The sequence below is a fragment of the Lepisosteus platostomus genome, chromosome 1 (genome assembly GCF_059453375.1).
Source record: "Lepisosteus platostomus isolate fLepPlt1 chromosome 1, fLepPlt1.hap1, whole genome shotgun sequence".
Taxonomy (NCBI): domain Eukaryota; kingdom Metazoa; phylum Chordata; class Actinopteri; order Semionotiformes; family Lepisosteidae; genus Lepisosteus; species Lepisosteus platostomus.
The window spans coordinates 79,421,167-79,565,345 of NC_142611.1; the positions used below are offsets into that span (position 1 = coordinate 79,421,167).

The 144,179-nt window shown below is 38.0% G+C and overlaps 3 long non-coding RNA genes across 4 annotated transcripts; 1 reads left to right on the top strand and 2 right to left on the bottom strand.

Annotated features, from left to right (window-relative positions):
* The first annotated feature begins 21,076 nt into the window (after positions 1-21,076).
* LOC148679001 (uncharacterized) lies at positions 21,077-33,394 on the top strand. The gene is made up of 2 exons (XR_015939959.1): positions 21,077-21,191; positions 33,174-33,394. It is a non-coding gene; the product is annotated as an uncharacterized LOC148679001 (long non-coding RNA).
* On the bottom strand, positions 21,760-63,793 carry LOC148679002 (uncharacterized). Of its 2 annotated transcripts, none has more exons than XR_015939958.1 (3): positions 63,662-63,793; positions 22,713-22,841; positions 21,760-22,237 (listed from the first exon to the last, which is right to left on the bottom strand). It is a non-coding gene; the product is annotated as an uncharacterized LOC148679002 (long non-coding RNA). The 2 variants fall into 2 exon arrangements; XR_015939957.1 differs by having other exon boundaries at positions 21,760-22,421.
* Positions 63,794-74,420: 10,627 nt separating this feature from the next.
* LOC148679003 (uncharacterized) lies at positions 74,421-75,695 on the bottom strand. Its single transcript, XR_015939956.1, has 3 exons — positions 75,471-75,695; positions 74,891-74,969; positions 74,421-74,580 (listed from the first exon to the last, which is right to left on the bottom strand). It is a non-coding gene; the product is annotated as an uncharacterized LOC148679003 (long non-coding RNA).
* Positions 75,696-144,179: the final 68,484 nt, after the last annotated feature.

Sequence of the window (144,179 nt, forward strand, 5' to 3'; positions counted from 1 at the left end):
GCTGAAAGAACATATAATATATTGTATTCTACTTGAGAGAAGGTAAACAAATTTATACCAGCTCTTTCTTTCTTGCTGTATTTTCCATTAAATTGTCCAGGTGGCTCAGTAGTTTTGACTGTCAGAATATATACAGTATATACTGTATAATTAAACCAGGAACTCTTCACATTACTCTACATGCACCTAATGTTTATTGACATGATTTCATGCAATATTAATGCAGCCTACGCCTACCTTCTTCAGGTTTGGGGAGGGCCTCCAAGAAAACAACAGTTCTTGCTTTGCGAGAAGTCATGTCTTTGATCATCTCGAAATGCTCTAGCCCCCGACTGCCCTTATGTTTTGGAAAGAAAAAGTGTGGCTGTGCCAAGTCTAGAGAGGTTCTTACTATTTACTATGTACCATTTTGTCATGTACTGTCTACGTTGTGTGGTGTTATCTGTTGTGCTGTGTCGTCTGCTGTACTGAGCGCATCCTGAGAGATCAGCACGAATAAGAATTCCAATATACATGTACATATGGCAGTAAACTCCTCTACTCTCTACTCACACTGTTACTTAAAGATATGTAGAATATGTAGCATTGGGCTTAATGGTTACTAACCATTTCTTGTGTAGGTGTATCTAATAATGTCCTTAGCAATGTGACAGTGCACTTTCAATATACAGAGAAAGGAGTTTATTGCCTTACATACATTTATTGCCATTACATGTACGTTGGAATTCCTATTTGTGTCTCCGGACGTGCACAGTACAGCAGACAACACTGTACAGCAGACAACGCCACACACTGTAGACAGCACATTTACAAAACAGAAAACAATAAATCATAAAACATTAAATAACAGTAAATAAATATGCCAAACATATTCTGACGTTGATAAATACACTGGCTTATTTCAAGAAATGGATGGAAGAGAACATTACATCAATTAGCCACCATCTACCTAACAGGCTAGAATGGCCTTCTCTCCTTTGCAACCTCCCTAATGTTCTTATGGCACTCCAGTAAATAGCTTCTGATACCACCCTGTATTGGCTGGATATGGACCCCCACAAAGGTCTACCTATATTTAGAATACAGGTCTACTGCTGAAGTTATTTCTTTGCCTGGGTTCCACGATGTGGTAAGGTGTCCCACATAACAAAAATGTATTAAAATAAAAAAGATACAAAAGATGCCCACAATGTACAATAAAGTTTTCATTTTTTATTTCTGCGTGGACATACTGTGTGTCTTGCAACATTATTGTACTTCAACTTATTTTTTCTGTATACACTGACAAATTAAACTATGTATTATACATGACCTTATCCTACAATATGGAGAAAACTGTTTCAAAGCAAATGGAGATGGTTTCTGTATTGTACTGTTGTATATTCTACAAGATTTTATTCTCTCTGAATTCTACTTGATAGAGACTGTCTTCAGCTGGGTTGTTCTCTGATATATTGTAGAATTTCATTATACCAAATGCATTTCAAAATATGAAGTTTCAAAATTCTTTTCCCTTAGATTTTTTTCTGTAATTGTCTAGCAATGGTATGCCTATTTACTTTTGAAATAATGTGGCAATGACATGCTAAACCTTATCTGAAATATAAATGCGCGTTTTGATTTTGCTGAATTATGGGAATATTGAATTGTACTGACAGCAACAATAATTCAATCCAATGTAACAAATAACACACAGGCACCATTACCCTGTGAAGGGAAATGTCCAAAATAATGGCACATATGGCTTTGTATATCTACAAACCATGTGCACAGATCCCTTTGTATATCTATGAATCATCCTGCCCTGCTCAGTTTTCTCTTAAGGAGGTTTACTTCAATGTACTGTCCTGTTTTCTTAGTGCCCCTTACAAATGGTACCTTGGAATTATGCTAGTTTCTGTGTTTGTCCTCGCCTGGGTAGTATGCAGAAAATATATATTGTATATTAATCTATACAATATTTGTTGCATATATATGATTTTGTAAAGCAAAACAGCGAGAAATAGAAACACAGAAACAATATACTATACTAGACATTGTGCAGACTTTATTTTAGCCTAAGGTATCTCCAGAGTATCCTGCACAGACAAAGAGCTGTCAGGGCTGCAAATCATTTCTGGCTATGGCTGCACAAACAAAAAGAATTATACTTTAAAATATTACCTCAAAATAGAGTTAATGGCCCACATAGAACCAGCAATTATCATGGGCCTCACCCCATAAATCATTGTCAAGTAGAATGGCGAATTAACAAATCCCCTAATTAAACGATCTCTTTTGGTCAGCCACGTGCCAGCTGTATCGTGCACTGACAGCCTGGCACATGCTTCTCTCAACCCCTCCCCTACTTTAATTGCATAATATAAATGAATGTGTCTGACTCTGCACTAGTTATTTCTGGATCACAGCACTTCATTGATGAGGGGGGCCACCCCAGCGGCTCCCCTGGGGATAGGTTCATCTGCCTGGCTGTGGAGAGCAGCCTGCAACCGTCCCCCCATCTGCCCTCTGCACTGGCGCGATTGATGTCACAGGGTGCCGCGACCGACCACACAAGCCTCAGTTAGCAGATGAAATTGGGCAACAACCGGAGGTCAGCTTGCTGTCGGTGTTCTTGGGGAAACCCCGCACGTGCCCTCATTTTAGGTGTTGGTCATAAATCAGGCAGCACCTACCACCTTTGACCAAAACTAGTCCTGGGATGTCAAACCGTTGAATTAGCAGCGTTATAAAATTGTCTGAGTGGAGACATTGACTTTAAGAATAGGGGGAAGCTTTTTACAGGCTGAAAATCGATATAATTGAAACTAAAGACATACAAAATATGTCAGAATAGCAGTAACAATATGCTGAGGTTTTACTTACCTGATGGTTGAATTGAAGTGTTGCATTTCTGGTAACTGGGCATCCGAATGGTCAAAGGTGAAAGAGGCTATCTGCTGCAGTACGTGTTGTACACTGAACTGTTGCTAGTCAATGGTAATGATGTAGACTCTGTGATATACTCTGAATTCCATTTCAGAGACCTCTCCCAGCTCTCCTGTAAGACATTGCTGAGCAAAAACTTTTTTTTAGAATAACTCAATTTTTAAAACTTGCATGCATCAGCACAGTTCTCTATCTAACCTATAATGTACTTGATATGCCTGTGGGTTTAAGGTTGTGTCTTGCTAAGGCCACTAAAATCAGTACATTTTAAGAGATTAAGTTACTATATACATAATAATTATTTTATTTAATTGAAGTCTACTGTTTCCTCCGAGTACTCCAGTGTCCAGAAACATGCTTTAGGTTAATTGGCTTCCGTCCTGCTGTAAGTGTAAGGATGTCTGTGTGTACCCTGCTTTGTGCCCGTTACTTGCTAGGATAGGCTTAGGCTTCACCATAATACCAAATTGGATGAAGCAGTTAGTAAATGGATGGATGAAGTTTTTGCAAAAATGTACAGAGAAAGAAAAAAACACCTCTACTTTAAAATGAATACTAATTGTACAATGATTGATCAGTACCGCAGGTTCCTTGACAATGTTTAATATGAAAATATAAGCAGTGAGGAATTATTGATTTTTTTAAATATATTTTCCTTTATTTCTCCAAACCCATCAATTTGCCATTTGCTTTAAATTTGTGTCAGTTTTAATAACAACCCATCTTTTAAATGGCATTTTTATACTTTGTACTTTATAATATTGTATTATAAATTATATAATATTGGATATTTAATTAGAAAAAATGCTAGTTAATGTGTTGCATTTAACCCAAAGAAGTTTATGTATAAAACATTTTCATATGCTTGGAATTACATCAGTGTCACCAAGATACAAGTTGTTTGAAGATGATAAGAAAATAATTTTAAAATAGCCATTCAAAGGAATAATATCTATTAAAACATGCTATTGCTACCTCTCACATGTTTTCGTAACTAGAGTCCTCAGGTGTACATTTTGATTATTGGAAAATGTGCAAATGTCTTATTTCATCTTAGTATACCCATCGGTATGAAACAACTCTTTCAAATATGCACACAGAGCACAGTAGCCTTACAGCATAACTCATACAAATTAAGAACCCTAATACCTTCAGCTTTCATTTCAACATTGGCATAATGGCTCTTCATAACTGAGCTCTCAATTACTTATCTGAAGTTATCATTCTGAAAACAATTTTTTTAAATTAGATTACATTAAACTGTCTGTTCCACGACAAAGAGAGCTTTCAGGAATAGTTCCTTTGCCTTCCTGTGCTTGGATTTGAGTATGAATCTATACAACTCAATGCAATTTATTCAATTAAAGGTTCAGCTGACAGATCAGCTAGAACAAACTTTCCCATTGTTCTTTGTGTCCATCTTTTTCCAACACAGAACACAGCCAGATACACATGATTGTCTTCCCGGGGTACAGAATCCATTGATTAGTTGTCTGTATGTATTTAAGGCATCAGTTACGATTGGAATGGGCCTCTATCTGTGGGTGTTCTTTTTATGAAACATAGCCTATTCTTTTACTGTATGTGGTATAAACAGTGCCTATGTACAGTAATAATACCTGTGGCACATATTTCATTCCCTGCAGTAAGTTAATTAAATATAGGTTTTAAATGCATTTTCTGTCATGTTCCCAAAACAGTCTTGGGGAATAATGGGTTCAAATATGAAAAGCAATAACAAGTTTTAATGTTTCTTTGGTTTCTTTTCTATAGATTTTTTCTTCTTTGAAAGGCATTTATTATTTTATTAAAACCTTAAAAACAATATTACACGAAGCTCTCAAGCTGGTTCATCTGAACTACAGCATAATAAAGCTCTAAACCTGTAATATTTCAGTACAGTGGATAATAAACTGTAAAAGCCAGAGTGAACCTTAATAATTTGAGTAATCTCTTCTTTCATCAAAATAAATGCATGGAATCCTGTAAAATACCCAAAAGCCTATTACAGAATTTATCAATTTGTTGCATAAAGCCAGATGCACAGTTACACAATTGCACCCTTTATAACATCACATCCAGAGCATGTTCTGCTTTGCTGTACTCTTAGGCTAAAAGTGTAGGGATAATTACATGCTGTGTAAAGTGTATTCAATATACACATTCCACATTCTGGAAGTGCACTGCATAGACATGTCTAAGTCCCAATTTAAAGAAGTATTTGAAAGATGTGCTTGTTTTAATACATTGTTTGTGTCTACCTTTGTTGCAGCTTAGCTGCTCACAAAATGCTTTATCATACACATTGAATCTGACGCTGACACAATAGCCTCTTTGTTGCCTTGGCTGAAACGGTGAGGAGAGGCTTACCTTCTAAATGATTTTTCTTGGAACTTAAATTGAAGGACAGTGCTGCTGGAACAAGCTTCATAGCGGCTGAGTACTTTAAGACATTGCAACACTGAGGTGATTGAATACCTCATGTGTAAAGTCACCTTGCCTGTTACGAAAGCAGGATATTGCAAGCCCATTAGCACCAGATCTATACTGTATCTTTTCTTTCTGGAGCTCCTGTCTTTTACAAGCAACAACTACTTTTTTGATTACTAACTAATATATAATATGCATATTGGTGACAAATTTCAGTGACAAGTATATATACATACAAATCTTAATATATACACTTTTGCTATGGAAAAAATATTTAGACATTTTGCATTGTTCTGTTCATTTAAAGCTTTTCCGTCTTTTTACTACAGCAAACATAATTCTGTGGTTTCCACTGAAATGCTAGACTTTTTGTAAGGTAACAGTTAATCTTGATAAATCTTCATTTTCGTAGGACAAAAGAAGCCTCACAGCTTTATGAATGTGTACAGAAGGACAAATTATGTTAATGAAAAAGAACATCTGACAGTGGTCTAAACATTAAAACACTTCATGTTGGCAGCTCATCAATACTTTACTTTGATTACCGAGTTAGGGTGATCACAGTTTTGAAGACGCTGATCAATGTGAATGAAAGATGGTTAAATAACAAGCTGTGTTTCTTTTCACCCAGGCGGAGCTGGATTAATAACAGTGAAATCTGTTACAGTAGAAAAGCCAACAACTGGTGGAGGATTTAAACAAATTTAAACAAATTGTGATGTTCACATCCTATAAATTGTAGCTTTTCGTAGTCTATAAGATGTCTAAGACTTTTACACAGTAATGTATATGTTTAACAAAATTAAGAGGTTAATTCCATGCCAAAAAGTAAAAAGGGAGAAAAAAAAACAAATTTCGATGATGAGACCTTTTCAGGAATGTATATATAAAGTGCATGTGTGTGCATACCATGTAAATCCTTTTGCTTTTTCTGTGAACTTTCTGTTAACCTCACAAATAAGCATTTAAAACATTGGCAAATGACACTGATTCTACCCCGTGTGGGGATCAGTGAAGCGCAGGATCAACATATCCACAGGATTTTAACTGGATATGCTTCTCATTTCAATACAAACAAATACATTTCTGTTAGTAAGCACAAATATACGTGAATCCCTATCAAACCTCCAAAAGACATCACCTCATTTCCTGACCTGATTGAACCCCGACGAGGAAGATATATGGAATGGGTTTGCCTTTATTCCGGACTTGCAGGAGAATAATGGGGTCTCAAGGCCAAGTGTAAGGAAGGGAGTTGCAGTTCAAAGGCCCCACTTCATTGACCTATCAATCCTATTCCCTGGTCCCCACTGAGACCTTACCCTAACAATGGCTCCCCTGTGTATGTCCACAACACTGCCCATCTGCCTGAGAAAGATGTGGATCTGGGGCTCATATGTGGAGATCTGGTGTCTCGTAGTAATCAATCACACAGAAATATTTAATGTAAGCTTTTTGGGAGAAATTGTCCAGTAGACCTGTTTACATAATACTCAAATTTACTTTGCGCAAATAATAGTTGTCCAGTATTTTAATACTTAAAGAAAGATTTAACAACATAAACAGAGTTTAGAAGAGAAGTTGAGAGGAGAGGGGAAATTACTGCCTTCTGTTTTAAGATAAAGAGACTGATTAAGCCTTGTTTGTTCCATGAATCTCATAAAAGTAACAAGAAATGCAAATTCTAATATTTATTCACTGATTGATTTAGGTTTATTCGTATTTTCTTGTGTTTCCAATTCAACATTCATTAAACAAGAATCAAACAAATATTCAGAACATCTCTTTTTTCTGTTAAGTGTTGTTTTGAATTTATAATTCTAATGTATTACTGCAAATACTTTACATGCTGTTTTGTGACCATACTGCAGTACATCTTTCTTTTCTGCATCTTAAGAAAATCTTCCAATGGCTTCCAAAACTACATTTGTTTTTGTACTTTGTATCTATTTATGCTAATAGTTATTGGACCTGGAAGATCTCAGCATGGTATCAAAGCTACATTTTGAATCAATCTCTTGCTTACAAGAATTTGTAAGCATTTGTAAACATTTGTAATTTTATGAAAGGTTCTGTCTAATCAAAGAACCATCACACAACATTTTGTGCTAAAGTTTCTGTCTATTGTTAACTAATTACAAATATCTTGACCAAGAGGTGATTTTTTACAATCTATGTTTACCCCTTGACCATGCACTAACAAGCAAGCTAAGAATCAAACCAAATATAATATGTGTACCTACTCACTAATGAGTGCAGGAAAGCACATCAAAAGAAACTAATGAAGATTAGTATACTTATTCTCTTGAACATCAAGGAAAAATAATTTGCCATGATATAATGGAACTCAGATAAATAAATGATAAGCGATTTAATACTGTAGCAGGAATTGCAAACCACATGGGAGTGAATCAACATTTCTTGTACTTTTTTCCTTTCATCTTTTGTAAAATAAAATCTTTATTTGAAACTGAAATAGTATTGTGAAGTGGAACTGAGCAGGTTAAATTGATGACTTTTTGGATTTAAAACTGAAACATTTTCAAGCTTTTATATAGATGTGTAGAGAAATGATAATATACCAAGTATATCTGTGCTTGCAGGTAATTAGCGTGTATTTTCTTCAACTTGGGTCTGTTTTCTCAGCTTAAATTACTCATTATTTCTGAGATCCATTTTCCCTCATTGGCACACTCAGTAATGTACTCAGTAATTTAATTTTTTATCCTTTTGAGTGTTTTGCTTTGATAAATGTAGAATTTTGGGATTTGTTTTCTACTTTTCAAAGTAACAATCATTTTTCAACTTGTCTAGCCCCTCATACCATAGACCATTTTAGACAGAGTTATCTTCTGTACACATGCCTCGGTACAAGAGTCTAAGCCAGCGTGTTCCTCATATTACAATTCTGAACAGAGAGCAGTGCTAAAGCATCAATACTTTATGATCAATGGGAGGATGATCACAAGTTCCATTGAGAAGACCTTGTTGTGCAGGTTCCCTGCCACAGATATGTGTCTGTCATGTTCCTAACTGGGGATCATGCAGGTGACATATCTGTAGGCCAAATCCTGCACTAGCTGAGACTTTCACAGGATGATGGATTTTGAGAGTGAGATTTCAGAAGCATATTTGGCCACTCTAGATCCTTTAGTTCATGGGTTGGCAAACTACGGCCCGTGGGCCAAATCCGGCCTGCTGAACTTCTCTGAGTGGACCACAGCTCACTACTGTTTGAATCTTGAGGGTTCGTTTTTGCATCAGATGTTGAAAATCTTCCACCAGTGGCCTCTACTTGTTAGCTCAGCTGCTCTCTCTCAGCATTAATGGTCAATTGCAGAACAACACCTATTGTACGATGCATTTGACTTTTAGCCCATCAGACATCAGCTTTAGCCTACGTTACATACGTCTGTGCTACAGCTGACTCTTACCGCAAATTCATTAGGATTTTTGTTGCCTACTGTGATTGGCTCAGTCACGCAAATGACGTCTGGTGTATGCTAACTTGTTTGAAAGCAGAGAATGATTTCAAACGCTTCTTAAAGTTATAACTGACAAGAGGCATACTGTAAGTTATCCTCACACCTGAAGAAAGCTCCATGGCTGAAATGTGAAGTTTGAACTTGTATCTGAAATTTCACTTGATGTAGAATGTAATATTTTCTCAGGAATGTTGTTGATTGCTTACATGATGGACCCAAGAATATATTACATATTGCTCCTGGGTATAATACATTAATTTAGTGGAGTAGGAATTTTTTAATTCTCTTAAAAATTCCCCAGTAATATCCTTGAGACATTTAACTCTTAAATTTTCTTTCTTGTTATTTTTTTCTTTATTAATTGATTAAACCATTAAGATTGCTGCTTTTTTTTACTTTGATTTACTCATACCTATGATGTGGCTGTTCTGTGCAGAATATCTTTTAAAATGCTGTTATCCATTCTCTGCTGTATCTTGCTCTGTTGGGATTTTCTTAGATTCTCTTCCTAATGTGTTATCCTCAAAAAATAAACCTTTGTGTTGGACAGAACTGTTATACTTCAAGCCGTGTAAGAAAGCAGGTGTCATGGTTAGCCATGTCTACCAATTGAGACATTCCTGATGGTTTTTCTCAATCAATGTAAGAAAAAGTAAAATCCCCCATTATTTCCACATCATTCTTTACACATATACTGTACTGCTGTGTCAACAGTATTAGAAATTCTGCATTGTTCTACTCTTTATGCAGCAACAAAATTCTACAATAATCCTGAAATATTTTTGCTTTTTTCTTTACACTAATAACTTGTATGAACAGTAGCCTTATGATTTTATGAAAGAGTAGAGAGGAACAAATTTGTATTCCTGATGTCAATATATCAAACTGCATTGATATCTGGATTAAGTGGTCTACAGCACACTCAGAACACTATGCATTTCTAAAGAGTTTTGTAAGCGAGATCCATATAGATTCTGAAACTTCTGTTTATCTGATTTATGTACCTGTCTCCAAATGCTCTTTCTGACACACAGTACTACACATTCTTCTCTTCCACTTGAATACTGTACATTTACTCATGCTGTATTCATCAACATCATTCTGAGATTCAGTGATTCTAATTACAGTACATCATTATTGGGTGCCAATCCAGCAGCTTCTAATTTGTGTATTATGTGTCCTAATATTCCTGACATTTACTTATAAATACGTAATTATCTGGCACTCTGATGTTTTGTATTTCCCTTGGGGTGGGAGACCCTCCCTGTCTCTCCTTTTCTATTTTTTATTCTCCCTCCTTCCATGCTAATTTAAATGTTTTCAAATTTCTGTGTAGATCATTATGTGTATAACTGGCAAATATGCCTGCCATTCTGTTATTTGTTTCCTCTTGGCATGCCCAATTAACACTTCTGGCAAACACAGCATTACCTCTGTAGTCCCATCAGTCTTTGCTTTCTCCCTCAGTGCATCTAAAGAAAAGGGATGAGGTCCTCATGTCATGCTTTGTACTCCTTGTTATTGTCGACAAATCTTGCAACTCCTGAATGCAAACGGAATGCACTTAGAGACTGAATAACAAGGGAGTAGGCTGAAACTAAAACCTGCCCCAGGTTCTGCATAATTCCCTCTGTGCAGTGAAAAGCTCCTTTTATAAAATATTCCTGCAACAAAGCAGAAAATAAAAGATTGGATTTACACCTTAAATGACTCTTCTTGTTGCCATTTTTTGCTGTCAAAGATAAACCAGCAACAGAGGTCCAGACCTTAACACTTCCACCCTCATTTTCCTCTCCTGGACTTAAAGGGGAACTGCAATGGTTTTTTTTATTTCGGGGTTATAATGAATTGGTAGTGATGAGTGTATTTCACACTACAATGAAACTACCTAGTTCACAGTACCTTGTACAACCTCCAATTTACATCAAAGAAGAGACAAAGTTTCAATGTCTGTGCAGCGCTATACTGCCAGCATTGTCCGCGATTCAGAATAAGGCAACAAAACTTCCGGTGACAAGAAACTGACCCCATTACATTGTAAACATGCTTAGATTTTGCGTTGCCGTCAATGAATTTATTTTGTTACAGAGATTTAATAACCGGTCTGAGAAATTGGGACTGCAGTTCCCCTTTAAGAAAGTGTTTGTGCTGCCCGAGGTACCTGAATATAGAGATGCAATTCATACCGTCCACACTAACCATCGTAACTGTAGCCCTTAATTTTATTTCAATGATTGCACCATAAATCAGGGAACCTATTTCAGCAAACAGCTCTTTTTCCTTTTTGATTGAAGGGGAGGCCTTTAAGAGAGAGGATGTCGTGATTAGATCCGATTTTGCAAATGACCTGCTACTTTTTGAGACTGGCTGTATTTTCAAGCAGCGAAGTCAGTCCGACTGTGCAAGTAGGAATGTGATCCCTGCTGAAGGCAGGGGTGTGAGGGTGAAACAGAAGAACAACTCTGTGCTTTTTTCAGCTGCCAAGCTGCTTTCCTTTGACATAAAAAACGTTTGTTTTGCTTTGAACTCACCTTTCCTGCTTCCTTTGCTGTCAATCAGGCGGCACATTTGCTACAAAACGGAAGAGTATTCACGCAAAATCACTTCCTTTATGATTTGGCATGCAATGAGTTCCGTTCTGAAGAGAATTAATTTTTCAGAAAGTAAAATAATAAAGCATTCAGTTTTGTAGGATCTCATGCAATTAGAATATACATGAGAAACACGAGAAAACTACAAATTTAAGTATTCATATCAGTATACTATCTGTAGCTATCCTTGTTCTTTAAATTGGTCTTATACCATTTTTACACCATCAATTTTGTAATTGTATATAATATCTACGCTATAAAATGAAGATACAACAAACACAGGGTGTAGAATGCCGTTTAAATTAATTCGGTTTTGATTCCGAGCCGAAAGGATTTGGATATTTACAGGCTCATCTGAGACTGTCACCTTTGGAGGTCTGCTCTCAGAAAAACTGGTGTTGGCTGCCAGTTCACATCAGTGGGATCAGTAATCCTTGGCATCCCTTTCTAACGATGGCTGGAATGTTCAGCTGGTATTAATATTATCTGAGCAGAAGAGATGGTACCTGCAAGGTGGCACGTACCATGTTAGCTACAGGGAGACTTTCATTGCAGACTGACACTGTAACATGTTGCTGCAGGGGGAGAATCTACTATTAACTTTGAGGGGGGATTGGCCAAGTGGTTATTTTTGGACCATGACATACATCTTACCATGCTTCTTGAAGATGACAGGGTTGCAATAAAACAAACTTGGATTTATTTTTATGTATTGAGAGGCCTTGTATTCTGAAAGTTCCAGCATCTCTAAGTCCACTTGTCCATTTTAGCTCACTAAATGATTCAAAAAAATATTTTTTGCTAAATTTCCTGCTCTGGTACAAGCCAAGGAGTGTGCATGTATCTTAGAATATTCATTCAAAATCGCCTCTAGCATCTAAAATGGTTTCATTTTAAGATTAGCTTTCTGTTGTTATAAGATTTAATAGTTGCTAGTCATTTGTAAAAAGACATTTAGATTTTCCCTATTCTTTGAAATTATTTTAACAACGTGACTATTCTTTCCTTCAGAAAAGTGAAAACATATAACATTTTGTTAATGTTCTGCTTACTCTTTATTTTCCTGTCTCTTGAATAGTCTGTAATCCTGGCCTGATAGTGAGGCCGCTGTGGATACTTTGTACACTGTGCTTTGTATTTCCATTCTCTTTATCGTTTAATAGATCTTAGAAGGTATGGCTTTTAAATATTAACTGAAGGCTTACAATTGAATCTATTCCTTCGATATTAATTTGCATAACATTGCATCCAACCATTGTCTAACTGATTCATCCAATACAGGATCACAGAGGAGCCAGATCCCGACCAGCTGTTGGTGCAAGGCTGTAGACACCCTGGATGGGACTGCAGTCCATAGCAGGGCAGGCAGACACAAACATGCACACATTTACATTCGCGCCAATTTTCCCAGAAGACAATTAACCTACCAGTATATCTTCCAACTGTGGGAGGAAACTGGAGCACTCAGAGGAAACAAATGCAAACACATGGAGAACACACAGAAGTCCCAAACTGACCACAGGGCCCCAGCACTGTGAGGCAGCAATGCTGAAACTCGTCTTTTGTGTTGCTCTCTAAACGTGTTCATACAAACAAGACTTTAAAAAAATCCAATCAAGGTTTTGTGTAAGTTTAGAGATTTGTGTAAATCATATACAGTATGAGATTGTTTGCATGCAAATGCAGATCCAGTTAAAGAACAGGGATATAATGAAGCAAGTGTAAAAGAAAAACTATTTTAGGAAGGGTGATAGAGACACAGAAAGAAAAATTAGAATATGGCATATGGTTAGAATTAATAGGTAAATGCTTTTTTCAGTACTATAAAAGCAAAGCAACAGTCAAATGTGAAGTACAGTAGATCCAGGATAATAATGGAAAATACATAAAGGGAAACAACCGATGTATTGAAAAAAATCACTGAGGTATTTACAGAAATCCACACCATGCCTCAATCACATGGTGTTCTATCAATGGTACTTACAGAAACGAGATGTTATTCATGGGCTGTTAAGAAATACACATTGACTGGAAAACTGAAAACTGTAAATGCCGTGCCGATTCCAGAAAAGGGTGACAAAACCGAACCGAGTAATTACAGATCAATACGTTTTACTTCTATTATATATCAGATTATAAAATTAATAAGCAGGGTTCTTGACACAAGCAAAAACAGTAATGGACACACAGAATATGTGATATGATATGTTTAGATTTTCAGAAGGCTTTTGACAAAGGTCTTCATAAAAGATTCAATTTGAAATTGCATTCAGCAGACATTCAAGATAGTGTATGTTTATGTCTCACTTCTGGTTAATGGAAAGAAGACACAAGCACTATGAGTATAGCTGGAATACCACAGGGAGGACTAGCAAATGAGGAAGAGATGTAAAAAAAAAATCCAAAAGGTATAGATAGAATTCAAGACAGGTGAAACGCCTGACAGATGGTATTTAATGTAGACAAATGCTGAGTGTATATATTTGTAAATAATAGTATGTGTATCCTGTTTATTTTGTTCAGAATGAAATCAAGAGATGTTAAAAATGTACAATGCACTAGTAAAACATTTACAATATCGTATAACCTTTGGTCACTACAGAACAAAACAAAAAAAAGATATTGCTGCTCTGGAATCAGTAAAGAGAAGAGTAACCGGCATATTCCTGGGTTTATAAAATTATAAGACTGAAAACGTGAGCATTAACGGACAGAGGAGTCTACAACAGGACCTGATTCACGGTGTTCAATGTCCGCAAATGGAATTCTTCAGCATTAACACTGAAGCATGAAACCGAGAACACAAATGTAAACAACATGGAAATGCTTTTAAAATCAAGACCACATCTTTACGCACAGTGCTGTAGGGATATAGAACAGGCTTCCCGGCCATGTCGTTGAAACTGATTGATTCTTGGTTCGATTGGCTAGTAACTACCAAATCGACTAGTTGAGCCAACTGCCCTGTTTTTTTTTTGTAACCTTTTTAAGTTTTTATTATTTGGAGATAGAAAAAATATTGCTAAGATCTCATACATAAGAAAATACTTAATGTCTTTTTTCATTATTTATTCATAAATGGAATGTATTAGTGTTTACCCTCAAATAATGATTGAGAATTACGATTTTGAGAGACTTCTTTGATAAATATTTTTATAAATATGCCCCTGTAGTAAAACAATATTTTATTCCTGTTCCACTTTTTCTATAGTTGTGTGAGCTACCAATTTAAAATAACAGAAAGCACTTTTAAACTAATAAGCATTGTAAACCAGATTGATCTGTGCTGGAATAAATCCTGGGTTGGATTCTACATTGGCCTTTTGAAAAGACTTCTGTGAGCTCGACAGGCTTGAAAGCTTCTCTTTGATTGAGAGGAATGTGGAGAGGATATTAAAGAAAAGCGAATGTTTAAACTGAGTTGTACACAGCTATTGTTTGAATCAGGATGCACTCCCCTAGCATTGCCTTCCTCAGTTCAACCAGCTGTTTTCATAAAGAAATATTTTTAATATTTCTGCATTGTGGGAGAGAATTCTTTTAGGTAATATAATCAGTAAAAAGAACACTGAAAGAATACTAAAAAATACAGTATTTTGGTATTGTCATAATTAGAGACTAGAGGGATGTTAATATAACTATAGTAATGCATTTTGTTAGCCATATTAAACATTATCATGTTCAAGTAAAATATACTCATTTAGATGTGTGTATACGGAAATTAACGATTGATGAAGGTCATCCAAAAACATGGGTAAAACTGGAAAATACTGTGAGAATTTACTGTGGTAAAAAATGTACAAGGGTTTATAATGGTTTATAAATTTCACCATTTTGCTTTCCTGTCCCAGAAACATTTACTTCTGTAGCTTCTGCTCTTCATATTAGTTTATCAGATTAGAAGAAACTAACTTTTCTAAAAACGCCTGCCAGTGAAGAGTAAACGTGGAAATATTTTCTAATATTGTAAATTTTCGTGAACAATGATAACTCACTAACCAAGCTCCCTTATCTAGTGCCTACAAATAGCACAGAGCTTTAGCAACATACATTTAAGGTTGCAGAATAAAAGTAATAGTATATTTTTCTTTATGGTAATGTCCTTATGGTAGTGACCCTAACCCACAGCTAAATTAAAACTAAAAAAAAGAGCATGTGTCCTCACTGAATGCTATAAGATGAGATGCTCAGTTGAGTACAGAAGAATAATACTAATAGTATAAATATGTAATGGAAATTGTCTAGGAATAACTTAACATAAAGTAATTGTAATATACACTGAAGGTTGTGTGACATGATGCCCAGAGAATGGGCATTGGTGCTTTTACTTACTGTAAGGTGAGATCTGGTCCAAAGAAATTGCAGCCAAATTACATTAGAAAGGTTCTAAGGCCGTCCAGACCCTCTGCAACCAATGTTAACAAAATGTGCTTTTCCGGACTCTTATAGGCTTGCATGTGAATGAATATTTAAAGATAATTCTCTCACCTATTTAGTTGTATTTCAGTAAGTTTCCCAGGATGTTCCCTTGATTTTGACATCCATATACAGTAAACCACAAACACACACACAGAGAGAGATGTGGTGGTTGAGTTTTAAAAGATCAATTGAAATTAAATAAAATGATCATATAATGAATTTATTTTAAACTCTTGCAAAGAGGCCTTTCCAGTTTTCTTCTTCTTACTGCAGCATGTGGTTGGAGGAATATTTTGATGTATTTATTCCTTGACACCTACACTGTTTCTTTTAGTACAGTACATACAGTACCTGTGGAGTACACCCAGGGGAGTGGGAGCCAAGGGGGCATGAATGAATTCCTGTGTAAAACCTTAAATGATTAACTGCTCCTAGGGAGAACTGAACGGATATTGCTGTTGTCATGTAAACAGAAGTATATAACAATTAATTAAACATCTCCTACATTTTTAATTTCATATTCATGATTGATGGTGAAAGAGATTCAGCCCTAGAAAAAACAATTATGTGCTAGTTTAACTTTCTAATATACAGTTTCGGTGAAATGAAATTTTATAATCTCATGTCACAGATATCTTGTTATGACTGCTTGTAATGTGGATATCACTCATTAACTATTCATATATTCCCTTCTATTCTGTTTGTATAATTGAAAGTAATATGCAATGAACCGTAGAACATTAAGGCAGCTATATATTGCATATGTATATTTTAATGCCGAGAAAAATCTGGAAAGTGTATGGCTGCTATCTACAGATTTGGCACAGTATTGTTCTCAAAGCCATTCCAGAATTTCTTAAAATTCCAATGGGTTCTGTTTCCAAAATGATAATGGGTGCAATCAATAGTATGCAATCTTTCTGCCTTTTCTCCCGTACAAATAGTGTTGAAATGATATATTCTGCTGGCTGTGAATCCTTTAAAAAATGGCCTAGCAACCATATCAATACTACTGCCCTTGCTAAAAACAACTCCAAACCATAACAGCAGTTATCCTGTAATAGTAATAAAGCATGCCATGATGCCTTCTGGGAGAAAAGGGTAAATCGTGTTCTTTCGGGACCAGTTCTCAGGTGTCAACATGTGGGTATGTGCCGCACTGTGGTGTAGTCAATGCCAGTGTCCTGGGGACTGGAAGGACATGATTGATGGTGGGTATTTGGCAGGAGTCTTCCACAGGTTTAAGGTGGATTCGGTTTGGAGGTCAGTGGGAATGAGACAAAGATTATATAGGGATATATCAGAGTAAGCCGGGACACAGCTCCGTTAAGAAAGAACCATTTGTATGCTGCTGGAGTGTCTGACATTCGCAGTCACAGGGAAATATTTGTACCTCGGATATCTGGTCTGGATAATCACTAAGCTGTCGGCTAATGGGGGCTCTTCAAATACACTACAGCATCTGCCTCTGCTGCTGCTATTATTGACAGCAACAGTGCTACTGGAGACAGATTAGAGATTCATCTTTGTTCTTCTCCTGTTACCAAATAGCAGTTTGTCAGGGCAACATCACCTTGCATCCACTTTCTACTGTGCTGCTGACACAGTAAAAACTGTTCAAAACTTGCTCATGCCCTAATTCTTGGGAGCTTCGAAGTGTATGTCTGTTAAAAGAGACAGTGCAGGAGTGGAGCTGTGCATGGAAATAGCTGTAGATAGGCTGCGTTTGGAGAAGGCTTACATTCGGTTAATCACCTCGTAGACTTGTCTGAACTCTCCTCCACGGGCCCAGGTGCAGAGTGGAAATGGACTTGCCTCCAGTGGTCAGCAGCCAGTTTGAGAAACTCCCCTTGTGGCTCGAGAATGGACCCGAATAAATATCAGTCATCTAATTAAAAATAAATTGGGTGGTGGGATCTAAACGCTCGGCAAACTGTGATCCTTTCACTTCAATGTGACGCTGTTCTTTGTACGCAGTGGCTCTCTACCCATGGCTCTCTTGCAGGCTGTGTGAGTTGGAGAGATTTGATCTGATTTGAAAGGTCATCATGTCATGTGACACGAGCTATTCATTGAGTTAATTCATTTAGTTAGTCTGCTGCCCAATCAACACGTTTGATTTGGATTGTGATTCATCTGATTTAAGGTATTAATGTAAACCTTAAATCTTTAGTAGTTCAGGTGGGTAGCTGCGTCAGCATGCGTAGGCTGCAAAGGTACAAGTAAGAGGTTTATTCCATGCACACACCTGAAGAAGGCTCCACGGCCGAAACGTTGTGTTTGCTTTCTTCTTTTTTTCAGTATGGAATAAACCTCATGCTTGTTCCTTTGCAACCTTAAATCTGGTTTGCTCAACTGAAAGCTCAAGGAAAAGGGCAAGCTGGGGCTGTGCATGACTCTGATTTGTTTAGGCCAGGCCTGTCATCTATCTCACAATGTCTGATATTTATGTGTGAAGCCTGGACAGGAATACTGAAAAGGATTACGTATTCATTGATAGGAAAATTGAAAGCCAAGAGCAAGCACCTAGTGACCCCATCTTTTTCATTGCAGTTACAGAGGCTTTGTACTATATTATCTGAATTTTCCCATGATTGTAATGTACTGATATATGTTTGGAATTGTGTAGAGTGTGTAAGTGTACTAATTTATGTCAGACAAACATGATTGTTTCTTCCCAGACCATCTGGAAACATATGTAAGAATCTGGGAAATATGTAAGACTCTTTTTATTGATGTGATCAAAAATAGCAACATATAGAACGTGAACTTATAAATCAAATGATTACATTTAACCTTGAAAGAAGGACATTTTGTTTAATAAAGAATCATATTGAGAAATGCTGTATGTTAATCACTGTAATGCACTTTGCTGTATTTTTTGTATATTCTAAAAAAATAAATTGGTTTCCTTTTTTATTTTTAGGGGACATTTTACTTTAAGCTTGATACTGAGATTCTATCTGTGAGTCATCTCATGGTTCAGAAAAGCAACACAAAATTATTATATTCTCCTTTGAATATTCTCCATTGGAATAAACACTGTTAAGTGGCAATAGAAATCACTATAGAGCTCCCAGTAAGTTACAAAAAGCTTTCAGTTTCACCTGCGCAATCTATGCTTTTCTAATAGTGTCAGGGTCAAAATCCAATAATTAGACTCAATCGTATGTCTACATACAGTACAGAAAGTCACAACTTTCCAGGGACATTTTGGATTAAACACTTGGTTTCTGATTGTGAAGATTGTGAAGAAATACAAAGGAGATATAACGATATTACCTTTACATGTTTGTGTTATTAAATGATAAAAAACATAACATACAGTAAGTAACCTTTCTTGCAAGTATGTTTTTATTTCTTTCAAGTTCTAAATTATGTTCTGTGAGTGACTGAGTCTTTGGCACCCAAATGATAACATAACCTGCTGGTAAATATTGCAAGAAAAACTGAAAACGTCATAATTTTTATTTGTGCAATATACTGTTCCATAAGAACACGGAAGAAAATATCCAAACAAAGAAACCTATCCCATCGACTGCACTGTGTTCCAGTGAACTGTATTATAGCATACAGTATACAAAGGTCATTTTCAAAATAATGACCTAACCTAAGTTCACCTAAAGAAAATAAAAATGGCAGTTTATCCAGAGCCGTAAAGGACATAATATTTTTTTAGATGTTAAATTCACATGTTCACATTTAGCAATACTCTGTAGACAACAATGGCACAGTGATTCAAACAAATGCACATTACGTGTACTGTATAGTCCCATTCTATACATATTATATATCATACCTGTATATACTCTTTCACAAACACCAGGCACAGGGCTGGTGATTTCAGACTCAATGTATGTGTGAATTGATGCAGTAACTCAAATGGCATCTTCGGCATCATGAACAGCTCACAGATCGTATCAATGTACTGAACTTGATAGAATAAAAGTACAATGACTAAGGTATCAGTCACCATCTTTACTAAAGGACTGCATCCTGATTGCTTATGCTGCATTTTGACTTTGGTTTGTTGAGGTTTATTGGATATTTATGTGCCAAGACCACAAACATTTTTTTCTTCCTCTGTAAGTCAGGTGTACTTACAAAATGGTGACTGCAGATGCCTCACCCATGCTTTTTGGACTCTGCAGTCATTTTAAGAAATTACTTCAAACTTAAAAAAACTAAACAGCAAAAACAAAACTGAACATAAAAGCAGAATAACACAAATTAGCAGCATTGTGATGTTGTTATAGGTACGCTATTAAATGAGCTTTCATCCTTTCCATCACGTGATTATGTTGAGACCAATTACAGAAAATAACACTGCCGATCCTGAAATTGTAACAAAATCATTCAAATATATTAATTTGCAAATTAGAAAGTTAAAGAGCTAGAAACTGTTTACTCAAGTTCTGTTTTTAGTTGAAGAAAATAAATTCCATTATCAGTCCTCACTTTTTTACATAACAACAGTAGCTGTATAAGGCTGGTGTTTTTACTTTAATGATCGGAGTGCGTGAAGTATATTTCTAGAGAGAAAGTGATATTGTTCATAATCCTGTATATGAGCAGTTGTCCCTGTCTTTCTCCACAAACACTTCTAACGATTGTCTTGACCCCCTGTCTTCATGTTACGTAGCTTGTTTGCTTACCGGAGGGAAGAATGAGCAAAAGAAGAGTTTCAGTAGGAGATAAATTATTGATATTTTGTGCCAGTGTTTCATTGCCATGAGCAACACAATCCTCAAGCAAAACAGGTGGAGCTGCACCAAATGGAGTCTTCCTGATCTCCTCCTCCAAAATGAGTGGATTCACCAGATACTTCTTCATACCAGAAGAAGGCTCCACAGCCAAAGCGTGTTTTTTTTTCTTCTCTTTTCAGCATGGAATAAACCTATTACATGAATTAATGAAGTCTAATGTCAGACCATGGTTATGTGTTGGGCAGTGGAAATACTGAGTAAAACCACAGCAATCCAAAAAGCAAAAGGAAGAGATGGTAGGGAGCAGTAAGAGAGGCAAGCAGTAGGGACAATCCACATGTATGTTGAAATCAACAAGAAGTAAAAGGAAAATAATTACAAAGGCTGGACAACAGCTGTGATTATAACTCTGTTGATCAGTCAAGGACGTAATTATTTTACAAATTATTTGACAAAAATGTAGTTTTAACAATTATGCATACAAGGGATGAAAACAGCACAGAAACACAGTGTGCTCGGGGGTCCAGATAAACAGTCCAAAAAGGAGTCCGAAGGGAAATCCAGTACAGGCCAAAGTCCAGAGCCGGGTAATCCACCGGGCGTCCATGTTTCAGCGCAGAGCCAGGAACAGAGTGAGCATCTGGCTTTTGAAGGGAGCAGGTGCACAAAATCAACTAAAATGTGAACGAGCCAGAGCGCCCTTAAGGGGAAGGGATTACAATCGTGACACTTTCCTAGCAGAACACCACTACCTGGTTTTAAAATCCTTCCTTAGTGTATGGAGGGGGCAGTATCACAAACCGCGAACAGCACACAGCAGACTGTCTGTCCAGTTTTAACAATCATTGGCAAAGAGGGGAATTCGATATGCTGGGATGTTAAAGGCTGTTCTTTCTAAAAGCCCTTTTCAAAAGGGCTGTGTTTCCAGTTCAGGGATTTTAAAAGCTGTCACATTGAACCTGGGCTAAATCCCTACTCCACTGGTACTATTGTAGCAGCCACCTGTCTGAACTGACCAAATCTTTCAACCTGAAAGTTCAGTAAGGGGCTTCTTCACCCATTTAAGACGTTCAGGCTTAATATGTTGCTTTGCAGCAACACATTTTCAGTGATGACGGACGTGCCAAATAAACTGTTATAGAAGTAGTTCTTAATGGTGATTATACTGGAAAATCTCACATACTGAATGCATGCAAGATAAGATCACTTTATTGGCCATATACAATTTCTTACATTAGGAATTTGTCTTTTCACATACCCCAGCTTGCTGTCCATGAGACACACAGACAGGGAGAGAGAAACTTGGGGTCAGAGAGCAGGATCAGCCATTTATACCGCGCCCCTGGAGCAGTTGGGAGTAGGATTCCTCTGCCGGCCTCGGGATACGAACCGACAACCTTTCAGCCACAGATCCTGAGCCACAGAGCCACTGCACCTGTGGCTAAGGGTGGGCACTGTTGTTTCATAGTTCTCAATGAAATGAATGCATGTAACAAGGACATCCACTTGTTTTGTAAAAAGAGTATACCTCATCTCTCCCTCATAATGAAAATGATTTGAAGCAATTTGAAATCACCTTTATTTATCACCATCAAACCGAAGGGCTTTTTCCATATGCTTATAGAGACGGATCTTGGATTTCACACGTAGAAAGTGGTGAGTGATTTTAGAAAGAGTTCTGTACAGAAACACAACACAAGCATTTCTGTTTTGATTCTTATATACAGTATATTTATATTCTTTGGAATACAAATTATAATATTTTTTTCTTGCAATGTTCTTCTTTTGATACGCTTAAAACCAGCATGAGAATTACATGTGGCTTTCGGGACAGCAGGATTAGTTTTAGTTGTTCCCTTAATCTGTGAAAACAAAGATTTGTGTGCCATGATGCTTGCTGGAAACATTTGCTTTCATAATGCTTTCTATCCTGACAACATAGAAATTGATACAACCAATTGTGAAGCTAAAATCCAATTGCTCAACTAATTCCTTCTTCTAGGTAGAAACACAGAATTAATCATCTGTCTAATCAAAGGCATGAATCACATTACCTCATAGTATAATAATATGACTGGGTACAGGGCATACTGTACTATTGAACAAAGTATGAGCAAAGCACACGTTCATTCCAAATGCCACACAATACTTACGGAGCACATGTTCCCCATTGAAAGGCTGGGTGCTATAGACAGGTGTTATGGATGTTCTCAAATTCCTGATTTATTCTTACAGAGCTGGAATTGAATCTGTAGCAGGTTGACGGATTTTGTATATCAGCCCTGTAAGAGACAGATTTCAGCACAGCCTGTCACAGGAGTAACATAAAACCTTGCAAACTGCTGCCAGTGGCAGGGCTCTACATAATGAAAAGAAAGAAACCTGGTCTCAGCGTATGTTGTGCTGCTGAATTTATTACATTTCAAAAATCGACAAATGTACCTATTAAACATTCAAAGGCTATCATTTCTTACATAATTGAACATTTTTCACCTTAGTAATTGGCTACGCTTGATTTTGAAAGATAGAAGCAGTTGCTTTTCCTGCCGTTGGTTCTTTATTACTTGAGCTCAGTATTTGGGACATCTTATTGATACGGCTCTCTTCAGAACATGCTACCCCCTGCTCCTGCTACATGTCTGTCTTTGAACAGCTTCTACTCTGCTGGGCATTCTGGAAATGACCTTTCCCTGGATTCACAGTTTGTTTGTCACAGATGTCGGAAACGGCAAGCCGTGGAAAGGCCAGGAGAGCAGTAGAGACCCTATGCATAGCAGTAAAAGGGGCAACACGGAGGTTAGCCCAGGCTCAGGGGGTTGGACGATGTTGGTTTAGAAACCTGTGCCCTCAGGCCACAGATGTGGGGCGACCTGGTGCTAGGTTGGTCTCAGGACATCCATACCCTCAATGCTGAGCAAGGAGCAGAGCAGACACAGGAAGTAAATAGGCTCCACAAGAAGACACACCGGAAAGACATGAACAATCACAGGGAACTAGGAACAGGACAGAAATAGAGCGCCCCCTAGGTGTACAGGGCTGAACATTGTTAATGGGTTCTGCCTTTTGACATTACAAACCTAAACATGCAACCTAAAAATGGTTGGCTCCACTTCAGATGTCTTCTGGCCCACACAAGACTGTGAATTCATTTCTCACTTACCACTGTTGCCCCACAACTGCCCGCTAAGCATGCAAATCATTGTCATGCACACGGCAAGCTGAGGTAATTTTGCTGGAGTGCAGGTTATTTCTTCTGAAGTTTCTTGTGCTGTAGCCACTGTAGTCTGAAAACAATTATGCAGCTGGATCAGGTAGTTCTAATGTTCCTGGGCCATTGTACAGTGTACAGTATTTCCAGGACATAGGTCATCCCTCACAGAGAACATTTCATTATTTGCGTAGCTTGTCTCACAGACCAGCCACCTCTAAACATGCCAATAGCAAACAGGGGATTCTCATTGCACAATTAGGATGTAGTCACATCTTTTGCTGTTCCAGGATTAAAGCCATTTTTTTGTACTTAATATAGATTCTTAGACTATAATTTTTGCAATCTGAAGTCAACTAAAATACCTCCAACACTGAACACATGGAGTTGAAATCATGACATGAGCTCAGTAGTTTCCTAAACCAAGGGACAATATTACTCAAATGATTAACAAACCATTGCGCTTCATATGTACAAATGCAAAAAAATATTATTATGAATTTACCTAGTGTGCTTGTGATGCAGAATTTTGAGTGATACAATTTCCTTTCATGTAATTACTGTTTGTCAAATGATGGCATCTATGTTAACAGTAAAGTTAAGAAGTGTTTTTGACACAGCATAGGGAGCTGAGGAATTTACTGTACATTACTCAATTCCAATGTAAAGTACACTTTCAGGTGGCTATATATCAAGAGCTGTATAACAAATTATCTTTAACCAAAGGAAGTACAGAAATAAACATTATTAACTTAAACCATATGTTTTTTAATGTGCATTTATCAAACATGATTAACATGCATGAGGTGCTTGCTATCTAAAATTTGTTCTGACTGATGACGCATATGCATGTTACAACTAAATGATCTGCACATACAGTAGGCTTTCAGAGGCTTAGGTATTTAAATGTCTGTACTTGTTGCACAGAGCAGTGTAGAATCTTCATCACAGAGCAGCAGATAAGACATGGATTCCTAAGAGGAGGGTGGTGGTTTCAAGGGCTCATAACAGATGCTGCTCCTGTTTTGTTTCTTTATTCAAAATTTGATTTTTCTTTTATTTTTCCCACATTGGCAGTAAGATTCCCCTTTAAAATTTTAAAAACTCATTGGCCTTGCCTTCATCTAATCTTGTTTTTAAAAATGCTGATACGAGCCATTGTTTCTCCAAGAGAATAAAAATATAATTTGTTTTAAATTGCATTGTATGCAATCATTGGTATTTTATCTATTTGTCTTCTATGTCATTAATACATTGACATGTCAAATAATGCAGCACAATTATTCATTTATTATCATGATTTAGCACAGACTAAATAAGTCAGTTCTGTGGCATAATTAAACAATTTCTCCCTGCCACTGTAAAGATATTTTCTTCTGTACATTTTCCCTTTGATTATATTACCATATTTGAAAGCTTAATTAAAACATACAAGCAAAAGATAATTAAATTGAACTGAGACTGGCAGTTGTCTTAATTGGTTTAAACCTGACACAGTTGTAATATAATTTATAAGAGAGATACGTTTAAAACAATAGGACTTGACAAAATGGGCTGCTCAGCCATGTGAACGACAAAATTATCTTGGTATATGCTGTATAATTTAATATATTTTATTTTTCCAGAAAGATTATTAGTAGACTCGGTCTATCCTACAGTTCTCTGGACACATAATTATGTGCTAAGCAGAGAGGAGAGATACCATACCTTATATTAATCCTGACCTAATTCTTGCTCTGGAGCTGATAAAAGACAGCTTCCAGGGCTCCCTTTCAGTCTTTATACACTTTCTCAGACAGAAGAAAAGCAAAGCATTCCATTACACTTCAGGCAATCTCCTAGTAACCACATTGATGGCTGTGGCTTTAGCAAGCGTGAAGTAATTGATGAATGGACTAATACCTTGGGATTAGTCCACTGAAGACCCCAACAATGCACTGAACAGATTTTCTAAAAACATAAAGCCCATATGCTGATTCATGGCTGTTATATAATGTTTAGACCCTGTGGGGTTGTGGACCAAGCTATGACTAACCACTTCTATACTTTTAAGCAACCATTCTCATTTTACAATAGCAACTTTAATTCCAGTGAAACCAGCTGCATGTCTGCCATTTCATTGAATGATTCGGGGGTTTAGGGGGCAACGTGTTTTGTTTTATCTTAGTATTGTTTTGTTTTATTATAGTAGTGACGTTCAAATTTCGATACCTGACTTTGTTTCCCCCATCTATGTTTTTTTATCACTGTTCCCTAAAATAAAATTTTCTCAGAAGGTAAGAAAATATTACTGAGATGGCCAAGGGCTGTCCAGATGGGGATAACTGTGGGGCTGTGGGATTATGGAACATGTTTCCCAGCCTTTTTTTTAATCCTTGGTTTCCTTCAAGAAACAACTGGATGTGATCCTTGGATCAATTAACTATGATTACCAGACAGACTAGAAAGGGGCCTAATGTCCTCCTCTTGTCTGTAACAGGTCTATTCGTATGTTCTTATGAAGGATACCAGCCTCTGAAGCATTATGATGGTTAAGGAAGTTAGAACTCTTAGTAAGTATGTAGTAATATTGTACGTAGTCATAGTTATTCCAAGCAAGGCCTTTCTCATTACCTGACACTTTTAGGCATCCGACAAAAATGAGCTTGATGGGTTGCTCATTGTGGACATTATAGGGCAAAGGAACAGGTAGAGGTCCATTCCTTGCTGAAAGGTAAACAACACAACATTTCGGCCATGGAGATTCTTCAACTTTCTTTGATGTCCGGCATGAAATGAACCTTTACTCATTCCTTTGCAGCCTATGCATGCTGACGTACATGTAAATACCTGCCCAAACCTCATCACAGGGAAAATACTGAGGTACAGTCGTATTGATCCAATGATGGTCATTGTGATATTCAGGAGAGCACATGGGCTGTAATGGAGAAACAGAGAATACTGTCCAGTACTGGCAACATGTATACAAAGGATCCTTTATTTTTTTCTTCCATTTAGTTTACTATTTTAGAAATGTTTGCAATTTCATTATGAACACCTTATTATCTTATCATGTTACTTCTCCATCCTGGTGTTTCACATTTTATCCACACATATGATTAATGCTAGTGTTGATCAAATTGTCTACCCTTGATACAACAATAAAGCATTTCTGTTCAATATCATATTAATCTTCATATCATATTATCTCATTCATCTTCTATGACTAATTCATTAATTACTAGCACACAGAGACTTACAAAATGATCTACTTGTATTTTTTGCAACACTCTATCTCATCAAAATGTATAGAAAAATATTTGAAGCTCTAAAAACAATGAGCAAAACAAAACACCTTGTCTGATCATTTTCAAGAGGTCCAATAATTCATAGTGACACAAAAGGAAAAAGACACGGAGAGAAATTTACAAAGAAATGTTTTATCTGACTTTGGAGAAAACAAAGACATTTAGAAGGCAAGCTTAAGCATTGCTGAAAACCGAACAGATGTCTTTGGACTGATGTCAAAACCTGTGAACAGCTCCAGAGTTGACATTTGAAACCTCATGTAAATGGAGTAACTGAGTGTTGTGTTATAAATGACTTTTTTAGGAGAGGCTTGGGCAACAGATAGTTTTAGAGCAGTATTATTTACATAGGCTTTTGTGAAAGATGCTCATGAGTAATATGATAACATAAATGTCTGTGACGCTGTGTGCTTGGGTGGGTATCAAACCACTGAAAGTAGAGATATCTAGTCTGCAATCCCAGATAAACTGATGTTGTGCATTAGCACAGAAGCAGAAGGAGCTTGCAACATCAACACACACACACATTTTGAATGACTAGACTATCACACTTGTAATGTAATACTTTGTGTACTCTAGCAGGGAACATGGTTTATTAGGTCATTTCTAGTGCTGCTCTGCTTTGACCAGAGCAAAATATTCCTTATGATGCTGATCACGTGATTGAAAGCAAAACATTTGGATAAACATCCAAGTTGCAAAAACACACTCCTGGAAATAAGGCAAGGCAAAGGTTATAAGATTTGAGAAACACTGAACTATTGTCTGCATATGTATACATGTCACTCAAGGACATCTAAAATCAGAGGAACTTTAAAAAAATGGTCTGCTGCCATCATCTTGTGCAACTCAAGGATTGCATTGTTTGCATCTATAGCAGCCATAGGTCGTAATAAACAACAACAGCAGTTAATTGTAATTATTGAGTCACTAGAATTGCAAGTAAATATGATTTAAAATGGGAATCTCCCACAGGCTGCTTTCATTCTTTACCAAACGTGTTTACAAGATGAAATTTCAGGTTAAAGGTACTTAACATTTTTAAGGTACCTGTGGAAGTGGTTAGATTCATATTGTTCTTTACACTTGTGCATTCTTCATCTTCCACAAAACTGTAAATGTCTAGCATCTGAATCACATCTTTCAAATTTCCTGAGTTAATAAAATCTAAGTTTTTCAAATGAAGAATTTCACTGTCTGGCTTTATTCTTTTTTTAGAAATCAATACTGTATTTTGCTTTATACAGTTTTATTTGCTTATTTACAAAAGGAAAACTCTTCATCTACCACTGAAGTTTACCCTCCACCTGAGTGGTATGAAGAGGCCGATATGTGCCTGCAGCCTCACCTTTGCAGATTAAGTGCAAAAGTGAGAAATTCCTTCACCAGCTGAATTTTGGGGAAAATTAGGGAAGCCAGTTTGCTGAAGCACAGTGTGGAGTTTAACCAGAGCCATACCCTGTGAGGAACGCCACCTACTGGTCCACCAACACCACTTTCAAAGGCAGCCTTGTTTGCTGTGGAATTTTCTAATTCCAGTGCTGACCAGGATCCTCCTTGCTTTGCTTCTGGGATCAAACTAGAAGGTAGTAGACTACTCCTATGTATACTGGGGCTATTATATTAAGTAAGTTAAACTACATTTATCTGAGTTTTCATTTTACCTTGCTGACGTTAATTTTGTTAAAAATTGTTTGCCTCCTGATGCACTATTAAGAATTAGTCAAATAAACCTAAGTGCTAGAGCCATTGTGATTGATACTGCCAGATATTTAGCCTGCTCGTGCATATGTACTGTAATCAGTAACTCCTACAATTGAGCCCTGTTGAAATAAAGTTTTTGTTAAGTGTGTGTGATACAGTATCTGGGATTTAATTTTCTGAATGCTAAAAAAAGTCCAACATGAATGTGCTACATGTTGTAAACAGTGTAGTAGAAAACATTAGTTTTGTGACCCCTAATAAATGCAAATTTAATGGAATCTTTTGAGCCAATAGGCACACTTGTTTAATTCACTGATACATGTCAAAGTACTGAAATCCACTTCAAAGAAACTTATGTGAATGAAAACATTGAACTTAAAAAGCGTTTTTAAAAAAGCACAAAATATTAATACCCTCGACATATACAGGAAGGATCCCAGCACAAATATAACTAAAATAAACAAAGCAGTGCAACAAGCATTTTACATCTCCCTGAGTCCCAGTTATTCTTTCTTGCATTTCACCTCATTTCCTTTTTTCACACATTCAAAACCTAAAATATAACACCTGAGATTTATAGTGCACTGTAACCAACACTGCACCTCAGACACACACACCAGTCTGTGCTGAATAGCCAGTTGATGAAATACACTCCCAATTTGCTAAATGATGAAGAAGTAAAGGCTAAAGGAGTGAAAATTAGCTGTATGTAAAGCCCATTATGCATAAAAAAATTGTTTTGAAGCCCAATCCATTTGTGGTATTTCAGTGAAGTCACAACTGCTGTTCAGAGTTCACAGAGTTGAAATACTTATTACTTAATCTTAAAATATATAGAGTGACCAAAACATCATAACATGAATCAATGGAGCCTTGTTATAAATCAATTACCTTTGTTCATTGTAGCAAGAAACAGTAAATCTGAGACATAAAGTGTCCTGATATTTACAAGAAAAGTTTAAGGCTTGGTGACCATATAGGGCAAAAATGTGGTTATGTTCATTTATTTGTCATCTTGGCAGAATTATGTACACACAGAATAAAACCGCAAAAGCTCTATTGTGTAATAAACAATAAGCAGGTAGGGAATAAGAGAGTTTTTGTGGTATGGGTAAAGGTCATTCACCAAGATAAACAGTGCAGTAACTTTGTAGTTTTGCTGATGCTGCACCACATGAAAATAAATTAATTTTCATAACAGCCCTAGTCATATAGTTAAGTGTATTCACCAGCCATGTACATCGTGTCAGTTCAAATTGTGAAAAATGGCCTCTCCTGAGGAGACGATGCTACAGTATGTGCGGCAATGACAGCCACCCTTGTCATTGTTTATTGTAGAATTCCTACATAGTGGAAATATTTATTCTGATGAAGACTATTACAAATAAAATAACTACCCGAAAATGACTGACCTTTAGCAGCTACGTGTGATATTTCCGAGATGCTGGTTTAAGCAGAACCTAATGATTTCATTGGAAGTGGCAGATCCTGGGTACTCTTTTGTCTTGTGTTATTCCCATCTGAAGGGAATGTCTGTTTAATCGTTTAGCTGGAGACTTATAACACCATTCCAGTGGCTGTTGTATAAAACAAGATGATCTATTTCAGACATAAACTGTCAGTAAACAACGAACAAAGAAGTTTCCTATTCTCAGCCTTTAACTAACTCCCCTTAGGTTTTCAATTGTGATGATGTGTCTTTGTTTCCTACTAAATGAGAAACAGTCCCCTGGGTTGAACCTATCTATACCTATTAGATTGTGTGTACAATTACATTAGGTAATATTTCCCATAGAACAAATAAGAAGAGGGGGAATTACTGTTACATGCTAGGTTTTAGAGCTCTTCAGGGAAGAGAGTGTGTGAAAAGGAGATTCAAATGTTATGTGTGATGATACACAACAGGGGAATGAGGAAAGAACTGAACAAGACTAGAACAGTGCTTTCAAATCTGGCTTTTTTGGTGTCATTTTGAACTTTTTTTGTTTGTACTTAGTGTTTTTCATAGAACATGGTGTTACATGGTGTTTTTTATTTGGAAGAATTGCGAATTCTAGATGCAGTTGTGGTGCAAAGCAAACCTGTGCAGGCCTAGTACTGTACATGTACTGTAAGTGCATGCTGTTGTATTAAGGTTATTGTGCCCACATCATGTCAATTTCAAATGAAAAAAAAACTAAACTAAAAAAAGCACAAAGCAGACTAATTTCCTGTTATATGGATAGAATATTTTGTCCAATTCATTCATTAATCTTTTTAATAAAATATCATTGCTTTATACTATACTATATGTGATATGGAGTTGCATTGTAATGTCCAAAGACATCTGGACAGTAGTGGACACACAATACTATACTTTCAAAAGAGTCGATTCACTTGGTGTGGCTGTATTTTTGTACTTTAAGGGCACATCCATTACTGTATTTTTATACAGTATATCTGTGACAATCCATATTAAGGGCACAACACAACAGTCAATACAGTTGAAAATATCACTTATTCTGTCTCATTATTGTATGGTAGGTGGGCTCATCCAGTGATTAGAGTAGTCAGAGAATTAAGACTTTGCCCCTGCATTTCTGAAAAGAAACACCATGTTATTTTGCTTTTCAGTGCAGTACTAGTCACACTCAGAGGAGACTAGCACTGGGCAGTGTTCTCTTGCTAATTCTCAATTAGTGAACTGCAATAACTGTAACTGCAATAATTCAATACTCTCCCTCTGTGCATGTAATGAACATTCATTTTCTAGGCATAGAGATCTGAAAGCAAGCACAAAATAGGAAGAGGAAATAGACTCACAAGCTTTTCCCTTGTGAAGAGAGAAAAGAGGCCAAAATTACCAAAACTATTTTTCAAGAGAATCTGGAATACACATCTGTGTTCAACAATTTCCTTAACCTGGAAAAACCATTGGGTCCCAGTTAATTCCTTAGCAATTTTCATTTTGCTGAGCAACAGATCTTTATTAGAACAATCCAAGTATGCATCAAAGTTAATGATAATTACAGAAATTAGGACATAAGATAAAGCTACATATTCCATGGCTCATGGATACAAGGTTTCAATAGCTGAACATATCAATCTTCCTTGTGCTGTGACAACAGCAGATGTATGTTCCAATATGTAAATGAAAGATTTGGTTTATTTCTGTTTAATACATGCTTAACTGGGTTTTCCTTCCAAAACTAAACAATATTTCCAGCTTGTGGAATTTTCACTCAGCACTCAACGACAGTATGTCAACACGGATCTATAAATCATGTACTGAACTGCTGAGAAATGATTTCAGCTAATTTGTTTTTTTCATGTAAGATTCTTAGATTAGGTAGATGATAGAGCAGCACATAGCAGTTTTGAATTCATTAAATGAAAGTCAGTGATAGAGAGATCTGATCTTCAAATCTATGCTTTATATAGTCTTGATCCTGTCTGCTGCAAAAATCTTTTCTTTCTTTAAACGGCTTTCAGTCCTCTTCCCAGGAGATCATTGAGTATGTCATTCCATATCCTGGGACAGCCTCTGAATGCACAGCACAGCGATGCCAAGCCACCTCTCGTGTGCCCAGTAATGAAATTCACTGCTGTCTCGTTAACCAGGCTTCCCAAAGGGACGAGTATGTGAAAGTACTCCAAAGACAAGTGCTTGGAAGTTTCAGTTTGACAAGATGCATTTTTGTCTTGTCAAACTGAAACTTTCTGGAAAAAGTAAGTAAGTTACCAGCTACTTCTACTGTGATATGCTATGTAACTACAAATAGTTGCATAGAAAACAATTATGTAGAATAATGAACAGCTGTATTCTTTTGCAAAAGAACTGAGATACAGGATTATGTGCTTTTGAGGTTTTGCGAGACTGTGACACTCACTGGGATAACCTCCTTCCAACGATGAATTTGATTACCTTTAAATTTTAAGACCTCTGTTAGTAATGTTTTGCAAATTAACAGTCTTATGTGCTACAATTTCCACTTGTGTAACGGCAGCTGAGAGATCCTTGTCTAGCTGTGTAACAGCCAATTCATGAAATATCATAATATTGTTAGCTCACACTGTTATCGGTGAGAGCTGCAGCATTTCTCCAATGAATGCTAGCTCTACTGTGAGAACTCCATCTGTCACGCCCCACACTCTCCGTCACAAATGCCATTACATTCCCAAACCCACTGTTTCACAATCTCAATCCTAATTAAACACATCACATTCCCACATGCACCAGATTCCACAAATTCTCAATCCCGGACCAATTATCTAACCACATCCCTTTACCTTCAGTATTTAAAGTTCCCTCACACACCAACCCTTGCTCACTATTGAGAAGCCTCCTGTAGTATTTTCTTGTGTGTTTCTAAACCTTTTGACTGATCTCCTGGTTCCTAATCTTTGGATTTTGTTTTTTGGATTGTCTTTTTCAGATTTCCCTGGTTACCAGACTCATTGCTTTTCCAATCGACCAAGCCCCTGAATTACGTGTTTTGGGTATTGTCCCTGTGCTGCTCCACATTCTGCAGGATTCACGGCTATGCAGAAGGATCCTCCTATTCTGGATATTGGTTCCCTGACACCATCTAAACAAATGGACACTCAGTCCTCATGTCTCTAGTGGCTGAACAGTAAAGCTGAGTTAATTTCCAAATTAGAGTTTCTTATTCAGTTTTTTTTAAGAGGAAGGATATAATGTGTTAAAACCAGCGATGGGCAAAATCCATGGTTGTTTCTTGGAGCAGGGCTATGATGGGGACCCTCATCCTTGCAGTGCTTAATTCCCTCATATGCAGTCTACTACTTCCATTTAGTTTCTACTTGAAGCTTTTGGTGTTTCTCTGTTAATAAACTGTGGGTTTTTATTCTATCATTCATTAGATGATAGGAAAAGCAATTTCTGGTGATCTGTAATATAGAACTTTTGTTCTTCTCAAAGTAGCCTAATTTATTATTAAAGTGCCTTTTATTTGTAGTGTTTAGGTCAGCATGGATTAGGCTGTTCAGTTTATAGATTTATGTATTACTTATACATTTGTCAATTTCTTTAAGATAGGTTTGAAGTGCCACTGCAGTGCTCCTGTGGTAATCTTCTCAATGAACAATATTAAAATGTAAAAAAAAATGTTAATAATGCAGTGTATGTAATACAATGAAAAAATTGTACGTGAGCCTCGTGAGTACCCTAATTGCATGTTAAAAAGTCATGTTAAATAGCACTACTGAAAATACTACATTTAGTCTTTGTTCTGCCCTAGATTTCACATTGACCTAAACAATACTGAAGGGGAGTCTTCAGAACACCAATCATTTCATTATACCTACCCCTTTTTCAGAGCCACTGAAATAGATAGTTCTTCACCAACAGATACAAAGCAACTTTTGCTGGCTGCCTACTTCCTTGAAGATGGTCTGGATTAAACTGTTCCTATGTTCCAACCTTCTAATGAGCCGCCTTTTCAACATTACATCACCCTTTGTTCTGCCATTTCAGGTTCTCCTTGAAAAGATGGCTTTTTTATGTGCCAGTCATGTTAAGATTGGGCATTTCTATGTTGATCAAGATTTATACAGTCCTGTGTACTGTCTCTCAGGAGTATATCTGATGAGTTCATTTGCCTTTTCACTTCTTTTGAAAGAACTAGAGCAGGGCGGGCAAAAAGACTTGAAGAAGGAAGTGTTTTTCCCAAGGTGAAAAAAGAAAGTGACATCTGTGGTCAAAGTTGATATCTGTTCCAAAAGCAAAAGCACAGTAGAAGTGGTTTTCAAAAATATTTAATTCTAAATTTTGATTTTGTGAAATATATCTATATAAAGATCAACGTCTTGTAATTTATCAAATTTGCTGGCCTTATTCTTGGTGCTAGGCTACATATTCATGTCTAAATCTAACATGTGGTAACTGATAGCTCTGCTAAGACCTGTTCATGAAAGTGAAGAGAATACAAAGACAAATATTTTGTTATCAGGCACTTAACCTCCTTAGCAAGGGAAAGTATGAAAAGTATGATACAACATATGATACTACCGTATGTCTCTGGAGTCAGCAACAATATTAAGAGTTTAATATTTAGGGCCTGGCCAGATTAGCCCCTTATCACAGTATGTTTTCTCTGATAATGCGGTGGTACAGTCTGGCAAAGAACAGCACTTCTATGTGTTCTATGAATGTTTCATGAATATAATTGAATTGTTGATAAATGCAGGCAATGGTTAGCATGCATAAGGCAGCCTAGGGCTGTGTGCTTTCCTTGGTGCTGTGGCTTTGAGGAGCTGTGGTGCTAAGAAACTGGCACACACGGCTTGTCTGTCATCTGTGACAAGATGGTCTTTACAAGAGCAAAATGTAGGAGTATGTAAATAAACTGGAACAGCAATATTGCTTTGAGTCAACAGTTAATGGTGCTAAACAGTTGCACAGTACATCTTCACTCATTGCCATGCTATGTAGAGAACAGACTTTCTGAAATGGCTTGAATTCATTCCAGCCACACGTGCATAACAGGCAGAAGACCCAGGAGCAGTACAGGAGTTATTTTGGAGTTAATTGTATAACCACAGGGCCTGGATTGCAGGCAGAAAGTTTGGTCTCAGTCTTGGAGGGCAGGTGTATCTGTGGCAGGTTTTCCAAGTGTTTTCAAAGCAGCAGTACCTGATGAGCCAGGATGAGTTAAGCCATTAAGCCAATGGAGAGCTGATTTGGGATGATAAGAGCTGAGCTGGAAAAATACCTGCCAATTCTTCCCCCTTCCAGACAAGGACTGTTTGTCCCTGTTCCAGAGAGTCACAGGTAAGAGATGGGGACACAGGTGTCAATGTGTTTCACCAACTAACCAGGTTCTGAAAGTTAATCTTTACTATATTTCTAAAATGAAATTTATTTCAATTTCCATTAACTGAAATCAACTATCTCAAAATAAATTAGTAGGTTGGGACTCTTTTTATTATTCTAGAATTGTTTTTTGATTCAGGTAAAATGTCATTGGGTTTAATCTAATAGTGCAATCTTCCAAAACATTCGTCACTATGAAAGCTGTTAACCTTTAAATTAACCAAAAATAAAACAGATTTCTGGAATGCATTGTCATTAGAAGAGCTATGTACTGTATGCAATTTGCCACTACATGAAGCAGTATACTGTATGGATTAAGACTGTTCAGTATTTATTTGTAAATTACTTAATATGCAATGATTTCTTAATAAGCCCAGTCTTCAATAACTCCTGTCCAGCTATTTTACTTAATATCTGATTTACTATTTTAAAGTATGTTATGAATCTAGAACATCACCCTGTTAAGAACTAAACTGTATTCCTTTCCTGGAAAAATACTGTATCTTTGCAAGCAGCATTCATGTAAGAGTTTAGCATTTTTCTCTTAAGATAACAGGTTACATTTTCATTCCGTAATGTAACACCTGTAGTAAAACAGGCCATGCATGAATACCAGTAAACAGCTACTTTATAAACTTGCTAAATATACTTTGGGCAAGAACCTCTTAAACTCAAATTTGTAAATGACCACATATTCCTAATACTGGCCTGAGAGAGAAATAAGACTGTTTTCTTAAACTGCTGTTTTGTTACACAGCGCCTTAAAAAACACAGCACATGTGAATGAACAAGATACTCATTTAACTCCTGAGACATTTCTGAGAGGCCATCTTTCCTGTTTACCAGAAGAGTGCAAAGTACCAAAAACAAATTTATGCATCTGCTGTATTAGGTTAACAGACTTCACTGAGTCTTCACTGAGGTTTGAGATAACGACAGCCAAGTTGCTTTCACCCCAGATGTTCTAAATCATAATCATTTCCAACATATTTTCTGAATCTATACACATCATACACAAATTTCTCTTTTTGCCTCATGCATTTCTAACTACAGCAAACAGTGAGGTGAACTCCTCACTCTGCTTGGTCTCAGCCTTCAATCCCAAGCAGAAATCTCACTATACCTACTGTAAATACGTAATAACTTTCATCAAACACATCTAATTATTGACTGTTGTTATTCCCCATGAATTTGACATTGGTTGAGATACAGAATGTGGTATCCTGAGGCCACGCCAAATAGAAACCAATTAGACAACACTCAAATTTTTACAGTACATGTGATCAAACTGGGACCCATGGCTATGATCCCACGTGACTCAGGAAAAAAGGAGATGTTTTCAAAGACTGTTGCTCAATTTACAATGGGGCTACAGAGCAGAATTAATGCAACTAGAGTTTTTAATAAAATCAATCTGACTTTACTTACACCTCCTGCTTATTTGGACATACAGCAACACTATGAAATTACATACTGTATACTCTCCCTCTAAATCATCACTTTACCAGCTGTCGTCTCCTAACTGGTCAGGTAACTGAGAGCAAACAGCTTATTCCTTGCAGTATTGTAGCGATCCCCTCCTCCTCCGGATGGGCTGTTCCTGTGCCTCTTGGCCCTTTCCCCTCTGCCTCCCCTTTGCCCGCCTTTTACCCCCCCATAAAAGAAGGGAAAAACCCCTTGTCACTCTTTTCCCACCTGGAATCATCCAGGAGCAGCACCTCTCTTCTTCTCCGCTTCGGCCTGCTTCTCCTACCCCCTGTGAACAGCAGGCCGGCTGTAAATGAAAAGGGCAGTCACACTCCCTCACGAGCCTCCTCACCTCCTCCTGTCTACTAACCGCCTGAACACGCCCATCAGTACAGTATTCTGGGGAAAAGAGGTCCAGACGAGCATCTCCCACTGCCCTCTTCCAATACACGGACATATAAAAAATAATGACATGCATTGTTTAGAAGAGGAAAGATTGGTGCAGATTTGATTCACAGCCTGAAAGGTGTCATTAATATGAGCCCAAAGGACTACTTTCATTCATCCATTTTACCCAGTAATAATAATAATAATTGCTTACACTTATATAGCGCTTTTCTGGACACTCCACTCAAAGCACTTTACAGGTAATGGGGACTCCCCTCCACCCACCTGGATGATGTGACGGCAGCCATAGTGCGCCAGAACGCCCACCACACATCAGCTATCCATGGGGAGGAGAGCAGAGTAATGTAACCAATTCATAGATGGTGATTATTAGGAGGCCATGATTGGTAAGGGCCAATGGGAATTTTGGCCAGGACGCCACAGAGAGTCTGGACCTCGGTTTTACATCTCATCCGAAGGACGGCACCTGTTTACAGTATAGTGTCCCCGTCACTATACTGGGGCATTAGGACCCACACGGACTGCAGGGTGAGCGCCCCCTGCTGGCCCCACTAACACCTCTTCCAGCAGCAACCTTAGTTTTTCCCAGGAGGTCTCCCATCCAGGTACTGACCAGGCTCACACCTGCTTAGCTTCAGTGGGTTGTCAGTTGTGAGTTGCAGGGTGATATGGCTGCTGGCAGTACTGGGTCGCGGGGGGTCAGGTGTGTCTATCCTGGCAAGCAGTGGGCACAAGGCAGCAGCCACCCTGGACAGAGCACCAGCCCATCGCAGGACACAAGCACACACACACTCATATGTGTGAGAACCTACAAACTCCCACGCAGATAGCACCCCACATCCAGAACTGACCCCAGGGCCCCAGCTTCTGCAACGCAGCAAAGCTCTTGCATCGCCAGACTCCTTTTACTGTGGACCTGATGACACACGGGTGTCTTTTAGTAATGAAGAACAAAGGCCATGTTGGTAGAACTAATTTTATACAATTATTCAAGAAAGAGATTCTTGGATCCACTGTGCTCGTGTGGGCGTTGAAAGAGTTTTTTTTTTGGAATGGCATAACAACAATAATAATAATAAGATTATTGTCTTCTGAATTTTAACATACTGTACCCAGAGATATGAAGTGTTTATTAAAGATTCAATTGAAAATAATTGGACTGGAATTGAGAAACTTGAAACAAGCAAGCTGAGCCTACTAGGTTGAAACTAAAACTTGGTTGGATTGGTTAAATTGCTTAAATCTTATAAATACAGTGAACTGAGCACAGCAGCCAGATTAGCTTCATTGTGTTTTTTTTTTAATTTAGTGATCACAAATGCCTCATGGTGTTTCATATTATTATTATTATTTAATTCAGATAAATAGAATTTTACAATCTGATTAAATGCATTTTATTAATTATATTAGTTATTAAAATTACATTTTTTTAAAGAAAAAAATGTTTCTGATTTTCAGTTCTTTTGTGCAGGTGGTAGTTGCTGTGTTGTGATGATAGCAAATGAAGAAAGTAGGACATATCTTCAGAGAAGGGTATTATGCTTAACTGTAATTGAATTAAAATATAGAATGACATCACAGCCACGTGACAGTCCAGTGTGCGTCTATATTTGTGTCTTTTAAGAGGGTGATGGAAATGGGTGGGGCTGGTAATGTGCTGCCACTTCAGCTCCTTGTAATGTGTCACTTGGCAATAAAACTAGAAACCTAATATTAGCAGCATCGATGTGGATATCTGAGCTTCATCATCATGGTTTGTCATAAAGAGAAGAAAGAGGCCCCGCAGGCCTATAGTTTACGCAATGCAGAGTGTAAAATTCCAGTGCAGAGAGGTTCAATACAGAAACAAACAAGCAGGAAATTAAATCGCTATATACCCACAGGCTGTGACCCGTGGAAAGTTACGTGAATCACACTTTTGTTTTCAGTCCTCTGGTACTCTTGGCAACGAAACTTCACAGCCTTGAGTTTGGACCCCAGAGCGATGTCTAGACAAAGAAAGCAGCCCCTTCATTAGACTTAAAAAACTCCCCCCATAGCCAACCCGTTGGTTGCTTTTCTTCCACTTTTGCAGTTTTGTGAACCAGCTCCCATGAACTGGTTTGCAAACTTTTACATTTTTCAGGCATAGAGCAATAATTCGTCTCACTCTAAAATTGAAATTTGTTTAGTTTAGGGTGAGTCTCGTCTTGTTGGTTATGTATAAAACAGTGAATAAGACTACTACTACTGTCAGACTCTGCTTATCTCACATTATGGACCTCTGGACAAGACATGGCCAAGAACGTTCAGTAGAAATATACTGTATACAGGTAGGTTGTTATTTATATAGAAGTGCAAAGACCTCTATAGAGGTCCAGAAATGAATAATCACAGCCTGTATTAAATTAGACAATTCACTAGAAATCTTAATTACAACTTGCTAGGATGAATGAATGTTAAATAACCTTAAACTCTAAACACGAAGAGTCAGAATTGCCAAGTACGGATTAATTAGCAGCATTTATCCCAAGTAATAAATTCATTCAAAGTCACTGGAGATGAGACGTATCATTGTGTCTGTTCCTAAATTGTACATTCAAAAAACAAAACCTCCCAAGTGGGGCTGGTGAAATTGAGGAAAACTGGTTTTATCTTTTCAGCTGAGTTCTGATGGCCCTCAGTCATGTTCACAACAGCTCACTTTAAATCAAGGTACCTTCTATCTTAAAATCAAGAGTGTCGTATTGAATGAGATGTGATGTGGCTGCATACAATTTCAGTGGATAATTTTTAACAGCAAGTATTCTAAATGAGGTCTAACCAGTTTATTTAATTTTAACATAACATCCCTTGATTTAAATTCTATACTTTTAACTGCAGAGCTGTGGTAGCTCAGATGGCAAGGCTGTCTAGCTTTTGACCAGAAGGTCCTGGGTTCAATCCCAGGTAGGGGCAAGTGATGGAGTTCTAATTCCTTCCAGTCGGCTCCCAGGTCCACTCAGCCTGCTTTCCAAATGAGTACTGGAGTTAATCCTTCTAGGGGTAATAGGCTGGCCGGAGCATGATGCTGACCACATCACCTCCACCTCCAGTGTTGGATGGTTGAGGTAAAATGGCGGCCCTTGCCCCCCATTCCTCATGGGGCTTGATGGCCAGAAAACGGCCCTCCCTACCTACTCTTAACTGTATATCCTAGCATTTTGTTTGACTTTCTAATTGTTTCCCCACATTTAAAGGTCTTCATAGAACCCATTGTTTTCTTCTCCGTCATTGGGCAAGCAGCACTATTCACAACACACTACATAAAGAAAATATCAAAGCTGATACAGTTCAGAATATTCAATTGTGACTAAAATGTGTTACTCACTTAATTTATTTCACCCTAAGAGAATTCAGTTATGAAATGTGACTATTTTGCTCTTTTTTTAATTGATGTACATTTATGCTTTCGTTTATATCACAGTAGTCTCTTCTACTATAGTGTATATGTATTACATTGTGCTGTAATGCTGCCCATTTAAAACAACTACATAAGAATGATCTTCCCTGATTCGTATCCACTGCCCTTTAAGCCATTAATTCACAGTGAAATGTTAAAAAAATATCCCTTCATAGATATTAAGGCCATTGTAGACAGGTTTCTTGTGCACTTACATTGGTGAAAGTGACAAATGTCTCACCTCAAGCCATTAGTAAGGGGTATTTGCCTTGGGCTTCCTATGTTTGATCTCTCCAACGTGCCTGACCTCTCTGGCTGTCAAGGTTTGTTGTCAATGTCAAGTGCATTGTGTGTGGGGCCAGTCAGCTGTTCAGATGGTGATTTACATAACAGACGCAAGCTGTTTCTGAAGGGAATAAGGAAATGCCCAAAGAATCTGTTCCGAGGTCAGTCTTTTTTATCTTTTGCATGTTAATGACATCGCATCTGTTCATAAATTAAATGTGTCTTATATCTGTGCAGATGACACTTACTTCTCCCATCTGGAAACCAGTTCATTTAATCTTCATGTGGCTTTCAATCAATAACCATCTTCACTCCGAAACAACAAACTTTGGTTTAACGCTTTTAAAAGAGGCAGATGGACACCTCAATTTTAATTTAGCACAAATGTCAGTGCCACAACAATTGCTGTGCATGACAGGTTCCAATTTTAAAGCTTGTCAAATATGAACTGTTTTGCAATTGAAAGATTACAAACATTGAATGATTAAAATCTTAAACAAATCTTCGCTCAGTCTTTCGATTTCTTTACAGGAGAGGAATATTTTCTGCTGTTTATAACTGCTGTTTTATATTTAAACATATTTATATATGTAAAATCATATGTTTATCTATCTTTTGGAAATGCATCATGTTTGGATAAATTATAAAACACACAATTGTGAAGTTAATGCTTATAACATATCAGACATGGACTGTCTGAAACTGGTCATTCACCATATCAGATAAGGGTGTTGCTAGAAGCAGACACGAATATAAAAGCCCTCCACAAGCAAACCAAATTGAAAACAAAAAACCCCAGTAACGTTATTCACAATTTTGAAAAAAACTGCTTCAGTTTCAAACCAAAAGCCAGGAATGATAATGAGACCTATTAGGCCATTAGAAAGTAACCTTAAGAAGGTGCATTTGCCATAAGAAAGTGCTTTTTCTCAAAAACTTAACCCAGAAAATATACAGTGTAATTATTGCACAAAGCAACGTGACAACATTAACAAAGTCTTAAGAAAAACTTTTAGAAGATCAGTCCTTAAGTACGGTAGCTTTTGTCTTTTGCATTTCAATAAACTGTGGAGTGGAGATATTGTTTTGCTCATGCTGGTTTTGAATTGAGAGCAGCTCAATCTGCTATTCCCTTGCTCTCACCTGAGCATTCCAGCTATTTGTTTTGTGGACATAAATGGCATAATGGAACAGTGAAAAGGTTTAGTTTAGTAAGGTTCAGTGTTATTTAATCAAAGTGCATATTCCAAAATGACAAAATGGTGTTATGGTACTGGTTCACATTCTCAGATGTCTCAGACGTGCATAATTTGTTTTCCATAAACTAGTGTTTTAAGGAGAAATAAATGGGTGCCCGGCCTTTTTTAACCAATTAAGCATGATTAATTTGGGATTGTTGTGGGGATTGTTTTCAGTTTTTAGCAGCATCTACAGTATGTGCCTTTTGTCTTAGTCATAGCTTTGGGAAAGCCTAATGGAGCAAAACAGAATACACTGAAGTCTTTTCTTCCATGACATCCTGCCCTGTGTCACATCAGAGGCTAAGTGAAGAGGCAATAGAGATTTGGAGGTGAGGGCAATGGTCAAACTGATCTTTTAGCGCCTCAAGCATGTCACTGTTCCTGCTGCCTTTCTTCAAAAGAAAGAGAGACACAGAAGTGAGTATAGCTAGCCTGGAAATCACTGCGATTTTTTAAATAACGCTCTATGCAAATGACAAGAGACTCCAATGCTCATTCCCAAGCCTAATCTACCCAAGTCCTTAATTATTTTCAATTGTTTCAGAATGAAAGGAGGCCGATTTCTGATTCAGTGGCTTATCAGAACAGAATGTTGTTCTCCCGAGCATGTAACAACAGAACTCAAGTCTACATGCACACTTTTATTTTTTTTTCAGTCAGCATCACTAGTTATACAATTACTGTTTGTTCTGTGGCTCATACATATTCACAACCCATAGCAACCTGAGAATCACATTCACATTTCACCACTACATTCTGGGTTGAAAATGATCAGGCCTGCAAATTCAGCCTGGAGTTAAAATTAGCAATGTGAATGTGCCTCCACTTTCAACTCAGGGCAAACAAGTGTTAAATGGACTGAACCTAAATCAGCCCACGGTACCTCTCTTCCCACTTGTCAGTTCCAGAAACTGCAGAGTAAGTGAGATAATTTTGCAACCAGCACACACAGAGAAAGTCCAGACAAGTCTTGTTGCATCACTTAAAAACCAATGCATCACTAACCCATATAACAAGAAGAAATGCATGCCCAGCAGGATCAATTAGCATCACCTTACCCTGAGAATAAATAGCTATGACACATTTGAACACAAAGAGCACTAAAGGTTTGCAGGTGAGAAGAGGTCAGTGGGCCTGTCTAGCTCGTTTGGGTAGGGAGGCCCCTTCACCCTGGGGATGTTAAAGCACATTGCTGCTCAATAAATTTGATCAAGGGTCTTCAGCCTCTGCTTAAGACTCCAAACTGAGCTGATTTGAATCTGAGAAATAAACTGTGAATGCAGATAAGGAGGGTCTGTTAATACACATAGTATGAGGTAAATAGATCATGAAAAACAAAAAAAACAGTAGTAGAGCTAATTATTGAGTATTATGAAGAAACAATATAATTTGTTTTGAGAATTAAGGATTCAGAGTATTTACACTAGGAACAAGTAAAGGTTTATTGCTCGCTGAAAAGACAAGAGACACAAGGTTTTGGCTGTGGAGTCTTCTTTAGGTGTCATGATACCTAAAGGTATCGTATATGATACCGGGACACCTGAAGCCAAACCAGGGTGCTCCACAGCCAAAACATTGTGTCTCTTCTCTTTCAGCAGGGAATGAACCTTTACCTGTTCCTTTGCAGCCTACGCATGCAGCCATCTACTTGAATATATTCACTCTAGTAGCTCAAGTGGGTGGCTGCGTCAGGATGCGTAGGCTGCAAAGGAACAGGTAAAAGTTTATTCCATGTTGAAAAGAGAAGAAAAGAAGCTCAAAGCCAAAAGAAGGCTCCACAACCAAAACGTTGTGCTTCTGGAATAAGCCTTTACTCTATTACTTTACTCTAGTCACTCTAGGATGACAATCTTCAATCTTTCTTACAGTCTTACAGAATAAACATTTGATTATTACTATTCAATACCCGATTTGGAATGCTGATCTGTATTTTACCACGTTTTGAGACAGTGACTGAAGAACAAGACTAACTCTCACGGGAGGCAGGAACCATTAATCGTGGTATTCCACACAGCTGTTTCGATGAGCTTAAAGAAATACAGCAGTAGCTCACATGCCTGCTGTCAGCATGTGGAATGCTTCAAACGCTCCACACTGTGTATGCACTGCCTGGAACTGCTGCATGTGTCCAAGATAAATTGTGGCTCTTTGACAAACTGTGATATATGGGACTGTAACAGAATGGAGCACTGTGAAAGGCAATATATGACATGTTGATATACGGTATCTGGAAACAATGAAGTCACTGCGTTTTTTTCTTTATTAACATCACCGTGCAACAAAATGTTCAGCTCAGAATGGTCTTAGCTGCTCATGTGTACAAATGCAAAACAAAATCCAATTAGGAAATTCAGACTGGGACTGAAAACAAAAGGTTAACATCTCATAAAGTCCAAAAAAAACTTGTTACACACGTAATCCTGCATCATCTTGAATATTCAAGACAAAAGAATAAACATACAGCCTATTACATCAGGCTTTTATTTTCATTTTCATTAATTGTTTATATTAGATGGGAGTAAAAAATACAAGACAAGTAACAGGCAATTAGAAAATGTGAAATTCTACATATCTGAACCCTGGCCTATTACAGCATAGCTTCTGGATGTATTCTGTGCTCAATTCCTATAAGGTTGCCTTTCGTATTTCCCTTTTACTAGAAAGTTTATGGAGTATCAATTACTTATCATTATGCCAAAGGCAGGAGCCAGCCATCCCTAGAAATACTGGCTCAGACATGCTTAGTCTGCAAAGAAGTAACTGTACCCCACAAGTCTTCTAAAAGTATTGAACCGCTATGGTTTTTTGCCTTGGTTTAAAAGATTACATCCAATGTTCTCAATTAAAAATGGTACAATGTGCTGTAAATACTGCTGTGCAGATGTCTATGTAAATATCTATGTAATGTATATGTGATAGACATAATCATGAATTACTTCAAACAAATTATGAGCATCAAATATTTCCTAGTGTTTTCTACTATTATAGTATAACTGCAATTTTACTTATATACCTCCTTTTTTGGTGCAAAGAGCTTGTTATTGAACAAACTTTGATTCATATTCGTTAGGATTTTCAAAACTGTAACCCTTACATTAGCAGCAAGTACCAAGTGTTCCAAATGGCTAATTTGTCAAATCCAACTGATGCATTGTCAAATGATGTGCTGTCATCACCAACATCATGTATTCATCTCTGCACAACAGCAAAAAGGTCACGTTTCATACTGGAACATACAGATCAAGATGAACTGTTTCTTAAAACTAAATGGCTAACCATTGAGTAGAAAATCCCCATAGAATTAGGGTTCTGACTAAAGAAGGAGAACATTAGGTGTGGAGCTCAGAAAAAAGTGTAAGATATTTGAGTAGCAGTGTATGATAGAATACAGTAGAAGTTATTTTGCTAATGTTTCTCATTCTATTTTTCTATTTTACAGTGTCTGCACTAGTTTCCTTTTAAATGGCAATAACTACGATATACCACTTCTTCAACTGAATGAACAATAATAAATATGGTAGAGCAATTTATGCTCATTACATTACGTTATTACATTGTAATTATGTACTGTTTACACCAAAATTAATTTCCTAGTATATTAAAAAAATCATCATCGTTTCCTGTCCTGGATGGGATTACATTTAACATCTTCGTGTTTACAAGGCTGAAGTGCGACTCTTCTGCTCAAGGAAAAGCTGGAACACATTAGGCAATAAATATTAGACAGATGTTTAAAGTTTTCTAATGTGAATCTTAGTTTATTTCCCTTCAGGGTAAGATCTCAAGTCCACATACTTGTAAGGAGCAGACTAAGCTTGTACTGAAGAGGAAGCAGTCATTTTTTTAGAAATAGGACTAAATGTTGTTAATACTTTATGTTCCAACAAAATCTCTTTTATAATTTATAAAAGAATAATTGCAAAAAATATTGCATTCTGTTTAATAACATAATGGAAATACAAATTAAAGTTCTGTAATTTAAATAAATTACAAAACACACATTTTCAAATGATTCTAACTCGTGAGAATTTACAACTGGCTCTTTTACTTGTGATATAGAGTAATTTTCTGCTTTAAAAAAACAGTTTACCAACATTTCCCTCCAAAGCTTTCGCAAATAACTTCCAATAAGAGAAGATGTGTTTTGTTGGTTTTGTAGTTTAGGTATATGTATGACTTTGTTTCCATGGATACCAATTCACAGGTCAGGTACTAATGCTACTCTTGTCATACAAGTAGAGTACATTCAATATATTTTGCACTTTCAATATTCCTGCACATGTAATTACAAGTAGCAATTAAGTTCTGGCTTCTGTACCTTAGTAAATTATCAGCTAAGAGTGGATTTATCACTGAAAAAACTTGATAATGAAGCTTAAATGATTTTATGCACAAATGTGAGAAAAATAGTTGTAATACTCCTCCTTCACTATTAACAATTTAACACCCTTAACGATTTTTTTGTATTACACTTAAATATGTGTTTTATACAGGGCAAGTGTCAAAAAATAGTTTTTTTTCCTACATACTGTACCATTCACTTTCTATTTTATTTACATATCTGTTTTTCATTCTCTTGTTCCTTGCAGTGCTACACCAACAAAGGTTCATACAGGACCATATCATCTTTCTTCTGTTTTTATTAAAAATAATTTTCATTATTTTATTAAATCAATAATTAAGCCTATACATAATGTAGAATAATGTAAAGAAATATTTGCTGTCTGTTGCCCATTTCTAATACGAAATATAGAGAGGAAAACTAGAAAATTAATCTTAATATAAATCTATAAATCTTCATTTATATCATAAAAACCTTATTTTGCTTATATTGTTAATTTGACAGCATATCATGCAAAGGCTGTTCCTTATAGTTTGAGTGTTTTAATTCTGTTTAATACCTGGAGAGAAAGAAGACCAATTCATCGTAATAGTAAGAGGTAATAAATCAGGATGTGAAGCCTGATTGATCATCAGCCGACTGCTTGGTACTGTATATTTCCTGACTGGCTGGCATGGTAAGAACCATGTGGAGAGAGTCAAGTTCTCCTCTTATCAGTCCTCTATACCTATTAATTGAACTAATTGTGTCAGACATCAGTTGTGTTTCAAGAGTCTAACATTTGTAGCAGTGCAAGAGGTCACGGCACAGCTCAGTGACGTTTTGAACTTACTCAACAGACAGGCACTGCACTCCAGAGAGCACTGCAAAACCATGCTCTCAATACAGTCACTTTCTAGGGTCTTTGGTACTTCAAGACTAGAGCCTGATAACTTCTTGTGTTACCATGAATGCCAAGACAAAGACGGAGCATATTTAACCACAGAAAGCAAGAGGGCATACATGATATAAGAATATTTTATGCGCCAGTCACAGAATGCATTTTCTAATGCACAGTGGCTTCTGTAATTGAAGGTTTTTCATTTCACAAATTCATCCTGTCAGCTCATCATATACACAGCCTGCAGATTTCTCAACATAAAGAATTAAACACTGCACATGTGGGGAATTAATGTTAACTAGGAAATCTTCAGGATTCAGACTGTACTTGGCCAGAACTGGTATCAGAGATATCTTTCATGCACTTCGAGCACTGTTTAAAAACAGGACAGACATGTTAATGAAGGAAAGAATATGCCTATTCAGTCTCTGGCTGAAAGGGGTTTAAGTCATACATGTTATTTATTTACCTATCCATTTTCTTTCTGTAAGTGATCAGAAGTTTCCCTTTTATCTTATTTATGAAACAGCTCTACAGTATGGGAAGAGCTCAAAATAGGCTTAAAACCTGGAAACTAAACACAAGAATGGTTTCAAATTAGAGGTGACATATTTAGCCCATTTGTTAGTAAGTCATTAATTGATCAGAGGATCTCATCCAGCTGCTTCTAGAGAGAATCCAGGGTATCATCACGATCGCTACTCCTCCTCTTAAGGGCGCGCCAGCCGTTCCTTGTTCTACCTCATTCCCCACACCTGTTCCTTATTCCAGCCCCTCTTTAGTTCCACCTTAAAAGCCAGACGTAGACGTCACCCGAGGTTCCTCATTGAATTCCGTTTCGTGAGAGCCCAGGGTCCTGCTGCGTCTCGCTCTGTTATGGTTGTAACTTTCTGTTCCTGATTCCCCCCGCCAGTTCCGACCCGGTTCCTGTTCCTTATTCCCCCCAGATGGATCACCTGGTCATGGACTTTTGCCTCTGTTTTTGATTACCCGTTTGGATTTGCTATATGGATTGTTCGCCCCGGACTCACTTCCCCTGGACACCTGCACTCCTTGGACACGCCCCCTGTCTCCAGATCCTCTCCTGCATGACTTTTTCCCCAGTGTTTCTTCACAATTCCGGATTGTGTCGTCTGCATAGGGCCCGGAAAGAACTGTTTCGTGACAGGTATTGTCTCTTCAACATTTTACTGGGTAGCTTGTTCCACACACCCACAACCTGCTTGCATAGTGCATAAGTTTTGAATCATATTTTGTTTAGAACTACTGTCGAGGCAAATTATTGCTCAACTCTTATTATTGTTTGAAATTCTACAGTTTGTCTGTGGAGACTTCATTTAATTTGTCAGCCCTTTTGGCATTTTTTGTGTCTTCAGCCATGAGTGTGTTTCACCTTAGTCTAAAGAGAAAAATAATCTGTTTCCTTTATCATGATGAAGATTTTTGTCCTTTTGAGAAATGAGACCACGTTTAACGTTCAATAATAAGAATTGTGTTTTTTGCCGAATTAAAAATAATTTAAAAGACTTTCTAAAATGTTTAGTAGATGACAATGTCATACAAGGTAATTCTATGGTTTTCGTTGAGTTTTATGTGATTCACTGAGTGTCTAAAAAAAAATTATTTTCTTATTGTTTTTTCTACATCCCGGCAGAAAGTATACAAATATTTGTCCACTTCTACAAACTGATAAAAAATGTGCATTATCTGTTTTCTGAAAGATTCCAAAAATTAGTTCATAAGAACATGCAGTTTGTGTTACCAAAGACAGAAAACAAAGAAATCCATGTTTAAAAAGACTCACCAATTACTTTATGTTCCTGTTGTCATGCTATGGCTCTGTTGTTGTACTATTAAGATACATAATGATTATGTGTATCTTTTTCTTACATGTTAAAAACTAACAATTCCCCAAAGGCTCTCAGTTTTGGTAATGCACTGATTGTCCAGGGCTTCCTAAACACTCCACAGAGTAGCAGGTCTCACCTTGCAAGCCCAGCATGCCTGCAACCTGATTGAGCTCATGAAGCCCAGGTCATTTCCATTTTATCAGTGTGGTCATGTATAATAGATGTGCAGTGGAGCATTAGAACAAAGCCAACATTGAGGTTTGCCAAGTAAGAAGCACAGTGTCAGTAGAGGTTCTTGAAAATGGGTTTGTATGCAGGCTGGGAGAATTGCATGTATTCAAGCCACAGACCTTCAAGAATAATGTCTATTTTGAAACCAGTATCTAACATTTAGCCTACAGGCAATTTTCCTGAATGACAAAGTTATACTTTTCATAATTGCAGGTCTGTATCTCATCAAATGGATCCATCTAAAACAGCCCCTCAATAGAGCCATACATTGACTTGATAGTGTTGTCTAATAAGGCAGAGATAAGCAACTGTATTTCTTTCTCCGTCATATAATCAGTTTGGCCTTCCTTTATCTTAACTCTCTATGTCTGAAGGAAAGCTGGATCTCTCACAAAAAAAGGGTTTGCCCTACATTAATTTCAAATGAAAACTCTTACTATTCATAGCCTTTTCTGTTTTCTATTCACTTGTGCCTTAAATCCTGAGGGGCTATCTAAATGCTAATGTCTTGGTGTGTTAAAGTGAAGACAGTGTGGGTTTAACTGTCATTTGGATTGCTGTGACCTTTGTGATTGTAAAAATAAAGAAATCGAGATAATTTTATTTGAGGAAACCCAGGCATCTCATTCATGAAATGCCGTGAACAGCTACCTGCTAAAGAGCAGAGATTAAAAGCCGGATGAGATCAGTCTTCACTTCACAGCTCAACAAGATACTGAAGCGATAGAATCAATCATGTCTGCCCCAGTCAGAAACAGCACCTGCCTCCTGCATGCACACACTCCCATATTAATATTAATGAAACCAAAGAATGGAATGAAAGAAAATACTAGATTGTTTAAAGCAATAGTTCATCTGGCTCTACTGGTGATTTTTGGATTAATTGCTTCAAATGCCAATTAAGTTTTCTTTGTTACAAGACATACTAATTCAATCCCTCTGTATACAAAAAACAATTCCACCTTCGTCTGAGACAATGTCAGTGGATGAGCTAATCAAATGAATGAAGGTTTTCCAAGCTCTTACACTGACACTCCTTTTCCTGTTTCCTATCTCATATTTCAACCCACCAGACATTTATCAAATTGAACTTCATTTCAGATTATTCCCAATCATGTGCTATCCAACTGTATTGGTTCCCACACTGATGCATTCGAGTCTTATACCTACTGTAAATCTATAATCTATACTGTATCAAGAATACATTGTCACAAAGGACTATATGAACAATGTGCATGTTTCACACGCTGAAATGATAAATTCCACTGGTTCCTGGTGGCCACTGACATAAAAATATTCAAATATCAATATCCTTTTAGTTCCAGTGTGTATTAAAACTCTCAAGATATTCTAACAATACATCTTTGAGTTAGTATAACTTGATAGGTGTAAGGCTTGCTTTGCCATTTTTCTTTTTATCGTGACTTCTTGTGCACCCATAGTGGAGAATAAATTCATCCATTTAAGCTCTCCAGGGTATTATTCCTCCATCCAGTTTCTAACTGTTTTATCAAATACAAGGTTCTGGGGGAGCCGGAGCCTGTCCTGGCAAGCAATGGGCACAAGGGAGAATGTGCCCAGGTTGGGACGCCAGTTCATCGCAGGGCTGAAAGGAAACAAACACAAACACACACACACTCACACCAGGGCCAATTTGGCTTTGGTATGGCTTTGGACAGTGTGAGAAAACTGGAGCACCCAGAGGAAAGCAATGCCAACACCAGGAGAACATACAAACTCTATGCAGATAAAACAGTTGAGTCACAGAGGAACACAGACTGTAGCCAAATTGTTTCTTCCTAATTAAAGTTTACATTGAAAAGATGTTGATAGTCGCACCTTAGTGGCTTCTGTGAAAGAAGGTTTTTCATTACCACAGTGCACTGCTCTACAAATCTACCGCATGATCAGCTATTGTTTGTCACAGCTCTGATTCTTAGCCAAGGCTGTCTCAGCCTACCCCCAGCCTAAAGTAAGCACTGGAGACAGACTGCCTCTATTGCAAGTATGAGATCCAAGTATGATGGAGACGACAATCACTAGCCACAGAGATTCCCGGGAATCGTCTCTCTATTGAAAACTGATCTCATTAGACTTGCAAGCAATTGATTCTAATGGCTGTGGCCAGTAAAAGAGGCAGTGAGAATGGATATTATTGTCAGTGTAATAACAGTAACTTTAAAAGCATTTTGTGATTGTAATCAAATGATTGTTTGATTTCCTTGTGTAAGGCTAGTTACACTGTCACTTTGAATTGGCAAGCTGAATCTGAATCTAAATCTGTGCAATGTGGACATCATACCCTTAATGGAAGTTTTTATGATTTCCTTTGAAGTGGAACATTTTATTTCCATTGTTCACAACTGCACAGTTGCCTTTCACAATCAGACATACTGTACTGTATGTAGATACATTGGTATGGAAACACATGATTGATTTTTGTACATTGCTGGTTTCTTTTTCCCACTATGTAGCTTTGTTTTACTAGTTGTTTAATAAATAAAACACATCTTGACCTGAAGGCTTAAAAGTTAAAACAGCCATTGTAGCATTCAGAATTTACTGAAATTCTAGGCAACAGAAAACATGGTCACCTTGTATTATACCAAAATATTTAATGCATGCACTGCATGCGTTTTAAATCAGATTTTAAATTTTGAGACATCAGCCAATTTCTACTTAAATGTGAGAGAAATGCTGGGTCAGGAAGAATGCTTTGTTCATTCTCTCTTGAAAGCATTTGCACATGAAGCATGTTCATGCTTAATGCATAGACCTGACTGTCCATTCGATAGAATGTCACTTCACGTGGACGCCCGACAATTTTGCTTGAAAGGATTCTACAGTACTGCCTTGTATTCTCTCAATACAAGAGAAAAAGCGATCAAGGGTTCATTTTCATGAGGAATGACTAGGACAGGCAAGACATAGCACTGATCATCTTTGATAAACAAGAGAAATGTGAACTTCCTCAGCTCCCTTAACCTGGTATTATTGAACCTGGTGATACCGAACTTTAGTTTTGTAATATTCATAAGAAAACTACCTTGTTTTTCCTTCAGCCCCATCAATCTTATCATGTTGACGGTACAAACTGATTGAAAGACCTGCACATGCATGACTTAAACCTGAGCTGCTTTCATGATCGCGTTTTATCATTACTATGTATTTTAAACTGTGATCCTGTTTCTCACAGTACTCTGAAAAATGACATACAAACAACCTCTTGATTTTAAAAGCTGGGGTTTGGAGAGAACTTTGCATGAAATGGCACAGAGGTGTAATATTTGTTAATTTGAGAACAGCTTACATTTCCATAGTTACCATAGCTGGTTGTGCAATAGGGAATAAAGATGAACTAAAATCAAGAGCTCTGACAACCCAAGATTTATGTAATATCAGAAAGTGCTACACATTTAAAAAGTGGTTGAAAAATGCTGATACAAGCATAACCCATTCGTATTGCTGTTGCAACACTAGAGTCAGAGGCTGGAGCTCAGTGTAAAGAGCTGGCATGTCTCCACTGAGCATCCTTTGTAAACAGCACAAAACGCAATTGTCTGAAATCATCAGAGATGCCACAATATGAAGCCATTCGAATAAAAGTTTTTTTTCTTCCATTAAAACAATAAAAAATGCTAAATGAATTATATTGAATGTCCCACCAGATAAAAAATAAAATCAAAACAACAGACAAAGAGAAGCATCAGCAGTTCTTTTATAATTAGAGAACAAACAGAACAGCATATGATGTATAAGCATCTGCTTACACCTCAACTTTCTAACATTAGAGTTCAGTAATGTATTCTTTCTTTGTATTAAATTAATTTCATTCGCCTCTGCTGTATTTTGTGACCATTCACAACGATAAGACTGTGCCAGAGTTACCCCAGGGAATGCTTTGTTTTCATAGTCACAGAACAAAGGAGGAGTTCATCCCCTGTTTCAATCGCATTTGAATTTCTCTTCAAATATTTCACCAGAGTGTTTTCTGTGCAATTATGGAACTGGTGGACCATTCTCAAGCAATATTATACTATATTGAGAAAGAAAGTTGTTTTGGTAAAGATGACTTTGTCAACATGTTACTTATATGCATATGATGGAATTAGCTAGGGTTCCTTAAACAAAAGTTCTAGCCCACTCATACCCTTTTTACTAACTCCAATTCAATGTCTTTCTATTAGGATTCAATACTGAGTTTGCAATTTATTTGTGTATGATTACACATGCATGATTTTAGTACTCCTTAATCTATTCATTGAAAAGTACATACTGTATACAGCACAGCGTACTATCAGGGATCTAGAGCTGACATTTTCCGGTCTTTAAAATTTACAAAACGCATTAGTAATTTTACAGTTTTTTTCTTAAATATGGGTGATGTTGAAGATTTACGCTCTTAGCTACTGTAGCTAGCCAGCAAAGATCTGTCAGTGTAGCACTCAGGAGGGATTCCTTAGCTGTATAATATTTCTTGCAGAGAATTTGACCTTCAGAGCATTCCAATTTCAGCTCCCCCAGTGGTGTCATACTGAACCTTAATAAGAACTAACGGCTCAATGACAATTTTTTTTCAGTTTCAGAAAACCTAGCTCAGAGCTTTTCATAAAGTAAGAATCTGAAACTGATGATTCATGTGCTATCCAGTACTTGCCTTTGTATTCAAGCGCAGGAACATTACGGCATTTCCCAGCATAGCCACAGGGTCATGACATTTAAATTGCAGGCTGCAGAGCAGTAGGAATCTGGAACTGAAAAGCAAGAATTTTTCATTTATAGACCAGACAGAAAGTTTTAGAAAGTGTAGCAAAATAATACTTATTCCATCACACACCCTTCTTTAAAACATTAAGTGCTAAATTTGTGCTATTTACATCTGATATTGTTGCTTCCTTTTGCGTTTTACTTCAAGTTGAAGCTCCAACTCAATGTATCAAATGAATTACACTACACAGAGTGGTGTTAAATTTCAACCCTTTTCCAGTTACACTGATTTTTTTATTTTTGTGTGTGCACTGAAATGGTGTACTGTATATTGCTGGGAAGCCCCAAAGTGTTCAACATTCTGCTGTAAAAAACTACTGTAGTTTGAATGGTTGTAAACATTAGTTGGAAGGAGTAGAAATACATGGTATTCGAAGTCAAAATGTAGTGATTAAAAAATGTCAGTGTTAGAGTGAGGATCCCAGTGGGAGTAGGAAACTCGATGTGAAAAGGATGAGAAGGGATTCAGGATGAGGTCAAATTGTAATCTTGCACATCCACACTGAAATGCATAAATATTCGTCCTGCTGAGCACCCTTTGTGCACAATGTGTCTCACACTCCCTCCATCCACCTCATCTTCAGCCTTACAACAGCCTCACTGGTTCATTCCTCATACTGTAAGTGAGGGGGCTTTTTTAACCTTGACCTTACAACCAAGGCTGTCATTGCCTCAGCCAGATGAGGAAACACTGAAGAAACATAAGAACAGGTTATGTTCTAGTGCTCCATATTAATATCTATAGGATTAAGTATGCTATCCCTTTATTTTCAGTTTCCTATTACTGTATCTTAGATTAATGATTTTTGATCTTTGAACACTTGGACATTACTGTAATGTATCACTTATTTCTAAGATAGCATGTTACAGGCCATGCAGTTGAGGGAGATTCCCTGTGATCTTCAAGAAATTGATTTTAGTTTGATAAATTCCACTAAACTAAACAAGCTCTTTAAAAGGGCCAAATGTGTTACTACTTTTCCAAACTAATCTGGGCTTCAGATCCGTTTATGGATGTAAGTCAGTTCACTTTGCATCTAAATGATGGCCAGGGATGCGGCAGTAACCGTTTTGGTGACGTAACTGTGGTTGTGAAGTGTCCATCTGGAGGAGGGGATATACGAGTCTATGGGCGTGTCCAGTTTGCAAAGAGCAGAGCTTGTTGTGAGCAGTGATATCATTACTCCCTTTTGCAAAGCCAATACTGCCTGGATAATATCATAAACCAAGCAATTGTGTCCCTGCATCAATGCCACAGGATCTCTTCAGTTAATCATGTGATCACACCTCATCTGCAGAAAGTCAGTGATATGGATTGGCCTGCCCCGAGTAAATTGAGAACTTCTGGGATCAACTGTCTGCATGTACAGTGCCTTGCGAAAGTATTCGGCCCCCTTGAACTTTTCAACCTTTTGCCACATTTCAGGCTTCAAACATAAAGATATAATTTTTTTATTTTATGTGAAGAATCACCAACAAGTGGGACACAATTGTGAAGTGGAACGAAATCTATTGGATTTTTGAAACTTTTTTAACTAATAAAAAAATGAAAAGTGGGGCGTGCAAAATTATTCGTCCCCCTTGCGTTAATACTTTGTAGAGCCACCTTTTTCTGTGATTACAGCTGCAAGTCGCTTGGGGTATGTCTCTATCAGTTTTGCACATCGAGAGACTGAAATTCTTGCCCATTCTTCCTTGCAAAACAGCTCGAGCTCAGTGAGGTTGGATGGAGAGCGTTTGTGAACAGCAGTTTTCAGCTCTTTCCACAGATTCTCGATTGGATTCAGGTCTGGTTTTGACTTGGCCATTCAAACACCTGGATACGTTTATTTGTGAACCATTCCTTTGTAGATTTTGCTGTATGTTTGGGATCATTGTCTTGTTGGAAGATAAATCTCCGTCCCAGTTTCAGGTCTTTTGCAGACTCCAAGAGGTTTTCATCCAGAATGGTCCTGTATTTGTCTGCATCCATCTTCCCCTCAATTTTAACCATCTTCCCTGTCCCTGCTGAAGAAAAGCAGGCCCAAACCATGATGCTGCCACCACCATGTTTGACAGTGGGGATGGTGTGTTGAGGGTGATGAGCTGTGTTGCTTTTACGCCAAACATATCGTTTTGCATTGTGGCCAAAAAGTTCGATTTTGGTTTCATCTGACCAGAGCACCTTCTTCCACATGTTTGGGGTGTCTCCCAGGTGGCTTGTGGCAAACTTTAGACGAGACTTTTTATGGATATCTTTGAGAAATGGCTTTCTTCTTGCCACTCTTCCATAAAGGCCAGATTTGTGCAGTGTAAGACTGATTGTTGTCCTATGGACAGACTCTCCCACCTCAGCTGTAGTTCTCTGCAGTTCATCCAGAGTGATCATGGGCCTCTTGGCTGCATCTCTGATCAGTCTTCTCCTTGTCTGAGCTGAAAGTTTAGAGGGACGGCCAGGTCTTGGTAGATTTGCAGTGGTCTGATACTCCTTCCATTTCAAGATGATCGCTTGCACAGTGCTCCTTGGGATGTTTGAAGCTTGGGAAATCTTTTTGTATCCAAATCCGGCTTTAAACTTCTCCACAACAGTATTACGGACCTGCCTGGTGTGTTCCTTGGTCTTCATGATGCTCTCTGCGCTTTCAACAGAACCTTGAGACTATCACAGAGCAGGTGCATTTATACAGAGACTTGATTACACACAGGTGGATTCTATTTATCACCATCAGTCATTTAGGACAACATTGGATCATTCAGAGATCCTCGCTGAACTTCTGGAGTGAGTTTGCTGCACTGAAAGTAAAGGGGCCGAATAATTTTGCACGCCCCACTTTTCATTTTTTTATTAGTTAAAAAAGTTTCAAAAATCCAATAGATTTCGTTCCACTTCACAATTGTGTCCCACTTGTTGGTGATTCTTCACATAAAATAAAAAATTTATATCTTTATGTTTGAAGCCTGAAATGTGGCAAAAGGTTGAAAAGTTCAAGGGGGCCGAATACTTTCGCAAGGCACTGTATGACCAAATGCAACAACCACGTTACATTCTGGAATTGCACGTTGCATTTGAGACTGCATTTGGAACTAGTGAACACAAAGCGATAGTTTGATACTTATTGACCTTGCAATACTTACTGGTCTTGATACTTAGTCTGTAACCTAATATTGACATTCTGGATGTGGATGTTTATGAAGATAGGTGTTGGTTGGGTGGTTCTTTTGCAGTGAACTCAACTGCTGTAGTTGTTTTCCATGTTCAATTAAAGAAAATGAGTTAATTATATTTGCCAGTTGTGCACTAATAATTATTTGTGGAAATATAGTGTGCAATAGTGTGCAATATCCCTAAATTTGAATGATTAATATATATCATTCTTATGTATTCTCTGATAATTTTACAATTAACCTTTCTATCACTTAGCTCGCACTAATTATTTATTGATGTACCCATTGACTATTTTTCCTTTAGCCTTTTATTACACGTTTCTCTGCTTGAGTAGCCCATAATTTGTTTTGCTTTCTGAATGCTATTCAAGGCACTTATTGTTGCATATAAAAGTAAACATTAATAAAGGTTTAATGGACCTTTCATCACATTATTGAATGCTTCAATGATTTATGTGTGTATAAATTGTTTTTGAATCTATTGAGCACTTTTATTTTTGACTAGGATACTTTACTAATGTGAGACGCTCTGCGGATTCCACCTGAAAATGTCCTGGGCCTCCTTTTCCCACAGTAAACAGGAATTAGCTGGGAAATATTCCAGTTTTGCTGCACTTAGTAAACCTTTCCTTGAGTAACACTTCTCCAACTTAGATTCAACCATTTTTTCCGCCATTACGGGAAGAATGTCTTTTGCTGCTTGTCAAAAGTGTGGCACAAACGAATGAAATTCAAGACAGCTTGGTGTTCTTTCAGAAAAACTGAACATTTTTATTCTTGTCTTGATATATATAGGCTATTGTGTATTCATTATTTTTGGTCAGACCTTGTAGTTTTTCTTATTATTTTCTATGTGGAGGAAACAGGTCGTCATGACTGAAAATGCCTCTTTAAAAAATCAAAGGAGATATTTTGTGGGTGAGGCAAAATTAACAAGGTCAGAATATTCTGACAAGAGAAATCTTTCACCCTGCCTGTGTGCTTTTCCATTGTCTGAAACGAATTTTAGTTATGATTTACTCTTTTCTGTATTTCACGGTTTGTTATAGCAATCATTTGGGAAAAGGATGCAGGTCATTTTTAATGGAAATTCCAATGTAATTAAACACAGCAGGAAGCCACATTCAAACTTCTTCATAACAGCTTTGTCAGCTTGATCTCTGTGGTTTGATGAATGAATCGAACACCTTGGTAACTTAACTGTCTGTTATAGTTACTGCTTTGTGTGTGTCACAACTGGGATTTTCTGTGCCCATGGAGTTGAAAGGCTGCTTGACATTTTGAGATGAATATGGAGAATGCATCCAAACTTAAAATCCTTAAAAACAGACAGTTGCCAGTTATAGATAAAGTTACAATTAAGGTTTTTGTTTAAAATGAAATGGCAGAATGGTTTTCTTCCAAATGATAGTTCTAATGAAAGAAAATCTAGAAGGCAGTGAAATAAGAGATAATCTGTAATCATGGTGCATGTACAGTACCACTGTGGTTTTCTGTATGCATCACGCATTGAGTACTGTATTCCCAGATGAGAAAAGGTACAATAATCTTCTTAAGGTACAGCTGTAGAACAAAATCTGACTTCCTTCTCCTTCTTCTCTCAATACCTGAGATCGGAATTCTCAGCTAATCCTCTATTCTCAAAGAACCTGAGATATCACATTATCATTGGCAGGCAGACGTTTAATGTGAGTGAAAATGATTGTCAATCCAGCTCTCTGACATACTTAGGGTTTATAGCCCGTCTTGTCTCTCCTTTTCTTAACAGCCTAACTCACGTACAGGAAGGGCTGTCACCTATAATTTACCTAGTCATTTCAACCCAGGGCCTGCCAAATGATCATACTGCAAATGACTTTTTACTCTCTAAATGTATTTTTATAAATACTTTTTTGTTTTCATTTGAAAGCTCTAGCCTTCGTGTGCAATTACAATTCAGATACAGGTTGTGATTTGTGATGATACCATTCAGCTTTTTATGATTCCAAACTTATAGATGTGTAACGGTTCATCCTTCTCCCATCGCCACTTCCAGTCCATCATGAGAAACACACACAGGAATACATCCCAAACCCCTTTTTACGAATGTTAGTCGTTCCCAGAAACCCTTTCAGTTAGCGAAAATGTGCAAAAAGAAAAACTTATTTCCATTATTTCTTATTGGAAAAAGTTACAATCCACTCCAGACCCCAAAAATGACACCTATTTACATATCTAGCATGTCTCTGGAAGGTGGAAGAAAACGAGAGCAGCCTGCAGTGGGCAGAAGATCCATACTCCACACATAAGGCATCTCAGGCCAGACTCAGCCCATCACTCGAGAGTTGTGAAGCATCAGTGCTAACTGACACAGTGCCACCTCACACCTCATGCTGCTTCATAATGAAAAATAAACTATAGAATGGAAACAACTGTAGGTGAATCTTTATTTACTTACAGTGTTCTTGTGTAACTGATGTAAGCCTTCCATCTGTTCCTCAGGTGTGGTGCTGTTTTAAACACAGTTCTTCTGTATGCAAAATAATTTTCTGTAATTACTGGCCAAGACCTACAGCTACAAACATTCAATCACGAAATACACGGACATTAGAGTTGTGTGGATTAACTACAAAAAAAGTCACAGAATTATTTTCATTAAAAAAAAAATTACATTAATTAATATAAATAATTAAATAGGATTTAATTAGATTCTTTTAAAATAAGAGAGAACGGAAAGCACTGGTCTCTCATTGTTTGGACAGTCATTGTGGCAGTCTGACGAGCACAATTCCCTGAGGTAGTAAGGAGCCAAAAATTAGAGAAACAGAAAAAATATATTTTAAGTCCTATTTTGAAATCCACAGGGACCCATTGCAAGGCTTATGCACCTGTGTTTTGGTTAATTTTTCTTTCCTAATCTTTTTGAATCTTTTGGTCACTTCTGCTCTGATAACTTCACCCAGTTTCAGCATTGCCCCCTTATCCATACACACAGTTTCTATACAGAGGCCCGGGAGATTAAATTAATTGACCAATTAATTTATCGTACACTAAGTCAATCAGCTACACTCCGCAAAAAGAGCTTGTCTGTTATCATGAGCATGGTGCTACAGTCGAGGTGATGACACACCCTTGTTTGACTCTGACATCAAAGGTAATGGATCCCTTAGTGGGGATTACAGCACACATACTGTACAGTATCATGAATCAGGAGAAGGATGCAGACAAATGTATTAGGACACCTTTATACTTCTGGAGGATAATCCAGAGTGCCACATAATTCACAGAATCAAATACCGTTGGCAAGTCAAAGAATGTCAAGTTGAGAGGTTGGTGTTGCTTGTGACATTTTGTTTGGCTGTCGTTGACATGCTGCAAAAATCACGTTAAGTCTCCAGAATGTCTGAACCCATACTGGAATATTGGGAGAATTTCTTCAGCAAGAGGAGTGAGACGGTTCAGGAGTATTCCTATGATGATGTTGCCTGCAATGGGCAGCAGCAGAGAGATTCCTCTGTCGTTTTCACAGTCTGATGTGTCCCCTTTGACAAACCACACGTCACCACAATCCAAGCACTGCCAGCATGTCACTGAATTGTTGTTTAAATGGTCTGTACTTACTGTACGTACTTAGTCTTATCCTAGCTATTTCCTGTTCCCATCTCAGGGAAGACAGCAAGGTCCCCTTTCTAGAGCCGAGTGATGAAGACAATTCATAGATGTGGGTTATTAAGAGGTCACAATTAGTAAAGGCCAGCTGGAAATTTGACCAGGACACCAGGGTTACACCCCTACTCTTTTTGAGAAACACCCTGGGATTTTTAATGGGCACAGAGTCAGGAGCTCGGTTTTACGTCTCATCCGAAGGACAGCACCTGTTTACAGTATAGTGTCCCCGTCACTATACTGGGGCATTAGAACCCACACAGACTGCAGGGTGAGCGCCCCCTCCTAGCCCCACTAACACCTCTTCCAGCAGCAAGCTTAAGCTTTCCCAGGGGTCTCCCCTCTGGGTACTGACCAGACTCACACCTGCTCAACTTCAGTAGGTTCCCAGCTGTGAGTTGCACGATGATATAGCTGCTGGCGAAAAGTCAAATTATTTTACTATGTGCATTCATTTAGAGAATATTTTTAGTTTGTGGCACTTGTGTCATAAAACTGATTTTATGTGGACCTCCCTTTTGTTAACAACAACCCAAAAAATGTCTAGAAGGAACATCAAATCAAACATAAATAATAAATAATTACATAAAATAACTTAAAGTTCTTAAGCATAAGTGCAAATGTGCAAACTGACATTTAGACTCAAGGAATCAAAATAATGTTAAAAATAGTTTTTTTTTAATTGAAAAAGTGCAAAGTTCAAATAATGTTTAAACTGAGTGAGGCACAATAAATAAACACAGTTTATATTTCTATTACACTCAGAAAAAAATGTGTCTATGTCCTGCACTGATTATAATCCATAGACGAATGGGAAACACTACATTTCGCTTTTCCCAGAAGAAATTACCCACAGCGACCCAGAGTATTTTCAATGACTCTTGAGTCTTTTCCAAATTCCAAACATGCCTACCTGACATTTCATACACTCATGTGGTCTAAACTGAGACAAGTCAGGTGAACTCTATTAAATTCTGAAACGGTGATGTATGTGTTACACTATGGAGATAAATATAAACTGAAATCTTTTTAGCATGCAGATATTTTTTATTAGATGCTTAATTTGTTCTAACTGGATCATATAATCTTGATCTCTTTATCTTGTCTGTCCCTGATGACATGAGTTTAAAAGAGTGGAAAGTGCAGCCTTACACTTCAGAAAATAAAAACCTACTGTATACTTATTCCTTTGCAGCTCATGTACTTAGACTTTAACTAAATAAAACTAAATTAATGATGAAAACTGCTTTGTCCTAATTCCTAATGTTTTTTTCCTTCTGTTTCAATACAAAAATAACATTAAATAGAGTGACTTCAAAATGAACTTCAAAATGCTGAAGGCATGATACAGTATCTTATTCAACCTCATATTATGTAGAAAGTGCTGTTTTTTTATTGAAGCTGTTCTTTTTTTACTGTTTGCACTCAGCTCTATTTGGAAACTAAAATCACAAAGCTTTTAAAGTTCACCAAGACTTGGAAAGAAAGTTCTTTCCAAGACTAAGTTCACCAGGGGTTGATCTTAAAAGAGCAGCAATTTTAATTTGCTACCACTGGCTTCCTATGTCAATAAAACACATTTTTCTTTCAGTCAAAAGGTCCTACTCCAGAATTCTTAGAAGAAGGTCAAATCTTTTTTTTTGGACCCCAGTGGTGGTCTGTGTTTACATTGAATCTGATGGAAAACGAATTGACTATTCATGTTTTATCACTAAAATCGAAAGTAATTTTCCCTGACATGATTGACTTTAATGACACAAACTCTTGTCCCGGTTTCATGATAAGCCTCTCAACAGTATCTGGGATGCTGTAGTCATAATATTAAAAATGTTAACCTTTTCTTTTTTAGAGCAATCCAAGTTTTCAACCCGTTTTGTCAATTTGTCATTCTCCTGTGGTTTGTCAACGTTATGGAATTTTTCTCCTAGCCTTTTAGATTCAGATGGAGTGTTTCCAAGGTTATAAAAAGCTTTGTGGTTTAGTCTGAAACTTAAAAAAGGTCAATTACAACTAAGGCTATTAAAATGAAGGAGTCAGGAGAAGTATGTTGATATTTTGCTGTTCTAACTTGCTTAATTAATTTTGTGTCCGACACTGTTGGAAAGGATTGCTTATCTGGACGTATAAAAATTTAATTTTTTATCATGCAAATACGAAAATATATTTCTTTTCATTTTGCTATCAGGCTATTTAAGCATCTTAGTCATGTGTGAATTTTTTGCCACAAAACAAATTAAAATTGAACCACAGCCATAGTGCACTGTGACTGTGACACCTATAAAAATAATCAATTTTATTTTGTGAGTATGACTTTACCCAGTACTGTGTTTTAACAAATATGAACAATTTAAACTTGTAAACATATGGTAGTATCTTTCATATTAATATCAATGAAGGTAAAACTTTACCTTTCCTCAACCTGAGGCACGCCGTTAATTTCTTCCTTGGTGAACACCTGAGTGAAGTCTTCATTAGTGCCTCGGCCATTTCCTGCTCATTCCCCATTGTTGGCTCTGAGACACTCTTTCCTCAACTTTTTGTTCTCTATAACACTGATAAAATCTTTCATTTTAGCCTGAATTACAATATTTTTCCACATTTCTCGACCTTTCTGACCTTCTTTTTTCACTTAATCAGCATAATGAATTCATGCCATGTTTTCTTTCTATAAAATGTCAGCACACATGCTGCAAAAAGTTGTCATTTTCTTGCTGACTTTGAGAATTTATTGCAAGTATACAGTATGTTTTTTTATGCTCCCTATATTTGTATTAATCAGGGCAAGCTTAGTTTTAAAAATACAGTATTCATTCAAAAATGGTCTTAATATATTTTCCCTCGACATACTTATGTATATAGAATTTTAGAAGCAGCAAAGGAAATACAGAAAAGCAAGGGAAAAAAAGAAAGAAAATATTGTACTTTGGACTAGGAAAACAGCTGGGAGATTAAATTTAATGTAGTTCGAACTTTACATGCAGGTAGCAAAAAGGAAACTATATCTAAAACTATTATTTTGGAGCTACATACTGTATGAAAATATGTATTTATGCAGATGTCTTTTTAATCTGTAATGTTAAGAACATTTCTAAGAGTTGTAACTCTGGATCCCAAAGCTCTTCGCTTGTAAGAGAGGACCCAGTTCATTCATCTGGGTGATTTACAGCAGCCATTGCTGGAGGAGTGAGAAATTGCCCACCCAGATTAATTAAGTAGAAACCTTCAGCAGGCTTGATAGTACAAACCCAGAGTGAAATTCTTCTGTTTATTAAAATTAGAACCAAGCCCACACTGTATCCTGGCATCATAGAATAATCATACATATGATCTACTGCCATTTGTTTAGTGCAGAGCCTGAAGCACACACAGCTAAATAAATTCCCCCTGTATTCTTCCATCTGCATCTACAGCAACTTGGACATTGCTACTGTTGATTGGTCATTGAGAATGTTTCACTCTTATCCCGGAAATTTAAACTAAATAATCATGCGGATCTATTTATTAGAACAAACACCCTTCCACATCAGGGTAGGAGGTGAAAGCAGCAGCTCTAGCAAATTTTAAAATGAATTCTGTGTCCTGTAGTGTTGTGATTGTATGCAGAGCAAATGAATATGCATACCCATAATCCATTGCATTTATACCCCTCAAAAGTTTGCAATTGACAAATCCAAAGGGACAAGTGTGTCCGCAATATGTAATGTCAAAGTCAATTTGTCAGGCAACACACACTCCCTAGATATGCATCTTTCTTCATACAAGATGGGATAGATTGAAGAATAGTATCATTGCAGAGAGTTTTAGGCCCTCTGCAGCCAAAATAATTTGTTGTAAACTCATACATAGATGTATGTATAAGAGCTTCAAACTAGACATGCAGAGTTAAATCTTTATTACTTATTTTCTGCTTTATCTTGTATTCTTTGAAAATCTATGCATTTGCCTCAATTACACTTAATGCATTGTTCACTTTCAATTGTTCATTTTGTATTTAAACCAGTAGCCTTAATGAGTGTTCACTGAAACACTTTAGTTTAGGTTTTGATCCTTAGCTTTTAAATTCCACTTAAAGCCTGACAATGGACCAATAATTAGACAGCATAGTAAACACATACGGAAACACAACAGATGACCAAATTATACTATGGTTAAGGTTTTTTTCTTGTCTCTAATGCTTGTCCTAAGTCTTTTCTCTTTCTCTCTCTCTAAGTCCTTCTCTGCCTCCAAGAGTGCACTCACTGAACCTGAACAGCATTAATTACCTCCTATAATGTGAGTCTGAACACAAGGAACATGGCAATCAGCCACTAGAACTAGGAGACAGGGGACAAAGGGTGACTAAGGACTGTTGGCATGTCTTGCTGACTTCAAAAGGAGATAAGAGGAGATCTACACAATGGGACTTAATTTTTAGTTAACCTCCAGAGTTTAGGATACCAGTGTGACAATCTGCTCCCTTTTGTCTGGGCTCTATATGCTTTGTATTAAAACCAGTAGCCTTAATGAGAGATTCAAGATGAAATCCCTGGATTTTCGACTGGACACAGGCTCCCAGAGGAGGCTGGCTGTTTTTTTCCTGGATTAATGTTTTCTTTCTGAAGTGTCGCTCCGTGCAGGGTTGAAAAAGAAGCCTATATAGGCTGATGATGTCCAGCTGCCTTCGCTTTTTCTGTTAGAAGCATTGAGTAAACACAAGATGCTTTGTGATAGAATTCCATCTCCTTTAGAATTGCATTTCCCTGCTTGTTCTACCCCCCTAAACCACCTCCTAAACACTTTTCAATAATGGGATGTGGGTTTGCTAATCTGCAAATTACAGTGCTATTTCAGGCAGGGGGAGGACTGCCTTCAGGTTTTCTATGAGTGGTGCATTGTTCGGAAGGCCGAGATAAAAAGCACAGAGGAGTCTATGTTTTCAATCTGTTGAGGTGTCTCTGTTTGTTGCTGGAGGCCAGGGGGAATGCACAAAAACAAACAATTGACACTTCAAGGCCTCACTAAAGCTTCAGAAAGAAACGAGTATTCTTATTGCCTTAATTTTCCACCATACAGTTCAGTAGTTCCATTCCCGTATAAGACTTTAGAACTGACTCAGCATGTGGGCATTTTTAGAAGTTACATGTGTGTAAATTGGATGGAAAATACATGGTAATCATACTAAACACTTTTCTGTACACATTACATCTCAAGGATAAAGAAGCTGTTTTGTATTGATGTAAAGGTCACATTGGCAGTAGTGGACAACAGAATAAAAATTGATCAAACAAATTAGTTCAGTATAATCCTGTTTGGTTCACACTGTTCGCTGTCACAGCTACAGTATATTTGCGGTTTGACGATATTTGTGAATACCACATTGCATTCGCCTTTCTGTATCACAGTAAGTTCCACATACAGTGCCTTGCGAAAGTATTCGGCCCCCTTGAACTTTTCAACCTTTTGCCACATTTCAGGCTTCAAACATAAAGATATAATTTTTTTATTTTATGTGAAGAATCACCAACAAGTGGGACACAATTGTGAAGTGGAACGAAATCTATTGGATTTTTGAAACTTTTTTAACTAATAAAAAAATGAAAAGTGGGGCGTGCAAAATTATTCGGCCCCCTTGCGTTAATACTTTGTAGAGCCACCTTTTGCTGCGATTACAGCTGCAAGTCGCTTGGGTTATTTCTCTATCAGTTTTGCACATCGAGAGACTGAAATTCTTGCCCATTCTTCCTTGCAAAACAGCTCGAGCTCAGTGAGGTTGGATGGAGAGCGTTTGTGAACAGCAGTTTTCAGCTCTTTCCACAGATTCTCGATTGGATTCAGGTCTGGACTTTGACTTGGCCATTCAAACACCTGGATACGTTTATTTGTGAACCATTCCTTTGTAGATTTTGCTGTATGTTTGGGATCATTGTCTTGTTGGAAGATAAATCTCCGTCCCAGTTTCAGGTCTTTTGCAGACTCCAACAGGTTTTCATCCAGAATGGTCCTGTATTTGGCTGCATCCATCTTCCCCTCAATTTTAACCATCTTCCCTGTCCCTGCTGAAGAAAAGCAGGCCCAAACCATGATGCTGCCACCACCATGTTTGACAGTGGGGATGGTGTGTTGAGGGTGATGAGCTGTGTTGCTTTTACGCCAAACATATCGTTTTGCATTGTGGCCAAAAAGTTCGATTTTGGTTTCATCTGACCAGAGCACCTTCTTCCACATGTTTGGGGTGTCTCCCAGGTGGCTTGTGGCAAACTTTAGACGAGACTTTTTATGGATATCTTTGAGAAATGGCTTTCTTCTTGCCACTCTTCCATAAAGGCCAGATTTGTGCAGTGTAAGACTGATTGTTGTCCTATGGACAGACTCTCCCACCTCAGCTGTAGTTCTCTGCAGTTCATCCAGAGTGATCATGGGCCTCTTGGCTGCATCTCTGATCAGTCTTCTCCTTGTCTGAGCTGAAAGTTTAGAGGGACGGCCAGGTCTTGGTAGATTTGTAGTGGTCTGATACTCCTTCCATTTCAAGATGATCGCTTGCACAGTGCTCCTTGGGATGTTTGAAGCTTGGGAAATCTTTTTGTATCCAAATCCGGCTTTAAACTTCTCCACAACAGTATTACGGACCTGCCTGGTGTGTTCCTTGGTCTTCATGATGCTACCTGCGCTTTCAACAGAACCTTGAGACTATCACAGAGCAGGTGCATTTATACAGAGACTTGATTACACACAGGTGGATTCTATTTATCACCATCAGTCATTTAGGACAACATTGGATCATTCAGAGATCCTCGCTGAACTTCTGGAGTGAGTTTGCTGCACTGAAAGTAAAGGGGCCGAATAATTTTGCACGCCCCACTTTTCATTTTTTTATTAGTTAAAAAAGTTTCAAAAATCCAATAGATTTCGTTCCACTTCACAATTGTGTCCCACTTGTTGGTGATTCTTCACATAAAATAAAAAAATTATATCTTTATGTTTGAAGCCTGAAATGTGGCAAAAGGTTGAAAAGTTCAAGGGGGCCGAATACTTTCGCAAGGCACTGTATGTAACCTTATTATTTCTCCTTTTGATAAATAATGTCTCACAAATATTTTGTAAGCATTATCTTCCAAACCAAAATGGTAAACTTTTCCCTGCATAATTCTGTTTCCAGGACACCCATTGATACCTTTTCTTATTGTAACAAATGAGGCTTCAAGACAAAATGATGCATAGTTTTCTCCAATTCTGCTCGGAAAACACAGCAGAAAAATAAGTCCAAGGAGCATACCCTGTTATTTTTACTAACCAATACAAAAGTAAAGGCATATTCTCCAGGACTTTTATGGGGCACTTGTCCATTGTAACATTGTGATATAATTTGAGCTACCTATTCACAGGTTTTCCCAGAACTACACGATACAGAATCACTTTAAAAAAATCATTATCTGCCGAAGACAAAGTTTTTCTTTCCTAAATTTTTGGAAAGTCAATTAATTCTTTTTTTGCACTACTTTTTGGGACCAAATTCCCCCTAATTTGGACTCGCCACTTGTTTGAAGGCTGGACTTTGCAGTAACGGGTCCTGTACGCACCCAAGACACAATGATACAAGCGGACAGTGGTACACCCACCTGTTTCATCTGACACAGTACTGCACAGGACCTAAAGGTGAAGAAGTGTGAATGAAAGTCTGGACATTGCACATGCAATCCACAGGCATTGTCCAGTGCATCTGAATTCTGTTGCGACAATGCTCAACAAACTGTGTGCTGCTGCTCAGGGAATCTAAATCACAGTCAGGGAAAAGGTGATTTTCCTTATTTTTATGAAATGTAAACATAGCCTTTATCACATATTCATTGCATTGGAATTCATAAACCATGATAAAAAAAACTGTTTCATTTGGATCAATTTACATCCCAGTGCATTCTATCAATGAGAATGTATCATTAAATAATCTCCTAAATCAATGTATTTTTTTCTTTAACACAATGTAATGAGATCTTATTATTGTGTGCTGTTGAAGGAAAAATGTATTCAGATGCACAATGAAAATGCAGCTGTCTGAGTTTCATGTCAATGATACAAACAATTCCTTCCATTTTTATTCCCAAATGTTCTTAGAGAACCTTCAGATCATATAAGAGGGCTCCCACTGCATATGCCACTGAAGTACAGCTCCCACCTGGGTGACACAAGGCCACTGTTCTGCACCAGCAGCCCCACTACACAGTGGATCAGCTGGAGAAGTGAGAACCTGCTTCACTTCTAATTGAATTAAAAGGAAACTGCAGGAAGACCAGAGTGAACAAGCCTGGAGAGCGATTTAACCAGGACACCGGGGTTAACACCTACTCAGTACCTTCAAACTAATTCCCACTGTCTCTATTCTTATTGGCAATATCATTTTAATTTTAAAACGCTTTAAAATGATCATGGGCCTGATTTCTGCAGCTAGAAGAACAGCTGAATAATTTAATGGCATGATTTAAATTCTAAAAATAGCTCACCATAATATCAGATGGAGAAGTTACAATTGCTCGGAATAAATAAGACACTTGTCTCATTGCTGCTGTAAGCTATAACTCCAGATCACATAGTCAGTTTAGCAAATGCTTTATAAAAGCCCAGTAAAATAAACCATTTGGGAAGAGCATTATTGTTGTTTTTCTTGGCAGAGAAATTTTATCGAAGAGGCATTTTTTATTAGTTTTCCTTTATGTTCTTTTTCTTTCCTAGATCTAATGAACTATTTATGTCTTCAGCATTTATGGTGCCCTTGGCAAAGTGTAGGTGATTCATTCCTTGGCTGCGGATACTGGCTGGTGACACGGTCTGACATGAAAATAGAACAGATGCATTAAACTTGTCCTCCATGGGATATATGTCTGTACACTAGCCTGTCCCATGGAACATCTATGATGGATCTTTCGCAGTCTTGCTCTTGAAGCATGTGTGTCAAGAGGAATATGCTCAGAGGACTGGATAGAAATTAATAGATTGATTGGCTAAATGTTAAGGAGTGTGAAAACATTGTTCTATTGTCCCTGCTGAGTAGATGACACCCAGAAATCATGTTCCTGTATTTGGAAGTTTTATTACAGAAGTTTTATGCACAGCTGGGGCAATTAAGAGATTTTTTAAAAGGGTCACGAAGCTTCAGTTGTAGATCTTTCCAGGTCTGATCCTGAGGCATATTCTTACAGAAGATGTCTAAGATCCTAAATTGCACAAAAGTTTCAGAATTAAAAATATAGATATATTATTGTATTTGTTGTTGTTGAGAACAAAAATACGCTTTAAAGCAACATGCTAGACCAAAATAGTTACTGTCATGACTCACAAGAATCACAGATGTTTCTTTTTTATTCTGGAGAGTGTAATTTACTGTACCTTCTGTACCAAACTCCTTCTTCAATTTTCTGTACATATTTTTTTTAATTCAAAGCAGCTTAAAACAAGCTCTGCACACTAAGAGAAAGTTGTCCTAAAGAGCACTTGACATTTTCTGGTCTCATGAGGTTTGTTGACTCTGGAAACACCTGTCACTCACCACCAGTTTAAAGAAATGACTTCTTTGTGCCCAATCTTAGCACAAAGCAATTCATCCATTATCTAGCTTTGGAGTGCATGTGTGTGTTTACATGTTTTTCAAATTAAATATGTCCAGGTGAACCCCTAATTCATAGAGGAGCCCAGAATCTAACCAAAGCTGTCGAACCACAATGAATTTCAAAAGCACCTTGGGAACCTTAGTTTGAGAAAGATATCGAACAATGGTTTTGCTGAGGAAGTAGTTTAGTTATGAGCAACATGATATTATTACTCAATCAAGTCTGGCTCAGAAATGGAGTTTCACTTTGTAAAGAAATGCAAATAAAAGCATATCAGCTGTATTATTACCTTTTGGACTAGAAAATATTGTTAGTATGTTAACACTTCAGTTTTAAATTATTATTTAAATTATTATTGTATGAGCCACTTTTATATTGTAGAACAGATCATACTACAGACTCAGTCATGTATAACTAAATACACAAGATCAACATTAAAACCATGAAATATTTTAGTAGGAAATTCAGTGTGAATATTAATGTTTCATGCACATGAAGAGCCTATAATTGTATTTTTTGTCTATACCTGTCAAGACTAAAGGTTAAGTCATTCTTGTGTCTCTGATTGTGCGAAATGATTATGAGACCCAAGAGCTATTACTCTTTTCACAAGTTCACTAAATAATTGCAGATTTTTACAATACCCAGAGAAAGAAAAATTTAAACCTTTCTTAACTGCATGATTTACATTGAATTCTTGATTATATAGTATGCAGCCCAAGAACAGAGTAAGCACTCATGCAATCAATGACTAAATAATCATAATGTCACAGTACCTACACTAGACGAATAAGCTTTCACCTCTGTGCTCCATCCAGTTTAGATATAAGCTATAGTGGTATTAAAGGGTAATTAATACGCAAAGGGCATTAAATGGATATCTCAAGATATAAAAGATTAAGATTTAGGCACCCTCATCCACTATTTTCCTTTGACTTTGTGCTTCTGAGGAATTATGCGTGCAGTTGTCATTGAGATAGAAATCAACATAAAGCACAGCCCTATTTAATTTAATTTGTCCATGTCTTTATTTTCAGAAACTCTGTGTAATTGATATTTTTTCCATTTCATTTCTAAAGCACTGGATGAGACTCAGTGACTGTGTGGGTTTTATTCAGCCTTGTACTCTCAAGGTACACATCCAGTCAGGGAACATGGTACTGTAGCCGGTTTTATTTTCACTCCCCTGTGAGGGCAACAAAGCCACTGGAGCAAACCGTGTGAGGTGAATTCGTCTTTTGACCAAGCCCGGAACATTCTGACTCTATGAAAAAAGACCAGCTCAGGTTACAGGGAGATGTTTTGAAAAATGACTAGAACAGAAAAAAGCTTCTGTAAACTAATTTAGCCGGTATAATCTTCAGTCATTCTCAGCAGTGTCAACGCTTATCAGCGTCAATATCACCATACTGTAAGTCTTCCAGTGGCGAAGTCATTTTAGTCAGTGTTTGTCCTCTTGTATGGGCTGTGGAGACTCAGATTTAAGGAGTACTGGGACTCTTTTTGCCAGAGCCAATGTATCATTTTACTTAACAGTTAAAAAAATCAACCTGAAAATTTAGCCTTTTACAAAAAAGGAGGATGTTGTGGAAAAATAGGACATATAACTCAACGTTGCTCTACCCACAATTTTTCTTATTTATTTATATATTTATATTCTATTATTCCATTCTATATCTTTGATATATTTTTGCTTGTACATTGATTCATGGGCAACGCAGTGGTGCAGTGATTAGCTTTGCTGCCTCGTACCACTGCTGTTGCTCTGGGCCTTTGGTGCTATCTATGTGGACGTTATTGTCACGATCGTAAACCCCTCCTCTTAAGGACACTCCAGCCCTTCCTTGTTTTTCACTCATCTCCCAATCTCCCACACCTGCTCCCTGTTCCAGCCCCCTTTAAAAGCCAGATGCCGACTCTGTTCCGGGCTCTGCATTGGTTCCCGTACCAGGCGAATTCGGGACCTTGAAGCGCCTGGTTCCTTCAAGGTTTTAATTTCTGTTTCTGTCCCTGTTCCCGTTCTCATTCCTGTGCCGGTCCCGACCCGGTTCTTGTTTTAATCACGTCTGTCTTGGATGGATCGCCTGGCTTTGGACTTTTGTCCGTCTTGGATTCCCCTTTGGACTCAGCTCTGGATTGTTTGTCTCGGCCACACCTCTCCCGAACACCAGTGCACCAAGGACACGCCCCCTGTTTTCATTCCCGACTCCTGCATGCCTTTTTCCCCGTGTTTTCCTCACTCATCCCCGGATTGTGTCGTCAGCATAGGGAAAGAACGGAAAGAACGGTTCCGTTACAGTTGTATGCTCTGGCTCTGCCCATGAGGTCTTAAGTGTCCCCCGAGTGCTCTGGTTTCCTCCTTTCAGTTCAAAGGAGGTACGTGGAGGTTAGTTGGCTTCTGGGTGAACTGGCCCTGGTGTGAGAGTATCAGTGTGACTGTGTCTGCCCTGCGATGGACTGGTGTCCCATTCAGGGTGTTTGCTGCCTTGTCCCTGTGGCTTGCCAAGACAGACTCCAGCTCCCCCAGGATACTGAACTGATGGCAGCTGTTAGAAAATCGATGGATATTTTTTCACATACAAGAGAATTCATTTGATTTTCTGGGGGGAGAGTGGGAGGGGAGAGGTTTATGAGATTAATAGGACTGTAGGACGTGTGAGAGGACTCACCTGAGGACGGGCGTTTAGGACAATACATCACATGCGGCAGAACGAGGACAATCAGGAGATGGCACATCGAGTGAGAGCTACGAGACAACCCAGAGCGAGAAAGTTAGGGGTGAGGCAGGGTGAGAAATACTGTATGGATACAATCAGTTCAAAAGGGAGGAGAAGATTTTAGATTCAGACAATACAGAGTACAGAATCATTGGAACTCTTGGCACCAAACAGATATTAATGTTGTTTTTTTCCTCTACCCAGTACAGTGTGATTACCTCATCACATACTGTAGTAAGGGGGCTTTTTAAATTCCTCTTTTCATTTCAGTTCATTTAATTGAGTTGCAGACACCCAGCTCTCGGGCTATCTTGTTTCTGAGTTATCCTAACTGTATTAACCTTACTTCTTTTCATTAATAAAGTAGGACTTGTTTGTAACTTGTTTCGACGTGTGTGAAATGAGCTGTTAGTTGTTTCACTTTCCTCAGCCCAGACAGGCCTGACAGCTATGTACATCTGACCTGTGTACAGATGTGGGTGTGGCAGAAGGGAGAACAGTGGACAGTTTGCTGGGATGGAACAAGCTGCCCAGCTCAGGGAAGTGTTGTTGCAGTTTGGCTTCACAAGACAAGAGAGCTGAAGTGTTGTCCCTCTGCCTGAGGGATAGAGAGTGGTAGTTATCTTTTGTTTCTCCTCCACCTCTGTTTTGTCATTGTTGCGGTTGGCCCTCCCCTGGTGCGCTCCTTGGTCCTGGACAGAGCACGTACATGGACACTATGGTGTGCTTTTGACACTCATTAGTCACTTATTCCCCCCTTTATTAGATAGTTCCTTGGCAGTGCTGTATAGTATGGGTCCTTCTTAAGTCCTGTTTTTGGAAGAAAGTTTGTTTTTGAGTAATAAAACCTTTTGGCTTGCTACTTACCATCTGGTCTTCTTCTTGTCGTTGTGGGTGAACCCCAGATCTTGAGCCCACCAAGAGAAAAACAAGTTCGATTCTTTTAGGTGTGTTTTGGGGTTAGATAGCAACCATTTAGGTGGTATGATCTTGAGTCAGGGCTGACTGTCTTTGTTTTTTTGTGTTACTATTCTGCGAAAGACAACAAGTATAAAATGTAATAATGACTTATTTTTTAAATAACACCTCGTATACAGGTACAGTAGTTAATAAAGCGATTTTCTTTCTCTTTTAATGTCTTAGATCTCTTCGCAGCACCTGTATCAGTTCCAGGTTCTAGAGCTGTGCATTTCTACATGCCTGGACAAAGTGCCCATAACGTGTGAACTTATTAGTGTTATTTTCATTTCTGGTCTCCATAGCAACTGACAGACGTAGCCGAAGATTAAGGAAAGGACAGCAGTGCTTAGGAGACGACAGGTTAAAAAGGATTGTTACCAACCCGCTCACTGAAGAAAGTAACTAAGGATAAATCAGATCGGATGGTTTGAGACAGTCATCTGCTATGGGGTCATCAGAGCCTGAAATATAAAAGAAAAGTTAATCATTTTATTTTTGCTATGCCAGGTAACCCAATGAGAAATGCATGTTACGTTTGTCATTTTTTTCTGTAAAGCAGAGGTAAGCATGCATGAAGTTGACCCCCTGACATCATCCTTCTTTTCTTGGCTCTCTGTCATTTTCTCAGCTGCAGTGTGAAGAAAGAAGAAGCCACTACAGCAGCTTTTTAGTTGTTTTAAAAAAAAACATAATATACTAAATATATTAAATATAATATATTCACCATATACAGAATATACACTGTTACTCGGCTCATATACAGAAGTAGGTTTTGACTAAAGTAACTTGATTTTTGAATATGTCTTGTGTTTTAAGTGTTAAATATACTTTTTGGTTTAGTTAAACATTTAGTTTAGTGAATAAAACAGATTTAATTTTTTTTATAAAACCATTTCTCAAACTAAGCCATTTCAGACTGCCTCTGAAATTGCTCTGTGTTTCTTTAAGAAAAAAACTCTTACCACTCAGTAGGAATGCTACAGTACTGTGCAATTGTTCGGCGAATCCTAATTCATACGACGTACAGGCGAAACACACTGAACGTTTATTTGGTGCTGCTTGCCTGACAACAGGACCCTGCCCATGAAAACAAGACTGACAGGAAGGAGCCCCTGAAACTAATAAAGGAACCCCGTGAGCCGGATGCAGAATTAGACAATGACGACACAAAGTTCTGATTTACTCCAGTCTCCCGAGGAATGCTGACAATTATGAAGGCGAAAAGGATTAAAAGAAGGGGTGGCAAAATATGTATGACTACAGAGAACCGCTTGGTTGCCAACCTGGACGTGAAACAGGAGCAATTATTTGCTGATGCTGGTCAATAAACAGACAGAATGGCTGGACTTTTACAAAATGACCCGAGAGATAGAGGTGTCAGCTGCTTCAGTACAGAGAGAGCTTGAGTGAGGGCAAAGAGGGAGAATGGCTGAGAACCACGTGGAAGAACACGGTGAGCATTCCCAAAGTGGAATAGGTTTGAACTCGCTGATCTGAAACTTCACTGGAGCAGTGCTCAGAGGCTGAATGTGGAGATGGGAATCTTCGCTGAGCAGTGAAGCACGCTGCACTAACCAAAGAAATGTCCGAAAAATGTTCAGTACTGAAGGAAGCTTATTTTAGCCCTTAAAGGAGTCACGAGAACAAATGACAAGTCTTATAATTCATCCATTTTCTAACTGCTTAATCCAGGACAGGGTCAAGGGGGAGTCTGAGTCTATCTTGTAAGCAACAAGTGCAAGGCAGTCTTCCCTCTGGACAGGAGGCCAGTCCATTGCCGGGCAGACAGGCACAGACACAGATACACACACACTCTAGGGACAATTTTCCTAGAAGCTAATTACATACCAGTTTGTTTTCTGACTTCGGAAAGAAACCAGAGCACCCAGAGGAAACCCACAGGAGCACAGTGAGAAAATGCGTACTCCACACAGACAGCACCCCGGGCCTTGAATTGAGCCCAGGACCCCAGCAATGCTGTCCATTGCACCACAATGCCACCCATCTCTGCAACTTTTTTAATGTGAAATTTCTCCAACTGCTTGTCCACAGTTTACATTTAGATTAACACAGTTTACATTTTCAGGCTTTGGTATTGGTCAGCCTCGTGTATATGTTTCAACCAAATCTATCCCAAGCCATTTTTGTTATCAGGTGAAGAGATCCATTTATGTGCCGGATTTATGTTTACAGTATATGCCTTTGAAAAGTCAGCAGCAGTGCCTGATCTTATAAGCAGATGTAAAAGGGAGGTTAAAAGCAACAGGTATTCATTTTAGTCTAATCTACTACAAGGAGAGCTCTGAAAGACAGAAAGCTGGGAGTTTGTCATAAACTTGATTTACTGAAATAAAAGCATTTACTAATCCGTTCAATCATCAGTGTGATCCTCTACCACTGTCACCACCAGACCGAGAAATAAACATACCAGTATGTGACCGTCAATCCTTTCTGTCACTACAAGCCTGCATAATTATCGACAGATGAAGTGATACTGTTTGTAGATACTGTACACGGTGTGTGTGGGGTCAGTTCTGGGAATTTAATGTTATTTTTTTATTTGAATTTTGTATTTTTCTTTCATGTTATAGTTCTTAATTAATTTTCAATTACTACAATACTTTAAATTAAAGATGAGTTCAACTTTTAGAACAAATTGTGAATAGTTTGTGCATTGGTTCAAACTGCATTGTACAAACAATGATTACGCACAATAGGGCTGCCAAACTGGATAAACGGTTGGTTCTTTATTGTGTCGATTAATTTGGGACACACTGTTATTCCTCTGTCCAGGCAGAACAAACAGACTTCACATTATGTCAGCAGCTCTTCATCTTGTCACAGGTGTTAGGGTGTGTTGACAGACACAGCACCTGCCTTTGGTTACACGGCAACAATGAAACATCAAAGATTATGGGATGCAGTGCAGGTAACACCGGTAATAAAGAACAATTTCAGCTTAGAATAGAGTTTTTTTAATTCATTAAAGCAAAGTCTGTTTGCACTTAGTGGCGCCCTTATCTGTTGATCATCTAGTCATGAGAGTTGCAACAATCTGACTCTCTTTCAGTCTCTGTTTGGCTCACACAATACAAGATAGAGAATCATCTTTCATACTCATATTTTTAGACCAATGACTATTCATAAAATCATACAATCAAGAGAAGTTCATTGTCATTTGATTTTTAGCAGTTTAGTAATTGGTCCAAGGACAACATCCAGCTGTTCCTTGCAACAAATCAATTTTTCAGCTTCAACAACATGGCTTGTTGGATCGTTCTAGGCTCACACAATCCTTAATATAAACATGTGCATTCCCGTCTGAGTTTTGTCCACAAGCATCCAATGATTTGTATTTCACTGCTGATTCTGAAAAAGATCATGGGATTAACTTTTTCAATGCCTTTGAGGATTTTTAATACTGGAATTAGGTCCCGTCATACAGTAGTCCTCTCTGTTCAAGTCTTAAAAGGTTCAGTTTTTTATCCTCTCAAAGTAGGGCATTCCTTTAAACTTAGCAATGTGTTTGTTTATTCTTATCTAGACTTGTTCCAGAGAAGCAATGCCCTTTTGGACCTCATGGTGACCCTAATTGTAGTCATTATTGTAAACAAGGTCTCACTAGTGCATTGTACAATTTTAAAATATCATATATTGATTTAAATTCTGCTCTTTTATTCATGTCCTAACATTCTGTTTATCTTTTGTCACTTCACCGCAAGGTCTAGAAGATGTAAACAATGTGTCAATATACACACTTAAGTTTATTTCATAAGTAGATTGCTTTAGCTCTGTGCTTCTCATTTAGTATTTATAATGTATATGTTTACTATTTACATGTACAGTACAGTAGCATTTGTCTACATTAACCACAGACCATTTGCCTGTGTTTGTTGAGCCTTGAATTCTGTCTCAATCTTTTCGAATTTCATTTGCTGCTTCTACAGTGTTTGCTAATCTTCCTGTCTGATTTTGTCCAAGAACCTGACTAATTTACTTATTCTACCAGAATCTAGACCATTCATCACAAGTAATAATAATAATAATAATAATAATAATAATAGCTAACATTTACATACTGGGGCATTAGGACCCACATGGACCACAGGGTGAGCGCCCCCTTCTGGCCCCACTAACACCTCTTCCAGCAGCAAACTTTTTCCAGGAGGTCTCCCATCCAGGTACTGACCAGGCTCACACCTGCTAAGCTGCAGTGGGTTGCTACAGTAGGTGTGAGTTGCAGGGTGACATGGCTGCTGGTTAAGGAAGTAAGGAAGGGAAGATAGATCCTTGTGGCACGCCACTAGTCTCATCATCCATTCATTTTGTATCCACTTCAAAATGAACAGGAGAACTGGAGTCTATCCTGGCAGGTCAATTTTCCCAGAAGTTCATTAACCTGCCAGTATGTTTTTGGACTGTGGGAGAGAACCGGAGGACCTGGAGGAAACACATGTGAACACGGGGAGAATGCAGATAGCACCCCACACAGATAGCTCTCCCATAGATAGTTAAGTTGTTTGTAGGTCACCTTACCTGCTGTTCCTCTACAGTATTCCAAATTAAACCAATCAATACGACAGTTCCCTACATTTTATTTTGGCAGATGATGTATTAAAAAAATCATGCCATACAGAGAAATACAAACAACTCTTACTGTATAAATTTCTGACATTTATTTTTTTGGGGATTGCTGGTAAATTTTAAGTTACTGTTAACAGCACCCAAGTGACAAGGTTATCCCATCATTTTGAAAAAGCTCAGTGTAAAGCAAACTAAAGTATTAGAAATACGAGGAGAACTTGGGCTTGATGATATTTGTTCAAATGATGAAATGGAGTACAGTATGTGCTGTTTCATTTCTTCAAAAATTGGAATTTACTTTTGTATCTTCCTAACATGAAACGCTACTATACTCAGTTTTATTGATATAAATGTTACACTCATATGGGGGGGAGTGATATGCCACACTGGACTTAACTGGGATTGGAGGAGTGATTTGGCTTTCACTGTAAATACTGCAATCTTGCAGGTGCCTGCAGAGTAACAAAAGCTGCTATTGTGGAAGTATCTCAGAATGTCTTAGGATTGATAAAAAATATTCAAAATTACACAAACATGATGTGAAGATCATTAGCAATTCAATAACATTGGACATAACTGGAAGAAGACTCTGTCTTGTAAAAGGGTACTTTTACAATGTTCTGTACTTATGTCAGTGTATGGTTTAAAACCAGAGAACGGAACGGTGAGCCATTGGTTATGAAGGGTCTTTTTCATCTTTAATTTATTCCTTTAATTCTCTTCCAAACTGGTAAAGAAAAGTGAAATAAGAGGCCTTGACATTCCTGTTAATTATTTTTTTTAAAGAAAATACTGGTGAAAACCATTGATTCATTTTTTGGTGGTGAGCAATGATACATTCTTAAATGTCTGGCATTTTGGAGCCTAAGTTATATATTTATACATATCTTTCTCATTGCTTGGAAACAGGAAATGTAGACCATTCCTAGTCTTATTACTAAATATGGCTCAAACCTATATAAATGAATTATGTAACCTTGAAGATATTATTTTTTGTATCAAACTAAGCACTTGGCTAGCAATGGAGGATCAGGCTTCAAGACTTTAATGTCAGCAAATGCTTAACTAATCCATGGCTGACTAACTTTTCTGGCTGTGGTCTGATTAAATAAAGTTTAATATTGTGGGATTGTTTTCCCTCTTAGTCACATTTCATTTTAAGTGCACCAGCTTTTATTTCAGTACAGAACTCTAAATCGTACATTGACCTGCTATTTCATTACATTCTCCAGGAAAGCTGTTTCTTGTTAAAAATTGCAACATAAGAAAATGAATGTATGAAGTGTCTTGCTTTCAGTGAGAAGTTCTATATGCAAAAAGAATGTTCAATTTAAACTCTCTGTTGCTGAACATTACATCTTCATTCAATCAATATTTTACATTATACTGTTCTGTATTTATTTGCATTAACACAGCTGTTTTCATCTCAAAGGAGTCCAAATACATAGATTACATAGATAATTGGACACACGTCGTCTACGGACTACATAGCAGATCGGGAGGAGAAATTAGAAATTCCTTTATCCATTCATTTAAGGGGTAGAATTAGGAACCCCAGGTTTTGTCATCTCAGAATAAACTTTAGACTCAACACGAAGGTTAATACCACCTGTCTTTTTTAAAAAGAGCCGTGAAATCTGCAATAACCACATCATCAGGACTTGGGTTTAACATGAGGAACAGCTACTCCTACACTTTTGTCCCCTGTCTCCTAACTGGAGTCTTTTTGTTTTTACCATTGCCTCTGACCTTATACTGTAAGGTTTTTGCCTTCAATAAATAACACGTTTTGTTTAGCACCTTCCATTAAAGTAAATATTATGAAGATAACAATCAATTTCTGTAACAGGGTTCAAGAGTTCTAAGTAAGAAAAAAAAGCACACGACTGTGCTTATAAAGCATCTGACACATTAAGCATAAGTTACTGTAAGATAAAAATTCCCCAAACTATTTTAAGTTTAAACAAATATGAGGCAACAATTGCGGGTGTCCCCCATCTCCCAGGCTGAGCAGAAAGCAGCTTGCAGTTGTGTGGTCAACCAAACAGTCAAATAAATGAAGCTTGGTATTGGTTAAATAGCTAAATGCCATTAGAGGTTTATCAAAAAATGAATTTTTAAAGCACCATCCAACAAAATATTAATGCCAGAATGCTTTGTATAATACATAACGTTCATTTATATATCGATTAGAATGTTTTTCTTTTAAGGCCTTTTTGAAACTTTTCATAAAAAGTTTTAAACAGGTGGAAAGAGTGATGTGGAGCACAGAAATAAAGATGAATAATCTATTATGTAGTAATATAAACAAAGTATATTTTAGAGGCAGTCTGCCCATGAGTCAGACATGCAGCTTACTGTAGGACTGTAAATATGACAGATAACATAAATACAGGCAGTTTCATCATTAAGCTACATGTGTCTCCTTCCTTAAAACATAAGATCCCCCAATTATGGGTGAAAGGATAAGTGTCCAAGGCCAAGAGGCGTCTGTGCTTTCAAAGCTTCCTTGCCACAGCCGGTGCTGAGGAGGGAGTCTAATAGACCAGATCTTAATTATTTTGTTTTTGCTTTTGTTATTCCTGCTCCTGGAAGAGGCAAAGCATTTGTGGTTTGGTGAGCCAAACAGAAGGCAAAGGCCTGTTTATTTTAATCGGCGAATTGCTGACCTTTGTATCTTCATGCCAGAACTGTGATCCTTCTGTCAAACATTCCTTGCTTCCTCTACACTGCATATTTCACACATTGGTGTTTCTATTATAACCTGCTCAAGCATTTCTCCCCTTAATTCAAACGCCTAAATATACAGCATATTAAGTCTGTCTGTATTTACACAGGCATGCATTTGAACAGTCTGTCACTGGGACTCTGTGGAGCTCCAACCATATTTTTACAGAGGGACTTGTGAGAAAACATTAAGCGCGTGCCAAAGGGGAAACAGTACAAGTTCTCACTCCACTGGCTTAGAGATGTTTTGGAAGTCTCTCAACAGAGTCCAAATATTTACCAGAGGATGTGTATGTGTTTGTCCTGTGCCTTCTAGAACAGTGTCACTGTTTAGGTCTTTTTTGAACTTGCCATCTGTGCAAACTGACGTACAGTATAATTGGAATGCCACACCCTAGAAAGGCATGATATAAAGGAGGGTGGAATAAGCAAATCATGTTAAAACTCTGTGATAATTGCACTGATTTCAGAGAGTTACTGAATTTTCTAATCTTTTGAGGTCACAAACAGTACTTTCTTATGTTTTTTTATGTTTTATTTGGAATCTGAACACAACCATGCACATACACACTAAAAACACATACAGTACACAGTGCATGACATGTTTCTTTGTTAAAACCTACAATTTGGAAAACACATTTTCAGATATAAACTGTGAGGCAAATTTTGGCCTACATTATGAAATGAAAAGGTGGATTCGAAAAAGTAAAACAATTCTGCAGCACAAAATAAGGAATTGGTGAACTTCATTGAAGTTCCATTCAGTTGCTGAAGAATAGGACACAGCAAAGGTCTGCAGCATCTGTACAGCTTGAGGTATAGCCTTCGGTGGGAAATTAAGGCTTCTGAAATTTAAATGACTGGACCTTGTCTTAATTAGTGCATTTGCTGACAGTAATTAGTGTATTTTTTAAAGCGGGGACATTGTTCATAAATAGAAGTTCTTAAGTTTGGGAGGGATAATGACAGACAAGCCAATCTCACCCAGCCTTTTTAAATCACAATCTTTACTGACTTTCACTATTTACACTCTTCTTCACCTATTTTTGCTGTTCTGCACATGGACTGTGCTTCAAGCAACAAGCAGGGAAGTGAAAAACCAGGACAGAAAAAAGAAAAATAAACTACTTGTCTCACATTTGCCACACTCATGTGTGGTTCATGGTCCTCAGAATTTTAAGCCACACACCTCCCTCCTTTGTGTTCTTTGATTAAATCCTGACTCATGTTTCTGTGCTTTCTTCTGCTTCTGCCTGGTGTCTAAGTTGGACCTGGGTTCCTCCCTCTCAGCCCCTGCTGCCCCTGGTGCCATTTCCTTGGCCCTGGGTCTGAGCAGCGTCCTAACTCTTGCTCATTAAGCAGGTGTCCTACAATCTATGCTATTCCGGGCGTCCAGTTCTGCCCCAGATTTCTTCTCCTTGATCCCTACTGCTCCTGCTGTTATCTCCTCAGCCCTGGATTTGTCCGGTGTCCTACAGTACCTCTGGCTCATTAAGCAGGTGTCCTACAGTCTATGTTATTCCCAATGTCCAACTTCAGATGTCATCTCTTCAGTCTGGGTCTGGCGTCCTACCTGCCTCAGTCAGCAGGTGTACCGTTCTTGTATGTTCTTTCCATCCGTTTCTGCATTGGCAGATCTGAGGGTGAAGGCTACTTCTTGACCAAGCAGGGTAAACCCAAACTTTTCCTACATAAATACTCCATAAGGAATCTTGAAGCATCTGAATTTTGGATGTTGTTGTTCCTTGGGAATTTATAAAGCTATTGTAAGTAGAATTTATTCATTTGCTATTTACATTCACACACACGCTGTATGTATTAGAATTTAGTTTCCAGAACCGAAGTTAAAATGAAAGTTAATCTATGTAATTAGAATAAAGAATGTATACAAATGAGGGCAAGCCATATGGCCCATCTACTGTAGCTCATTTACGTTCTAGTAGCTGATACAAGGATGCAACTTGAACAACATGGCTAGATAGCTTGTTCCAGACTGTCCCATACCTTAGGCTTTGACATACAGTATAATATATATTTGACATTAATATATATTTCATAATATGGTTTTCCTACAGTTTTGTAATGATTGCCTTAATTAATGACAACCACTTTCTTTCTTTTTGCCTTCTCTCAAATACAAGGATCTCTAACATTTGAACTTAACCAAGAGCCAATCGCAAGAGACAGATTTGGTAGCCACTACGTCAGATGGACAAAAAGGACGAAGGGGGAAAAAAAATGGACTTTAAGGTAGGATAGGACTGAGGCAAGATGGATTTTATAACCTTGGGCTTGGAACCTGAGTTATGTTCTCAGTAACATTAGAAATGCAACTGGGTCACTTTTCAAACTCATTTGAAAAGCAGCAAATACTAGAAAACTGGTTTAAATTTACAGACCCAAATGGAAGTTTAACTAACCACAAAGCAATTTTATTACCTTTCAGAACTACTTTCAAAAGATGAGACTTCAAGGTAATATATACAGCACATACTGTAGCCTTTGGCTATTTAAAACGAATGGAATATTTTTGTTGTTTTTACTGCCTGGCACCTGTAAGTGCAATAGAGGAAGGAAAACAAATTCAGACCAGGCCTTTGAAAACTAACTCCATTTTCCCACCCCAGCACACACATGCTCTAAGAATTCATACAAACATTGATAAAGAAAAAAATAGCCTAAAGTGTACTCATAGAGAATCATTCTGACTGTTCTGTTTTCTCCCCACCCTTGAATTCCACAAATTCCTCATCCAGTGCAACACTCAATATTGTACAGCATCAGCACAAGCAGGGCTGGCAGCGCATGAATAGGCCCTGTTAGATTTCAAATTTCTTTTGATGAAAAATATGCTGGAGCCGTGGTGAGTGACTGAAGCAGTCTGAGGCTGCCTCACAAAGGCCACCTTTCAAAGGGAGAAGCCAAGGGCTGCTTTCTCTGCTTCATCCTTAAAAACATCTCCATTGCTTGTTGGCATCCCTGAGAGCAGCTTCTAGAAAGCGAGCTCATACAAAGGAACAGGTGTTTGGTGGTCTAAGGTTACAGGCAAAGAGGATGCTGGGATAACTACGGGGGGACATTCATGATGACAAAGAGGGAACTGTTCTGGTAAATTCTGGACCTGTAACATGGCTTTTAATTGCCAAGTCGAAATTACAGTCCCCCCAAAACACACAAATTAAGCCTTAACACTACGCCATCCAACAGCCAGATGTCAGCTTTAAAGTAATTTTTTAAACACGGTCCTCTGTGGAAATTATTTTAAGCAGCGTGTGGGTACATCACTTTCCAATGGATTTTCTTTCCTACAGGTGCACCATGATAACAAAGTGATGAATTAGCTGAGCACCTTATTAAAATAAATCATTCCTGGGGCCTCCCTCCTTGGGTTGCAGTTTTGAGCCTCAGTCGTGTTGCTGGCCAGCTGGGACTGGGAGTCTTCGAGGTCTGGCCGGGCAGGCTGTCCCAGCCCCTGGCCAGAGCAGTGACCCCTGAGATCTCCACTCGCCACAGGACCTCTGGTACTGGGGTGTGCTAAAACACAAGTGTCCCGAAGGTGAGCAGGTCGGAGGGGTCTGCTCCTACATCTTCGACCCCTCCTCACCCTGGGTATTCCAGTCTGGGTCATGTCACAAAAATAATTGGTCAATCTAGCTTTAAAATAACTATGTCTTAGTGTAGAAAGTTTGCATGGTTGCAAACCTAAATGTCACGAATCTTAAAGATGCTCCATGTTCCTGAAGACTTTTATACAAAAGCATTACAATTTGATCTAAAAACATAAATGCTTCGGAATGGAAGGCACTAGAGTGAGGCATGGAGGTGTGGTCGATTATACTGCTGCATCATATTGTGCAGCTCCTGGATTTGATCCAAGCCCGGGATGCACTCCGTGTACAGTTTGTATGTTCTTCCTGGGTGTTGTTGTTTACTCCCAATTCACTCATTCTCTACCAATTAACTAGTTTGTGTTTTAATTAGCTAAGGCAATTGTCCCTGTGTGATTGTGTGGGTGTAGGACATGGCCCAATTTGCACGCCGTGCAAGAGACAGGCTCTGAGTTGCTGTGACCCTTATCAAGCAGTGAGCAGATTCCTGATAAAGAATGGATGACTCATACACCTCACATCAGCAGAGACTACGGAAACTAGTATTCAATAAGATGTTGCTCTTATGGTGCCGTAGTTTAGTTTCTGCTTCTCCTTTACAAATACCACCAATGGCCATACATTTACTATTTGCTGCTGCTACCGAACCTTGACTGGGTTTTCCCGTAATGGCAAAAAATAAGCCTTTATTTTATAAGATGAATCAATAAATAGCCATTTATACATCAGGGTATTTACGGTTTGTAGTGAGGTATCTCACACAAAGGGGCTACAGCAGCCTCCCACACAGGATTGGACCCCACAGCCCAGAGTCCTGAGACCTGGGTCTCTGCTCCCTTCCGTTGTCCCATGTTCAACTGAAAAGTGTTTAGTCTTAATCATTCAGAATTTCAGGTGATAAAGTATTCAATAAATGGTGGAAAGAAAGAGAAACGTACATAGTGAAGCACACTACTGTCTCAGGATTTAAATTGCTGATGCTGATGAAAAATATACACTGTTTTGTAGCATATTACCAGTGAGAAAAAAGAAAACCTTGAAATTGTTTTCCAGCCTATTTCTATATATAGCACTAAGATCATTTAATCATAGAAATGACCTGAGCAATAGTCTGGGTCAGTGGTTAATGATCTGGACTTAACTGGAATGTTGTACACTAGGCTCAAATCCCAGCTACTGTAAGATACTGTTGTACCCTTGAACAAGATACTTCATCTAAACTGCTCCAGTAAAATACTCACCTGTATAAAAAGGGTGCAAATGTAAATTGCTTAGCTATTAGCAGACAAAAGTAGTTATTAACAGCCAAAAAAGTATATTAATGGACAATTAATTAAGGATATTATGAAAATCCATAGCAGCAATGCTGTCTTCCCTCACCTCAGTTGGTTTACTTAGTATTATTTTAAAAAAATATGAACGTTGATAGCTTAATTCTGTTCATGAAAGGAATAAAATTCAGAATTGATAACTTAATTTTGCACTATTTATGGTTTCCATTACTAGTCCTATTTTTAATATTTGGTAGATGACCCTATATGATCAGATTGGAGATGATTATACATTGTTCTTTTGTGCCTGGATATTTTGCCTTAACAAGAGCTTGTGAATAAAATGGTTTTCATATCTGAAGGACGAAGGAAGTATCCACTTTCCGAAATAGCACCGGCAGGGGCTGTGAGAGTTCCTGCTAAGTGTTCTTCAAGGATATCTCAGTTTTAACCTGAATATCCCCTGCTATTTATTCATGGGCTCTTGCCAAGAAAGACAGCCAACTTAAGTACAGTGAAACTTTTGAGAAATTCTCAGATGTTTAATTAGCATACTGTAGACCTAATAACTCACAATATTTTTTCTAAGAGTCTGAACTAAATTCAAGTTCTACTCACAGACAGAAATGCCAATTGCTTGCATTAAAAATGTTACTGTACCAACTTTTTATATTGATAAACCTTTATTTAATATGGTCAACTAAGAACACGGTATTGTTAGGGCAGAACAACTAAGCCCCAAAAGGATTTGGTTCTACAGCCTTTGATATCTAGATCCACGGTGTGATATTCTACTGCGTTTATTACAGAAGCAGCGTAAGGAAGTTTATGAACTAGAGAAGGCCATTCTGTCTAGCTAGCCCATTTGGTAGTTAGTAGTTTATTGATCTGAAGATCTCATTCAGATGTTTCTTGAAAGAGACCAAGGTAATGGTTTTTACTAAGATGCTGGATAGCTTGTTCCATGCTCCTACAGCCCTCTTACTTAAGAATATGCTGAGAAATAATTACATCTTCCGAGTCCATTAATTGCCATCAAAGAGCCCCAGAGGTGTGAAATCGGCCCTCTCGCTCATCCCTGACAGAGTGAATATGTCTCAGTACTAACAAATGTTGCCTTAATTTCAGAGGGCTATATTAAAGGGTCACATGACTACTCAGTTGTTCGTCCCAGAACCACACCAAGAGTTCTTAGCTCAGGCGCACCTTTTTTCTGCACAAGAGAAAATAAATATTTTACACAGCCTTATCACCCACCCTTAATAATAATGTAATAATAAACTTTATTTTCTATAGCACCTTTTAAGGTGGCTTCTCAAAGCACTTTACAACAACAGTAAAAAAATACACAAGATATACACAATGAAAATACACAATGAGAGGAGACAGTAGATGGGGGTACTCAATATGGTAGAAGCAATGGGGTAAGTAACAGAACCAGTTAAGTAAAGGCTCTTCTTAAGAAGAAGGTTTTGAATCTAGATTTGAAAGAATGTAGGGAAGGTGACTCTCTGATATCCTTAGGGATAGAGTTCCAGAGCTTTGGGGCATAACAGGAGAAAGCCCTGTCACACAAAGAGCGTAGATGGGCTTGGGGGACAGACAGAATTAGAATTCGAAGATCGAAGGTTATGAGGTGGGGAGTAGGACGACAGCAGCTCAGAGAGGTACTGAGGTGCCAAGCCATGCAGATCCTTATAGGTGAGCATGAGGATTTTGAAGTCGACACAAAACCTGAAAGGAAGCCAGTGCAAGGAATCCAGGATAGGAGTAATGTGATCACTTGCACTAGACCTGGTCAGGATTCTGGCTGCCATATTTGGGACATACTGGAGTTTGTTTAATGTGGATTTAGAGACCCCAGTGAGTAGAGTGTTATGGTTGTCAATTCAGGAGATGACAAATGTATTGATCAGCTTTTCAGCAAAAGTTAGCAATAACATAGGACGTAATCCGGAGATATTTCTGAGGTGAAAGAATGATGTTTGACAATATGTTGCACATGTAGGTTGAATGTCAAGCCTTAAATCAAATATCACCCCCAAGTTTTTCACTTTAGACGGAAGTTCAAGTATGTGGATGAAGTTCATGCACAGATAGGGTTACAGCATTGGTTTTGCAAAGTTGATGGGGGGTGCCAATAAGCATGACTTCAGTCTTGTCACAGTTTAGATTAAAGACATTTTTAGTCATCCATGTTTTTATGTCGGAGATCCAATTAGAGAGAATAGAGACAGCCACATCAGTGTCAGGTTTGGTATGGATGTAGATTTGAGTTTTGTCAGCAAAGACAAGTTGAGGCAATGCGATCTTAAAAGCTGACCAAAAGGAAACATGAAAAGTAGGGGTCCCAGTATCAAGCCCTGAGGAACACCAAACTTAACAAGTCCAATTTCAGACCTAAATCCGCCAAGAGAGACATAGTGACAGCAATCAGTGAGGTAAGATTTGACCAATTTGAGAGCAGTGTCAAAAACTCCAAACACAGTCTCAAGATGAGAAAGTAAGATGTCATGGTCAACAGTGTTGAAAGCAGCACTGAGATAAAGAAGAATGAGGATAGAAAGAAAACCAGAATCAGAAGCTATTGGAAGATCGTTAGTGACTTTGACCAGGCCAGTTTCTGTGCTGTGAAGTTGTTGGAAACCAAATTGGAGGGGTTCAAAAAGGTTATTTGGTGAACAATGAACAGAGCAGCCCAATAATCCATACACTGTTACAATACATAGAGTAATAAACTGCTTTCGATGTTCATTATTTATCTACATGTCGGTTGACATTCATAAAATGAGGTTTATTTTGAGCTGATTAGTATAGTTGTGTTATTATTTTTCTATTTCAGTCTATTTCATTACTTTACAAAAATATATTTTTCTATGCCTCACTTAGAATGTGCCGTGAACTATGTTCTGGTACAGTACTTCAATCCATGATGAGATTCAATCACATTATGCTTGTTGCTACTGTCAGGTGGTCATGCGCCCATGAGCTTTCAGTGAAATTCAAAATATTGTTTATATATTTGATCCTATAGGCAAATGTCTGAAGAGCTTTCAGGTGTCACTTGATAACTGGTGTAAACTATCTTCACAGGCCATTTCGAAGGTTCTGTTATTTGCCAATTTCTATTGCAGAAAACTTTATTTTTTAATACTTTCAAGTTGTCTACAAAGGTGCTGACTGTTACCTGTTTGCTGTATAGAAATAGAATATGAGAGTGTTTTATTTTAAATTTTCTAGAGCAGCACATGTTTTACATACTTATTTTGAAATACCGTACATCCTTAATAACACCTTAGAGTATGTAAACAAACAACAAGATAACCAAAATCATACAAATACAGTATATAACTGAAGAAATATATTGTTTCCATTCAGCCTATTAAAATTATTATGCAAAGCTGAATTATAAAAAGAACAACATTTCATTGTATTTGCAATTATGAAACAATACACAGACGAGTCTGGGACTTTGACAATGACAGTACATGTCTTCATCCCATAAGCTTGCTTGATGTTGTCATTTTTTGTTCAATGGTCCTGTTTTGTGTTACCTATGTGGTTCCACAGTCTGTCCACGTTTGTTGTGCCTCCATTTTGTGTCAGGTTACAGCGCTGGGACCTCCCTTGGCTTAAATGGAGGTTGCTTGTCAATCAAGCTGACCTGGGGCTGCTGCCTGGGGTACTTAACCCAGTACTGATGGTGGGGGAAGACAGCCTGGTTTGTGTGGGGTTTACTTTATTGTGTCCTGCACTTTCTGTGTTAAATATTTTTTTCCTGGCAGTACTGGTTATTTTTCCAACGGCATTGTGGCTGATCACTGATTTACGTGCCAGGAGGTGATTTCACAGACACAAGGGTTAATACTTATTTCCATTCAAAGACATACAGACACGTGTGCAATACATCTGTAAATATAGTTGCACATAACTGAAAAAGAAAGAAATACACCTATCCTTCACTGAACAATAAAAATAAATATCTTACTCTTACATATAATAAGCCAGGAGGTGACAAAACATACTCTCCCCCTTTCCTACAATTTAAAAGCATAACACTGTTTGAATTCTAGTATGTGACTTCAAGGAAATTATCTAGAATCTGAAAATAGGATTTATTCAACAGAGCCATACCTGTCATGCCTTATTACATACTTATACTATCGATATCTTTGATTAACAATTACGAAAAGAAGTAAGAAATTCTGTGATTTTCATTAATTAAATATGACAAAGAACTCACCATGGCCAAAACCCATGACCCATCAGTTTCAAGAAAAAAAGTGATGGTATTGGCTTGGACAACCTACTGCAGCTGAGCAGCTGGTTTCTGACTCCTGTAGCACTTTGTGTAAAGAAGTGTGTTCTGTTTTTGGTTTTAATGCACTAAACATTACTACACATTTAAAAACGGGCAGTACCAGCCTGCTTTTTCAGGTCAAGTATAAATTATAACACAATATGTTGAAAAGCTTTTTAAATAACCAGTCAGCCAAACACTTCCATCAAAAGCAAAATCATTTATGGTGGTATCTCAGTGACAGTCATTTTACTGTGTGGTTAGTGCTGAAATAGGAAACCAAGAAAACCGCATATGCAGTTTTAAAAGTTGCATGCAAGGATTTCTCACTACTCTTAATGTAAAAAAGTGCCTCCTGATCTCTGTTTTAAGCACTTCCAGTTAGTTTCCACTTTCTCCATTGATTTGTGTTTTACTGTTCATTCTGAAGTCTGCTGGGATGACAATGTCAACCCAGAGGTCGTCTTCCTTCAATTTTGTTGCTCTTTTTTTCTTTTTGCTCCAGTTTTCTTCCATTTTTTGTTTCTTTTTTCATCCATGTAGCCATTGTATTGGCTTGGACAACATGGCTGTTTTGCTTGGTCCAGTCAGTCTCCCTCTAACATTGTAGCAGGTCAAAGGGAATTCAACAATGATGTAAATGTTAATGCCTTTAAAAAAGTAAGACCTGCAAGGATGTTTGCAGAAAAGCAAAATTTTGCCCTGGTGCCAAATAAATCGTTCTTTGGTGTGAGAGTCCTGGATGGACTCACTCATTCCTTAAATTGAAGCAAAGAAAATCCTGCAGCCTAATTTCGCACTTGCCTGCTTTGTTACGATCTTTATGAAACCTTTTGCAATTTTTTTCATATGAAGGAGTCGCAAGGAGTTGCCATTTAGGACACCTAACATTGCTGTCTGTCCCTCCTTGAAAGCTGCACTGTAGCAGGGGGAGACGAGATCCAAATCATAAAATCCTCCACCAGCAGTCAGAGGGCCAGGGCAGGTTATAGGCAGTGAAATAAGACCCGGAACTGTGGTCTCCAAGGATACTCCTTTCTGTGTGCTTCCAAACCTCACACCCTGTGAAAAGGTCACAGAGGCACACAGAGATCATTTACAATGCTGCAGGCTATCAGGCAGTAAGGATTAGGCAATCTTTAGAGATGCAATCTTCTAATCAAGTGCCAGAGCAGCAGTGGCAATATAACCACCAGCGGAAGATTTCTTCACCTATGTGCCATGTAAATCAGTAGTCTACACAGACGGTTAGAAGGAAACCTGACACAAAATCTTAAAACCTATGGATCAAGATCAACACTGAAACAAAGATAAGAGAACACAGGTGAAAATGAAGAGGAAGTGATTTTAAGACTGCTTTACACAAAATCCAGAGTCTGGAAAAAGCTGCACAGTCAGAATGATGAAGCAGATTCCCTGGGATCCTTCAGGAAAAAAATGTGGTATAAGATCCTGGGATCAGTAAGCTACAACCTGGCAAATGGATCACTTGTATCTTCCCTTTGGTCATTCTGACAGGGTCTGTCTCCTGAAAGTGATACAAGTCTCATTCTCTCTGTCACCTTCCAGTATGGAAAAGTATTGATTCTGATCGAAGCTGCCGCTCCCTAAAGCCCATAGCAATAGTGGGGTGCAAGCCATCACCCTGCGGCAACATTTTATTAAGCAGAATTCAGAGGATAAGGTTCTTGTGAAAAACTGTGCTTTCATGTGTTGTTGCTATGTAGTTTTACAGCCATTAGAAGGGTTTGGCAGGAAAGTATACAGTACAGCTGACTGATATCTTTCAGTGACTCATATAAATATATAAAGTAAATAACACAACACAGGTGCACAGGTTTCTTTTACACATACTGCGTTAGACACACAAGTATTTCACACAAGGTATCAATATCCTTATCTTAAACTGTGGAGGCACTACCTTGTGGCTCATCATGTCATCTTACTCTCGTTTCATTCAATTTTTGAGAATACCTCTGGTATCTTCTACAGCAGTGGTTCTCAAACTTTTTGGACCAAGTACAACCCCTAATCCAACCAAAGCATCCAAGTACCACCTACAAGTCATCTTCTCATAGGAACCCCAGAAAGTCTCAATGACCAACATGAGCGCATGTGCACACACACTCACACATACATATAATAAATATTATAATAATAAACTTTGTTTTGATATATTAAAATGTGGCTTCTCAAAGTGTTTTACAGAAAAAAAAACAACAACAAATAAAAATAAAAAAGCACCATTTCTGTGAGAGGGGTGAGCCTGTTTAGTCGAGCAAAGCAGATGTGAATTAATTTTTCGAGCCTTGATACAATTCACAACAGTCCAACAGATTTTAAATCGTCAGGCATTTTCTTGACGGCAAAGGTCTCGCGGTGGATGTTGCAATGAAACCATTAATTTCTGGAGCAACCTCTCTAATTCGTGCAACTACACCGCTGTGTCGGCTTGTCATTGCTCTAGCACCGTCTGTACAAACTCCGACACATTTTATCCAGTCGATGCCATTCTCTTCGAAAAATTCATTCAGAAGCTGAAATATGTGCTCTGTAGTTCCTGTTGGTAGCGGCTTACAGAACAGAAAGTCCTCATGGGACGTACCCTCAAACTCGTATCTAACGTAAACGAGCAAATTGGCCAAATCAACTACAGACTCATCTAATTGCAGTGAAAAACATCTGCTCATCTTAACGCGCTCTGTTAGCGTACTTTTGATATAATCCTTCATTTCAATAATTCTATGAATGACTGTGTCTTTCAGGGGGGGCAGCAGGTCGAGCTGTTCAACAGCTTTTTCTCCTCACATAATAGTGTGGGGCTTACCTGCTTTGGCAATCCGCAAGCTTGCATTTTTCTACGTTTCCGTTTTTATTTCAGTGTTTATTTTAAAGTATTTATTTAATGCGCATGGGAGAGAAACACAGAGACGCTCTGTGTATTTTTCTCAAATTAACTTAGAACAGTTCTTAAATATTTTTCTGTTATTTTTCACCTTTTCCTGTGCTCACAAGATTACCAGCATTCGTAGCATGCATTTCTATGCATTCCTGTGTTTACAACGTTGGCATTGTTCCAAAATCACGCACATTCTCCTTTCTCCCTATTTGCTGGAGATACAGTAGCTTTCTTTAAATACAATTGGTCACTTGCGTCCGTAGCATGCATTCCTATAGAGTGGTATAGAATTACAGAGTATCTCTTGTGTCCACTGAAGTATTAGGGCGCACTGTATCGTAGTACGTAGGCTGCGTATTCGACACGTATAAAAATACAAAATATGAAAACCCATCCCGATTTTTTCAGCACACACGACACAGTTCCAGGGTAATTTGGCGTACCACCTGGCGGCACTCCACGTACCACTGCCGGTACGCGTACCACAGTTCGAGAACCACTGTTCTACAGTATTATCTCAAACACCTCTTCTTTAGTTTTTTAAATCTAGTACATGTGTGGTCCTGAGTAGTTATCCCTCCCTATGTTTGTTAATTCGCTATGTTCTGTATTGTTCTGTAATGAATATCTTACCATGTTATTCAGTTTGTGCTATTCTGCTCTTCACAAAGTACCTTTGGCACTATGTGCAGTTTTACAGGTGAGTATTTATTCACACATACAGGAAGTAACCTGGATACTGGATTCTTGAATATTGAAAGACAAATACACGGGCTCGGTATGTCTGGGAATCTGAAGCACTAATTAGATGCATGCTGTTTTGCCCTTGAGCAAGGTATTTCATTCACATTGCTTCAGTAAAAATACCAGCATACCATACAAATGGGTACAAATATAAGTCTGTTTGGATTCAGCTATTATTATTGCTGTTGTTTAAATTTAATAATGTAAAGTAAGTTCATTAAGAGCAAATGTTTCAAAGGATTTTTTGTCATAATTAACCAATTAGATAAAATGTACAAAGAAAATACAATAGGAAATGAAAATACATACAAATGTGTCATACAAATAAAGCCATTGAAAATCTGGATGGGAAGAATACAAATTTTTTCTTTTTAGTGAGGGAAGTGAAACCTGAAAATGTTAAATATGACTGGAGAGAATTCATACGTTTATATATTTACAACAGTCATTTACTATAAGTAGGATCTCAATGGAATTATAAATTCAAATACAGAGGAAGGGAGGAAGGTTAGATCCTAATCTCGTTTTGTAGCTGGCATATTCTTTTCTCTCTCCCATTTCGTTGTGTGTTTCAGGCAGAGACGTCCTGCACGGTGTTGCTAAAGCTTATCTTAGTTGCTCCTGTACTCCAGTTTTCATCCTTTTTCATGCTCCCCACCTTCCTGGCACAGTCTGATTTAGAAATCTGACCACTGTCTACCTCCCACAATCTAGGAGGGGACGAGTTTCCTCACCAGTTCGATCAAGCAGCTCTTCAGCCTCTGTGTCTGCACAAGAGCACCTGCTGTGCCCGTCTCCTCTTTCTTCCAGCTCTCCTGATGCGACCTCTCCACAGAGTTCCAGATCAACCATTGCTGCACCCCTCTCTCTGAAATCTCCATCTCGCCCCTCCTCCAAAATCTCCTCCTCAACTTTCATCCCTCTCTTCTGCTGGGTGTCCAACCCACCATGGCTATAGACCCAAGCTACTGTATCTTTGTTGTGTCAAAGTGGTAGGTGTTTCCTGCCACGATCATCATCCCTCCTCTTTAGGGCACTCCGGCCCTTTCATATTTAAGTTCATTACGCGCACCTGTCCCCTGTTCAGTCTGCCACTATTTAAGCCTGACGTTCCCGCTCAGCATTGGAAGATGTACGCCTGGAAGCCCGCCTGCCAGCGGGTCCAGGAGAGACCTGACGGCATAGGTTTCATCACGGCGTCCTGATCATCTGAGTCCGGGGCTCAGAGCGCCTTGCCCCATTACCCTGGTTTTACTCCTTGTTCCTGTTCTGGATCCCGTTCCAGATTTTAACTTTGTCTGTCTCGGATGGATCCCCTGGTTCCTGGACTCTGGACTGCGCCCTGGATTCTCCCTTTGGACTGTCTGGATTTGTTTGCCTTCGCAACGCCCCCCGAACACTGGATCACCGCCGTCATGCCCCCCTGTCTGTCTTCCTGTCCTGATCCTCTACGACTCTTCCCTATTGTCATTCTCCACCTACTTCCAGATTATATCGTTTGCATAGGGTCCTGAACTATGCTTCACGTATTTCCCCAGTCCTACTTTCTTCTGTCCCCGAGGAACTCCCCAGGAGAGAGTATGTGGTGTTAGCCTGCACCGGGCCTGGCTTCCTTGTTTTAACAGCTCCCCCTGTCCCTGGCACCTGGCAGCCATGGCTGCTATGGTGGGGTTACCGCACCACTTCTACCCTGCCTCAAACATGGCATCCATATGACAGAAATTCAGGAGGAAGGTTAGATCCTAATCCTGCACACTTCTGCTCACCTATGCATGTACATAGAAACCTTGCATGGGGGACTTCCTTTCGTGTTGCTCTCTCATAGTTTGTCCTCTCAGTTAGTAAAGAGTTAGGAAGGAAGAATCACAGTTCACTCTCCTTAGCCAAAATTGGAATCCAGTCAGAAAAAGTGGGTTACAGAATAAGTTAGGGAAGGAGGGTCCAGCCTTTGCCACAGCTTCAAGATCCCGCACAGTTTTATTATTATCTGGTTGGAGTAAAGATAACAGGGAGTTCATGTGCACAGGTTTTCCAGCGCCAAGAAGGATCTGCCAAACATTTATCATTTTCAAAGGGTAATAATGTAGATAAAATGACTAAAACCAAAAATAACAATCATTTATACTCCTTTACAACTGCCAAACAGTTCTGGCGAGCTTACTCTGGATTGTAGATGTGAAGTCGTCAGACAGCACATGACCATCACAGGACCTATTCCCAGCAAATGCTGGTCCCCCACAGCAATCAGGCTACCCCAATCAAGATACAACAGTAGTGTCGGCAGCAAGGATCTGAGTCCGCTATCTGTCAAACAAGAGTTCAGAGATTGACCCACTATGCTACATTGCCATGCTAGCAAGGGAAAGTATTATATTTTGAAAAATGTATGGACAGAGTGGAGTTGAGGGGCACACCTTTTTAAGGATTTTTACAATTCTTAGGTTCTCCTCCAATTCTGGTAGATTCTTGTTTAAGCTACGTGTGACTTGAGTAATAAATGCATTTGCAGCCATCAAGAAAATGATTTCCTCAATGGTGTTTTTAAACGTATGTTCGGGAGAAGGTCAAACTGATAATCGCACCTATTTCTCCTCACCATTGTAAAACATCAGGCCTGCTGAACACCCCTTTGTGCTTCTTTTTCATGTCCTTCCCTCCACCCCATCTCCACCCTTGCAGCAGCCCACTGGCTCATTCCTTGAGAAACAATGGGTTCCTGTCAGCCTCATCCTCAAGCGCAGGTCACCATTCCCTCAGTAAGGTGAGCTATGCCAAATATACTTTCAATATATATTGACTCTGCATCTCACTAATTAGGATTTGACTGAACTACTGAATAAGGAAATTCACAATTCAAATTCCCTGCATTTTCTCTCAGGCTATTCAATTTCAGCTGTAATTTTCTAAATGCAAATCCAAGTTTCTTACATTTTGTGAAACTATAGGAGATGGGAAACCAAAAGACAGCGTCAAACACACAAGCAAACAGTTGTGTGAAATAATCTCTCCATTCACTACTGATTTAAGGCAGTAAGCTCTGTTATGCTTCTGCTTCTTTGGCACTGCATTTTGCAAAATACTTTTTTGGGGAAACTAATGGAAAGGCTGTCTTGTTAAAAAAAAAAACTTCCCACCAGTTTGAAATCCAAAAGAAAAAAACAGCTCAAGCAGAAAAAGAAAATTGGAAAAAAAGTTAAAACCAATAAAGAATCAGGTATTGAATTCCTGGCTCATGTTCAAAGGGATAAAAAGACAATCAAGGGTTTAACCATGAACCTGTGATGGTGCTCCCTACTGAGTGATTGTTGCAGTCAAAGGAGTTAGAAAATTATAAATACACTAATTTCCTGCAGCTACATTAACCCCACAAAGTAATTCATGGTTTAAAACTTTTAATCAGTAAGTCCTGGGAAACTGGAGGTACTATAAGTTTGAGGTGAATCTGTGATATGTAACATCAAGAGAAAACTTTATTCTAAAACTGAGGAGGTTGAATTTTATTAATTATAGCTCACAAATCAGGGCCAGTTACTCTCCTATCTGAATTCTGAGGTCCTCTGTCAGGTAAAACAAATACTGTAAGTGGTGGCTGAATGACTCCAAAACATTTCATCAGTGAATATCTGTCTGAAAAGCGAAGGGAAGAACTTTTTTCATTCATTAGGGAAATACGCTTTAGAGAATTGTAATTTGTTGGCAATTAGAAATCAAGATTTCGGCACAATAGAAAAGTGTTCTTAAAATGATTGGGAATTTATGATTGTGAGTGCATTGTACTTCAAGTTATACTTCAGTTTAATAAATTGCTCAAAAAAAATGAAACATAAATACCACTTCACTATTTACTTTACAAAAGCATGCAAATTACAAAGGCAGGCACTACAGGGACTTGCTGTTACAAAAATGAGCATCAGATTATAAAGATTTAAGAAATTAGATGATTTCTTCAGAGAGACAAGGCCATTCTGTCCAATGAGCCTGTTTGGAAGTTAGAAGTTAATTGATTGGAGGATCTCATCCAGCTGTTTCTTATAAGAAGCCAGAGAACAAGTTTCAGCAACATGGTTGTGTAGTTTGTTCTATGCTCCCATAATCCTTCGGGTGAGGAAATGCCTTCAGTTATTAATTTTACACTCACATCCACATTGTTTCTACTTGTGCTCTATGGTTTGTGTTTCACTGTTCATTCTGAAGAAATCCACAGGGTTGACTAGGGTGTTACAGTTCCACCATCTGGCCACCAGAGGGCACCCCAACCTCTATCACCTGTTCCGACTGCGCAGCCGAAGGGCAGACCAAGCAGACGTCTGTAGCCAAGTAGTAAATCATTACTACTTAGACCCTGCTCATGGTTCAGACAGTGCTCAGTATTGCTTCCACCACTCTGAGTGCTCGTTCGAGACTTTGGTATATTCTTCCCTGGGTCCTGTTCTTGTCTCCTACTCCTGTTTACTTCCCTGTTCCTTGCTCACCTTTTCTTTCTTTCTGGATTGATATTCTTCAGTTTGGTGTTTTCAGCCCCTGGTCTTCTGTTTTCCCGCTGGACTGCTGACCCGGTGTTTGGGTTTTGGCCTGCCCCTCGAGTCTGACTTGTTGGATCGTGTTCCTGGACCTTGATTCTTGATTTCTCCTTCTGGCTCCGGGCTCCCTGCTCGTCTTTCGACCCCAGCCTTGGATTATCCTCATTTACTGTTTTGGTTCTTTGTGTCCTAGAACGTGCATAGGGACCATTCCTTGTTTTCTGAGCTGTAGATCAGTCTAACATAGGGTCATTGTCTTCAGGGATGATCAATCTGTTGGATTAGGTTCCATTGTGGTCTTCTATGTGCAACACTATAGAGATTGTATTCTTTGAGCCTGTCAGTGTAGATAGATCATTCCATTAGACTGAGAATGTTACTAGTTGCCCTTCTCTGGATTGATTTAAAAACAGTCGTATTTTATTTGTAACGTGTTACATGATATCCTCAATGAGGTGCTATTAGTGCATTGTACAAAATACATCCTATCATTAATTTTTTTATCTATACACATTTACATTTGGCCTCATCAGGCTGAGAGTTTTTGATTTTGTTCTTGTTACCTGCTCCTCGTTCTCTGCACCTATTTTGATATACAAAGCGGACATTTACTAACTATTCGAGAATCTGAATCGTTGGTATTGTAGCATGAGGTTGCTAAAAGACTTGAAGACACCGGTATAAAGAAAGGCCAGAATGAATTAAAGAACTGAAGAACACTTGCACATGTCTGTGTCTAATAAGACTCAGTCTTCTAGAAAGCCTTCTGCACTCACTGTGAAAAAACCCTAGTGGGAGGCAGAGCCCCCCACTTTCACTTTCACCAGTGAAAGGTCTGGTTTGCTGTTACCTTCCTCCGCAGCAGACACCAACATTCAGTTCTAAGGCTTTCCTGCCTGTTTCCATCACCTTAGATGTAACAGAAGTAATTATCTTAGATGTTAATAATTAGAATTAGAATAGATTAAAAGAATACCACTACACGTTATTGGTCTCAGTGCTGTCACCCTTTTAACAGATGGGCATTACATTAGCAATTCTCCAGTCTATGGGTACTACTGCTACCTAGTAGTTCTATCAACAGCATGTAGCATGTCTTGGAGGAAGCACATGGGATTCTTACACATTCCCTCACCTTACCTGTACTGCTATGAGATATTCAGACCTGAATTAATAAAACATTAGTTACTTCTAAACCACATAGCTGATCTTGCAAGGCAGTAAAAAAGTGGAAATAATTGCCAGTTCTAATTTTCAAACAAATATTAAAGGATGATTAAAGGTATCATAAGGAAGGGAATTAAATGATATGGATGTGGATTATATACAGTACACCAAGGATCAGCACTAAGTCCTTTCCTTTTCATAAACATTATTGACACACTGACAGAGGAGGTAAGAACAGAAGTGCCTTGGGAACTCATCTTTGCTGATTATGTGGCACCGATGGCAGATTCAGAAGTAGAACTACAGGAGAAAGTGTTCAAATGGCAGAGGAGTCTGGAAAAGGGTGGACTGAAAATGAATGCAGAAAAATCTGAAATAATGGTAATGGAGAGAAGAGGAGATACTATGACCAATGTTGAGGAGACAAATGGAGGAAAACTGAAACAAGTTGATGGCTTTAAATACCTTGGATCAAAACTGGTAAAGGGAGGAGAAACACTGGAGGCAGTAAAACAAAGAGTGAAAGCTGGATGGAACAAGTGGAGAGAAATAACTGGAATAATCTGTGACAGGAAAATTCCTAGAAAGTTAAAGTGCAAAATGTACAAGACTGTGATTAGACCTGTACTACTATATGGAGCTGAATGCTTGGCAGTTGGAAAGAGGGAAGAGAACTTGATGAGAAGAACTGAAATGAGGATGTTGAGATGGATTCTGCAGATTTCAATGAAGGATAAGATCAGAAATGAAGAAATCCGTAGACGATGTAGGGTGGTGGATGTGGTTGAGAAGATGCGAGAGGCGAGGTTACGGTGTTATGGACATATCATGAGGAGGGACGTTGAGGAAGTAACAAAGAGGGTAATGGAATTTGAGGTGGAAGGTAACAGAGGAAGAGGCAGGCCTAGAAAGAGATGGATAGATTGTGTGAGAAAAGATATGGAGGTATGTGTAGTGAGTGAGGTAGATGTGCTCGACAGAGACAAGTGGAGAAGAGCAACCAAAGCAGCTGACCCCAGGACAGTCTGGGACTAAGGCTGTGAAGAAAAAGAAGAGAAGAAGAAGGATGTGGATTATATGATATGATTTCAACAGAACAAACTCATATACCTCTGTGGCTTCCAGAAAGAAAAAGTGTCATCTTTTTTCTACGGCTGACCTTACACAGCTCTCTTGGTGCATGTGTCAACTGTGGGCCTTAACAGAGTTCTTCAATTCTGCAGCGAAACAAAGAAGTCTTGCCGCCTGTGCTATCTGGTGTTAAATGGGATACATGTACAGGCAACCATTACTCCAAATTTAGAACTAACTCACATTTCTCTGTCTGGGTCACCAAAAACTAACAAAAAATCAACCAGAGATTAGGGTCAGTAGGAATGTGTTAGGGGAGCCTTGGGAATAAAGAAAAAAGCAAGATATGTCTGAGCAAGGTGTGAGGTGTGTTCGCTTCATCTCCTCATCTCTGTTTTATTCTCTCTTCACATGCTTCACTGTGGACTCCGAATCTGAAGCTTATTTGTGGAATCCTGTGATTATTTTCATTCATCATCTTTGCGTCGTAATGATACTGTTGATAATTTAGGAGAAGGTGTGCTCACAGCTGCACAAAACAAGTCATGAAAAGGGTTGACACAAACGTGGGAAAAGTAACAGCTGCAAACTCCCCAGAGCTCTGGCTCTTGGACGTGCCAGGCCATGATAAATGGCCGAGGGTTTGTGAAGCCAAGGTAATGCAGTAATATAAGCCGAAATCCCCAAATCCCTACCCCACATCCTAAAACATACAACCAAAAAAAAAATAGAACAGATTATTAAAACACAAGTTAATCTTATTAAAGGAAAACCATTTATTTAAGACTTTAATTAATTCAATATTTAATTAATTATTAAACATATTCATTACTAAAACTATTTTTTCGAAGAGTTAAGACTTTATTTGTTTGTTTGTTTGTTTGTTTTTTCTTATTCTTCCTTTTCAGTGGTGAAAATTTCCAGTTCTTTCTCATGCGGTAATCTATAGTGCTTCAACAACACTAAAATCATTTTAAAAAAGGACATTTTCTGATTTCTGGTTGCTGTTCTTCCAAGCTCCCATCATAAATGGTAAATTACTGTGTTTGTTGAACAATAGGCACTACAGTATTATCAATACTGAGATTTTCATAGGAGTTCCCTGGTTGTTTTGTAAAGTTTTTCAATGTTTTACTGTAAAATGTAAAAGTGCTGTTAACACCAGCTCTATTTCAGAGCATCAGTTGCATACAAATGTCACAGACACAACTGCAATTGAAACGAACGCTGCACATGTTAAAGGAAACCTCAAAGCACTTTTTATGTGTCCTTCAGGAATCCTGGGTACCCAAGTACGGCTACAGCTAATAAGAAATGTGGAAAAACCTATTAAACTGATTGAAAAGAAAATATTTATCTCTAGTAGGTGGGTCCACTTGTCATTTGTCAAGTGTGAAGCATGACCAAACCAAATGGCTAAAGGCTGTATCCTTTAGCTCCTTTTACAAAAAGCAATTTCACCAGACTGACACACATACAGCCTTACAGAAACAGTTAGCGTATGATGCGCGCCAATGTCATAATCAATTATGCCTAAAAAATGTCCTTCAACACAGCCAGGCATGGTGACCTTCCTTAAAACTGCATTTCTTCCATTCGCCTAGCCATGTCACAACCTGTACCCCAATGATTTTCTTCTCAGAGAAAGGAGTTAAGAATGACTTTTCCATCCTAGTCTGTGTCTCATGAGAACGATTCTCTACTTCTGAAAGTCTTTGACTAAAACAGCTGCTCCCAAAAACAAAGAAGATACAAGATCAAGTCCCAAATCCCACTTCCTTTTAGCAAAAGTAGTGAATCTGGCATTCATGGGTTGGGTGGCAGTGAGCATTTATTTAATGGTGACTTGAAATTTTGTGATTTTGGTTGCTCAATTACTTTTGCTTGTTTCACGGTTTGCTCCAGTTTCTCTTTGTATTATTGGTCATTGTTCTGGAGAAGTATACTGTAAATGCACATTGATATACAGTACACAGTAGTATGTAGTGAAAGAATGTGCATATATATTGGTTTCTTGTTAGAAAGCCATAAGAGGATGTGGATTTTGATTTATTGCCACTTGTAATGAGATTTAATATCGGGACAGCCTGGTAAAGTAGTTTACCTTTGAAATGAATAATAAAATTTATTCTGGTGTTTCAGTGATAAGGGCGTATATACATTATCTTGTGAATTAATATTTCATAGCATATAAATGTGTGTCCTTCAAGAACCCTGGATATTGCTTTTGCTAATAACAGACCGGGGAGACGACATGCAGTATCTAATAATAATTGGCAGCTTTGAAGTGCACATGGGTAATTTTACGAGGAGAAAAAGCACCAACCTTGTTTTATTCTTATTGTCTTTTGGCACACTCAGTCAATGGTATAGACTGTCAAGTTTGGACTGTCAATGATTTATGATTCTTCAAAAAATGATCACATATACTGCAAATGTTTAGCCCCATACCTTCAGGCTTTTCTTTGCTCCTCTCTGGAAGGTGCTCTCAATATGTTCAGAGGGATGGGCTTAGTCCAAGTGAGGCCAGACAGAATATACAGCAGGTTTCTGTGTGTCCCTTCACTGCTGAAGGCCTTGCTTTGAATAATTTGCTGATAATGTATCTCTCCAATCTGCAGCTGTTTTCCCTAAAGTGGATTTTGTTTTTCCACACTTGAAGTTCAATATTCCAAAAATAGATTTCCAAAACAAAGTCATTTTCTTCTTCAGTTGGCCTATTCAAGTGAAATACATGCAGGTGTTTTATACTGTACATGTTTAGCCCGTTTTAAAATACATGCAAAAGGACATAACAACATAAGACTTTAAGAAATGTTACAAAATGAGATGAGACAATTAAACCCATCTAGTCCATTCTTAGTAGCTAATTAATCTTAGGATCTCATCCAGCCATTTCTTATAAAAGGAAGCCAGGGTATCGCCTTTGACAATGTGGCTTGTTAGCTTGTTCCACACTCCCACATTGTTTTTGATAAAGAGAAGGAGTTATGGGAGCCTTGAAGGGTATCTTCAGAGGCATGGTTCAGTACCCACAACGAAGGCCAAACAATGGCCACACAGAAGTTTTAAAAAATGTGCTTTTGCATGGCTTGAAAGTACTTAAGCATAGAAATAAACAGTTCTAATTCTGCAAACAAGTTCACCCAGAATGTTTAACAAAGCAAAAATTAAATTCAAGTAAAGGCTTATTCTGTGCTGAAAAGAAAACAAAACACAACGTTTAGGCTGTGGAGCCTACATGAATTAAACTCTGTTGGTTCTGTTTTGTTTAATGACTGGAAAATGTGCATCCCAGTTTATATTAAGGTACAGACAGAGCTCACCTAATTTTCACAAAGCACTTATGATGTACATTTCAGTAGTCTGGTTAGAGCTCAATGAAATGCGAAAAAAAGGTATTAAGTACAATATTTGGTGTGAGTAGCATAGTGTAGCTACTGTAGCTGAGAGAATGGTTGACTGCACGCGAAACTTGTATGTGCAGGTGAGCAGAAATGTGTGAGATAAGGATCAAAGCTTCCTTCCAGACTTCATTAAGTTAAATCTGAGAGTGAATTCTATGGCTATTGCTTGTTCGGTAGTTCAGCTAGCTCCTAATGCAACAGATGGATAACATATGTGGGGTTTATTTCCCATAACTATCTGGGGTATTGGCACCCTACATGTGAGGGTGAGGCTGACCAGATCACCTTCACTATTGCAAGGAATGAGCCAGAGAGCTGCTGCAATGGTGAAGATGAGGCGGAGGGAAGGGTGTGAGAGAGATGCAAGGAGGGAAGTCCCCAGGAGCCACATTTACATAGAGAGAGAAGAGAAATGGGAACGATCATAACCTTCCTCCCAAACTTCTTGTATTAAAATGTAATACTATGTGTATAATGTTTAAGCCATCAAAACCAGACACCAGATTTTCTATGTACAGTAGTTTTAAATGATAAATCAGGAGATGGTTTTGCCTACATTCTTCCTCCTACATCTAAATATCATGCCTCCAAACCATCTTCTTTCACACCCCTCCCTCCACCCCATCATTACCCTTGCAGCAGCTCATCCTTCTTTCCCTTGACCAGGTAAATTAAGCAATTAAATAACTAAAACAACTGAATCAGGCCTCTACTACACATTAATTAGGGTTTGGAACCGCTGAATCTAGATTATTTTATGTCATAGCTTCTCCTACACTACCTCCACACATAAACGCACATGAAGACGATTGCCTTCCTATTTTGATACAGTATGTTAAGTTTCCAGTTTGCTTTTATTGCATTTTTATTAACCAGTTGCTTTCATAGAAAGCAGAGTAAGTGCTTTAAGAAAACTTACAATTTGATTTCTACTACTTTGGAGGAAATACTTGTCATACAAGTGGACTTTTTACAGTTTCCTTTTCTAAACTAATATACTGTAGTGTCAGACTTACTTAAGGGAAGTCATTCAGATTTACAATTACATTGAGAAAGCTCACTAAGCAGAGTGCGCCTTTACATGATCTAATTAACAAGTTGTGACAAGCGCAGATGGATCTCGACATACCAGTTTTGGTATTTATTAATGCCTATTCAGCTCAATGTCTTGAAAAAATAAACACGGTGCCAGTTCTGTGGAAAGTGCTGACTGTGGAAATATTTCTCAGGTCAGGATAAAACAGTCTGAACTGCTCCAGGGCACAATACTTCTGCAGCAGCTTGGGTTGCAGAACCTTTTTTTTCCTGTTTCCAGTTGACTTCAGGCACAGTAATTTGCAGAACAAACCAATCGCGTCAGCGGTGCAGAAAACCCGTCTTGGTGTCGGTGGCCAGAGAATAAGAAAACGAAACAAACAGGAGAACATTACTGCGGTTGTAGTATAAGAACTCAGCAAAATCTAAAAGTGATTTTATTTTTAAAAATATATATATTTTGACTGGAGTAGAGTTGCTTGAAGTGAGGATATTTCTCTCACTATCCTCACTGTATTTTAAGTCCTGCCATTGTTCCAATACCAGAAATATAAGATGAGTTAAAACATGGAACACAGTGCATTTCAGCACATGTACTGTGCATTTCAGCACATGTACTGTCTTTTATCTTAAAGACAGAAACTATATTCAATTTAACAGGAGAATTTAAAGATGATTTTATGGTCTTAAATGGCCCTGCTTGTCCCATTATCATTCCATTCTTACAATAATTGCAATCACCTTTATCTAAATCGGTAATATTTGATTTGGTCTGTTATTGAATTAGGCCCTAACTGCTAAGGGATCACAGTACCCATAATACATTGTTGAGGAACAATAAAAAGCAGAAAATAACAATACATCCTGAAAGTACTGAATACTCATGCTAATAGGTCTTCTGTTTATATGAGTTTCATTAACAGGTACATTTTACGGTTAAATCACAAATGAATCTGAGTGCAAATGGTTGAGTGGTTTCATATAAACAGACAGTCTGGTCAAATAATATTGCATATATGATGTGGTAATCACGTGTTTTGTACAGAGGTTCTTCATTATCACCAAACCCACATGGCTATATTAATACAAGACAAGGCTCAGTTCTTTAGCAGCTATGAATTTTTAATTTGAACTTTTTAACGAAAATTAGAGTTGTAACGTGAAATGACCTCCAAGAGGTGTCTGCTATCAGAGTGGTATCAGTTAAAACAAGCATTGAAATCTTAAGATGATGTGCTTAGGCCATTCACGCCCGGGCAAAGTGGGACAAGGAATTACTGGTGACAGGTGAGATGAAAGGTGCACAAATTAATTAAGAGAGAGGACACTGAACAAATTAAACAACCGCAAATCAGCTGTGTAAGAGACTGGTCAACTTTTTCAGCATCTTAGCTGGTGATGGTAAACTTTTTCAAGATTAGCGGAGATTGTCTTCAGGGCTTCAATCACTGGCATGAGATAACAGGCACTGGTGGAAAAAAGGTCATTTGACAAGGGCAACATTGATCCATATACTGTTTGACCAATTTCATGTCAAAGTTCTGAAATTATGAGCATTACCAAATTAATTACCTTTTTAGAAGAAAAAAATATATGCGAAGCATAGCATATTCTACACCTGGAATCAAAGTTGTCAGGACAAAAATTCTCTATGTGAGCAAATGCATCAGAGAGGGCAGGTTGAGGCCACCCATTACTGGAAAAAAGAAATCACTTTTGATCACTTGAAAAAAATACACAAAAGGAACCTCCCTGCTCTGTAGAGACGTACTCTAAGTCAAAACCTTGGATGTCTGAGATTCAATCACCTCTTCATTCCTCCTGTTAATATTTTATTTTTACTGAAACGATTTGACAGTCATTGGCACTGTTAGTGTTGAGTAATGCCAGACATCCACCATGCATTAATACAAAATTATTTTTCTTTTGCACAACTCTCCTTTTACATATGCTGGACGAAAAGACAACTGCTGTTGAGGGAGTTTAACGCCCGTCTTTTGAAGATTCCATATCAAGTGGCATGAAGAACAAAATCATTTTTTTTCGCTGATCTGTGCTCTCTTTGAGTCTTTGGGACAGCCAGAATCACCAGTGCTTTCATGTGGGCTGTTGCAAAAGAAAATAACTGAATCATTGGGACACAGGGTCAGAAATACGTGCAAGAAGACTATTGATGTTGCGCTACTCACTGTATAGCCCTGGTGTACTACCACATATCCCCAACAGAGGCCACTCTAACTGTGCCATCTGCTGTCAGGACTTGCTTTATGGACATTCTCTGTAAAAACCTTTCATTATGTCAAAAGTTTTCTTTTTTCTTTCAGTTCTTTACTCTCTTATTAATACAGCACTTTCTTCCATCCCTTTCTCTATGTGGTAAGCGCCCGTGTCTTTCGGAAAGAATGGCCGACGATTCTCTCCAGCCTGGAACAGTCCTCAGGGGATGTGTTGCTGAACCCTATTTACCCTGCAGTATGTCTTTTGAAGTTATTGGTAAAAACCCAACTTGAATTTGTGTTCAATATTAATCACAAAATTACAAAAAAGATAGTGCTGCTCTGGAATCGATCCAGAGACCAGAAATCAGGCGCATCACCAGGCTTGAAGGAGTGTCCTACACTGAGGGGCTAAAAGAACCAAACGTTTTCAGTCTGGAACAGATAAGAGCACGAGGAGAGCAGATCCGTGTGATCAAAATCATCAAAGCGAGCAAAGTCAGTCCAGTCGGCTCCTTAAGAATCAACAAGGAAACAAATGGAAACTGCTGTATTCTGGAAGTGCATTTAACACCAAGATCAGGAGGAACTTCATAGGGCAGATGGCTGTGGGAGTGTGGAACTGGCTACCCAGCCTCATTAGTCAGAATGATACACTGGCTTGTTTCACCTTGAACAGGGAAGACTACAAAGGGACCTGGTGCAAAATCAAACAAATCAGGAAAACCAACAGACGTCTCGAGAACTGGCAGTGACTCACAGGCCAGAGATTAAACATTTTTAAAGGATACTGAATAACCTCAGGAAAAGACATTTCTGATCTGTGGTTGATTGGCCGGCTCATCTGATGCCTTCTGCAAGGAGGCTGTCGAATATCAGACACAGACAGACACAGATACAAGGAAGCTGTTTTTTATGTACAGCACATACAGTACAGTACAGTACTGTACGAAACTGTTACATCAGCTCTGGTTCTACAGTATACAGTATGCTGTTGAAAAATCAGGTACAGCAATGAATTACATTGCAAACAAAATAAGTGAAATAAAAGAGTCCTTCTACATGCTATCAATACCTACATTTTCGATACCACACAATTCCAATTCCGTTTGAGAGCTCTCACTAGACCACCCCAGGTGATTAAAGATTTGTAACAGATAGACAAAACCAAGGGAATTCAATTTCCAGGTTCGGAGGTCGAGACCTCTCTTTAACAGAAGCGCGCTCTAAAGAGCAGCACACTCCACTCTCTCTCTGCCTCACTCTCAGGAATGGGGTTAATTGCTGTTAAAACCTCCTTGTGGAAAACATGTCTGCTGAGGACTGACATTCGATCCAAGACTCTTTTTTTCTCTTTCAATTTCTGAATGCTAAGAAGGATAGACAGATGTATTTAAGGGGTCGTGGAGAGGAATAGGTGAACAGACATAATTATGTTCTTTGGGGAACCACAATGCCTTGCAATGTGTTGTGGGTGTATATCAACTCAGAAATATTATAAATGTTTAAATAACTGAAATACAGAATAAAACTATTGTTTAACTGTTTTCTTACACTGTATGGACTACCCTATTATATATTAAGCTATTAAATTGTTTTTACACTATCCAAATTATTTTTCATTTTTGCATTATCCACTACTATCAGTTCTGACAACAAATCTGTATTAGACACATATGCATAATGTGTATCTTCAGTTCATGAAGCATGGGGCAAAAATGTTCTACAATGTCAATGGTTAAAAAAAAATCACAATGTAAAATAAAGATAAAATATGCTTAACAGTGTTACAAGCACACACAAGTCCAAGAAGGGGAACACCTAGTAAAGAGAAGCAAGGATAAAATAATTGCAAAAAATTGATCATGTTTCACATTCATACACTATTGGTGAGTCTGCTCAAAATGGCCACCAATAAAGCAAAACTCTGTTCACAACAATTTTTTTTCATGAGCTCAATTAAATGTTTGTCATGGAAAATTCCTTCTTACACCCACACTTTAACTTTTCCTCTTTCTTTCCTCCTTTCCACATTTCTAGAGCAGGTCCTCAGAGCTGATTAGTGGCAGTAAAGCATAAGCCTTTTCTTTGAGCTCAAGTCACTAAAATAACATGTCGAAGCTTATGCATTAAAAGGTTTCTAATAACACTTTTTCCCTCCATTGAGCACTCTGTTTAACGTCAGATAAAAATAACTTCTACACAACAGATAAAACCCAGAACAAAATTTAAACATCACTGTAACGTGTCTTATATAAGAAAATGTTTTTTTTTCCCCACATTCCTCTTTAGAATAATACGTTCTTTTGATTAATTTGAATGCAGCTTATCTTATAATAATAGAACATTATGCTTGGGGGTCTGGAATTTAGCTTGGTCTGTGAACTGCCAAAATACCCAGACTGTATGGAAAGGCTGTAATCAGTTGGCATCCAGCCTCTCTGGAAACTAGCATGTTTTTGTGCTTAGCCCATTCGTGCCCTTTTTTGTTTCAAAGGTAGCCTCATCCATTAGGACTCAGGATTGAAATAAAAATCCAGACAATTAGAGGTAAAAAGATACCTCTGAGAAACCACCATTGACCATTTTGCATTATAATGCGGTACAGTACATGCAATTGATGCAAATCTTTGTAATGGTTTGAATGAGAAGTGATTCCTTCGGCTCCAAAACAATGAAAAAAGATTTTTCCTGTTATGTTATTAAAGGCACTGTTTTTGAAACACAGAGGCTGCAAAAAGGGTGAGTTTTTTTACTCAGAATGTGTGAGACTTTATGAGATTGACATGACAAATGCGTTATTTAGATTAAAATAAACTGGAAGCAGGGTCTTATAACACAGGCAGTTGACCGAGATGTTTTTGTTAACATAAAGTGAATAGGATATGCAGTATAAATATTTAGAAAAGTTCAGCTTTGTTATGAAATGGAAAAAAATACCTGTTCTTTACTATACTGAGTTGACTAAAGAAACTTCACAAAGGAATTTGAAAATGCCTTGCTTGCATTCCAGTGTGAACTCCCTTATTTTTGAATGTAGTGTGCTTAACATTCAGACTGTGCTTAAAGCCAGCTCATTCATAAAGTCTGCCACAAAGCATGACCACAGCCATATGGAAACACTTATTATAGTGCTTGCATTCTTGGTTTTTATTAACCATGGCCATAAGCTTGGACTGGACCTGAACAGCTTGTGATGTTACACTGCATACCAGATGAATTGCGATACATTTCATAAAAAAAGCTCTGTTCCACATGTGGAGCCATTAATAGTTATGACATTTAACATAATGACCAATTCTACTTATTCTCACTGCCTGAACCTAATGTTACAAATCAAAACAGTTCAGCAGTTGTTGGCATACATGTGGAATTCCTTTGTAAAAAGGTCTGCACAAATACAGAAACTCCACTCTCCAATCATACGTCAGCTTCATTTTGATTTTTATTAATATCTTGAGATGCATTTTTCCACAACAGATCAACAGTATGTAACAATGTGTTACAGTGTGTGGAATATATGTGCCTACTAGAATGACCATGAATAATGAATTTGCTGTGCAAGCAAATGTATAAATACCAAAAATACTGAACATAAACAACAGACAGAAGAAAATTAAAGGGGTGAAACTATTATTCCAGTGTGTGGATTTTGTTTTCCCTATATACTGAAAATCTATGAAGAGACAGTCAGTTCCTTGAAAACATGCAAACTTCGTTATATTTATACCTTTGGTTTGTAAGAAATGATGCAATAGACATTGATGAAACCCTTCAAGCTGTTTATTAAATTTTGTGTAGTATTTACCAGACCAATGTCCCTGTATAGTGACCAAGGACAGTTTTAAGAGGAGCCGTCTATCAGATGAGATGTTTGATTGAGGTCCTGGCTACTGGGTTATTAAAGATGCCATGGCAATGATATTAAAAACAGAGGCGCTACCACGGTGTCCTTGCTAAATTCCTGAAATCGGGTCTCCTTAAGTTTCCCCTTAATTCAGTTGGTGAGTGGTTTCTCACTCCTCCACCTGATCCAATCCAATCTACCACGTCTCAGCCAGCTGGGAGTTACATTTCAGTGGTGAATGAAGTCAGCCTGAAATGGGTCTCTTTATTTATTTTAAAAAAAGTGCTGTATAAATGCAGAATATTTTTATTAATAATAAGAATATTTACTACTAATAAGAACAAGAACATTTATGATGCTGTTGGATCTTATACATGTGCTCAGGTTTCCTTACAGCTTCTTAAGAACTACGTATTAGATTCATCAGTGGTAATAATAATAATAATAATAATAATAATAATAATAATAATAATAATAATAATAATAATAATAATAAAATTGAATTATAAATTAAAAACAGGGATGAATCACACAAAAAATGTTTGGGATAGAAATATGCAGTAATGATTAAAACTGTAATCAAGCCGCCTTCCAATGAGGTAAAACAAGCGTGCGAGAGCAGTTCTCTAGTGTAGAATTTCTTAATTTTTTTTGTTGGAAAAGCAGATGATTATCCATTCAGGGATCCTACGAGAGCTGCACTAGAAAAGCAGGAATCAGAAAGACTGAAAATGACAAAATCCTTTGCCCCCAGGGGAGAACTATGTCCAAGGCAGATCTTCCTCAAAGACATGTGCTTTCATTGCAGCTGTCATGCTGAGGCTGGTCTGATACTTGTGTGTGGATACTTAAGGCAATTGGCACAGAAGTGTCATTTTTTCATTTTTCATTTTAAATTGGAAAGCTTTGTACTCAGATCCTTTCTAATGGGTTTGTGGCAAAATCATGTTATCTTTCACAATATAAAGGGCAGTCTCACAATTTCAATACAATCTGTATACAAACCAGTGTGTTTTGTAAATAATAATATAATTCACAATGAAGTTACAGTATATGAATATAATTTAACGGTGACATTCTTGTCAGAAAACATCAAATAAATATCTAATAACACTTAAACAGTCGTGCAGATATGTATTGTGATAGAACAAAACTATCAAACATTTCACAAGTGGACAGCTTAAGACAAATCTTAATTCTGGCAATTTAATAAGTTTCATTTAATCAATCATGATGATTGTTTAATGAAAGCAAGCATTGTCTCATATTGATATGCATATGTATAGTATAACCTTGCAAGTGCCCTCACGGGATCAATAAAGTATCTTATCTATCTAAAAAGTTGCAGCTAAAAAAAAAAAAATTGGTGACAAAATGTTGTATGTTCAGCCACAGCTACAAAATGGTCTTCAATTTGAAAAAATATCACAGGACTGGCTCTGGATTGACTATGATCCTGAATTGGATGAAGCAGTGAGAAAATGGATGGATGGATGTTTCTGATGACATTGTGCTATACACAATAGTCAGAATCAAATTGCTAAGATTAAATGTGTACTAGCTATAGTGTCATTTGTACATAAATATCAGGTTATTCATCTCAAAAGAAAATGCATCATTCAATATGATTTGCTGGCACCTTATCTCTGCTACTCCTATAGCACTATTACCCCTGTAACAAAGAAAGTATTCCCCATTCTGTAGGAAGGTACTACACAGCTTTCAGAGTCTGAACTAAAAGGAAAAGATAACCATGTGAAACTGAGAAATTAACGAAGAAATGAGATACTGTACTCATTTTTTTTTAAATGGGGAACCCGCTCAAGGCAGAGCATGAGAATTTGATGTCTGGTATGAGTTACCGTGGCAACACAATATACTGAACATTAAAAGTATGACTTTGTTTACAGGTATGTATGTTTTAGAAAAATAAAGTATATGGCTTCTGAATATTCAGTAAATGTTTCTGGCATCTTTTTGATTATTTGATCATTCACATCTCACCCTGATGCACTTGAGTGACTTTGAATGTTCTATAAGCACTAAATCACCTCATTAGTGAGAGAGCTGATTGGGCACAGGTAATGAGGTGATGTAACCCGTTGAATGTCAAGTCTGGTGAAAAACAAGAAAGAGGAAAAAACAAAGGAACAATTATGCCCAGCTTGGAGCAACACTTCAGGTAGACTTGCCTGCCAGTCCTCTTCAGCAGTGAGTAAAAACTGCACGTCTAGCTTCTTGTTGAAAGTCAAGAAAGAAAAGCCCAGATTATCAAGACAACAATGACATCAGGCCATCGGCATTTTGGAGGCAGGCCTGAGGCAGCGCAGTGGTACTAACCATCTGAAGTGTTCACACCTGGCCATTTCTAACTTGACAAGTTACTACAACGACACCCTGGGCTTCAAATCAAGGGCACTAACTACTGGAACAACCACAACACATGGCACCTTGCCAGAACTGAAACATCATCATCATGCTCCATCTTCAGGACTGCCGTTTCCTCTGCATCTTTGCTAATTCAGCTGTGGGGCTGCAAGTCATTCTTGGCAGACCAGACGACCACTCTTTCCTCACCAATATCCGCTCAGTCAAAAGAATCGGATTTATTATGAGATCAGAATATAACAATTATTTCCCTGGATGCCCTACTTGAAACAACTGCTATGCCAAAATGAAGATTTTTGGGATACGGTAGGAAAACATGTAGGTTCTAGGGCTCTGAGACAAATTGCTTGTTCAGGATTTACAAGAAGAATGGTACAAAATCCCAGAAGACAGCATTTGCAAAGCAAACTTTACAGTATGTCCTAAATGTGCCATTTGTATTGCTTCAAAGAGAAGCAACTCATGCAATGAGCCAGTGCCTTTTACAGTAGACACCCTGTTGGTCAACTCAGTTGATGGCAAATGCTAATAAGTATAAAATATGATTAATTCATTTGTACTAGCGAAGTATATTGTCTGCTCAATAAAATGTCAGTGCACCTGCTATAAAAAATGTTTTATTTCCCTGAAAATGTAAATGTATCGCTGTCATAAGTGTTACATTTGTTTGATGACCCATATATAACAGTCATGTATCTCTAATTAGCCTTCACAGAAGGGACTGAAAGGAATGGGCAAAAATTAAACTCAAGAGGTAGAATAATAGTCTGTCATTTACTCTTCAATCTTTCTTCTGAGAGAGATAGGTCTCGGCAGCAGACGTGGCTCCTCCGTGATGTCATAAATTTGATTGCCTAAAGGCCAGAACTGTCATGGAGACAGAAAGACTTTAGGGAGAGATTTGCCATTGACAAAGAATTGATTTACAAAGACATGCATGTGATTTTCAATTCCATCTCCCCTAGCATTGTGGGCATTGTGCTCTGTGCATAATTGACAGTTCACATTAACGTGCCTTACGGGACATCTCTGCTTCAGGTGTGCATGTTCAGTGATTCTCATAGAGTAGAGTCAGTGTTGCTTTAGTGCTCTGTATCTCTTACGTCTCCTTATTTAGGTCTGCAGGGCCCTATAAACGTTTCCATTTTCACCGAAACATCAACCCATGCCAAAAACATAGAGAAAATGTTTGTCTTCAATCAACAATGCAAATTGATTTAACTTGATTTCCTTCATTGGATATTTCATGTTTAACAGAAAAAGACACTCCTGTGTGGCATGTTAAGACTGGTGGCATAGTTATTTGTTCCTGATGAAAAACAGTCTCCTATGTCACAACTATATATTCAAAGCAGTGGCATTTCCAAGAGGTGGGTTTCCCTTCCTAAACTACTTTTGCAAGCCTCAATCAGCACATCTTGCTGTCAGTAAGGTTTTGTGTTAGAACAAGCAAACATTTAAAATAATCCACTGTACTTTTTATTTTAGTGTGTCCCTTCTGTAAGGGCACAATTCTGCAGCAACATTTTCGAATACTCACTATATAATCAGTTGAGCATCAACACGTTTACTCAAACTCAAGTGTGCAGAAGAAAAACAATAATCAATTAATGGATATTTCAATACTGTTTATATTTTAACACATGGTCAAAATGGTGCATATACTGTACAGTATACGTTTTTTTTTACCGAAAATGATTTTTCTGTTCAGGATGACAACAATTATTCCATAGAAGCACCCAAAACATTTTCATAACATCTTCAACCTTAACACCACCCATCTTACATATTCAGTCCAGTTACATTCCAGCATTCTAGAGGTTTATCTTAATCTGATAACAAGCCAGCATTCACTTCTATGTTTTCCCAAGAAAGATTGCTGAACCCTTCCACACTGTCTACAGCAGTGATTCTCAATCCTGGTTCTATAGAAGGCCTTGCTGTTCTGAATTTTGCTTCACACAAGTTCTTAAAGCAAAATTGATTTGCATTTTCTTCTGGCAGCATCTTTCTCCTTTGCTTCCTACTCTTAAAAAGCTGTGCAGGGTTTATTACTGGTATCAGGCCTGTGCCATTTCTTCACTGTAAGACCTTGTGCAGGTGTGTCAGCTGAAACATAACCAATTACACTTAAGAGAAAAAAACAAAGACTCACTTTGGAGGTATTTTTACATTATCATTATCACCTTCTTTCTTTTTCTCAGAGAAAAGGAAGCACATTCTTAATTAGTTGAGGAAACAGTGCAAGTTGAGGTAAGAGTGCATAAAGTTCTGTATGCTGAAGTTGCTGGAAAAGTACTTTTTAACATTTTTGTAACCAAGGCATGAATGAAGAAAGAAGGTAGCAGATCAGTTACAGGCAGTAATTAGCACCAGTGATTCAGGGCCCAGTTGGAACACAGCCATTTCAGTATTCCCCCGGGACCAGGACTGTGAACCAGTAGTCTGCGTGATAGCTTAATGATGCAGTGAAACAGACTTTCAGTGCACCTTGCTAAAAGTCCTGGAATGGAAACTGCTGCACACACTTTTCCATCTAAAATACCAAAGCTTGAAAATATCTTTGACCAAACACGCAAAATGTTTCTTTGCTTTAATCAGGTAAGGGCTGGTATAGAATCCAAGTCCAGCATTTTGGCAGAACATTCTGACTCTTTGTAATATTATACCTAAATGCAGTACCCTTCATGGAGTTCGGAACTTAATACCCATGCAGCATTTCCAAAGCGTAGATAAACATGGAATAAATCAGCACAAACGTGTGTTTCAGGTTGTCTGAACTTGAAATTGAATTAGTCCTTAACTGGGGCGGAATGGTGGTGCTGTGGTTAGCATTGTTTCCTCGCAGTGCTGGGGCTCTGGGGGTTTTTCCTGGGGTGCTGTCTGAATGAAGTGTGTGCGTTCTGCCCAGGTTTGTACAGGTTTCCTCCCACAGTCGAAAGACATTCTGGCAGGCTAACTGTCTTCTGGGAAATTTGTCCCTGGTGTGAGTTTGTGCATGGTTGTGTCTGTGCCTGCAAAGGACTGGCATCCTGTCCAGGAAGTATCCTGTTTTGTGCCTGTTGCTTCCCAGAATAGGCTCCAGCTCCCCCGCAACCCTGTCCAGGATAAAGCTGTTAGAAAATGGATGGATAGTCTTAAATGGGACACACTGTACTGTATGTCACAGTAGATTTCTAAAAACGTATCTGATTTGCCCTGTTGCCTCTACTTCAGGAAATAAAGCTTTAACAAATAGAATTCATAATCAGCTGATATTTTCTGCCAAGGTAAGCTTGTGAACAAAGACATCAAATGATAAGTTGATGGTAACTAGTTGTTAACATGGCTGTTTAGTGTCATTAAGAATAATAAGCAAGTGTTTGATATCTTTAAAGCAGCACCTAATAAGTCTCATAACTGATTCCCTCTGCGTGTATCTGGAATGAGGACTGATAAAATAACTTTTTTTTTTCTCCTGGAACAAATTTGGAATTCAATTGAGTTAAGATTCAGAACACAGAGTTGTTAAATCATAAAACCATTGGGTGGACTCAGTCTGAAAGGAAATATTTTGGAACACAGAAGCAGTGCATAATACAGTACATTGTAGGCTTGATTCTATTTTTTTAAATCAATTTTAATGAAACATTTCTCACACAAAAACAAGCATAAAATAAAAGAATGTAACATTTACCCCACCACAAAGAAACACCTTCTACCCATCCCCCAATCTGCCAAAATCGATACACCCCACCCCATCCAAGTCTCTACAAAGAACATCTAATGTAGAATTTCTGTGACTATGTGGTGGTACGCAGTCTGTGGTGGTTACAGTACTGTAAACCTTTTACTTATTTTTACCTTGTCATCTTGGAACAATTAATTTTCTTTGTACTTTTGTATGCTGCATATTATTGTAAATTCATCTGTTCATCTGTGTAGGTCTTGTCGATCCACAGTCTTGTCCATGTCTGTATCTACGTGTTTTTGTTCCACCATGTTGGGTCAAGGTTACAGAGCCAGACTCGCCTCTGTTTAGATGCATCCATCAAGAGGAGGACTAGGGGGTGGAGTTCACAGTGTTTAATCTGACACTCATGGTGTAGCAAGTCAGTCATGTTTGAATGTAGCAACTTTGTGTGATTGAAACACAGCCTGGTGTTCATAAATGGAATTGGAACTGCGAGTAGAAATGTCCTCGCAAGACTCTAGTTTATTATTTTGTTGAATGTCTACTATTTTGTAAATATCAGCAGCCATATCACCCTGCAACTCACAACTGGCAACCCACTGAAGGTTGGTGTGAGCCTGGTCAGTACCTGGATGGGAGACCTCCTGGGAAAAAGAGGTCTCTGGAAGAGACTCTGCTGCTGGAAGAGGTGTTGGTGGGGCCAGCAGGGGGTGCTCACCCTGCGGTCTATAATGGGGACTCCCCTCCACCACCACCAATGTGCAGCATCCACCTGGATGATGCAACGGCAGCCATAGTGCGCCAGAACGCTCACCACACATCAGCCATCAGTGGGGAGGAGAGCAGAGTAATGTAGCCAATTCATAGAGGGGGATTATTAGGAGGCCATGATTGGTAGGGGCCAATGGGAAATTTTCTCTTTTCGAGAAACGCCCTGGGATTTTTAATGACCACAGAGAGTGAGGACCTCGGTTTTACGTCTCATCCGAAGGATGGTGCCTGTTTACAGTTTAGTGTCCAAGTCACTATACTGGGGCATTAGGACCCACACAGGCAGCAGGGTGATCGCCCCCTGCTGGCCCCACTAACACCTCTTCCAGCAGCAACCTTAGTTTTTCCCAGGAGGTCTCCCATCCTGACCAGGCTCACACCTGCTTAGCTTCAGTGGGTTGCCAGTTTTGAGTTGCAGGGTGATATGGCTGCTGGACTTGTGGGTCCTAATGCCCCAGTATAGTGATGGGGACACTATACTGTAAAAAGGCTCTGTCCTTCAGATGAAACATAAAACTGAGGTCCTGACTCTCTGTGGTCATTAAAAATCCCAGGGTGTTTCTTGAAAACAGTAGGGGTGTAACCCTCCCCACTGAGAGCTGGTGTGTGTAGAGCATTCTGGTGCATCATCCAGGTGGGGCTGCATACTGGTGGTGGTGGAGGGGAGTCCCCATTACCTATAAAGCGTTTGAGTGGAGTGTCCAGAAAACTGCTATATAAGTGTAAGCAATTATAATAATTAAATGTTTTCCAGCTCAAATGCAATTCAGTAAACATTTTTTTACATCTTTTTGTAGGGGCTTGTATTTTTATGCATTTTGTGGCCACCCCTGGATTTACTACAAAGTGATTTTGTTAGAGTTTCATGCTATAAAATTAATATACTGTACATTAAGGATTTGACAGCTTTGGCAGCCAAACACAATGTCACTGCTGGCTCCCCTTTGATCTGAAGTGGATCTGAGCAGTACAGAGCTCAATGTAACTGATATCATGATGGGGAAGAATCCAGTGATGCCAGTGGTGATTCCCAATGCACCACCCACCTCCTTTTAGCTGCAGTGAGACTGGCCTGCTGGATCTACTTGTACTATGTGGCCAAGAACAAAGCAATCATTCAGTTTAGAAAGTGCACACACCTGTTATCTGTCACCCAACCCTCCAAAAATTCACAAACTTTCCCGTAGTGCCTCTTTGAAAAAGACTATACAGGTGGCTAGAAACAAATTACATATAATATCCTCTATAAGGGGTTACATTCACTCTGTGTAGGAATATAGTAGGATTAATGTTGACACAGAAAAAAAACATGCATACTGGAAGCCATGTTCTGGAAGCCAAGTATAAAACGAAAAAAGGATAATGGATTGATATTGTAACTCCCGGAATGAGCAAAGCTCTTCCTCATTGACATGTCTGCTTCATAGCAAAGCAGAACAAAAAGGGATTTTGGTTACAATCTGAGCAGCTGCATCCTAAACATGCTGCAACTAGTTAAAAACATGTTTGGAAAAACTGGTGGCTGAAATAATCGCACAATTTCTCACCTGAGTGCTCCGACTGATTCCAGGAACAGCCAAACTCATGTTTCAGAACTGTTAAGACAGGCAATCAACATAATATGGGACTTGTCAAATTTCATATGTAAAAATGACTTAAATTTCAAATTACAATAATTATATACCACTAAAACGCAGTCGACTCAAATCTCAATATTGTAATCTCAACTTAAATCTTGATAGGATCCCCTTAGATACCATTTCTGAAGGGACATTAGTACAAATCTGACTGGAAAGAGCAGACTTTCACCATTGCAAAGAAGCAAAGATAAAGGAATGTCAGCATTAAACAAAACAGACGGTGCCCATGTTACTATGATTCATGATAATAATAATAATTAATAATTGCTTACACTTACAATATACAGCGCTTTTCTGGACACTCCACTAAAAGCACTTTACTCAAGGACAATCCACTCAAAGCACTTTACAGGTGATGGAGACTCCCCTCCACCACCACCAGCCCCACGTGGATGATATAGACCATAGGGGGAAAAATACCATTTTAAAGTGAGATAAACCCACCCTCTTTACAGGCCTTTCATGCTGCAGAACAGAGAATTTAATTTGAGGTTATTTCTGTTTCTATACAAATTTGGAAACGCAGGGATGATTCAGACACTTTAATAGAAATCATTGGTAATTTCCTGCATTAAGCAACACAGATGTCTCATTGCTATATTTTAAGTGTAAAGCATGAAATTAGAGCCCAGAATGACAAGTATAATGTCCCAAAAAATAATTTAAGTAGCGTACACCAATATGAATTTAAAATACTGTACAGTATATGCAAGAAAACAAATGGCATTGCTAACATTTACTATGTATCGTCATGACATACTGTAGGTATGTAGATTTCTGTTTTTGACTGATATTCTAATAATGGAAATATATTTTTATGTCATACAGATCTCATAGAAGCAGAAATCTGTCATTACACAAAAATATTACAAATGGTTAGTAATAAAAATGTAATAAATAGTAATAGACATGACTTTATGAGTTTATTAAACTATTTTTCACAATTCATAATTCACACTCAAGCCGATCTTGTTTTTTAGCAACTTAAAACAAATATCTACTGTATCTGCAATCTCTAACAGACAAAATAAAAATAAAAACATCACGTTTCCTATCCAGTCAAGCTGAGAACATTTTAGAAAAAAATACTTTCACCCCATTAATCATCATCCTGCTATCTTTCTGGTCCTGCGTCAAAATCCCCACACTCACACTATTAATGGTTCAATATGAAGAAGGAGATTTGTGCATGTTCTTAATGTAGGAAAAATGAACTTAAAGAATCTGATGTGAAGTTAGATGTAATTAACATTTAATTAGCACATTATTAAAATGTAAATGTCTTTTAATATCCTATTCCAGTATGTACTGTATTTACAGTATGTCCTTAAAAACCTTTCAGAACGCCCTGAAAAACTGTCTTTCTCCTGATAAAACTAAGCATTTAAAAATAAATAAAATCTTTTTAAAAACAGACTTGCTTAAAAAGAGCACAATGTCAGCCGTTGTTACACCCACTCTGCTTGGATGTTCCACACGTCTGATCTGTCTCCCCAGCCTGAGGGGAGCGGAGTCCTGTGCGCTGGCAGAGCTCTGCATGCACCGCGCTGAACGCTGCTGAGTGGCTGGTGTCAGGACGACTGCAGCCACACTCGCCGACAGCACTGCCCGGAGAAAGCTCCAGGGGTCCCCCAGCCGAGTATCGGGGCCTCTGAGCCTGATTAAGGACAGATTCCAGACTAGAGCAGGCAGTGCCTAGACTGTAGAGCCTGATTTGTCCTTCAAAGGCCCACTACAACACTGTCTGAGCCACTAGGAGTTTTTAATATATAATACATTGCAATGTACTTCTAATTATGGTTCAAATATAGACATTTCAACATTTTTCACGTGGTCTGAAAAAGGGGAGGGCGTTTAGCCTATCTAGGCTGAGGCAGTTAGCAGCTATTTGATCCAAGAATCTCATCCAATCAGTTCTTGAAGAAAAACAGACTTTAGGCTTCATCGACATGGCATTGTGTGGGTAGTGTATGATTTGTTTACTGTACATTCCAGCCTTTTTCAAGTGAACCTTTGCAATAATGTGCTAATCGTAAATATGCTAGTTGTAAACTGAACCTGATTTAAAACGCTGAATAAGAGTGACTCAGTAAGATTACAGGCATTAATTTTGGTGTGAAGCATCTTTAGCCGAGTGCAAGAAAAGGGAAAACATTTTTATGGCTGACTTGTTTTTAAAAAAATATACATTGCAAACCATTAATTTGGTCATTTGCTTTTCTTATTTATATATAATGTTCAAACTTCAAAAACACATTACAAATGGACTAAAGGGACCAGACGGTGATGAAATCTTTGCTTCTGTGAAAGAGTCCAATGTTTTTTTGTAGAATTGAGGTGCATTAAGAGTAACCTGGTAGAAAAGATAACAGCTAAATGGCCTCCACATTTGTCATGATTTTCTCATTTTTATATCTTTACATACAATTTAAGTACCAATATGTGAGAGCCAAGGTACTGTATATCTTCATTTAAAAAAAAAACAGAAAATATCCATGTATAGTATAGGCTCACTTCACTTGTGTTATGTTGTGTAAAAATATCAAACAATAACAAACCATGTAAAAGGTATTGTAAAAGTTAAAGCATTGATAATATGAAATATACCAGTAGAGTCTGAGTCTTAATATAAATTTAGAAAGCCTTAAAAGCACACGTTTGTAAAAATAACATGAATTGATACTAACACAATGTTCTGTCCTATATTAATTATTTCTTCAGATCATTCTAAGTGTAGACTGAGCATATTGTCTCAATCCAGTGGTGATTTCAAGAATGAAACAATAATATTTTTTTAGGCTAATGAGTGCAGGCCAAGGTAAGTCGGGGAAGAGTAATTAACAACATGTGGTCCTGTTAGGTTTGTGTGTGCCAAAACTAAATCAACAGCAACAAAAAAAAAAACATAACAGTTATGGAAAGTCACCAGTAAAGGTCTTTGATCATTTCCTTAATGTCTCTGCACTGTTTTCTCAAGCATTGTCGGGATAACTCCTCTGATGTTTGCTTAAAACCCAGAAGTTCTCTATCAACAGTTGTCTGAAGATGTGATGACAGCTCTGTGTTCTTCCCAGTCTCAGTGAAGGGTTTATGTCTGGTCCCTACCTGTCCTTTACTCTGACCCAAGAAGAATGCCTAGGACTGAGCTCTAGAAGCTGTCAAAAGCAATCCCTTTCGGAAACACCCTGGCCAAGATATCAGTTTCCCACTTCAATTTTTCCTCCAACATGACAAGTGATATCTGCTGCAAAGCCACATCACAAGCTTTTATTTATTTATTTATTTATTTATTTATTTATTTATTTATTTATTTATTTATTTATTTTATTGGGACATTCGGTTTATAAGAGTAAATCGGTTCCTTAAAGGGGACACATAGTGTATTTGAAATAACAAGCACTTTATCTTTTCCTTGATATTTAAATAAAACTTATTCACCTTCTCTGTGTGTTTGTGCAAAATCATCTGCAAAATGTCTTATCAAAATGTAAAAGTTTGTAAGGAAAAAGTCCTGAAATGATACACAAATACTACTACTGTATATCAGCTGTTACAGGAAAAAAAGGAGTAACTGTGCAATATGGAGATGTATTCATTCAGTTTCTTTAGTGGTTATATATCTGGATTGCATTATGTACAGTATCAAAATCATTTGTGCACTGCTCCCATCCAAAGATGTTTCAAAGATTTGTTGGGAGCATCGGTGTGGCTGTAGAAAGATAACACTCCACTCTCTATATTAATCTGGAAGGGAGACAACCACTAGGCCTCCACAGACCTATTTTATTTTTCGTTTTGGGAGTTTTTATTTTTTACCCTCCATGCCCAAAGGTTGTTTGTACAGTAAAACATCCATTGTACATGTTTCCATAAATCCATTTCCAAACTGATCCTTCCCATTCCGGGTTGTGGGAGACCCAGAGCCTATTCTAATACATCCTGGATGGGATGCTAGTCCACACTAAAATGGGGAGAAATCCCAACTCCGCAGGGCACCCTAGGTCTGGAATTGAACCCAGGGCCCCAGTGCTCTGAGGCAGCAATGTACTGCCCTTCTGTAAATCACTCTGTTACAATGTTTTATGAAGGGATCTATAACCAAAACTGATTGATGAATTCCTTCTTGTCAGCAGCAGGGTTATAAGTTGAATAAACATCACTAAAAGTGATCGGATAATTATATCAAAAGATGTAGAATTGTACCAGATGAAAGCAATCTGATTGTAAATGTGGGAAAATATTTTTTTATAATTTTGATCACTAATCACATGTTCCCAAGATACTGATATCTGGAAGAAGTCAAATATTTACTTTTTAGACACCAACCCATCATGTTGATTGCTCATGATTTGACACCTGAAAAACAATTATTTACAGATTGTCCGAGGGAAAATCTCTAGGAGATAATTTAAAAACTTGTTAGCAGTAATTATAAAAAATATAGTCCATCTTCCAAGGCAAATTGAGCTTCCTTGCATTTTATTCTTATACTGTATATCAGAATCTACTGTACAAGTTTTTAAATAAATGGCTTTCATTGATATCTATCAGATACAAATATCATTTTAAAATTATCTTGAAATGAGTGGCATTTTTTGCTATTGGCAGGAAAAAATATTGTGGACTTGAAAACACAAATTTGTGGTTTACTGAGGTGAACACAGTTTCACTTGGCAACATATCTGTATCCTAGGTAAAACAATCCCAAGGTTTTATTCAGCATCAAAGTGCTGCAAATGCCAGGTTTGATCCCATTAAGATTTGGATAGGGATTGAGCTCTCAATTTTAACAAGATCTCAGGAGCACAGATGGAGTTTCTTGCTCATCAAATGCTGCTTGAACATAAATTGATTTTTGTAATTTAAGCCCAGCTTAGAATTTTGTCTCTTAGAGAATCTCTGTGAAATTTTACCTTTGAAATTATTTATAAAAACATGGTTAATATCCAAAATTCACAATGTGCAAGACATTGTTTTTAAAATACAAAAAATCAACTGTGAAAGTAGTTGACAGTTGAACTGAAGACAGTGACATAGATTGACTCGTCCGTAAGCCTTATATGGGTTCAGATCAAAGATCACCCTTAAATAGGTACAGATCTCAACTGTGGTCTTCTCAGTATAGTTCTGCTTTTGAAATGCTAACTGCAATAAAATGCAGGAAAGATATTTGGAAAGCTGGACCCTGCATAAAATCCACTGGCCTTATTCCTCTGGCATTCAGATTGGGTTTTTGGCATTGCAGCTGGAGAATGCAGGTCTTCATTTATACTAAGGAGACCATATTGACAAGTACAACAAAATGAGAAACATTGAGAACACTAGGAACATTTGGAAAATTGGGAATACCACAAAAATAGTGAACCTTGGAAACATTTGGGAACATTGATAATGTAGCGGCACGCGGGGCGCTTTAGCCACGCGCGAGCAAGGCGGGCTGAGGACAGCGCCTGGGGGCGGGGCTACTGGACTGTATATAGTGGGGCGGAGGCTGGGAGATGGCCTCTTCCCTTCGTGTGTGTGTGTGTTAGTGAAGGTGCAGCGCTGTAACCCCTGTCCCTGTGTGTGTACCTTTCTCCGGTTTGAGTTAATAAATGTGTTGTTCAACCCCATTCCCTGAGTCCCATGCCTGCTCCATGCTGTACCCAAACCCGTGGTCGTTACAATAACTTAGGGAACATTGGGAACACTGGATGCACCAGGACCAATGGGAACACAGGAAAGAAGGGAAATATTGTGAACAATGGAAACAAGGGGAACATCGGGACCACTGGGCGTACCGGGAACATTGAAAACACTGAGAAAATTGGAAAGATTGGGAACATTCGGGAATACTGGAAACACGGAGAACATTGGGAACACAGGTAATATTGAGAACGTTGGGAAAACTGGGAACACTGGGAACATCAGAAACATTGGGAACATCGCAAAAATTGGGGCCATTGAGAAGTTTGGAAACACTTGGGAACATTTCAAAGACAATTGGGAACTTATCTCCAGGAGATAATTTAAATACTTGTTAGCAATAATTCTAAAATAAAATTATAGTCCATCTTCCAAGTGAATTTTAGTTTTCTTGCATTATATCCTTATACATCAGAAACTACAGGCTTTTATATAAATGGCTTTCATAGGTACAGTATCTATGTCAGATGCAATATCATTTTAGGTTTATCTTGAAATGACTGGTATGTTTTGCCATTGGCAGGAAAAAATATTGTGGACTTGAAAACATGAGTTTGTGGTTTACTGAGGTGGACACAGTTTCACTTGACAACATATCTGTATCCTAGGTAAACATATGAGCAGAAAATAAAGGGAGTGTGGCTGAGTATTAATAGCATGTTGTATCAGGGTTGCCTGGACATCAGAAGTAGCTTTCTTATTCTCAAACCCACTACAATTAAGACAAGAAACAAGGGACTGGTTTTGACTTGGCTTTTAGTGAAATGGTAAGGGACTGAAATAGAATACCTTTGGCAGATTAAAAGTAGACAATATGTCATGAACTGAGACCTCTGTCACACCCACACAGCTGACAAGCCTTCTCTTTCACATAGAACTGGTTACAGGGGAGGAGGAGGAGGCCACCCTGTCCAGTTACAACAGGTCAAATTCAGATTTGGCTGTCAAAATATACAGTACGAACTACACATCTGAAAGTGCAAATGCAAACAAGTGGTGAGTCTGCTTTGAATTTGCCTCTTAGAAAAAAAACTATTCCCAGTGCAGCAGTCACATTCATTCATAATATGAATACTTCAATAAAGACAATTTCCTCAAAAGATTTTTAACAAACAATTCCAACTCTTCACCATCTTTCACTGTGCACTGTGAATACAGTATGTTCCTCATTAACTGCCCCTAAAGAAATGTCTGTTCTTCAATGACTGGGATTGAATCAAAGCCTCCTGGGTTTAATCCACACATCCTGAATAAATTGTAAAAAACTTTTTTTTAATTTGAATTGTTTAACACAGTTCTACTTAAAAATGCTCTCACTCAGTTAAATTCTATTGTATACCCAGCTCTCTGAAGTAACCCAATACACACTCAGCAAGATGAACCAGGCAGATTAGGTAGCTCTTTGTAGCACTTTTTCAAATATCTCCATTTCAAAGGCCATTTCAAAGCTAAGCAAATCCCTTTCAAGTCTTTGAGAAAGAAAACAAAACTGAAAAATACAATAAAACCAGTAACACTGGATGATTAAAAAATCTAATGTCTATGATGTCTTTTCAGTTCAGTCCTTGTTATTCTATATCCTTCAGGCGATCTTTATACTCAGAAGAGATCTGAAGAAATCAAGAGTTTGTGACAATTTAAATTTTTCTGGCACAAAGTCACATTTGGTTAACTAAATTCTGGGAATTAGTGCTACTCAATGGTCAAGCTGTGGAGTCCAGGCAGTTCTTATGCAGGAATTTCAGGACTGTAAGGTACTTTCCCTGCAACAGAAGGATTACGTACACTGTATAATTCAAAACGGATGGCTTCAGCGATAATGTACATCCCAGGTTCTCAAAATACCATCTCATTCTCAAGCTGATATGTATATGTAATGACCAGAAACACAAAGATAAAAAGGACTGTGAGCTCATCGTTTCATGTTTGCTTGTAAATACAAACACGTGGATAATGACAGTTTATTAACAGTCATTAATTAACAGTAAATTAATTAACAGTTAATGACAGTTTATAAACTTTATGTTCAGTCTTGTTATGTGAAAATAAAAATATTTCCCCAGTATTGCCACGGTCTGCATGTGAGACGATAGACTTTCCAATGTTGTTTCTCAGACATGTCAACTTTGTACATAGTGCCCCTTTAAAAAAAACTTCCGGGTTCTTTTTCACGTTAACGAATGTGCAACACTGGTTAAGAAAGGTACAAATTCAAGCCTTTTTTAATACGCGGTTCGAAAGATAGGCTGAACCTTCACACGTCCCTTGGTGCGCATGTTTATTTGAGACGAAGACAACGAGAAACTTTTTTTTTAAAAAAAGGGCACCGCTACGAATTATTAAGACGTGCTCGTTAAAGCTTATTTGTACATGAACATTGTACTTGAACATTTTATTGTTTGCTGATGTTAAGCTACACCCGCAGCTCTTTCTGATTAGGGTATGATATTGGAGACAAATTTAATTTTCCTGTTCACACAAACGCACAGAAGATACTGGTATTAAATGCAAAATCCACCGCCGCCCCCCACCCGGGCAAACAGAGAAACACAATTGCAGAATTGTTGCTCTCGCACCAGTAACAGCGCTTGAGCTCGGCAGACTGGGTGACTGGAGGTCAAGGTCACCGTGCATGGTGAAGTGATCCTCCGAAAAACCAGGCGCTCTCTCTCGGGGACGAAAACAGCTGGGAAGTTACTTTCACCGGCACAAACGGATGAGACCGGTTCGGTTCGGTTCTCCTACGACGTTGTAGGGGGGCTGAGTGACGTCACGACCTCGGAAAGGTCATTTATCTCGGAAACCAAAGCAGCACAAACGCTACTTTCAACAGCACAAACCGGCACAATCGCAGCACTGAGGGTTTCATCGTTTGTGCTGTTTGTAGGGGAGCCAACTTCACAGAGGTATAAATAACTACAGTAGTTCCCTCCCTTCTCGTGTATTTAGATTACACGGTATTTCAATTCCTTAGTCAAAAAAAAAACAAGCATTTGTAGAATGTAAAAAAGGAAACTAATTTCTTGTCACGCCACTCGGTGACACTGTCATAACGCAAAAACCACGATGGGCTTGAAGTGTTTGCTTGACGAAATGAAAGTCATAGTAGTCGTCCTTTTTCTCTTAAAAAACATTCCCATTCAGATTAATTTGTGTGCATGATGGGGTCATACTGTACGTTACTAGAAATGATCCCCCCGTTAATTACTTTATATCAGTTGTAGGAATACGTTATAAATATTCACACGGTGAAGATGCATTGACTGTCGGATGGAGCCTTACTCTAAGAAAAGCCAGAGAGAATTCAATTGTTCACAAGTATGTTTTTCCATGAATGATATTGACATGGCAGCCTCTCTTCTGTACAGTAGGTTAGGAAGGCGTTGTGGAAGAGAGATGCACACTTTGTGGAGCTTTTTAGCAATTATTATTAATCGCGTTTTGTAGCGGCAATTCTCTATACAGGTTTTCAACCACTTTTTTCTTCTTCATAGGCCTTCTCATGCACAGGTGAGAAGGGCACACAAATCCATTTCTGCTGTATATCTATTTAGAATTAACTGAAATTGTTGACTTGTTAACATTCACAATGAAATTCAATGTAATAATGTATTTCTAGTGCATTACAGCACATCTAATATGCTAAAGCTCAAATTTCTATCTTATTTTCCTAAAAAAACAAACAAAAACATATCAAATATACATGAATTCAAAGAAGTCAGATGTTTTGGAATTTCTTGATTTTGGTAAACTAACTCTTGTACTGTATGTGTAACAGTGATGGAAAAGAGCAAATAGGAAATAGTATGTGTTTCTGCAATTATAGATATGACATCACTCTCTGTCAGCACTGCCAGTTCATTCTTAGTCAGGTCCCCCCACACATTCATTTTTATATGATTCACAACTAAGTAATAGTCGGCTTCAGGAGTTTTATAATTAGAATAGAATAGAATTATAATCAGAGCTCAACAGTCTCTGATGCTAGTTAACACATTTCTTTTAAAGTGATAAATAGAGGTGTTTTAATAATTGGTTTTCAGTTAAAGCAAACCTCCAGCTGTGTTCTTAGAGTTTGAATCTAAGTCACCTTGGATAAAGGCAACTAGGTAAATGAATAATTACTTTCTTGGGCACTCTTGCAGCACATTTTAACAGCAAGGAGAGGAATGATAGAAAGGCAAGCATAGTCTATAAGGGAACAAAATCACAATGTTTTTATGTAAAAATAAATAACAAAACACATTATATAATATATCATATGATATATATCATATGATATATAATATGATATGATATATATCATATACTATATATGATATATAGGTTGTCTGCAAATTTAATAAGTAAAAACAGAAAGAAAATTAGATCAATGAAACATATAGAAAACAAAAAAGACTATCTTAATACTAGGCATGAACATAATTACAACAAACCACAGTGTGTCTTTCTCTTTGAACATACTTCTTCTTTTTCACAGCCTTAGTCCCAGACTGAACATACTGTATGTGATAATTGAAGAAGATTAGAAAAATATTATTTATTTGGCAATATGTTGAATCAATGACCAAAATACAAATTCTAAATTCTACGTTCATTAAGTATTTTATGTATTTTCTTGTTCACACAAACGCACAGAAGAATTTGTGACTTCATTCCCTTATATATGGTATATTTATATGTGATTATTGTTTAAATGCAGACCTTAAATTCACAACTAATCTTAGCTGTGTTGTAGTCGACATATTTATGGATGTTAGCATGCAGCGTTTAATTTAGAGAGCAAGGCAGTGAAAAAAAGCAATGCTTTTGTTCTTTTTTACACCATTTTTGTCTGAAATATTACATCTATTTATCTGGTTAAAATAACAACAGCCAAATAATGTCTTTGTGCTCACAATTGTTACAGGAATAATTTAATAGATGGGAGAAAAATCATTAATGAATGGTTTCTTTTTGGAAGATGTGTAAATTGATTTCAGAGTTCCATCCCCCAAGTGCAAAAATGTTAATTAGTTGAAATTTAAAACCAATGGAATAAGAAGGAGCCAGTCTGTTCTTATTGACCCCCTGAAACACCTCTTCAAAATCCTTGCCTTTTATTTGGTTCAGGAAATTGAAAGCATTTGGAAGAGAGCTCAGTGTAACACTCAGTTAGGTTTACTATGACACTAGTGAGAAAGTTATGATTCAGATTTAATGACAGCAAACTTAAACCTATTCCCAAGAGGTGCATGTCATTTACTAATCATTTGTGTGGCTGATCCTTCCCGCTGTCACATTTCCATTAGAATATATTAAAATAATTAGTGACCATTCAAATAGCATAGCAGAGTTATTAGGACCTTTCTTCTTTTAACACTTTGGCAGTAATATACAGTATGAGCTGTTTGAGTCTTGTAAGCATAACAATTCCAATTTCAGCCGAAATACCATTTTCTATCTCTTACACAGCTGGTTAGACACATGGTTTTGATGCCTGACAGGTATCTGTGTTCTGAATGCATTTTAAGTCTCTTTCCTTGTACAACAACAAGAATACCAGACAATTTGCCAGTATTTTTGCATGGGTGAGTTCCATGTATCATGGTGCTGAAGGTGATCTTTTCTTCTCTTTCTGCATTAGAATAGGCACATTCCTCTTCCCTTTTCTCTATTCATTTTAATAATGACTCCCAGCTATCTTTTTTCGGTTTAATTATAATGGCAATATCCTCATAACTGATCTTCCATACAATATTATTTCAAACTATGAACATTTAGTGTAGTGAATCATTTGAATGAACGAGAGAACTGCCAATTTTTAATGCTGGAAAGGATAAAACGTTAAGGCTCTAATGTCTATACATTTCTTTAGGTAGGCAACAGAAAGTTGCTCTTTTATGATAAAAAAGTCTTTTGTGCTGTTTTAAATTATGGGAATCGGGGTGGGTGGAATGAGCAGAGACTGAAGTATCACCAATCTTGATTGCTGTGAAATTCAGGACTGCTGCATGGAAGCACACAAGTGAAAGCACTGTGTTACACAAGCATAGATAAAATTACTATACATCATTCTCGGAAAATGACTTATTGAATCTTAAACATGGTAATAGGGGATTTAATTTTCACTGTATTATATTTTCAAATTAATGAGCTTTTTTTATATGATACTCAATTCATGGAAGATGACAAAAATCAAGAGAGGAGAAGAATTTCAACAAAACCAATTCCCAGTGTACACTTCATCAGTCAGATCATCCAAAACATGAGGCATGATGACCAAAATACTAAGATGCTCTATTGTTTTTTGGTGATTAATTAATGTTACAGTATAGTCATTGACTCATTTACTGCCTTTTTTATGTTAAAAGCTAGAAGCTTTGCAGGTTTATATCAGTCTATAAACATTTACAAGAAAGTCCCGTCAAGTGGGGCTGAACAAACCCTGCTCCATATCAAACCTATTATCCTAACACAATAGAGCACTTCAGCAGGCTCTATCCTCCACTTCATGATGTCCATACAAAACACTAGATTCTCCTTCTATCAGAATTCAAGGTGAAAGTCATCTTGAGGTGGATTCATTGTCACGAAGTGTCTTTCAGGGCCCTATGCAGATAGCAGAATCCGGAGGGGAGTGAGACAAACACAGAGAAAAAAGACTAGGATCGGGGCTGGAAGAAGAACAGGGGGGCGTGTCGACGGTGTGCTGGTGCTCGGGGAGGCATGGTCCAAGGCAAACAATGCCAAAGGGAGTCTGTAGGGAAATCCAGAGTAGGCAAGAGTCCAGAGCCGGGTGGTCCATCCAAGACACACATGACAGAAGTTAAAAGCTGGAGCGGGATCTGGCGAAGGGTTGGTGGATTAAAAAGGGTAACGGGGCCAAGCACTCCAAGCCCCGGACCCAGGCAGTCCTCTGCCGTCGGGCCACTCCTGGACTTGCTGGTAGGCGGACTTCCGGGTGTCCATCTTCCAAAGCTGAGCCTGGAATGGTGGGAGCGTCTGGTTTTTATAGGCAGGGAGCTGGAACCGGAGGCAGGTGCAAAAAATTAAAGACGAACAAGAAAGAGCTGGAGCGTCCTTAAGAGGAGGGGCTTACGATCGTGACATTCATCATTCGCTAAAGTACATAGCCCATGATAATATTAACTAAAACTAACATAATTATTATTATTTTTTCAACAGAGTTCCAATATTACATGCAGATCAGTGAACTAGTGTACTGAGAGAACACAGCACACATTCATTTCATGTCTTCCTGCTGTTTTAATTTCTTGTTACCAGCATTGGAAAATCAGTGGACATTTTAGATCAGCTTGGCAATGCACAGCTTCATCGACATCTTAGCAACAAGAAGATAAGAAGAAACATTGGTTGGCTGGAATCCAGTTTTGCAGAAGTCCCATGTTTGGGTCATGCCGAATGTACCCCAGATGGAGGTTTCCCAGATATGGCAGCGGTGCCAAACCACTGGACAAACAAGATCAAAATCAACTGCAGCATGTCAGGATCATTCCTGGTGGTGTGGGCTTGTGGTCATCCCTCCCACTAACTTAAAACATCACAGTTGTGGTGACTTGACACAGTACAGAGACTTACATGGTTAGTGTAATGTGGCTGGATACGCTGGTACAGTATCTCTCACATGATGAGATGGTGAATATGCCAACAGCACAGATGTATCTAAAAAATATCTTAAATTATGGGTGGTAGTTCTCCTCCCATAAGACTATAAGATAAGATCATAAGATAAGACTATACTGATAGATAGGTAAAGACCTGGAAAATAATTAGGGAGAGCTTCCTTGGGCACACCACGATACAAAACATATTTGGCGGGGGGGTTATTATATGATTTGTGATTTTATCAAGGGAAAAAAGAGTGTGTTTTACAAAATGACAGATTCACATAGCAATCAGTAAATGAAATCTATGACCCTATTGTGTGTCCTTTCACAGTTGCCATTTTTGGCTTTTGGTGGAAGATTTAAATGGACAATAATGCACACTCACATCGTGCAGCAGTGGAGTATACTAAGAGGATGGGCTGATTTGTGAAGTCAACACAATTATGCCCTATGCTGGAAAAGCAGAGGAGTGGACATGTCTTTCTGTCTTTCTCACTACCAGCCCCCACAATTGAGTGTCATCGATGCCAGATGCAAGATACTGACATTCGTGCAACTCTCACAGTACATTGATCTGTCTATCTTGAGTTTTAAAGACAGTAAATGAGTTCATAAAGTCATTTATAACATAAGGCCCCTCTCAGCTACAGTACAAGTAATTTGTGTTTGATGGGATCAGCCAACTTAAATAAATGTGTCCAAAAATATTCTGTTTCATAGTCTCTTTTGACTCTCTATACTCTTAATTTATATACAGTAGGTCTTGTTTTGACACTTTCACTTTCACTTATAAATTAACTATTATTCATGACCTATTATTATAAAGAACTAAAGTTCATCCTTTGATGAAATTCAGTCCAAGCAGAGCTAAAGGCAGTATTATACAATTGGAATCATTGCTACTTAAGATTAAACACTGTTAGTCCTACATATTTAAAACAATAGGCTATGATCTCTCAGGATGTGCTGGTACCTTTAATACAAAGTTTGAAAAGGTGCACAGAGTGTACAGGATTTCTTATAATAATAAAAATAATAATAATAATAATAATAATAATAATAATAATAGTTCTTTACACTAATATAGTGCTCTTCTGGCCACTCCACTCAAAGCGCTTTACAGGTAATGGGGACTCCCCTCCACCTCCACCAATGTGCAGCCCCACCTGGATGATGCGATGGCAGCCATAGTGCGCCAGAAGTTCACCACACACCAGCTATCAGTGGGGAGGAGAGCAGAGTAATGAAGCCAATTCATAGAGGGGGATTGTTAGGAGGCCATGATTGGTAAGTGCCAATGGGAAATTAGCCAGGACGCCGGGGTTACACCCCTATTCTTTCCGAGAAACGCCCTGGGATTTTTAATGACCACAGAGAGTCAGGACCTCGGTTTCACGTCTCATCCGAAGGACGGCGCCTGTTTACAGTATAGTGTCCCCGTCGCTATACTGGGGCATTAGGGCCACATGGACCACTCTTCTTATTATAGAACTCCCAAATTTACCTAAATTGTATTGTAAATGTTAATAAATCTCTTAATATTTTTAATTAAAGACTAAAACATTATGAACATGAACTGGAATCTTTATTGCAGTACGAATTAAAAATGATAAATAATGCCTTACAAGTGTCATATCTTTTTGAATTATATATATAGCTTTTACTAATTTTATCTATTTATTTTGCCTTAATGTAACATCAAGTCAAAACAAATCCCAAATTAAATATCACTGAAAATTCTAATTTTCACTCTAGTCAGCTGACAGTTTTTCTATTTGTTTCATATATATACTGTATATTAATTGTTATCTATTGTTTTCTTTTTAATTAATTTCAGGAGTGATTTGTTTACTTCTATAAGTAGAGTAATCACTTTGAACATTATAATATTATTTCCAATGAAATCATTTTCCTGTGCCTATTTTTTCATAAAGAAAAATAAATGGTAAGGCTCAGTAAACTATCCCGAAACACATTATTCTTGACTTGCAAGCAACCTTCATGTCTGCTGCTGTGCTCGGCGTCTTTCATTTTTATCATTCACTTCCTTCTGCTCAATGGTTTATTTGTATTTTTCTACAGTATGGCTATTTCCGTATAGGCATGAGAGTTTAATGTCTGCTATTTTCTCCCATGCCTAGCTCCAGTGAATGCCATGCCTCATTTGACACCGCATAACTAGATGGTAAAACAAAATGTCCACAATCAATCTCTAGTGTGGTTGTCACAATTGCCTTGATAAAAAGGTGTAAGTGATGCCGGAGCGGAAATTAACAGAGACTTTGTTAGCCGCTGTAATAAAATGCAGCCCATTGTTGTTTGCCTATATCTCAGCTGCAAGTCCTTTCCCTATCTATCCACAGCTATGCAGAATGTGTATCGGTCTGGCTGAAACCCTATGAATTATGTTTTGTATTTTCTGGGCTGTCAGTGTTTGCATGTTTCAATTCTTGTGGTAGCTTGTCCGCCTTTTTCCGACATACCTTACATTTTCCTGCAGTATTTGATTGTATCTTGTTGGATAATTAAAACCGTAAGAACATAAACTGACTTAACCCATGGGAACCTCGACTTTACTGCTCTGGTCTATTGAGTCAAGTAGGAGTATAAAGGAAGCATAAGACACACACAAACTGTATTCCTGCATTGAAGTTCAATAGTCTTGTTGAACCACAGGATACTACTTTACCAGAATTCAACATTCTAGTGTCTTAAAGGATCAACATTTACAGTATATGCAACTGACACATTAATTCAATTCAGTTCAATTCAATTTATTTTTATATAGCGCCGTTCACAACAAGGTTGCCGCAGGGTGCTTAACAATGTGAGTAACCAGATATTTTGTGAATACAGAACAGAAGACAACGGAGGAGAGGAACCAAAAACCCCTTAGTAAGGAGAAAAATAAACCTCTAGGGGGTCCAAGATCAACTGGCTGCCCAATCCCTTTGGGCATGCTAACATTATATCATTTAAAAAAAGGAAATAACTGAATGGGGGTATTAATCCATCAATCCATCATGTCTTCTGTGTGTCAGTCCTCCATGCAGATCTCTGTAGACCAGCAAAATCCTACTAAACAATAGTTATATCCACTCGGATATCCACGATGCCCCTCTTGGATCCATGGCGGTGATGCAGTATCCAACTCAGATGGTGCCCAGCCCGGGCGCCATCTGGACATGTGGGGAGGAGAATAGGATAGCCTGGTCAGAACAGATGTATCTACCTGGTGGGCCAACATAGAGACACACAATGGCATGGACTGCAGCACCAGCAGCCATGGTTGCAGCAGGCTATAATGTAAGGATTAAAGTTAAAGTTATGTGAATTTTTCAAGTAAATTATTATTTACAATTCCGTCCAGTTCTCAATGTGGGGATTCCTCACCTTCCCTTAGTTGGTTTCCTTAGTTACTTTGTTTTATTATTAATTAAAATGGAAAAATACATAACTGCATAATACCTGAATGCTTTCTCTACCTGAAAAAGATGCCAAGTTGCTTAATTTCTGCTGTTTCTAATCTAGAGCTGATGGTCCTTATTAATATTAGTCCCACGAGCATTACAATACAGTATATACTGTACTGAACTGGAAAAAGTTCAGGCGTGTTGTTTTTCTTTTCAGCATGCAATAAAGCTGTTTACTTGTTCCTTGCAGCCTATGCATGCTGACGCAGCTCCCTACTTGAATGTCTTCATATACTGAACTGTATATATACTGTATGGTTTTCTGTTGTACTGTTGGAAAGTAATTAGTATTTTTGTCTAAGTTTTATTTCATACATTTCCATAATTTCTCAGTATTGCTGAAAAAACGGTTGTTGTTTTATTTTGAAGGGGCATGATCATTTTCCAAAAGGGAAAACTACAGAACAGAATACATAAAAAGAGCATTACTGTGCACTGCTGTTATAGCACTTCATTACATCTCCTTAGTAATTAATCAACATAATTACTAGTGGCAGCCGGTCTCAAAGTTGTAAACATAATATTTTTCAAGGTTATCACTGCGGTGGGGTCACCTATATTTTAGGAAGCTTAAAGTGTAAACCCTTTTTAGAAACCACAGATTAATTATCTCGCTCTGCATTTCAGTAATTTATGATTATGAGACAGTGTTCAGGAAGTGTTAAACATAAAATATGATGTTGAGTTTTACACATACAATGTCTCTATCCCCCACTTACATAAACAGAGCTGGTACATTTCCATATTTGGAGGAGGTAGCTTGAACCAGAATTGCCTTTGAGTCACAGAGTAGTAATGTAACACTAGTGCAGCAATAGATGTTTGTGAGTTAATTTCCAGAACTAATGCTTTTAGAATTATTCTAGTGTGGCTACTGCCTTTTGGAAACTTTCTTATTATTTGAAGGTTATACAGTACATATACATATACATATACCGTACATACACTTATACATATTGATCTAATGGAAAAGTATTCCTGTGCTGGTCATTATTTTTTTCATCAATTGAATTTATGTAGCACTTTTGTATCCCATAGGGTTGTAAAGTACTTCACATATGGAGTACCTACTGTAGCTTATCCAGCACTGAAGATACCTGGGTGACACACAGCAGCCATTATGCACCAGCAACCCCACAGCTCACAGCTGGATAGGTAGAGGAGTGAGAAATTTGCTCACTAGTTGAACTACCTGTAAGGTAGAACCTTAGGAAGGCCAGATTGTGCAAACCCAGAGTAGAATTTAGTCAGGAAAGTGGGGTTACTCATACCCCAGTAAACAACAGTGCCATTGTATCTTTTAAACCAAATACTCAGGATTTTGTAAATGTCTTATTTGAAGGACAGTGTCTTTTAAAGCAACAGGTCTTTGGTAATCATACAGCGACACAGGTCCCATAGAGAAGAACTCCAACGACTGGTCCACCAGCACCACTTAAGGCAACACCCTTAATAACACCTGAAGAGATCTCTCACCCCAGTATTGACCAAGCACAGCCTTGCTTAGCTTCTGAGCTATGATGAGATCAGGCGACAAACGCTGCTGCCAAACATATTTTGCAGAAACAAAATGACTCAGCAAGCAGTGTAAAGCTTTAGGTTCATTGCTGTAGACTGTAGACTATGTAGTGAGAACATTTTATTCTGAGGTAAGCAAAACTTTTATACCTACATTTAGGTATAAGCCACATATTAGTGCTTTATTTGTAAAAGGCATCATGTTGCTATGTTGTACATGTAATAAATGCTTTACTTATCATGTGTTGTAAACAACAGATAATAAATACCTAGCTGTACTTTGGACAAGACATTTCCATCATTTGTGCTAGCTAGAGCCAGCATGTGACTCATAAAGATCTAACACATTTCTTATGGATTACCACCTAAAATAAATTGGTATCTTACATAAAATGATCATAGACAGAGGATTAGAAATTGACCACGCTCACAGATAATCTACAGTAGCTTGTGGCCTGTGAATAAGGCCTATAATTTCACGATTTCTGAGGATTCAGAATAATAGGTTGCTCCTTCACACTTCCAAAGAGGAAGAAGAACAATATGCTATGGAGCGTCCCCGATCTTTCAGAGTCACGACAAGCCTGGTAAAGGTTTCTGTGCTACAAGAAAGAGCTGCCTGATTGCTGTATAAAGTTTACTGCGGTGTATCCTGCTGTGCTAAGGATTGACAGCTAAAGAGGGATCGTGGCAGTTGGAAGATTGAAAGAAGTACATGGGCCATATTCCGTCACTATTACAGTGAATAAAGCACTGAGAAGCATGTCCTACCTTCAGGGAATAAGTCCTTTAAAAACCCAGACACAAAGTAAACTCTGTTGTGCATGTTGAGGAAACACGGTATCTTAGATGAATAACCCTCTTAATATATTTTAAGAATCTGACACAAAATTGAGTGATTTGAGTGATCTCCAGGAAGATCAAAGTTCACAAAAGAGATAGATGGGCCCAAAACCTCCTTATTTGCAAATGATATGTTCTTTTGCTTTATAAACTACCATCAAACAATTTTTAGAATTGTTGCATTAGAATATTAGCTCCATTGCTTTTGAATATGTATTGCATATTCTTCTTTGAATATCCATGCATAGTCTCTTGAGAATGATTCTTTAAATATTACTCTGAATTAGGCCTTCAATTCTATCATACTGAAAAAAGATAAAAACCTACAGTATGTAAGACCACAAGGTATAGACCTAAATTTTTATTCAGCACTGATGGAAAGATATCATGAAAACTTTTAAGTAGCCACTTTAAGACAAGGTAATCAGTGGTCTGATTCAACCTAGACAAGCAATGGTTTATACGCAACCAATATTCTTTTGACAACATCAGGTACAGTATCTTATTTATATAAATAGATAATATCCAGTGGATGCTGTTTTGACACATGAATCCCTATGCAGCGATGTTAAAGCACACATTGATAACTCACCTCACAGTTTAAATTTGGCAGGGGCATTAGACCCTGGTGTTCACTCTCACTAACCTTTTCTCTACCATTAGAACCACTTGCAGGCTAGATATTAATTTCTCTATTATTCAAGCAGGAGTATCAAGAAGCAAAATTATGTAAGTAGGACACAACATCTGTTTGTTTCTGGCGCAGATAAAACAACTTCCAGCCATAAAACTAAATGTCCTCTAAGAATCTTTCTCAGCCTCTCTAAGCACAACATAAGATGAACAATATCTGAAGCTCTACCCTCTGGCCCGATAATATTACACTAAATTTTTCCTTCAACCAAGGTCACTGCACTGACCAGAAAGGTGTACAGATGCAGCCATCTACACAGAATGTGTAAGTTGTCAGAAGTTGCCTACCACGGTGTCACGAACTCAAGTGCAACATCACTACACCGAAAGCGTTCTTTCCGGACCCTATGCAGACAACACAATCTGGGGATGACTGGGGAAAACGGCATGCAGGAGTCGGGAATGAAAACAGGGGGCGTGTCCATGGTGCGCTGGTGTTCGGGGGAGGTGTGGCCGAGGCAAACAGAGCTGAGTCCAAAAGGGCAATCCAAGACGGGCAAAAGTCCAAAGCCAGGCGATCCATCCAAGAGAGAAGAGATTAAAACAAGAACCAGGTCGGGACTGGCACGGGAATGGGAACAGGAACTAAAAACTTGACGGGACCAGGCGCTTGCAGGTCCCGGACACGCCTGGTACGGGAACCAATGCAGAGCCCGGAAGAGTGTGAGCGCCCGGCTTTTATACTGTAAGACGAGGGGCGGGAACCGGAGGCAGGTGAAGGGAATGAGTACTAAACAAGGAAGGGCTGGAGCGTCCTTAAGAGGAGGGGTTACAATCGTGACAATCACTAAAAAAAAAAATCTGATGCAGGACTACACTACTCTGTAAAACTGTGAATCCTTAAAGAACTGCTGCTGCGTGTGGTTATTAGACAAATCAGTACTATATCATGTTTATTAACCCAGTAGTGCTTTCCTGCCCTATTCATACTGTATATATACTAACGACAATTCCAATACAATGAATACATTGTTGAGACAGGATGTTGTTACCATTTTCATACCACAACTCTAAATGAGATATGTCATAATGCTGTATAACAATAAAATAACTACTAATACAATTATTAGTAATTGTGTAGAGTTGTGTATAAATAGTAATTGGATCATTTTACATTTTAATTAGAAAAATATATTATAAACAGTTTCTTTAAAAACATATCTATTAAAGCAAATAAGTAAAAAACAAAAAAGAGGTCAGATTAAAATAAACGTTTTGAGTAATGAATGATAAGCAGATACCATCATTGTACCGTATATCAGATAAATAAGATGAAGGCAAATGGCAAGTCAGCAAGAAAATTTGAAGAGTATTTAGCTTCTCTGGGTATCCATGGAGATAATAAAAAATAAACACACGCCAAACATCCAGTGAGGGTCTGTGTCTTGGGGGATATATCAAGAAAAGGCCCAGGACCGTCTTTCATTTTCTAAGGAATTATTGATTGTGACTTCTTTGAATAAATCATACTCAAGCAAGACACCGCACCTACAGTACATCAGGAAGCATTATGGATTAAGACAGTTTTGTTCAGGACAATGATCAGAAACACACAGCTGCACTGTTTAGTATTAAAGTAGGGGGAATTAACTGAGTGAAAACACCAACAGAATCTCCTGATTCAAATCCAATAGAGATGGTTTAGCACTCCCATCTTTGAAAGATGGTGAAACTGACCAAGCTCTGGGTGAAGAGCTGACTGAACAAATGTGCAATAATTATATTCACAGACATTTCATGTTCTTTCAGTTATTGTAGAACACGGGGAGGTGGAGGGCATGGGTGTTTGGGAATGTAATACCATGAATGTGTAAGGTGACAAGAAGTTGGCATGTATTTATTGTGTTTTTAATTAGTTTATATAATGCTAGCGTGTGTTTTGACGTGACCTCTCCTGCCCTAGCTACATTAATTGGTAAAAGGCAACATTGTATACTGTACCTTCTGAGACAGAGTTTACTAGATATATTAAGGTGAATGCACCTTTTTCTTCCTCTGTGGGGTGAAGTATGTGTTTTAAAAATGAACCTAGTACTAGTTTAAAATCTAAGGTACTCCCTTTGTCTGGATTCGAAGCCCTGTTTGTACTCCTCTTCCTCCACTCTGATGCACGATCGATTACCCCAGACCAGAACATTGCATGTACTGTACAATGGACCTGGCCAAACCCTTTGACATAATCACTACTTAGTACTAAATTCAAAAATACTAAATCATTGTATGTATTGTTAATTTACCCTTTTTCATGAAAGAATGGCTGAGAGGTATTCCAGTGCTAGGACATCTGTATAATTAATTTATTTGTTTGATGCTTTCATTCAAAGCAACTTGCATTTGTATGCATCTGATTATTTTTGTGAAACAATTTGAGCAAAGATTTGAACACATAACCTTCCAGTTATGGCTCTAACCACCTTTCAAGATACTGTGTGTGTTAAAGTGTTACCATCAGCACGTCTGAGAAGTTGCAGAAACAGTTCTGCCTCTCCCCATGGACTGTAACCAGGATAACATTAATATCCATGAACTAATACAGAGTATGCTAAAAACATCAAACAGTGGACACTTTGACAGTGTTCTTTGTAAGATAAAAAATTTTCAACAATAAACCTACAACAATATTTAAAAAAATGAAAATGTGTAAGGTGAAGTGTGACTGGAGATTTAAAAGAACTGTATTATCTATCACCCTTTTTCCTTTTTATTTTTCTCATATTTATGTTATGTTTACTTATATTTTCATCATACATAATGACAAATGTCTGCAACTAAGTGTTTAATAGCATGAAAAAAAGAAAATTTATATTTTTTTTCATTACAAAAGGAAAAGTAATGAATCCCAGATAGCACTGAAAAAATACTTTTCCTTAATTATATTTGCTAAGGAAGCAAATTTCTTGTTCTTCTCATAGTGGTATTTCAGTGATCTTTTCAGTGACCTTTTGTGTGTATCAGTTAATGCAAGTTGAAAAATAGGGGCTTTAAGAGTTCCTATTTGATCAAAATATGTCCAGGCAAAAACTTATTAGAATGTAGTTTGATGCTGCTTGGTTTTTGCTATTAATATTTTATGCCATATAAAATGGTACCTGTAAACATCTACTCTGGTGACTCAATATTGCTACCACCTGAAGAGGACGAAGTTTTCAGTAATCTGACAGGCAGCTGTGATATGTACTGTACAGTGTATGAATGGATGTTGACATAATAGACACATGCCCCTTTTCCAGTGTTCAAGTGCCACTAATAAAACATCAATGAGCTCCAGTAGGATATACCGCAAAACAGCTGGGAAAAACTCATTTCCTTGTCCCAATAAATAGCAGTCATTTTCTATATATTGTATTTTCTGAAGTCAAAAATAATCAATGTGGATTTCACTGAGTAGCAAACAATGTCTCTCAAATCAATAAGGTTCAAGCTAAAGAGACAGCAGAATTAAACTCCAGTAGAGATTCAGATACAGATACAGTCATACCCAAACTCAAAATGATTCAAGTGAGGTGGTGATACACTATATGTCCTAGAACCTGTTAATACATCATAATCGTCTTTAGCCTTTGTTGATCCACAATGAGGTGAAGTTCATGCAGAGCTTTCAGCTCAAATTCCTGTCTTCAGAGATCCATCTCTACCTTCAGGTTTAACTTTTTGATGCCATCTTGCTTGTACTGTATACAGCATCTACATTTGCAGCCAGCGGTTAGAAACGAGAGCACACAATAATCAGAGACTTGCTTTCATGTTTTTACTTTACTGTTTATTTTGTATACTTGATTCTGCAAATGTACCCAAATACTGTACTGTACGTGCGTGTGGCAGGCCAGTCTAAAAAGGGGCTGGTATGATAATCACCCTACGACTCGAGGTTGCCAAAGGTCGACATGATTTGAATTTTTTTACTGGTGAAGTGCACATCCTCACGTGGGTCTAATTAGTAGTGTATTTGCAATACAATGCCATTGCACAGAAATACTGGTG